Source organism: Dermacentor variabilis, chromosome 2, assembly GCF_050947875.1.
Source record: "Dermacentor variabilis isolate Ectoservices chromosome 2, ASM5094787v1, whole genome shotgun sequence".
Classification (NCBI taxonomy): Eukaryota; Metazoa; Arthropoda; class Arachnida; order Ixodida; family Ixodidae; genus Dermacentor; species Dermacentor variabilis.
Window position 1 is genome coordinate 179,798,269 of NC_134569.1, and position 101,164 is coordinate 179,899,432.

A 101,164-nucleotide genomic window follows, 5' to 3' on the forward strand; every position below is an offset into this window, starting at 1 on the left:
ACTAGAATTGTGACATCTGCCACAGGCAACTCTTAAAGATTTTCGAAAATGTTCTCTGAAACATGCTGTATATATAGTTGAAAATTCTCCGAAAGTACCTGCAAAAGCTCTTCCTTGATATTAAAAACAAACTGTAACTCTGGCCTCTTAAAAACTATACACGCGGTGTTCTTTCAGAACGTTTCTTTCTCTTTTTGCAAATAAACCTAGATGTCCATAAAAAGAAACAACCTAAAATTATAACGTTTAAAGCCCGAAGCAATTCGCACGCCTGTAGTAGGTACTACGTAGTTCGGGGCTTCACTTTACTTTCAGACACCAGGGGTTCCTTAGCGTGCACCTCGCTCTTGATTTAGGCCACCATGAGCAGAGCGCCGCTTCCGCCTGTGGTTGAAACGGGGACCTCGTGACCGGCAATGTAACGCCGTAGCTGCTGAGCGGCCGCAGCTGCTAGTCAGAATGTTGCCGCAGCGCCATCCACAACTGGGATTAACACGCGTGTGCTAATGTCAGCGGGCAGTAACAACAGCTGCCTGCCGCGTTGCACATTCCTGCCGCATTTCTCACTCTCTTTTTCTTTATAGCAATGAAAATGAACGACCGAGATGTAGTTGCCCCACTATGTTGGCCACTACTCCTTTTCGCAAAGATCTCCTTCGGGCAGTAATTGGATCGCACAAAAAAACAAAGAATCTCAGCATTTTATTTTGGGTTAGCATGATATTATATCCTGCGTGTCTATTCTCCTATATTTATGCAATTTGCCGCAGTGTTCGTACCAAGTATTTTAGGAGTAAATATCGCAAAACTTTCCAGATTGCATCGCATTTGCAGTGTCCTTCGACAAGCAATTTTGGGAGTGCAGTGCCCAATGTGTGACCACTGATTGTCGTCTGCTTTTTGGCGACAGACGCTGCGACGAAGCAAGCCCGAAATACCGCGGCGACGGGCCTGTGTCTGCTGTTCAAGAGTGCTTAACAGCCTCCGCCTTGGCGTGACAGTTAGCGCTGAACGTTCACTGTGGTCACGTAGTTGTAGCCACCCCATGTTAAAGTTTGCGATGCATAAAGCCGGGTGACGAGATATGTGCGGTAGCGATCATCTAGGGGTTTTGGTGTAGGAGCCTATATGCAAGACCATAAACACATCTTTATTCTTACATCATCTGAGAGGCAGTGACCGGAACCCCGCCCCATCAGTTTACAAGGGGTCTGGTTGGTAACGGTTCGGTCCGAGAACTTTCGCGACTGATTATAAATTCACTCTAATAAATTATTGCGACCTCGCATGGGAAACCACTTCCCAACCGAATCTTCACAAACTACTAGTCCTGCAGAAAAAAAAAGCCATTCGCAATATAACAAATGCCTCTTACGATGCTAATACGACTGCAATATTTCGCTCCCTTAATGTGGTTCCCTTACGAAACTCGTACTAAACAAACCTTTAAAGTGCAAAAACAGTCTTCTATGCAACACAGTTTTCTTAGATTTGTGCAAATTAACTTTCCTCACACATGTACCGTATGAGGCAAAAGTATGCTTGGCTACAGCCATTTTCAAGAACAAATTACGGATTGACTAGATTATAATATCGCGTACCGAAGTTACTAAACGCCTTACACAATGTTGATATAATACTAAATGACATTTCTAAGCGAACGTTGACAGCACAACTTTCAGAATAAGGCGCATTTGCGTGGAACCGGTGACAGAAACGGTTGTGCAATTTGACTGAAATGCTTTATATTGCGGTATTTTGCTCATATATCTTGATGACTATCCTTTGTACGAAAGCATGTTACTGTACTAAATTATACCCTTTTGTGAGTGGCTGTATGACGTACAATGGCAAGTTTCAGAAGTCTGAATGTTGTAACAATGTTTCAAGAACAGTGTTTCAAGAAAATGTTATGCATGTACTTATGTTCTTTTTCCATTGGTGAATATGTGCGCACTTCTTTTTTTCTCTCTCTCATTGACAAGCTGTAGCAGGAAGTTTTCTGGTATGCGTGTGTTTATGTATATTATATGTACTCTGAACGTATGCATTAATCTGTGCCTGCTGTCAAGAAAAGGGGCAAGGACCTTGTCAAGCTGCCGTTTTGCAGCTTTTTGTACTTGCCCTAGCGTTCTTTTATTGTTGTAAAAAAGAATGCTGAAATAAAATGAGATGAAATCAAATCAAAAAATCGCATTAGACGTGCCAATATCCTGTTGGCTGTCTTCGTGGAGCGTCCAGCTCACCAATTTCAAGCGACGTTCCTAAACGAAAACAATGTTTTTCGAATTTCTCCAAGAAGATCATTCAGATATTGGTAAGAATGAAGAGGGATAGTCTTTATTACTAATACTTTCTTTAAGTACCGCTGACGGAAGCATGCTAGTTATAGGTCAAGGAACACTCAGTTTACTTAACGTCAATCGTACCACCGTAATGTTAAGGTGGAATTTACGCGAGTACGCTCTCCCTGCCAGGGCACTCGCTCCCTATACCACGGGGATCGACGGCTGTGCGAGGCTTCGATTGCCAGGGCGCCGGCGAGGGGCACACCGGACTTCGGAAGGCGTGTTCTCGGACTATCGCTTTCGCCTGTGATGCTTTCAGTACACTCTCATTGGCTGGTTGAGGAAAACCGGATTAGCTGATTGGCTGGTTGAGCACTGCGTAACGCGAAAGCGATAGTGTTGCAAAAGTGTTCGTCCGAGAATACGTTCCCATTTGATGACATGCCACGCAGATGTCACATCTGCGGATTTAACTACTATCGTATATTTGAAGTTATTTGCTACAGACTCATTTTCATTTGACGTTCAAATCGTCTTGCATGTCTTAGTAATATTTCTAAATAAAGGGTCAATTTGGCTTGGTTCATTTATTGCTATAGCGACAGAACGGCACTTTCGCTTACGTCCGCGTCCCAACAATTCCATCGGTCGCCCCGTTGATATTCCTAACTTTTCTATGCTCTCCTTTTCTCTTTCTTTCTGCGCAGTTATCCTTGCGTACCACAACATCGCCCTTATACAATACGGTCACGTCTGCCTACAGGCATATTTATTCCATTGGTGACGTCACCACGAGCCTTGCCAGGCGAACACTAACAAAAGCGCTGCTTTGACTGTCTCACTGTGTTGCTCAGGAACAATAATTTAATCAATTTAGCAAACTGTTATTGCTATATTCTGTACGTACTCGAAAACATGCTTACTCAGATTTCCGTATTCCTTGGTGGTGCGGTCGTTCAGTTCTTCAAGAAATTTTGACGACGGGCGTGTGTAGTCGCCAGGCACTCCGCATGCTCTTGGTTGGAGGGTTTAAGGCCTTGATTCAACGTGCGGGTCACCTGACGCGTAGACCCTCACATCGCTGCGCTCGAAGCCGCTGCCTTGTCGAACGGTGGCGTAAGGCCGCCGCGGCCCCGTCGACGGTATCTCGGTAAGGACTTCCTTTATGTGCAACCTGCCGTGAGTGGCTCGGTGGAGAAACTGCGATGAATCTCTCATGAGGGTCTTAAGTAGTGCCGAAAAAAAGAAAACGTAGTTCCAGGCGTTATAAATGCTGCAGGTTTGACAGTTCGGGGTATTCTGCGTAAAACTGCGCGAACGCTTTATAGCTTACTTTTGCTGAGAGATTTCTGGCTCTACTATCATTTACCATTCTTAACAGCAGTTAAAGGATCACAGCAGGACCACCTTGCAATCGTCACTAACGTTAAGTTTCCTAAGCAGTCAATCCTTTCATTATGTTACTATAGCTTTCTTCCGATGCACTTTAACTGCTTCTTTGTAAGTTGCTAGGTCCAAGCATAGGTCCTTAGGGCCAGTCATCATAATAAAGCGTCTTCGCATTGGTCCTTAGTAGCTCTAAATGTGCGTATGTGCGGTAATTAGCTCTTGTATGTCTGCTTGTATGGCTGCTTTTTCTTTCGTTGTTAACTTTGGCTGATAGTGTTATGGTTCTTCACTTCATCTTAGGACATTTCTAAGTTGACGCATATCATTATGATCAGCGCAAAACTGCCGCCTGTGATGTCTTAGCAACAGCTCCTCAAAAGAAGATCTAAGCGAGCAAGGCCGTATATTTTCTTTTGGGCCCACCAACACCGCGTACGACAAAGAAGGACCTGGGTACCACCTTTGAAAAGGACCGCACACAAAGTAACGGTCAATCGAGGAGTACGTAAAAATTTTCACATGTTTATTTCAACGTTCGGGGCACCTAAGCCACGTTCTCGTGCCAGCAAAGACGTCACAAACTAAAGAAAGTTCTTTCTTGTTCCCTTTCGCGTAGCGTACGGTGATATTGTGAATATTTATGGGCGCTTTCATTATTCTTGTTTAAATTCAGGGGTGTATTTTACACCGGCTCGATATTTTGTTAACTATTTCCTATGTTGTCAAAGATTTATTTATTTATTTATTCCGAATACCTGCAGCGCCCGAAGGCATCATTGCAGGGGGGGGGGGGAGGGGGGGATACATTACTAAGCACAAGGTATGACAAAGCAAGCACTAGAAAGCATGACAAGGCATTACAAGCAACTGACTGCATGACTACAAGCAACATGACTACAAGACATGACAAGCAAGTACTAAATGAAGTTGGGGACAGATGACAGTTTAGGTGGCACATTGATTAGAGACGCCGCAAGACATTTTCTAATTAAAAAACCTAGGGCATCTCCTTGCAGCCCGACCACATTGGCAAACTCAACCAGCACTCCCATTCGCTGAACGGCGTTGCACAGAAACCCCATTCCTATACCATCACTCGCCTTAATGTTTTTGATAATTGTTTCATTGTACGCACTGACTTGTGAATGAAAACTCTGACATCAGTGTAGCCACCATCGCTTTTGTCGATGCGGATAAAGTTGGCCATGTGCAGAAAGAAAAGCCACAGGGACGCGGCGCTTCTCAGGCGCATTGCCTTTGGTGAACCCATTCCTCAGTCTCTGTGAGCCACAACGAGTATCAAGAATGTAGTTACACAATGGCTGCCATGCGACTGCCATTTCTAGTTTAGCTCTTGCCGGCAGCAAGCAACAAAAATTGTAAGGACGCAACAGCCACCTAATGGCCAACAGGCTCCTGCAGATTGCCGTTTTGTTTTTGTTAGCTGAATTTGCGGGGGAGTGCTATATAGAAATTCCAAACACATATTTTATCGACGGCAGTAGCTAGCGTTCTTTACTGTCAAGACTGCCTCAATTAAGTTCAGTTGCATTAGCGCGAAGCTTTATTTATTTATTTATTTTTCTTGCAAAATGCAATTGTTCAATGCTTTTGCTACCGAGTACCTCACTATGGCGTGCCTCATAAGCAGATCGTGATTTTGGCACGTAAAACCCAGAATTTAATCGTCTTTTTTTGCTAAGCTTCTACGGAATAAAGGTTTGAATACAAGAAACGCAGCGTGAACTCACATCAAGAAAGCTACAGCGTCCGGCCGCCCGAGCGGTCCGGCCGCCCGAGTGACTTCTCCGTCATGCGAAGTAGTTCTCTTGCGTACTCACGACCACCTTGATTGCGTTATCGACGTTACCGTTACTGAGGTCTGAGCGCGGTTTCGCCGTTGAGATACAGTGAGCCATCGGCGCATTTGGAACGGTGTTGTAGAACACGCCCGGATGTAGAATTGCGGTGAAACTCGAGCGAGCAAACTTGTGTGCACACGCGTGAGCAGCCGCTTACCACCAGACACCGCACCACTCCAGCGCGCACCGCTGACGCCAGACTGTGGTTTGCGAAATGAGACCGGTTGACTGCCCGCTGCCGATGGATGCTGTTTCGAACAAACACAAGATAGCGCTGTAGATTCAATGCCCTGGTCAAAGTACCAATAGCTTTGACATCCACGAATGCTGATGTGAGCAGAACATTCAGAGTGCAATCGAAACACTTTTGCGTGAAGGATCTTAATGTAATGCGTGATGCAAAGTAGCGTTTCATCTGCGTGGAGTCGCCTTTGACTGCATCCTGCTTGAAATCAGCCGCTAGGCGAAGGTACAGTGGTTCCTCAATATAGGAAGGTTGAGGACATCTTAGTTGTGCCGCTGCGTTTCCACTGCTCTTACCGGCGTTGTACAGCCAGGCGGGAAAGCTGTGCCATCAGTTCTAGTCAGTCATGCGGCGACAAATGTGTCTCAACCAAAGTTTCCTGAATAAGTTTAGCCAGGACGTTTGCGGTTACGCCGCCACGTGCAACAGCGTTTACACGAACACAAAGAGCAAATTAAAGCGGCGACACTCATCCAACGTAATTACGCATTCAATCATCACGCATATCCTGTAGTTAGGATTATATTCCAGAGAGAAGCACATAGAAATGAAACGCAACTTGTAATGGACAACAAGAGAGAGAGAGAGACATCCTATTCAGCGATCTGCGACTTATTCGTTGCTACGATGCGAGCGCAACAGCTCTCTCCCGCTGACCCTCTTCCGCTGCACTCAACAGCAAGTGTCGCAGCTATTTGCAGCGATGCATTGCGCCTAAGTGTTCTCACCCCGACAGCCATTATTCAAAGGTTTTTTTAATAGTGTCAGCTGTACGCACGCTTCGACTGAGCAACAGTTACTGGCACAGGGTTTCCTGCATTCGCCTAAACAGGTGCGCTGCAAGCGTCACAAACCTCAGGAAGTTACAGTTACTGCAAAAGTAGGTCGTTCGTTGTATAAAGAATGTTACTTGCATTCACCTCACTAAATAATTAATTGCCGCGTGATATCCTTCCAGAAGAGTACGCATTTGGGCTCGCAATTTTTATTGCTCGTAATTCTTCCAGAGTTTCCTCGGTATGATTGGAAGCTTTGCGGTGCGTTTCAAATCTACTGCACAGAGCAATAACAGTATTCTTTCTTTTGTCGCGAAGCACTTTGGGCAGTAAGCGTTCGCGACTAGAACGATAGTTCAGCGAGAGGTAGTCCTGCCGATCGAGCACCGAAACAAGGTTTTGCTCTCTCGTCGTCGTCGTCTCTCTCATAGCCACAGCGTCACTGCTCCTTATTTTGCAGTACACTTTGATTAATCTACAAGAGAATACGGCCACAAAATTGACTAGATATAAAGACCCCTGGAGCGTCCCCGCTCCCAGGGCGTATTGCCGTCATTGCAGTCTATTAAGCAGACTTGGGGCGCCATTACGTAAAGCTATTCCAAACTTTTTATTGCAATTTTACAATTAATCCTGCATGATTGGTCAAAAAATTTTCTGGCCACCCCCCCCTTCACCTGTTTCTTACGCGACGTTACGAAAACCGCGAAAACATGACATGATGTGTGCACATTGATTAACCATGATTAGACTGAACGAAAGAAAAATAATTATTTCCGATTCGACGCTTTTTTTTTGCCTAATACTTTGCCATTGATCAAACGTATTCAGGCTGCGTTTGATTCGCCTGTCTGTCACGCGACATCACGAAACCGTGAAAACTCACCGCGTTGATGTGATGTGTACGCATTACAGACGAATTTATACGCCGAACAAAACTGAATTTTATTTTTCTGAACCGCCGGAGACTGCCCCGTTCCGGAAGGAATAGAAGATGGCTGCCCACCGAATGATCTGGAACTAGCTTCTCGTAGTGGCCGGGAAGCATGGATTTATTTGCCTATAATAAACATTCTTCCGTGGCAGTAAAACGTTATCGAGCACTTTCGGTACGTATACGGCACCACTTTGCCAACTGTTCTTGCTGAGGCATTTTTAACGTTCCGTTGCACGCCACCACGATTTTCGACCTGCCACGACAAGCTAAGTAAGGGGAAGCGGATCAATCGCAGAAGCCAGCACCACACTCCTCAACCGATTATCTACTTTCACTGTGACGGCTCGGCCCCATCAGAACTCTCTTCGCGTGAGCATGGACCTCACCTCTTGACAGCCAATCACATAAGGACAACCACTCAAGGCAGGCAGTGTTATTCGCCTTTAAAGCAAAGGAAAGCGACATCCTACAAACGAGAAGCGCGTTTGATTGGTCTTTTCAAGCAACGCTGCAGGTTACCGCCTGATGTTTGTGTCGGTGGTTACGTAACTTTGACGTCAGGAGATTGGAATAAAAAAGATTGAAATAGTTTTACGTTATAGGGCCCCTCTACACGTTACAGATAGAAATTAACGGATTGCAATTAAAATTGCTTAACCCACAAAAAGTCGCAGCTTCGCCCGAAAGTCGAAGCATCGATTGCGAAAGCAAATCATCACGCAGCTATACGAAATAAGGGTAGTAGATTTATCGGCCGTATAAACTTGTAAACATTCGTTTACTAGGTAACTAAATAGACAAACATGCACGCTTACACAAGCAAACATGAACACACCTTACTCAATGACCGCGGCAACCCGCTGTCAAAACACTGGAGAGAGGAAGCGCGGCAGCAGCAGCGAGCAAATTCACCTTCGTGCTGCCTCTCGATTCAACGTTGACTAAGCGGCCAGAACATAGCGCCCACGAAGCTATGAGCGCGCGGCGCACCTCGACTGTCTACTCATCGCAGATCACTGTCAAGGTAGAGCCCACACGGCCGCTCCAAACACAGCTGCTGCCGTAGTAGAACGCCCCCTCCCCCCCCCCCCGCTGCACGCGACGGAAAACTGCGTGGTTTCTCCCCGTCTTCCTCCCTTCCGCGCGCGAGATTGAACCGCCATCGTCGTCTCACCCTTACATGCTTTCACTCGCCCACGCAGCATACGGCGCGCGGCGAGGATGTTATCGCCATATAAGCGAGGGTCCCACTACAGTTCTTTCACTTTGGGACCCTCGTCTGCATATTTGTCATGTTGTAATTACTTCTTTTTTTGGAAGCAATAGATCTGAAATCTGAAATTGGACTTCATACGCAACATCGCAGCGACGCCGACGCTGATGACGACGACAGAAATGCGCCTGGACTGTCCATATAATTGCTATGGCCGAAAGATGTAATTTATTACAATTACTAATTACTGCAACAGGAAAGTAATTGAGCAATTTGTTGTCATTTCTGCCAATTGCTGCCATTTCTGACGTTGACAATTTCAAGACTACTGTATTTTCTGCCGCTTTGTAAAATCTATTGTGTAATTTTGCTTTGTTTTCTTGTTTTCGTTGTTGTCCTTATTACTCATCTCTGTAATGCATCCAGGCCAGGAAAGTATGCGAAATAAATAAGTGAACAGTCATCGATTACATCCACGTTACTTTCCTCCTAACCTTTATTAACATTGCATAGATGCAGTAAACAGGACGACCTGGCCAGGCACTTTCAGTGCGTCTTCGGCAGCCCTTTATACATTGCTTGTTAAGGCGAAGTCACAGGTCGAAAAAAACTGATGACCATGCAGCGTTATGGCACCAAAATTCAAGCGCAAGCGACAGTAAGCCATCAATTTATTTATCAATAAAAGAGCTCGAGTATCTCTTTTCGCGTTGAATGGACGCCCTTCTAAATAATCAGCGCGGCTGCAAAACGTATCTGCGTGTGGTTTTCCTGTTCATATTTGCCGAGCAATGTACATGTGCCTTATGAAGTTTTCAGGAGTATAACCTGAAATAAATCTGTTGTTCAAAGTTAGCGCTGCGTGTTTGTATGATTTGCTGCGTGTTTGATACGCTGCGTGTTTGTACGATTTACGGGCGCAGGTTAGTGCTCAAAGCTACAAACTTTAGTCTATGCGATGGCCACTGTCCGATGATTGGCTTCAGGGGTATTTCGGTGCTATTCGGCTTGTCGCTGGGATATTAGTTCAGTAATCTTCCGGGCTGTTCTTGTTGTTGTGGTTTTTTGCAAATGAACCCGTCCGATTGCAGTTGAAGTTTCTTATGGTTATCCTCATTCTAAATCAAGTGTTTCCGTGAAAGGCAAGTTCTTGTTGAGTAGTCTCCGCTAAGATGGCATTCTGACTCTTTGAGAAAATGTTTTCCCGTTAAGCAAAGGGAGTCACTGCCTTTGTATCGCGCAATATTTACAACCTATGGTCTATTTGACTCAATAGCTTCTATGCATCTATTAAGGAGCTGTCTTGATATTGGATATTCCATTCGCATGCGAATGGAATATCCAATACTTCATCGCATACGCATATATTTGCAACAGGAACATTTAGTTTGGCTTAATTTGTAACACAGGTGTACAAAGCAGTGAAAAAAACTGACAATTATCAGGTGCAAAGGATCAGTTTTAACCAGACGATCCCTAATTGTCATTAACAAAAGCTCCACGAATGGCTTCTCAAGAACTTTAGAGCCGGGTCATAAACAAGATTTAAAACAAAAACGTGCGTACCTAATCACTAGCTTTCAAAGAGGCTAACCAAACGATTGTCCAGAGAAGATGCGAAGTTGCGAAAAAAAAAACAGAGAATACTTGTGCGGCCCAAATACATGTAAAAGGCCACGTTGCAAGGAAATCATTGTACGTCAGATATAAAACAGCTGCATAACTAGACTGCCAGAACCACGAAATCACAAACTACGAGCAAAAATCACAGGTTGTCGTACGATTCCACCTCAAAATTCTAGAACGGTGATTGTATTTTACCGTTTTGCTTCTGCATTGCTTCGAAAAATTTTGTCGTTGTCTTGCTTGTGATAATTCGCCATGTTTCGTCTAGCAGACGGAAAGCACTAACGGGACTTTACCATTCAGTTGGTGCCAAATATTTCGTCAGTTCCAAGTATACGAAAATACCGAAGAATTTGTTTTCGAATACGAATCGTTAGTGTGTATAGTACTCGACTCGTAATCGTAACTTGGAACATTCGCGCCCACCTCAATTATCTGGCCTTCTTCGTCTCAATCGGCGTTCCGTTTTAAATCATCCGTCTGCCAAGTTTCATAACGAAGGATCGATGCTGTGCTCATACCAAAGGCAAGAATAGACTGCAAGAAAAAAAATATAGGCGATGACTTCGTCTCCGACAAATCGCCATCCGCCGCCAAAAACCTCCTCGCCATTTACGCTACATGTCAAGGGCAAGAACACTTGCAGAAAATTGCCATGCGTCATTTATGGCATGTTCCATGGCTTCAACCGACAAAATATCTCCGCAAAAGTGGAAGCCAGGACCATTGTGTTTGATTCATTTCAGCTTTTCAAGGCCTGCTCGTGCCTTCGATATGCGTGCAGTGTCGATCGTTCATTCGTATCCACTTGGTACCTTTTTCAAAGCTCGCGTCCTTCCTTTACAGCTAGGAAAAAATGAAAGCCACAGCAGCTATTACGACGGAAACATTTACACGGACATTTCTCAATACGCTCCACAACTACTTTGAAGATTGTGCGTTTAAATTAATACTTTAGAACTTGCTTAGTTAGTTATTATTTAATTAGTTACCTACGCTCATAGTAAAAAATTAACACATTTATATGCTCAAGAGGGCGGCGAACAATACTAACTTGATTTTTTTTTATGTTTGGCCTGACTTAGCTTAAACTCCCTGTATAAGCATGCCTTCTAATTTCAGACAATCCCTAATAGATAAAGAGAGGGAATAATCGTCGCGTGCCTGCAGACACATGGCGCGATTTCGCACGCGATCCGTCGCGTGCGAAAGCCTCGGAGTCTGACCTGTCGCATGCGACGATACAGGGAACACGTGGAAAGGAGGAGCGCGAGAGTTTTCCCTACGAGCAGCGAGCCACGCGCGCACGTTCCGAACACTTTGTACCCACATCAGAAAGGTGAACGCTCCTACTTTTTTTACGCGCACAATGTCAACAAAAGCACAGTCTAGACACGCGCCAAACGTTTCGCAACGGCGCCCCGCCAGCAGTGTCGCCTTCGCCGACAGTCGCCGATCGGTGGATGATCGCCGGGTGGCATGTATTGCGCGCTACCGGATCCGCGGCCAACCGCGCTCGCGATTTCGCCACAGCTCGTAATAGAAGGCTTCTGTCCGTCAAGACAACTAAAGTTTGCACAATTACGTCAAGATAGAATGCAATTGGTTTTTTCTCGACGCCGTTGGTAGCGCAGAGCAACCGCGGCTGCCGGGCGAGCGGCCCGCTCGGATGACAGCTGCCGATTGCTGGGAAAGCGCGTAGCTTGTGGGCCGTCGGATGCACGACGCGCTTGCAACACCGCCGGAGCTCGCAATACAGCGCCTATTGTATTAAGTAGGATATAGGTTGACTTTTCGTTATTACGTGACGTTACCCAGATGAGCTATCGACCTACATTCGTGACCAAAGAATCTCTGACCTATATTTGTGACAGCGAGATAGAGAGGAAAGGCAAGAAGGCCAACTAGAAGCAAATGTCTGGTTTGCTACCCTGCACGCGCGTTGGCGAAAGCGGTGGTAGGAAAGAAGGCCGGAGGAGCAGGAGCAGTGAGAGAGACAGCAAATTAAAGCAACAAGAATACAAGTGCTAAAGGCGTTCACTGAACATTGTAGATGAGCAAAGCTAGCAAAAGTACCGAGCTAACGAAGTTCCTCCGTCGCGCCCACCGTAAAGCCAGTCTCAATATTGTCCAGACTGGCCTTAAGAAACGCTGCATATCCAACGCACTGCGTGAAACCGAGGATGACGTCATTTGGGGGGCCGAGGACGCCTGAGAAGCATCTGACGAGGACCACTTCTCTCGCTGTTCCGACGAGGATGCAGCTTCTGGCATCGACTAAGGGCGATATGTAGCCGATGTTGCTGTAATGTGTGGTATACGGCCGAGCTTACGGTTTGTCATGTTCACATATCTTTGTTTTTCGAATGAGATATGGACCGATCCATGTTATATGTTTCTTTATTTCCCGGCAACTTCAATATATATGAGTCAACCTATTTCGACCTTTCTTTCTTTCTTTTTTTTTTTTTGTAGATACGGTATATTCGTCAACACATCTAACCTCCGCACAATCATGTTTTCCTTTAATAAGCATACATGTCTTTTTCGGGACACTGTTGGCAGCGAAGAGCAAACATGCAAGACACAGTCGAAACCACGCCAATTATTTCGTACTGGTGCCGCCTTTAATAACAAGCACACCTTCTACTTTGCTCCATTACTTGTTGCGTGTCGGAAATAAACTGCAGGCGGTTTCTTTGCTGCGGTCAACGCTGATACGCTGTTAGAAAAGATTTGTGGTAAAAACAGAAAGAGCATGGAAATTTGTTTAACATATTTTTTCCGTTCTCTTCTGTTTCTTGCTTATTTTTCTTCCATTTTCACCAACATATTGTGTCTATTCTTTTGTCGTGATGTTACAGAAAAAGAACTGCTAAATAGTTCATTCCATTTAGGGAGTGTCTCCCCTCATGACACCAGCTTGCAAATAGTACGAACGGGGATGGCGCTTGTAATGGATCGTACATGTACCTATAAGCGTGCTACGTAGAACATACGAGGTGTGACTACTGACAAACACATGTGGGGCCAAGACAAGTACACGAGACATCCAAGCGTCCAGTCTACGACTTTACACAGCCATGCAATGAGCGGCATGAGTTGCCCCTGCCTCCAGCTCTTATTATTATTCAGAAGGTGAAACCAGCTGGCCGACGCATACGAGATCTATTGGCCTCCACTTTCGTAGCTCGTCAAGATGCGCACAAATGTTAATTGAGGATAGTAAGGAGACGAACAAATCTCATTTCGCTCACAGTACTGATGACAAAATTTTCACTTCCCCGTATGGGGATTAATCCTGTTAAAATCAAGAAAAATTCAGCTTTTCGCCATAAACAGAAGATCACCTCTTGGTTCTGCCATTACATAATTTTTTTTTGTAGTAGGAATAGAATTTTTGCTTTCTTCGTGTTTCTTTTCAGGTATATTTTACAGTGTAGAGGTCAGCACCTCGGCCGAGACGTCAACAGCTTTCCTCATTGCAAAGATGCGGCTACGCCGTATTTCTCGAAATCTCCCGCAGCAATATTGTCTCTCCTGTCTAAGTACTTCGCACACAAACTCACATGCTTCGCATCGTAGCTGAAGCACTCAGAAATTTCCTGTCTGGCCAACTTCCGATCACTTGGAAAGCCAAGTTTGTTTACGTAGTATACCATATTAACCCCTCCCCTCCATACTGTTTTGACTTTGAAGGTACTTTGATTACAAAAAAAATACCATGACAGCAGCTAAGTCGGCTACGGGGTTAACATTCGAATAGCGGGGAGGAAGACCAAAGAAGCCCAGCAGTACAGAGAACGACGCCAAGCTAACTGTCCCCTGCTGGTGAAATAACTTCTGTCGCTGCTTCTGTCACTCCAGCAAAGAGAAAACAAGGTTCATTTTACACATAGCTATTCCTCTTGCACCCACGCCCTGGGCCCACCTCAGACCCTGTGGTTTTTCTCTAATTCAATAAAGCTCGACTTTATCCCTCTTTCTTTCTCTCTTTCTCTTCAAGTGGCTCTGTTAAGTGGTGAGCCACAAATGAAGCAACGTTTGTTTCCTTTTTTCACTGCCTGTTGAAAGATTCTCCACGCTACTGCGTACCCAGCAGACTTGTGCACGCTAGAGAAAAAAAGGTAACCAACTCCAATACATTTGCTGTATTAAAAATGTGACTGATTATAATTACCAGTTACTACCCCATGACAGCATTTGATGAATTACTCCAGCATAATCGATTACTTCTACGTTGCTTTCTTGCGAACTTTTTATAACATTCCACAGACACCTTGAACTGAACGAGCTAACCTTGACACATTGAGTTCGTCCTCCTTCCTTCATTGCTTATCTTCACTTCGATTTCCTTTTCAAAAATTTAATTGGTCATCGTGCCTCGTTTTTATCGTGAAGACATAAGCAGCGACGCTTGAAACTGGCTCGATGTGCGCGCTGATGGTTAGGACAGTGTTGTAACGTGCAGACACCTAGCTCACAAGATTGTCGTTACTTAGCATCTGGGTCCGGTGTGAAGCGAAGAGCTTCATTTTTTCTGGGACTTGTAGAAGACGCTTCTAGTTGGGGGGCCCATTAAAAACCATGAAAATGGTCTGCAAGTTATTTTCTCGCATTAACATCCCAAGAGACTGTAGCTATCTAGACATACTGGCAAAATTCGTCGGCCAACATCTGATGGAGCGTCAACATTAGGCAATAAACGTTGAGTTCCCGGGTTTGCCACTCTGAACACCAGCATCCGCAAGGCAGCAGTGTGGCATACTCTCCGGCGTTCTATTGTAGTTTTATTGCAGGTGGTCTCGTCAATGAAGTAACTAATTACATGTAATTGGTTACCGAAAAGGTAACTTAATTACAGTGAGCGTTACCGAGCACATTTAATTATACTTAATTAATTTATTTATATATATAATTTATTTATATTGTATTTAATTAATTGTATTTAATTATACATATACTGCAAGAAACGTGCTAGATTACAAATAATTATTTGCATGTAATTGTACAAGTATGGTACGCAGAAATTCTGTTCCTTTTTTGTTCATCCTCGGTTAACGGCTACCGGTGCACCTCACGCAAAGAGGCTTGTCGTAGACACAAAGGGGGCTGCAACGAACGCTGCTTACACCCCTGTGGAAAAACCCTCAGCTGAGCGTTGCAAGCACCAGCGAAACCTAGTGTCAAGAAGACGACTCGAGGAGCAAGCGCTAGTTCCTCGCGACGTATTTTTTACCCCTGCATTAAGAAAATAGAAGGTGGAAACGTATTCTTTCTAACGTCTTTCCTGACATTCGTCGGAAATTCGCACAACGAATACAGATGTCCTTGTTTTACTTCCGCAGAAGTGAATGGATCAGGCGACAGACTTGGATCGAGAGAGAGAGAGAAGGGAGGAAGGAAAGGCAGGAAGGTTAACAAGAGTTTGTACAGTTTGCTGCCCTACACGTGACGAGGGGGATGGCGGGGTGAGAAAACGAGAGAGCGAGAGAGAGAGAGCGAGAGTACAGAAGTCTTGATCACTTTCTCATGCACTAAGCCGGCTGCAGCTAATCTAAAGTCTGGCTCTGAAGTCTGTTGCCTTCAGGTACTGTAGAAGAGCTCGAGTGGCTTTCTGGCCTTATGAGCTTTGAGGCCAGGCTTCCGAGACCTTTTCGTCTGTAAATAGCCTATGATCCAGTCTATTTGAGAGAGGAACATAGGGGCAATGACCTCAGATCTCTTGGGACTCGCATCAACTTTTGTTGACATGGCATAACCAACTAGCGAGCGCCTGCATTCAACAGCATCGTAGGGTCGGCGCGAACAAAAGCAAGGGGCGCTGGCACAGAGGAAAATTGATTGCACTCTGAGAGGTGCTGGTTCTTTCCATGAACAACACCCTTACCTTGCAGTGGTTAGATGTAATAGTTAAGTTTTCTTTTTTACCGACTTGTTGTGGCATCCAAACAGGACTACACGAGAACTGCATAATATCATAATTTCAAAGCTATAGCTACCAAACGAGTCTGTCAGAAATTTTCGCCCACGCCATGTGCTCAGAAGTCGTACAAAGTTTTCAACTACGGCTTTTCGCATCATAGGTATAGTTTCAGCTAGCTGTTAGTGCGCGGTAAATGTCTTTTACAGTCTTAAAAGTAAGGTAAGGGTAAGAAGGTAAGCCATAAGACAAAGCAGCCCCGCTGGTGGGTTCAAACATTTTTCGCTGTGCACTGTATTTCCTTCATTGTCCCGTGTTACTTCCCCGAGTGCAGGCGTGCCGGTAAAGGGGACGCGAACAAATGGGGCGAGAGCAGCACAGCTTGTTAACACGGAAAATTTGGTCATGTGTATTGTCTGCTTCCGATTTTGCTTCAGTTCTTAGTCGACACTCCTGCGCTATGAATCCCAACCAACTGGCCCAACTTGCCGTTTTGAGACACTCCTGGTGCGTGTGCGCGCGTGCTTCTTCTCTTTGTGTGCATCCTTTTGCGCTATTTCTGAACGTTAGTCGGAACCATGCAGCCCTGCTTGCTGTGTCACATGTGCTTTGGCATTCCCGCTGTTAGCAGTGGCAGATCCAGGGGGGGGGGGGGGGGGGGGAAGAGGGTGCAATCGCCCACCTCCAAGGTCGCTAATTAACCGCCCCCCCCCTCTCTTCCTCCTCTCTTGACGGCAATTTTTCGGCACGTGGAATTTTTCAGGCCACTGCGGTGGCCATCGCTGTCTGGGGCGAGCAAAGCACCCCTTACTTCTACCTTTTTGTTAGGCGCGAGACAGGCTAACGCAACCGCCGCCTTTGTGGAAGCGAGCGAATCGCTTCCTTCCAGCCTCCAAGTTCGCCCCTTCAGACAGTAGATGGTCGTTTGAATGAGCGTGGCCAACAGCGCGGCAGAAAGGAGGCAGCTTTCCCGTCTCCCTCCGTTACTCAGAAACGCGTGCTCCCTTACTCCGCCCTGCTATGCTAAGAGTCCGTACTGGTACAAGTCACCTTTCAGTATCAATAGATCTGCAAACCGTTCAGTGTCATTCAAACTGGCGTCTTCTGTTGCACAGAGTGTGGTTTGCTCATGCTCCAAAAGAGGACAGCCCAAGGCTCCTCCAGCGGCTGATATAAAACATTGGCGGTGATGAACGCGTAAGCTTTTCCAGTTTCCGCAATTAATATTTCTGGTGTCTGGAATACAGCGGGTAAAATTTATGGCACTGTGCTTTGTGAATAATTTATCAAAGTTGTAATGCACTGAAAGCTAAAATTCTTATTTATCAGAGGCGTTCAAAGTGCGTCGACTTTTGTGGACAGAAGTCCTGAACATAGAGCACTCGGTGCCCCGTTTATGGACGTAAGTTGTGGGTGTGAGATTTGATGTCTTTTTCCGTGTTTCTCAGCACGTCACGGATTTTGGTTCAACCACCCCATATGTTTCAGTGGCTATTTTTTTTTATACACTGGGAAAAGTGCAGTCCTCTCTGATGACATGAAAGCCAGTGGCCTAGGCGGAGCAGTGTTAATACAGATCGCGGAGACAAATGCGCAGCAGTCCAATATTTTCACGAATCGACATTTTACCCCATCGAAGATTTTGGATTGCTTACTTCAAGAGCAAAAGCTTATGCCTGGAAGAGTAAACCCAAGCCACACTGAGGGCGCTGCTGTAAACCTTCCCAGTGACAGCAAAGTAAGCCGTGAAAAATCAACCTCCCTCGTGTGCGAGAGCAGAAATGTGTATCTCGTCAAATGAAAAAAAAAAGAAAGGCGTAAATTCATTTTCCATTGCTGTCGGAATAGACCCTATGTCTTTATGCAAGTGCTGGTCAAAGGATGAAACGAAAGAAAAAGTTGTACCGCACCTGAGAAATGTATGGGAATATAACCAATTGATGACGGGAGTGGACCTCATCGACAGGTATATTTCATGTGCTTGGACGACGGTCAAATCTAGCATATGGACCATTAGTATGCTCACAAATTTTCTCGACATTGCTGTCTGCAATACGTGGGTTGAATACCATCGCCAAGCAACAGCTTTGCACCTACAACAAAAAGAGGTGCGGTTTCTCCTGTGTTCAAGTAGGATGTAGTCATGACATTAACCAGATCTAGCCCAAATTGAAATAGTACCACGGAAAAAAGTTACGACAGTAAACCAGCAGCTCCGGAGACCAGACCGGTCTAGATGTCTGATGCGACACGAGAAAATAGTTTTGACCACTTTCTAGAATTTTGTAAAATTGAAGATGAAATGTGAGGCAGGAACAAAGATTGTTTGTTGCAAAGATTTTTAATGCAGGAACAAAGATTTATTGTTTTTGTTGCTGTTGCCTTTTAAACATGGGACTTCCCCAAGAGCAGGTTGGTGACTGTTATTATGGTTCCCGCTTAAAGCGTGTAACTCCTGCTTTCTTGCTAACACGTGCTCCTGGGCCAGTTGGTTCACATTTCGCGCCTAAGAATAACGCTAAAATAAGAGATGTACGAGATTTCACGCTATTCCTAAACTTGAACCTTGTTCTCTTGTTTGCCTACCTGCACAAGCAGAGCTCCTGATAAGGGTGTCTCAAACACGGTGTGGCACGCGGCACCTTGGCCACAAATGGCGCTGCGTAGGAAAGGGCAAAGGCGGCGGGGGAAAAAAAAAGACAATGGCAAGGCCGGAAGTCGGCTGCGACGACGCTTCAAACCTTTCCCGTTTCTGATTAGCGTATCCAGAGTGTGACGCACCTCGCAGATTCCGGTAGGCGAGAGCTGTATATCGGCTTCACCATGCCGTTTCGAAAGCGTGAGTCACTGAGCATGTTGCGCGTTGCACACGCCCGCAGCCCCGATGCAGCGCTTTCAGGTGCACGCTCTCTGGAGCCCGCCGGTCGTCAAGCCGACAACGCGAGCAGCATCGTGTCGCATAGTCTTTTATCAAGAAAAGGATCAACGGAAACGTGAACATCGTCGCAGTGCTACGGTACGCAACGGGTAAGACCACCTTCGTGCATTGTTTAGCCGTACCCGGACATAGACGAATACGGAACTATCTAAGAGGGCCTTTATAACGTAGAACACCATGCCAATCTCTTTTTACTCAAAGCTCATGACGTCAAACTTGCGTCACCATGACGAAAGCATCGGGCGTTCCCCCGCAGCGTTGCTTGAACCACCGAATCATAAGCTCTTCTCGTTTGTAGGAGGTCACTTTTATTTGATTTTAAAACGAATAACACTACCTATATTGACAGCTTTTTTTTGTCATCTTATTGGCTATTAAAAGGTGAGGAGTACGCAGCATTGGTGATAGTTTTGGTAGGGTCAAGCTAGAGCAGCGAAAGTAGATAACCGGATGAGGAATGTGTTGCCGGTGTTTGAGATTGGCCCGTTTACCCTTGCTTAGCTCGCTGTGGGGGGGGGTTGAAAATCGCAGCAGCGTGCCACCGAAGGTTAAAAATGACGCTAAAACAGATCCTCATCGAAAAAGAGTTGCTAGAGTAACGTCGTGAACGTGCCGAAAGTGTTTGACAACGTTATAAAGCAGCGCAAGGATGTTTAATGCACGCAAATAAATTCGTGGAGCCCGGCAGCTCTGAGTAGCCATTGTCGGAAGGATCGGCAGACGGGCATCTACTGTTCCTTTCGAAACGAGGCAGCCTCCAGCTATACCAAAAAAAAAAAGAAACATCAGTTTTGTTCCGCATAGTAATGTACCTTTAATACGTGCACGTCACTTTTACGTGGGGAGTTTTCGCAATATACGTGACCTTGCGTGACAGACAGGCGAAGTGGGTGCAGGAAACTCCTGACCGATAGCGCAGGGTTAATGGCAAAAGAAGGTGCAGAATCGGAAATATTTATATTGTATTTGTTCGGCCTAACCATTTAAACTCAGTGTGTATGTGGCATATCAGATAAGGAGTTTCCGCCTTTGGCATGACGGCGCATAGCTACCGGGCGAATTGAGGGGGGCACGAAAAATGTTTTACTCCTCGCGAAGGTCTGATTGCAGAAATTGAATAGAAACAGTTTGGAACATCTTTCCTTATGGCACCCATAATGTGGGTTGAGAGAACTCGTTTGTTTCATTTCCATGGTTCTGCGCATACCTGTAGATAAAAATAAACGACCCACATTTATTTCATTGCTGGTTTATTTAGCACGCCTTTTCGCCTTACTTTATCATAAGAACTGCAATCACTTACCTGCGCCGCTGTCTCGTACGCGTTTTAAAAACCAACATTTCCTTTCGCCTATTACAACTGGTGATTCTCATCAAGGAGATGATGAAGATTTTTGATTACGCATTCTCGAATACACCATCACGCCGCTCTTCGTTGTTTGGAATAGCTCATAATTCGCAGAAAACACCTACTTACAACGCTGCTCAATGAAAATATAACGTTGTCTCACTGCAATATAAGCAGTAAATAATTTAACAAGCACTCCTGCGTTCGGCTTATTACTGACGTATTGCATATTGACACTTGTGTTGCCCTGCCGATTGACAATTTTGTCTCAAATCACGTACTCCTGACACCTGTGGCAGAAAGGGTTTTCGTCCGCCGCCAAGATTTGTGAGTGGTGGGGCTGGCTAACACTCCTAAGATTAGTTCTAATAATAAAACATAAATGCCCAAAAAAGTGGATGGCAAAATGGCGCCGCGGTACTTCAATTGGTAGAGCATCGCACGCGTAATGCGAAGACGTGGGATCGTTCCCCAACTGCGGGAAGTTGCTTTTTCGTCCACTGTCATTGCCATTAGTATATAATTCCTCCATTTCAATTAGTAAGTACGAGTAATTTCCCCTATGTTGCCATTGGTGTCCTTGTTTGTTAGCTTCTCATGATATCCTCGCAGAGTGCAGGTTGGGCTCTCTGTTGGCTTATTCTACCACCTCAGACTGAATACCAGCGGAGTACTTCGCTTAGCGAGAACGTAATTTTTAAGGGCGCAAGGTCGCCATTTCGTTTTCCTGCAACTCCTGATAACCTGAACTATCATTCATTCGTAACTCACGGCCAACGTAGCCAATCTTTTTTAGATAAGCGATTAAAGCAGGCGGAAACTCAATCCGAGAAGTACAAGTTCATCTCATCTACCTTATTTTGTTGTAAGCTTCGGGAACTTACTCGTTCCGTACACGCACTTTATCTGTAAAAAGGAAATAATGGTTAATTGTGACTACACACCTAATGGAATTATGACCCCCCGCACCTCTGAAAAACTGTACATATTAATTATAAATAAAATAAACAATCCGGAGCTATCAAAAACAAAATTATAGATACGGGGACGGTAAATAGGTTGCAAGAAATAAATGAAAACAAAAACTTACGCACAACTCATCTCACACTGAATGTCGATAGTAAAACGATTACCATTCGAGGAATGAAGCGACACACCGCATTTTAAATCATCATCATCATCATTATCATCCTATTTATGTCCACTGCAGGACGAAGGCCTCTCCCTGTGATCTCCAATTACCCCTCTCCTGCGCCAACCGATTCCAACTAGCACTAGCAATTTTCCTAATTTCGTCGCACCACCAAGTCTTATACCGTCCTCTACTGCGCTTCCCTTCTCTTGGTACCCATCCTGTCACCCTAATGGTCCGACGGTTATCTAATCTGCGCATTACATTACCTGCCCAGCGCCATTTTTTTCTCTTGATGTCTATTAGAACATAGTCTTTACCCGTTTCCTCTCTGATCCAAACAACTATCTTCCTGTCTCTTAAAATTATGCCTAGCATTCTTCGCTCCATCACTCTTTGCGCAGTCCTTAATTTGTTCTCAACCTTCTTCGTCAGTCTCCAAGTCTCTGCCGCATATGCCGCATATGCCGCAAGTCTCTGCCGCACCAGTAAAATGCACTGACTGTATATACTTTCCTTTTCAATGATAACGGTAAACTTCCAGTCAGGAGCTCACGATGTCTGCCGTATGCGATCCAACCTATTTTTATTCTTCTGTGAATTTCCTTCTCATAGTCAGGGTTCCCTATGATTAGTTGACCTATGTAAACGTACTCCTTCACAGACTCTAGAGGCTGACTTGCGATCTTGAACTCTTGTTCCCTTGCCCGGTTATTTATAATTATCTTTCTATTCTGCATATTAATCTTCAACCCCACTCTTACACTCTCCCTGCTAAGGTCCTCAATCGTATCTTGTAATTCGTCCCCAGTGTTGCTGAATAGAACAATGTCATCGGCAAACGAAAGGTTGCTGTGGTACTCGCCATTGAACCTTACCCCTAAACCTTCCCAGTTTAATAGTTTGAATACTTCTTCCAAGCACGCAGTGACCAGCATCGGAGAGATTGTGTCTTCTTGTCAGACCCCTTCCTTTATAGGTATCTTCCTACTTATGTAACGAGGCCATACCACTTTCACGGTCCGACGCAGCCAGCATACTTCGAGTGCTTGCACGGGAGATCGCGCTCTCTCTATGGTGCACACCAAGCAGCCAGACCAACTGTAGCAATCGTCAATACGGCCGCCCTCTTTGATGCATCTCTGTATGCCAACTGGACTCCGCCGAAGTGAGGTCACACGGCTTTATCGCTTATGGCTAGAGGTGGCCTTCACGAAATCTTACTCATTTCGCATTGCAATGGTCGACAACGCTCTCTGCAATGCCTGTCTTTGCGAGGAGACGCTGGAACACATTCTGTGCGCCTGTCCTGAATATAATGTTCAGCGACAGTTCCTGGCGTCCATTCTAGCACACCTTGACAACAGACCATTGTCAGTTACAACTATTTTCACATATCGCCGACAGAAGACATCGCAGCTGAAGGCGACGAAGGGACTACTTCGGTTTATGAAGGATACGGGCTTGGACAAGCGGCTGTTACAGTGATGTCACGTACCGCGCAAGAGTGATAGACTGTAACTAACGATGTGTGTGCCGTGTTATGTGCTATCTCTATCTCTTCTCCCCATCTTTCATCCCCCATCGCGCTCCCATGTGTACGGTAGCAAACCGGTTAAGCTAAACTGGTTAACCTTCCTGCCTTTCCTTCTCCACTTTTTCCTTCCTACTTGCGTAGAATTAAGGGGGCTGTGGAATCTCTGTAGGTATTTTCCAGGGTATTTACGTGAGCGGTCTGTACTCCGTGACTACGCAATGCCTCTATGACTGCTGGTGTCTCTACTGAATCAAAAGCTTTTTCGTAATCTATAAAAGCCATATAGAGAGGCTTATTGTACTCTGCGGATTTCTCGGTATCCTGATTAATGACATGGATGTGATCCATTGTAGAGTATCCCTTCCTGAAGCAAGCCTGTTCCCTTGGCTGACTAATGTCCAATGTTGCACTTATTCAATTGGAGATTATTTTGGTAAATATTTTATATAATACTGGGAGTAAGCTAATGGGCCTATAATTTTTCAGTTATTTAACGTCACCCTTTTTGTGGATTAGTATAATGTTTGCATTCTTCCGGTTTTATGGGATCCTTGCAGTCGATAGACACTTCGTATAGAGAGCCGCCCGTTTGCCTAGCATTATGACTCCTCCACCTTTGATTAAATCGACTGTCAGTCCATTCTGTCCTGCCGCATTCCCCGTTTCATGCCTTGCAAGGCCCTTCTGACCTCATCTCTAGGTATAGGAGGAGTTTCTGTACACTGTTCTATATTGTCCGCACAGGTCAGTACAGAATTCTTCCGCTTCTTTTATTATACCTTCGAGATTGCTGATGATATTATCCTGGTGATCTGTCAGTGCATACATCTCGGTTTGACATATGCCAAGTTTCTTTCTCACTGATTTCAGGCTGCGTCCATCTTTTTACGGCTTCTTCACTCTTTCTTACGTTGTAATTTCTAATATCACTTATTTTCGCTTTGTTGATCAGCTTTGACAGTTCCCCAAATTCTGTCGTATCTCTTGAGTTGGACACTTTCAGTGTTTGTGGTTTCTTTATTAGGTCCTTTGTTACTTGGGAGAGCTTGCCTACTGGTTGCCTTGGTGCCTTGCCTCTCACTTCAACTGCTGCCTCGTTACGGTTTCATTCATTACCTCTATGTCATCATCATCATCTCTCTGTTCTAAGGCTGCATATTTGTTTGCAAGTACCAGCCTAAATCTGCCTGCTTTGAGGTGATTCCTAGCCATCACTAACCTATGATCACTGCATTTTACCCTGCCTATCACTTTTGCATCCTGCACTATGCTGGGATCGGCAGAAAGCATAAAATCAATTTCATTTCTTGTTTCACCATTGGGGCTTTTCCTGGTCCACTTTCTCTTGCTTCGTTTCCAGAAAAAGGTGTTCCTTATTCTCAGCTTATTCCTTTCTGCGAATTCTACCAGCATCTCTCCTCTAGCGTTTCTAGTATCGACCTCGTAGTTATGATCGTTGCAACATGATGACGACTGCGAAGCCCTGACACTGTGACCAAGATGGAATGACGAAGAAGGAACGATGCCCATGGAATGAAAGAGGCGAAATGACGAAGACGGCCTGACGACGATGAAATTATAATTTTTAAAGGTGGACAATGGCATAATGACGAAAGCACGACAGTGGAATGACGGCGAGTGTAGGACAACGATGGGCGTGACGACTACGGTGCGATGACAACCGGGTGACGATACTGGAATAACGATGATGGCAAGACCACGATGGAATGACGACGACGGCATGACAACGGATTTGCGATAGCGACTGTTTCGCGGCGACACAGTGACGACGATAGCATGGCAATTGGGGTAATATTACGATTGAATAACGACGACAAGGACGACGATGACATAATGATGGCGGCATAATCACGATTGACAAAGGAAGATTGACGTTGATGGAACAACGAAGGCGGCATGACAACGACGGCATAACGGGCATAACGAAGACTCCGTGACGACGGCCTGTGGATGACGGCATGAAGAAAGTCCGACGATGAAGTTATACTGACGACAATGCAACCACCGCGACGTGTTGGCATCAAGACTACTCTTTGACGACGACTCAATAACAGTGATTTCATGACAATGGTATGAGGAATGGGACGACGACGAGTGTATGACGACAGTGACGGGATGACGACTGTTTCACGAAGTCTGTGATACAAATATGACGGCGATGGCATGACACTGAATGCATGAAAGCGAACATCTGTCGATGGTGTAATGATGGCGACGGCATAATCATTACGGAATAATCACCACTGAATGACAAAGAAGGATTGACGTCAATGGAACGACAAAGGCATAACGACAGGGGACGACCATATAACGAAACTGGGAGGACCACGATGGCTTGACCAGAGTCAGATGACGAAGTTAAAATAAGAATGCAACCACCACAACGGCATCACTACGACTGTATGACAACGAATGCATGACTACTACTGTATGGCGACGGCTCAATGACAATGATGGCATGACAACGATATGAGGAACGGGATGACGACGCTGCCTGACGACACCGACGTCATGTCAACTATGTCAGGAAGCCTGTATCGCCACGATGGCATGACGATGACGGCATGACAAGAGTGTGATGACGAAGCTGGAGCGACAGCAGTGAACGACCACGACGGCTTCATCGCGGCACTGTGATGACGAGTGCATGACGACTACATTACGACAATAGCATGACGACGACGGTACGACGAGAATTGAATGATAAAGCCTGGATGACGAAGCTGCTACGACCATGACTGCATTTCGACAATGAGCTGATACCTAGTTACCCAAGCAACTTGGGCCACTGGGTCGGCACAGAATGCGTGACGACTGCGGCATGACGAGTGTCGGACCACGAAGTAAGAATGGCGACGACGGAACGCCCACGAGGGCATACCTAGTGCCCAAAGCTGCTAGACAATTTGGGCCACTGGGTAGGTGTAAGAGGATGGATGGATGGATGGATGGATGGATGGATGGATGGATGGATGGACGGACGGACGGACGGACGGACGGACGGACGGACGGACAGACAGACAGACAGACAGACAGACAGACAGACAGACAGACAGACAGACAGGCAGGCAGGCAGGCAGACAGGCAGACAGACAGACAGACAGACAGACAGACAGACAGACAGACAGACAGACAGACAGACAGACAGACAGACAGGCAGGCAGGCAGGCAGGCAGGCAGGCTGGCAGGCAGGTAGGCAGGCTGAAAACAGCTGAAGTAGGCAAAGAACGCCCGTCGCATTAAAAAGTGCGTGCATATTTAAAAATAACAAGCAAGAAATTAGAGGGGGGATTCCTGTGGTAATACAAAGGGCCGTACTTTGCTATTTAATGCCTGAGTTGGCTGCATGTGTATTGTGCACCAAAAGTACGGAGGTGACTCACCATATTGTAAAGGAAAGCGAGGATATTCACCTACTAGGACCATATGGAACGTCCATTTTCCAAAAGCGCTGGTATTCAAAATTTGGGAAAGCATGAACTGGTCCGTGGTCAAGATGAACAAAAGTCGTTTTGAGGCTAATTCACACTAGAGCAACGCGACACCGATTTCGGTTTTCCGACTGTCGGTGACAGCGTTTTTTTTTCCTTTCATGTCGGCGCCTGTCACACTCTACCGACGCCGAGTTCTCCGCCGACCGTCGGCAGATCGTCGGCGTCGGTACAGTGCGAGCGAGCCTTCAGACTACTGGAGGAGCAAATGCAGGAAGATATTGATAGAACGGGCATCGCTACAAGCATAACTTTACAATGTGGAGATATAAAGCGTGTTCATATGAAGTAGAGATAGGCAAGCTGCTAAGCTGCAGTACAAGCAGGCGCGGTGACTATTTGTCGCCGCCCGAACGGGATGCCGTCATCGTCTGTGAGCGTGATACGTACGTTGCGTGCGCAGAACGAGGCAGCCTTTGCAGTATATAGGACACCTCCAAGGATAATGACTCAACGCAGATGGCCGGGATAAGACACGAGTGAAAACAATGCCGTGTTGGCGCAGTAAGTCGCAGCTATGCCGCACGAACCGATGCAGCTCAGGAATGCCGACAAGACCACAAGCGTGAATGCGAGCGCCAGCGTGTCGCCCATTTCAGTAGCGAGACAACGTTTTTCTATTGCACCTATATAGCCATCTGCGATAGGTGATTGATAAAACTTTATTTCAAATCAGAACAATTCGCATCTGGCGAGTTAGTGGACTGGGGCACCCGCTGAGGCCAAGAGTTCTTGCCTCCCGGCGACTTCCTGGGCACGTTGGAGTGCCCAGTCTTGGTCTTCCAGGTTCGAGCTCAGCAGCGCGGCCTGCCATCGCGTGCGGAGGCTGTCGAAGGAGGTCTCGCTCTCACTGGCGTGTATTAGTCCCTCGCATTTCTGTAACATGTTTCTTTAGCGTGGCTTTGGAGCCACGCACTTTTCATCTATCTGTTGTGTATATGTCTGGATAAATAGCGTGCATTAGTAACGGACTCTTGTATGATTTAGTTTGTAGTTGTCGCCACTGGACAACTTTCGATCTACTGAGTTCTGGATGAGGGGGTCGATAAGTGCATCTTACCCGCCGTGGTTGCTCAGTGGCTATGGTGTTGGGCTGCTGAGCACGAGGTCGCGGGATCGAATCCCGGCCACGGCGGCCGCATTTCGATGGGGGCGAAATGCGAAAACACCCGTGTGCTTAGATTTAGGTGCACGTTAAAGAACACCAGGTGGTCAAAATTTCCGGAGTCCTCCACTACGGCGTGCCTCATAATCAGAAAGTGGTTTTGGCACGTAAAACCCCAAATATTATTATTATTATAAGTGCATCTTTGCATCTTAAAGAAAATTGTGGAGTTTTACGTGCCAAACCCACTTTCTGATTGTGAGGCACGCTGTAGTGGAGGACTCCGGAAATTTGACTACCTGGGGTTCTTTTATCATGCACCTAAATCTAAGTACACGGGTGTTTTCGCATTTCGCCCACATCGAAATGCGTTTGCATCTTGTAATGGCTGGTGATGTCGCTGAACCTGGTCATTCTGTCTTCCCATTCCCATACTTCGGAAGGCCCTGTCGAGGGCTCTACGTTCGTCGCAGCTTGGAAAGTGAGCCCTCAAGCTACATTGTGTGCCACTACGTTCGGGTTGTCTTCTGCGTTGAGTAGGGGGTGTGGGCTGGTATCCATAGGATTTGGACGCATCTGTCTTCCCTTGTTGTTTTGCTTTTTCTGAGTATGTTTAGCGCCTCAGTTGAGATCCGGCCGTTCGTGAAGTTGCGTACTGCCGTCTGGGAATCGCTAATTATATAGTATGCATGGGTTTGTGCTATGGTTCACGCTATAGTCGCTTCCTCCGCCGTTTCGATGCGTGTCGTGTTCATAGTCAAGCTTCTGCAGCATTGTCTGTTGTGGTTAAGTACTGCTACGATAAACTGCGTTAGTGTTTGTAACCTGCAGCGTCCGCAAAGACCGCGTCCTTGTTTCTTCGCCATGTTATTTGCCCTGCTTTTTCTCCTGCCCTCGGAGTGTACAGGATGTATATTCTTGCGTCGTAGGGTACCGTGAGTTAGACCCTTATTTCCTTGGGTATGTCTCGTTTGTCACCATGTTGTTTGTGGTAGCGGGTCCTAATTTATCTAGGATGTGTCAGCCCGCCGTGGTCTTGGAAAGGCATTAATATTGTGCTATGCGTTGCGCTTCTATTAGCTCCTCTAGCGTGTTGTGCAATCCCAGCTCTAGGAGTTTCTCCGTGCTCAGGCTTGGCATGAGTCTAATCGCTTGTTTATATACCTTCCTAATCAGGCCACCTAGCTTCTTCTTTTCTGCGGCGTACCATGTGCAGTATGCCTTCACATACGTGATCTGACTTATGACGAACGCCTGGATGATTCTCATGACACTTGCTTCTTTCATGCCCTCGTGCCTGTTGGTGATTCTCTTGATCAAGCGCCTCATCTGAGAAACTTTGGCTTGGATATTGCGAATGGTTTCTCCATTGGTACCCTTGGCTTCTATGATCAGTCCCAACACCGTTATCTTCTCCACTTTGCGTATGGGTTGCCCATCTTGGGTCTTGAGTTATATGTCTGTGTATGTTTGTGTGTTGTGGTTCTTGGAGGGGGGGTGGGGAGTCTCCCCTTTGGCGTTAGACTGGGCACCAACATCTCAGATTTTTCGGCCGAGCATGTTAGACCGGTGCCTTCTAGGTATTTCTGGACTGTTTCAACTGTGTCTTGTAGTCTCTGTTAAATCGATCCATCACTGCCATCGTTTATCCATAGCGTGATGTCGTCTGCATAGATTGTGTGGTTAAGTCCTTCGATTCTGTGTAATTTGCTAGGAAGACCACTCAGAGCCAGCCTAAAGAGCATAGGCGATATAACGATCCCTGTGGCGTGCCTGCACTCTCAATAGGTACTTTCTCGAACGTGAAATCTCTTACCGTGATCTTTGCTTCTCTGTCCATTAAGAAGTTTCGTATATAGTTGTACGTCAGCTCGCCCAAGCCAAGGCTGCTGATTTGGTGCGGTATGGTTTGGCGTGCCCCATTGTCAAACGCCTTCGTGAGATCTTGCCCGAGGATGGCTCGAGTCGATTCCCCTGGTTCGTCTATTACTTGGCGCTTCAGCTGTAGCATGGCGTCTTGTGTAGACAGGTTTCTTCGGAATCCTATCATCATGTTTGGGAGTAAGTCATTGTCTTCTATGTAGTTGGTGAGCCTCGCGAGGAAAGCATGCTCTATTAATTTGCCCACGCAGGAAGTTAAAGATATGGGTCTTAGATTCCCGAGTTGTAGTTGTTTGCCAGGTTTTGGTATTAGGATGACTTGTGCCATCTCCACTGCTGTGATATCGTTCCTTGTTTCCAGCACTCGTTGATATATTGTGTTAGTTTGTCAATGGATGCATGGTCCAGGTTTCTGAGTGTCGTGTTTGTAAGGGCGTCTGGGCCAGGTGCCAATTTGGTGTTGAGTTTGTGCAGGAATGCTGTTATTTCTGCTTCGCTAAACTCTTCATCGAGGTCGGAGTTCTGTTCTCCCTCGCGCTCGGGATGAAACACGGCGATGCCTGTGATATGTATTTGACTTTAACTTCTTTCAAGAATTCTTGCTCTGTTCTTTTTACGCGTATAGGATCTTGTGTATGTGTTTTTCCTGTGAACCGTTTTTATTTTTTCTGGGTTAGGGAGATATTTGAGCAAGCTCCGCGTCTTGCTCGTGCTCAGTTGCTCATCCTTCTCCGTACATAGTTTTTCCCATTGTCGTCTGCTCTTATGCATATTGTTCTATTTCTTTGTTCAGTAATGCTATCTTCTTCGTTAATCTCTTATGTTTGTGCCTTTTCCATCGTTTCTGCTTACCTTGTTTGGCCTTGCACATGTACGAGAGCCTGCTGTCTATCGCTTCTAGCTGAGCCTCTTGTGAGATCGCCTGCGTTGATTTAGAGATGTCTTCCTTTAATTTGGCTGTTCACTGATCAATGTCTGTGATGGTTTCTATGTTCCTATCTTCGCTTATTTTTCTTAATTTCACCCAATCAACTAATTTGAATTGATTACCCCTGCGTTTGTCGGAGCCTCCATTGAGCTGGATTTCGATTATGGAGTGGTCACTCCCGAGGTCTTCCTGTGTATTTAGCCATCTTATTGATTGTATATTCTTAGCAAAGTGAGGTCTGGTGTGGAATCGTCACAGACGCTGTTGCCTTGCCTTGTGGGCGTTGCTGGGTATATGACGAGGGTTAGGCCTCGCTGTTGGGAGTCGCGTCATAGATCTTGCCTTTGGTGTGGACGTACTTGTCCCCCACGTGGTGTGAGCGGTGTTAAAGTCTCCACCTATTATCACATTCCGCTCAGCTGCTGTGCTGAACGTGCGTTTCAATAGTGTTAAGAATATGTGTCCCTTGAATTTTGGACTACTGTATACGTTTAGAATAAATATACTATTATTTGTCTTCCTTGATGGTATAATTTCAGTTAGTATGTTGGCTGCGTCTGTGACTCGTGCTGTATAACCATATGGTCTCTTCTGACTAGGGTGCGGAGTCATAGGGGAACGAACACACTGACAACGCTGCTTGGTCGGCTCTTCAAGGGGACGACGAGGAGCCGATACCGTTACCAAGGACAGATGCCGCTCGAAAACTTCGAATGATCAGCCGCGACATCACGTTCTCCTTGTGGAACGCTGGAAGTTTTCACGACTACCGACTCCACAATCTTGACTACCCTCTACGCCTTTGTATTCCAACTGGACTCTGCCGTCGCGAAGCTACCCTGCTTTGTCGACTATGGCTAGGGGTGGCTTTCACCAAGTCTTTCGCTTACCGAATTGGATGGGCCGACGACGACACGTGTGAGGACTGTGGTAACGAGGAGACTTTTCAACACCTTCTTTGTGACTGTCCTCGATATAATTTACAGAGACAATCACTCGCAACCGCGATAGCGCGCTTTGACCAAAAACCTCTCACAGAGGAACTTATTTTAAAATACCGCCATCACAAGCCGTCGCAGCAGAGGGCGACGAGGGCACTGTTGCGGTTTTTGAGGGCGACAGAATTGGACAGGCGGCTGTAGCCTGAACAGATGTTGATAGTGCGGCAAGTGTCACTGTGCTGTGCGATGACAGTATTCGGTGCCAGTGACCGATTGTGATTGTGTGTCTACGCTCCTTCCTTTCCTTATCTCTACTTTGCTACCACTTTACCTCCCCCTCCCCTATCTCCCCAGTGTAGGGTAGCCAACCGGATCTTTTTCTCTGGTTAACCTCCCTGCCTTTCCCCTTTCCTATCTCTCTCTCTCTCTGACTAGGGTGCTAAGGGCCTTGGTTCCTCCTACGGCTTTTTCCTACGGCATTTTCCTACACTTCCTCTTACGGTTGGTACCCTGATAGTCTCGCGAGATCATTCGTTTCTTGTGGAATTATTACGTCTGGCTTGTTTTAGTTTTTAGATATTCGCCTTTTTATTTCGGTAACTTGGGCAATTCCACTGACATGTATATGCACTTTTTCTCTGCTTGGCCATGATTATGCTGTCATTATCGAGGCCGTCGGGTCCGGTATCGACGGCTTCAGCAGTAAGAGAGTCTTGGGAGTTGCCTGGACTGTTTCTGCGAAGGGTTCCGCATAACTTATTTTTGAAGCGCCACAAATGCAGAGGCGCTTTAATCTTCACCTGCGCGCATTCACACATCGCTGCCCTAGTGTGTGCGTAGCGGTTATTTGTGTCTCTTGCATATATTCTCTCGCGTAAGAACATGGCCATGCCGAATGTTATGGCCTGCTATGATTCGGTCGACGGCCTTTTCACCCGAGCATAAAATTAGAATTTGGGTTAAGTACGAAGAAAAAAGAGGCAAGGAAATAACATGTAATTCGAATGTGCTTCAGGGGTCCCTACTTATGTAGCTACTTTCAGGCACGATCGTTTCCTTATCAGCCAGCGCTCGTGCGCCTGCCGCTCCTAATAATCATTGACGTTATATAAGGCGACCGCCACGTCCTTGGACAATCCACGCCATGGACGGGAGCCTTTCTCGGGTGTTTTGTCTCTGCCCAATGCATGTCGGCTCAAACATATGCTTGCGGTTGTCCGGATTGCGTCACGCCGGCTCGTAATCTGCTGTCCTATGTGAAACACGACAGCCGTTGCATCCATTATGTGCCTTTGTTTTTCATTGATTGATTGATTGATTGATTGATTGATTGATTGATTGATTGATTGATTGATTGATTGATTGATTGATTGATTGATTGATTGATTGATTGATTGATTGACAATGAAGCACTTGTCGCAAACGTGCTTGAACATGCAGCCACTACAAAAAGAGAAACAAAACTACACGTCATGCAGTTGTTGCCGTTAGACCATAAGTCAATAGCTTAAATAAATAAATAATACTGGATAGCGCCAGCAACACAAAAATTTGATAATTGTCAGAACTTATATGGCAATATCAGTTTAATGAAAACTTATCCAGGCTTTGCATCTCTTCTGATATCTCATGTCGTGGGAAATTGGTTTCGCTACTGTTGTCATTAGGTTTAATTGTTAAATACTAACGACCTTAGGGTAAGGGAAATGGAGCTAGCTGGCAAATGCCCCCAACGTGGAAGGGCACAAGGCCACCCGGCTCAAGAAGGGAAAAGGTCACAGGAAAAAGGATAAGCAGCGAAGAACAGGAGAGAGAGAGTAGGAGGGAAAGGGCTCGGCGAGCAAAGTACAGAGCACAAAATAAAAGAAGAAAGGGTAGAGAACACCAGAATGGAACGTGCATCTGTGTCACGCTCTCGTAGGTTGGCGCTTAACGTCGGGCAAATGGTTTTCAAATTCACTAAATATTTCAATAATTATTAGATTCATTCGTTCGGTCATTACCTCAGTTATATTATACTATATATCTAAGCGACTTGACCACTCTTTGAAGGTCAGGGAATTTTCCTGTAAGGATGGCGTCTTCCGTTATTCCTTTTTTGTTACAACTGTTCGAGATTGGAACAGTTTTCCATCGAGCATTTTATACATCACAGAAAATGATGCTTCTTTCCACGCGTTGAAATAATTTGTTCATGTATTCGTTCAAGTTTGTAGCCTCCCCGCTGTAATGCCCTATGGGGCGATGCAGGCAACTAATAAATAATAAATAAATCTTAACGATACTTCTCAGGGCGTTACACAGAGGGCGATGTAAAATCCTAATTAATTATACTACAGTATAATATAATACCTAACGCATTTTACATACTTATATACGCATGATACGCAGAATACATTATAGTTACTACTTTAAATAACCATATAAAATGAACGCAAACGGAAAATTTCCGAAGTAATGATTCAGGCAATGATACAGGTATGCACACACAGACATCACACGTGAATAAAAGGGAACCACCCGCAAGGTGTTTCCCTTTTCACATAATATATACCCTAGAATTCACATAAATATCAGGTACAAAGACTAAAAACGAAAGAAATTAGTCTAAAAAGGAACTGAAACAATATTAGACTACGTCACGAATCAAAATGTTCAATCGAGTGCCTAAACATACCACCTCGAAAAATAATACGGGCTACTTGAGTTTGATTCATGTTAAACGTGCGACAAGCGGGAAGCATAATGCCGTTCGCTCTAGCACACGGTAAGCCGTCAGCCAAGCCCTAAATAACTCCGTGTTTGACGTCTATATGTGCTCATCTCCCAGGCTGCGGCATTTGCGCTCATGCGCACATAATTTGCTGTACTGCTTACCACACCCTTCTAACTCCCCAATCGTTACACGAAAACGGGCTTTTTTTCTCTCGGTATCTATCTAATCTGATAACCCTGTTTTGTTTTGTTTTGCTTTTTTATTATCCACGGACGGGTATTTACTGACGCTTCCTCTTATCAACGGGTCGTTTATAGAAACGACGCAAGCTTCGTAACAGGAGCTAAATGCTAAAAAACAACCTAAACGAAAGAGGAAGTAAACAGGACGCTTCCAACTAATTGTTTATTCGTTTGTTTACTGAAAGGAGAGCCGTTGTCCATCACAGCCCTCGCCTGTGAACGACTTCATTCACTAATCTATTCTCATGTTTATTCCTCTACGCCGCGCTTAACTTCGAAGAGCTGCGCCATTTCCCGTGAAGCAAGCGCACGGGGGGGCAGATTTCTGGAATAATCAGCTTACCGCAAGAGCTGCAACACCGTCTCCCACAGCTAAATCTACCGATACTCCACTTGTCTCGTACCTCACACTCTCTTCCTCTACATTCGGGCCGATTTTGCCAGAAACTACTGCCTTATCTCATAGCCTGTTCGCTTATCTTGTCGCTCTCTCCGGTTCACGTTACCGCGCCTGCACATTCTCATTTTTTTTTTTGCCTTCCCGTGCTAGGCAAGCTCAACCGCTGCCCGGCGCGCTTTGCAGACACCGCTAAAAAACATCCCATTGTATCTGTATCCGAGCTGCCGTGCGGTCGGCGTCTACCAGGCTCGCAATGGGCGTCGGAAACCTTTACGCACAATGGATGCTGGCGATGTTGCTGTTCGCCGCCTCGACCAACGGTAAGTCTGACGTCACGTGTCCTCGCTATGTTTGTGCTTCCGCCATTGGCCTCCAGCTTGGTGGTGCATGTGTTTGCGTGCGTCTGACGCCCTAAGTGTGAGACCACGTGCGGCAGAGTCCTAACTCAACAAAAGACGGTAATGTGAATTCAATCTTTTTCAAGTGTGCGGTCGAACTTTTTTTTACCGCAATGCGAATTCGGCGAAAAGTAACAAGGTTTCGGATTTCTGGAGAAAAGCTTTTTCACGAGAAATTGTCACTTTCTATTTATGTACAGCACTAGGGAACCTACACCTTCTTTGTTTAGCCCCAGAACCTGGTAGCATGGATAAATGCTGGGTTATGTGAATGAATACATCGACAAGTCACATGAAACCTTATAGTTTCGATTTGACAGTGTTCAACTCTGCGTGCCGTTCTGCGTAGTTTCGGAGTAAGCTGTCACCACGTACACCTGTTGTATCGTTTCAAGCAGGCTAAAACTGACGCCATTAGGTAGATTGCACGTATATACATACATACACATATATACATATATATATATATATATATATATATATATATATATATATATATATATATATATATATATATATATGGTCTCCAAAGAGACCATATATATATATATAGACCTTCGCAAGACTAACCTATAGCCATGTGCGGTAGCAGCGCAAGGCACGACGTTCACCTGTCGGGAATTCTAGAAATAAGGGCTAATGCGACTAAAACTGCTCTCTTAAATCTGAAACCTTGTCATGTCAACGTTTTTTGTGGCCTGGACAATACTGGTCTGGTCCGAAAATCGGCGCCCGCCAAAACAGAATTTTCCAGAATGATGCGCCACCAGGTTCCACTTGAAAAAAAGGGGTTACTGCAGAAACTCCCTAGTGGGATTTGTCCGATATTGCGTGAGCATTATTTGCAGTCGCTCATCTTTCGTTCATAAAAATAATAATTGATTGAGCGGCCGAGTTACGTACACAGCGGCTCACTGTGTGAAGGATGTACGCAGTGTGATGCAAATACTGCAAAGGCTTGTTGCCGTTACATAATTGGAGACCCTAATTAGCCGGTATCAATATTATTCGATTGCGTAGTAACTCAGGCGACCAACTGCAATGCATGCTCACTGACCTGGAGAGACAAAGCAGAAGAGTAGGTCTAAAAATTAATCTGCAGAAAACTAAAGTAATGTTTAACAGTCTCGGAAGAGAACAGCAATTTACAATAGGTAGTGAGGCACTGGAAGTGGTCAGGGAATACATCTACTTAGGACAGGTAGTGACTGCGGATCCGCATCATGAGACTGAAATAATCAGAAGAATAAGAATGGGCTGGGGTGCGTTTGGCAGGCATTCTCAGATAATGAACAGCAGGTTGCCATTACCCCTCAAGAGAAAAATTTATAACAGCTGTGTCTTACCAGTACTCACGTACGGGGCAGAAACCTGGAGGCTTACGAAAAGGGTTCTACTCAAATTGAGGGCGACGCAACGAGCTATGGAAAAAAGAATGATAGGTGTAACGTTAAGGGATAAGAAAATAATAATAATAATATTTGGGGTTTTACGTGCCAAAACCACTTTCTGATTATGAGGCACGCCGTAGTGGAGGACTCCGGAAATTTTGACCACCTGGGGTTCTTTAACGTGCACCTAAATCTAAGCACACGGGTGTTTTCGCATTTAGGGATAAGAAAAGAGCAGATTGGGTGAGGGAACAAATGCGAGTAGATGACATCTTACTTGAAATCAAGAAAAAGAAATGGGCATGGGCAGGACATGTAATGAGGAGGGAAGATAACCGATGGTCTGGATTCCAAAGGAAGGGAAGCGTAGCAGGGGGCGGCAGAAAATTGGGGTGTGCGGATTAGATTAAGAAATTTGCAGGGACAACATGACCACAATTAGTGCAAGACCGTGGTAGTTGGAGAAGTATGGGAGAGGCCGTTTCCCTGCAGTGGGCGTAACCAGGCTGATGATGATGATGAATATTATTCGGTGAAATTATTGTAGTCGTTAATAATCTGAATTAGGGCTAGTATTGTAGCATGCATTATTTTTCCTTACACTTATCATTCTTCATTGGCCTTAAGCAATGTAATCATAACTAATCTTAATTAGGTGTAAGTAATCTTAATCATCCTTAATTATTCCTGATGATTAGTCCGCGTAGGGTTAATGACTGATATATAGACTCATTTATATTAATTACATTTACTTATATTGATTAGGCTGACTTATTCCCCCTAAGTACCCTCGAATATGCTAATCAACCTAACCTAGAATCAATTTAATTATCCGCGCTATAAATAAATACACTCAAATAAGCGTCATTGTGCGTCAATAATTTCATCGTATTTAGGCTTCATTATGCTGCTTGCCCTTCACTAGTGTGAAGGAACCTTATTTAGGCGTAATCAATTTATTCGTATTTGTACTTATTATCTAATTAACCGTAATTACTCCTAATGACTTTCCAGAGCTCTATATATACAGGCATAATCGTAAATCTCAGCAGTCCTGCGTTGTCGTAATGCATCGTCATATGTGTACTATATATATATATATATATATATATATATATATATATATATATATATATATATATATAGAGAGAGAGAGAGAGAGAGAGAGAGAGAGAGAGAGAGAGAGGACCCGATGTATGTCTGTGAAGCGCATCGTGCCACGCGTTAATGACAGACGGACGGACCGTTGTCCGAAAGAAGTAGCCATGGGATGCTCACGATTTATATCTCTCGTTACAGCAAGAATGCCTGACGTGACGGCAGGGTTGGTGCCGAAATGTGGCAACAATTGATCTAGTTACTATGGAAGATAATTTTTGTCCTTTTTTTAATGTGATGCATACTCCTAAATGTCAGTGACTAAACAATGCCAACATCAAAATTTAATTTGCGAGTATCTTATGACACCATTGTTTAAAGATACCGTATCAATCCAGCTGGCTTCAGGAAGGGATAATCTACAATGGACCACATGCATGTCATCAATCAGGCGCAGCAGAAGCTTCAGGTGGGCGAGTTGGTTTAACACACTTGAAGAAAAGAAATGAGCGCTACAAAGACGCGGACTAAAAGAAGAACATGTACGACGGACAGGCGCTAACTTTCAACTAAATGTTTGTTTGAAGAAACAGGATTTATATAAATAGAAACAAGGAAAGCACAACCGTGACTTTACGACTCCTCTATCGCATTAGAAAAGCAATCCCTTTTTCGGCAAGTGCGACTGACGGGCAGCTAATGCACGTGCCCTCGTACTTTGCAATGTAGAAAGCTTCTAATATCTCTCTTTCTAGTCTATCTCTAGAACGTGCCAGAAAGCTGGTGTCACGAAGATACGGGCGGCATTTGTGAAGTTTACAATGTTCAGCCAGATTGCCCCCGCATCGTTATTTATCGCCCAATTGTCCTCACGCGCCTTTTCATTAGAACACCGTCCGGTTTGACCGATATAAACCTGTTTGCAGCTTAGAGGTATCTCACATACGACACTTCTAGTGCATTCCGTGTACTGCGCTGCATGTTTCTTAGAGCATGGTTCGGGTTTTGCCTTTGTGAGCATAGGGCATATCTTGGCCAGTTACGGTGCGCTGAAGAGAAGATTAATATTCTGCCTTTGCGCAACCTTCTTGAGGTTGTGGGACACCCTGTGCCAATATGCAATCACTTCTGATCTCTTCCTATGAACTGGCTTCTCTTTGTTAATGCCCTCCTTTAGCTATTTGATCTTTTGGAGAAGCTTATCGCGGACGCTAGAAGCCAAATGTGAAGGGAAACCAGCTAGGCGCAGCCTTGTAACCTGGTTGTTAAAGCTGCTTTCTACTTTGTGGATGCAAGATTTATTTAGAGCTTTCTTTAGACAGGTCATTGCAACTCCTGTGCACTGTGCACTGTCATATAAAATTAGCTGCTTGTTCAACCTTGGCTGGTATTCCAAACAAACATGCGTGTTCATTAAAGGGAGATTGAGGTCCAGGAAGAGAATTCAATTATCACATGGCCTTTCGTACGTGAAGTTTAGAGCCTCCGAAGCATTTCTAAGAGTATTAATTGTCGATTCTACAGTGTCATCTAGCCTCTTCCCTGGTACCACGTTAACAACCACCAAGTAGTCATCGACGTACCTCATTCCGGAATGAGCACATGACTTGGTGAAGTTAGGTTCAGTAGTGCAACCGGAGTGAATTGTGACCAGTTTCTGGAACATTTGAACTTTTGCCTTCATTCCAATGTCGTTAGTTTCGAAAACCAAGAGTATGTACAACGTAAGGGTTTTTCAGATATCTTTCTGAGCGCCTTTGACAAGTATGTAAATAGCATACTGGATCAGTTATGTGCTCCTTCGCAGTCAGAGTCAGATCACATCACAGTCAGAGCACGCAGTCCTTCTGGTATCTAGCTGTTGTCTAGAGCTGCTGTTCATGTATAGAGGACAGACTAGTCAATCGAGGCATGTCTTCCGATTTTCTCTGCGCCTAATCCTGTGAACGCAATAAAACGCGCATACGTCCTGCGCAAGCTTCACCGAACGAACCCGAATAGTTATTTACAAGTTGGCGGCGTCATATTCACTTCTCGCCTGATCGTGCAATATAATCAAGAGGGTCTATAGTTTCCTGCTTTCCCCTGGATTCATGATGGCGACGACATGCGTCGCGTACTGCTTCAGTGCCCCAAGCATGATACCAGTAAGCGGTGGCTTGAACAGCAACTTCATTTTCTCAATCAACGTCCGCCTTGCACTCTTTGCTGGGGTATTTCATGCATGAACATCAAAAGCAATAGAGTGGAAATATTCAGACTAGGTAGAATTGGTGCAATTCGGTGGTGTGCCAAACTCTTTCACGGGAGTTTCGCCACCATATATAAGTGAAGCACATCTGACGCCACACTCCGTTTTAAGGCTTTACGTTAGCATCGAAACCGCTAAATCTGTGAAAAACGCAGTCGTAAGAGGTGCTGCTGATAACGGCCCTTCCTAATCCGAAGGTTGGCAGAGGCGTATGGCATTCAGGAATAAATAAAAAATACCATCGCCACGTGTGTGTCTTCTTTTCGCCGTGATGCTATTGCACATAAGGCCGGAAAGCGCTCGCCTAATGAATAATAGGGCAAATAATCCTATAGTTAACGCAGATTTTCGCATTCCTTCCACAGCGTCGGATTCCACCCGACTATGCAACGGGACGCAAGTCCAGGAGTGCTACAACGGCATCCTCGCGAGGTTTCTCAACGAGTTCACACGTGGACCACTCAACGCGAGCAAACTCGAGACCCTGTGCAAGTGAGTACCACCATTCCTAACGTTCTCACAATAATACACTTGCCTTGTCCAAGGTGGACCAGATAGGCTATGAAGCTTCCTACATAAATGCAAGTGGTAGTGTCTAACGTTTGCCATGTTTAACGTGTTATGAACGATTGCGCAATCACTGCCGTACAAAATGTTCAATTCCACGGAAATTTCGGACGCCTTCATTTGGCGATGCCCTGTTGTAAGGCTTTCCGCTGTGACTGAACCTTCCGAATCGTTAAAACGGTGGGCCGTTTTCACCTTGAGTTGCCTTACACGTTCACATGGCTGTGTCTAAAGTCACTCAGCCAGCAAGTTACTGCAACATAAGAAGGACACTTACTCTCGTTCATGTTCATCATTCTACTGTTCATTTCCTTGGCGGAGCTTTTTTCTTTGCATAGAAAGCTAAGTACACTCCCATATTTAGGCTTAAAATCTTAGGAGGACACTATGTTTGACTAGACTATGCTGAAACATGGCGGAACAGGAAGTCTTCGTACTGCGACCATGTTTGGAGAAATAGACGCGACATCCAGAAGAGAGTGTCCAAATTGTGGTTTTGGGCAATTTGTCAAATATTTTTTTTACGATCCTTTATGTATACGCTGAAAAATCTAAATTTCTGGGAAAATATGTACTGGAACCGCTAAGCCCTATTTGTAGCATAATTAGGCATACGTATGCACATATGTTGCACATTGATCAGTTGTCCTAACAACTTTAAAAAGAATGTGTGTAGTTGATCACTTTGACCATTCCTTTGTGCGACATGCATAAATGGACGTTTCTTACCTACCTGGTGCAGGGAACATGACGTTGAGTCATTGTGCAACAAGAACCTACAGCCTTGTTCCGACACTCGCCCTGAGCTGCTACACATGGAGAAACTGTACAATGCAATATACGACGACGCCTGCAACGACGCGAACTTCAAACTGCTCAAATGTAAGTCGGTACGGTAGCCTTTAGACAGAAAGGCCTGTTGTGTGGTGCTCCACAAAGCACTACCAACACTTCAAATAAGTGAACTTCTAACTTCATCCTGTAACTACAGCCTCCGAGTCCCATTAGCCGCCGCGACGTCGTTCGATGGGACAGGGACAACTTTCTCCACGCTCACGGAACACACAACGAACGCCCTCTGGCGTCCCCTGTATTGCTGCATTCTCTGCACTCAAGAAGCCATGCGAAGCACTTCACAACTAACGTCTTTATTATCACCGGCTGGATTTACTTAAAGCGGCAATGCGGGCCTACCATACCCATAAACAAATGTTTTCTCTCTATGTATCTGCCTCCCGGTTCCATGCTGAATGAATTCTTGTGCTAAAATGGCATATTATATTAAATTGAGTCAAGTGCGAGTGGGTGCCAAAAGATTTGAGTAAATCAGCTCATTCAGCTCATTCTCTTCTTTTCTGATTGCCAGCACAGGAACAGGTGAGCTTAGGTTACCACTCTCGCCAGCGATGGTCTGTCCTATCAGGCTCTGGAGCAAATTTTTCTCCGGACTAAATTAGCGACCAGGCGCTGGTCGCACGAGTTACATCGTTAGCATGTTCAAGTAGAGAAAGTCAAGTTACAAACACAGGACTCGGGTTTTCATCCCATCGTCGTAGCGAAAATTCATTCGTTCACTTTCTTTTAGCGCATATTCCACGTTATGGTCAGCATGGTGTTTTTCCAATGGTGAGAAGTACGGCTGCATGTTGCGCTCCTGTAGCACGTGAAGGAGAAAACCTGCTGCACACTTGGTAACGCATTAAGTTATACGATTGGAGGGGTCCGTTATGTCCTTGCAAGACATAACGAGTCGCAGTGTGAAGTAAACGTGTGGCAAGCCGTTGACTTCGAGCTTCGGCCTCCTCTCTACGTTGCCGTCTCGCATCGTCGCATTGCTGCTTTAGCAGTTCGGCTTCTTCGGCTCGTTTTCGACGCTTAGCTGCGGCTTCGCGCGCTCCTATGACGGGGTCGGACTCGCGCCGACGACGATTTCTCTTCTGCTTTACGTTGCCTCCTCTCAGCAGGCTAGCACTCGCGTTCGAAAGCATTGCTCCCGCCGCTTCGCACGTCGCACCACGTTTCTCACTTGTCGAGCATATTCGGCCATAGCGCACTTCCGAGGAGGTTATGCGATGCTTTATTGATGGTACGGTTGCTTGTTTTGGGCTTGTGCTTTGGTGAAACGTATGCTTTTCTGTGTGTTGTATGCTTACGGGAGTATGGGCCATTGCCGATAGTGATATTTTTTGTACCACTCGACTAGACGCCGTGTTTTTCAGGTATGAGGCATTGCAACGAGCCACTTAAGTATTTCGCCTTAAAATTGCCAAAGTGTCCCTCGTATAGTCATCCCTCCGGCGCGGTGCACTAAAAACATGTACACTATAACAAAATGATGCAATGCCGTGAAACCCTCGTTGATCATTCTTTAACCGCCTCGTATTTTAGTACGCTTACGGTTGCCTTAACTTAAGACCCGTGCAAGCTCCTTCTTTTATTTAAGCACTATCTTCGTTATCTTCTTCACAGCATTTGTGCCAATGGGGGGGTGTGCCCCACTGCCACTGATCGAGACTTGTCTGCGAGAGAAGAGGAAGGAGTTTCAGATGTCCATAGATGACGCCAAGATCACTTGCAAGTGAGTATAGTCAAGTGAGTGGCAAGTAAGCTTGCTCTGCCATCATGACCGGCCAGATCAACTGGTATGTGTTTGTTAGAGGTAACAAATTGGGTGGCACGACCCGATTGTGCGCACTGACGTGGTGCTGAAGCGAAAAGTATCAAATGATTTCACCATTTGAACAGTTAATTTCCTGTATAGTAACATGAATATTCATGCGCTATCAGATATATAAAAACAACGTTGTCTTTCTGAACTTGGCCTTCGAATACACTTCAAATGTTTTAACAGAAGTAGTCGCGGAACAAATCAGATGATTTAAGGTGGCCACCAGACGACCAGCCTGAATATGTTAAGTTAAGCATCGCCAGAGCCGGAGCGATCCTTAAAAAAAGAATGTGCGGACAGAGTGACTAAGGCGATGAAAACAGGTTTATCGCTCAGGTTTCATGCTTTCGGAATTTATTGTCAGTGTTTCCCAGCTACACCACCTGATCTTCATCGGAACATTGCCAGAGGTGCTGAGCTGAATGACAGGCAGCAGTTCAAACGTAAATCTCAGAAAAGCCACGAGCGCTGTGGCAGGCTTTAACCCGGAAACTGAATGGTTACAATTATATGCACCACGCCGCACCTCAACCCCGTTGACATCGCTGAGTATAGGCCCCCGCATATATTATTCGCACATACTTTCGGGTGAAGATGTGTCCCTTCTGTTTCGTTCAAGCCCCAGCAAGTGCTGAGAGCATACTCGAAACGCTCCAAAAGAAAATATTGCAACAATTGACACGAACACACCGCGGTTTCGTTGGTCGCAGAAAGCAGGCTTGCCAGTCTAAAACCAACTTTTAGGAGAACTGTGAATTGGACTACTTGGTAGTGATTCATAATTCCCGAGTCGTAATTAAGTCCTGTCGTTTCGTGTCTTCCCTTCGTCTCCGTTATTTGCGCTGTATTAAAACCAACAATTAACACCCTTAAATGAACAAGCACACCTATTGTTTTACGTGGATTGCTTGTACTCTGTATACAGCGCGCTCCTTTAAAGATGTGGACGATTGAAGAACGCCACAAGACGTAAAAGCATGAATAGCAACCATTCACACACCATCATCGACGTGGCTATATTTATCGCGTAGTATATACGTATTACAGCCGCCTTCAAAGCTTTCACATGCTGTGTACGCATTTATTTGTCTCGCTGTGACGTCTCAGCCACCTTTTCCGCCCACGCGCAGTGATCTTGGAGCTGCGCTGACCAGCTGCCTCATTGCGCCAAAATCGTCGTGCTCGAAGAATCGAAAACGTCCTACGTACGCTAAGAAAACAGTGAAGGCCCTGGTGGAGAGCACGCGCTGCAACACCAGCGACGGGAACCCGTTTGTGCAAGGCGACCAGCGACCCCCGACAAGTGAGCCTATAATGCTTTGATAATTGAGAATATGCGCTTCTCTGAAGGACCCAAGAGTTCAGTGTTCAACGAGAGAGAGTGAGAAACCTTCATTTTATCTCGAGAGGATAGCCTAGCGACAGACTTCACACCCCACTGCTGGTGAGGTGGTGCGGTATAAGAAAAAGCGCCGCCGTTTAGCCCAAAAGGCGAAGCATCGATTGCGATAGCAAATCATTAAACAGCTGTGCGAAGTAAGGTTGCTAGATTTATCGGCTATATAAACTGAAGTAAACATTCGCATATTAACTAAATTGCCGACAATCGTGCCTTGCTCGCACAGTCAGACATGAACAGAACTCACTCGATGACAATGCGTTGGCGGGCTACTTGGTGCGAATCCATGAAAACTTTGTTAAGCGCAAAAAGTTGCGCTTAACAAAGTTGGTTGAGAGTAGCGCCTTGTCCTGTCGTCTTTCTTGTGTCTGTCTTTTTGCGCTTAACACAGTTTTCACTCGATGACCGCGGACACTCACTGTAAGAGCACTCGAGTTATAAAGAGCGGCAGCAGCAGCGAGCGAACGTCTCGTGCCCTCCCCCCCTTTCTTGGCGCACGCGCTCCCCTTTACTTCTTTTACCGCACAACGTTAGGCGACCGGGAGGACGTCGCTCAACAAACCACCATCCTTCTCAGCTCGCCTTCCTTCACTCCTACAGCCTACAGCACACAGCGCCGCGGGGCCCGATGGTGTGTTGTCACAGTTCGACATCATACAGGAAGAGCACCACAATGACTGACTGCACAAATTCGCCTGGTGTGTCCTCGTAGTTTCTATCTCAATAAAAAGGTAATGTGAGAAAATAAAGCAAACCTACCCTAGCACACGAGCACTGACATATATACACGCGCAAAATCGACCAACACCAACACAAAAATTTACGCTGTCTCATTGAGGCCTGTAATCTACCGAAAAGCTACAAACGCCTTTGTGGGGCGCAGTTCAGAACCAGGACGCTCGCCAGGAACCAAGAACATCCCGCAGCTGAGTCGCGTGTCGTATGGCATTTTTATAGCTTTCCTCAAGACAGCGCTAGTAGTAAACCACCTGCAAACACAAATTAGAGGGTCCAAGTCCTCGTCAGCAGCTCAGGTTGGGCACAATGCCGTGCTGGAAAAACGCCTCATGGTAAGCATGACCGAGAGTACAATAAGAAATACTAAACATAAACAGAGTACACCGTCAACGCCCGTCGTAGGCACAAAAAAGTGTTCATGCAGTAATGCAGTTCTTGGAATGCACCGGGCTGAGCGACCGTTTACAGCTCTCCTATGTGTACTCCCAGGTGCACGCTGTGCTCAAGCATTCTTTCTCAACAATGAGCGACGCAACCGGTGGAAATGCTTCGTGTGCCGGTGCTGCTCAACGAGCTGCCCGAGCAGAGGCTCAGCGCCCCCACCGAGAGCACCCTGTCGATCAGAATTAAATTCTTTGCCACAAGATATCGCGAACTTAAAATATTTAAACAGCTGCGCTCAAAATTCACATTAGGAAGTATCGCAACCATCGGCGAAATCTTTATTTCAGTTTTCGCTTATCTCCAATATAGGGTGCCAAATCGGACGCTGGTATGGTTGAACGCCTGTTTTTCCTGTATTTGCCTTCTCTCTTTCTCTACATGCCCACAATCTCTCTCTCTCTCTCTCTCTCCGCCTTTCTTGTTCCACCATTCGCGCATTTAGCCACGTTTCTGAGAGATGAACCACAAACAAAATTCATCATGCCCTAAAAAAATATTGCTAAAAATGTAGTGACAAAGACCGCTAGTAAACAAATTTTTCTACGGGCCCCGACCTCTACCGATCCCCCCACTTCCATCGCACTTCCCCTCTTTGCAATCTGTACGCTCCCCTTTGACCGATTAACTATGCCTTTGATGGCGCATTTTTTTCTTGGCGGCGGAGAATACAATCGGCGATCTTCCATGCACGAAATAATGCCTTTTTCGTTCCATTCAGTGCTGCCAGCGAGTGTCCGTGGTCCTCGAGGGAGAGGTGTTCTTGTTTGCCTGTGCGCGTGTAACACCATCCCAGCTGATGTAGTTCGTAAGCGAATGTTTACTACAGTTTCTACATCGATAAAGCTTTACTTCATGCAGCTGTCTCATGATTTGCTGTCACAATCAATGCTTCGCCTTTTGGGCGCAACTGCAGCATTCTTTTTTTCTCGTAGGTTCGTGATCATGCACTGAACGAAATGCGAGAAGGGAAGTTATATTTGATTACAGAGAACTTCCCGGTATTGTGGTGTGGATTGGAAAAATCACAATCATATGCTTCGCCTCACAACTTTGAAAGAACGAAATTTTCCGGCTCGCCCTGGTGCCGCCTTATCTTGTGGGGTAGTGAGTGATAACAGAAGGTTGTGCGCATGGGGTTACAAACAGCAATTCTTTTCACAGGTAGACTATTGTCTCAAACTGCCGACATGTTGGAACAGAAATAGGTAGCGTGCAGTGCAGCGACAAGGTGCTCTGCTGGCAAACTGCGACGCAGGTTCCCTCGAAATGATGTACTGCGCCTACCAATGTTCTGTGAGCACGCCAAAGTGGATTCTCATTTTGCGACTAGCTACGCGTCGGTTTCAAGTACCTTAAGTTTAGGTATATTTGAATGGTGAAATTTTCTTATGGAATCCTCACGAACGCATACTCTTTTCGTTTGGGAATGGCCAAGAGCCCGATGTGCGACTCCTGCGGGTGCGAGGAAACCATCGAGCACCTGTTGTGTACTTGCCCTCGCTACGATGTACAATGCCTCTCTCTGCAGGCAACCTTACAGCGGCTTGACTCAAGACCGTTCACCGAGTCAAAGATAGTCGGTCCGTGGCCACACCCGACACTGGCACGAAAAGCGATTCATGCACTGCTAGTACAATATTTGAAGTGCACCGGCTTAAAAGACCGTTTATAGTGTCCATGTGTATAGTGTCCCTCCCACACTCACTCAGTGCTTACTATCTCCTTTTTTCTTCCTTCTATTCCCCTTTCACCACCACCCCAGTGTAGGGTAGCAAACCGAGTGCTCTTCTAGTTGGCCTCCCTGCCTTTCCTATCTTTGCTTTCTCTCTCTCTCTCTCTCTCTCTCTCTCTCTTATGGAATGCAATACGAATATTCAAGAAAAACAACCACCTAATAGGGAATTGAGTATCGAATAATTTTTTCATCTTTAAAGGAAGTATGGGTGCCGAAATAGTAAAATTTCCAAATCGAATCAAATATGAATATCCTATAGAACAAACCACCTAATATCGAATCGAACATCGAATATTTTCTAATTTCCAATGCAACATGACATGTGAACTTCGCGCCCAAATTTCTTGAATATATATGTCAGGCATATATACATTATTTGACGCATTTATGTAACATCATCCCCAACTAGGGCCTTGGAAATGAGATGCAAGTGTTTTCAGACATCTCAGGTACCACGGTGATGAAAGTAATGAAACGTGGCAACAGTGCGTCATTGGATACATACACAATGTTGTGCTCATTGAAGGTGAGGAGTGTGATAGCTTACAACGTCATTGCGAATTGTTTTCGAAAGGTTAAAACGTGGTGAGACCGACCAACTAATAAATAAATATTAGACGGCCTAAATCCGACTACTTCAGTGCAATCGCGCTTGTCTAATGTGGTCCAACGGCCAGACTGCGAACAGAGCAGCACTCGATTTTAGGGGTAATTGCGGTGTGCGGCATCTTGCTTTCTACGAGAGCCTCAAGCAGTCGGGCGTCATGGCCATACGGGGCCCTATCACTCCGCCGGCATGCAAACCGTGTAATCGTTTCTCGCCATCGACGGCGACCAGATCGGCGCTTTCCCATTGCAGGCTGTGCACAGTCGCACCTCTGTGCAATAAGCAGTTTCGAGCGTCCGTCATTTGTAACGCACTTTGTGATGGTTGGCTTGTGCCCAGTGTTTACTGCTACTCGACTTCGATGTAATCATTCAACCGCGCGTCGATTATCAAAGGCCACTTTCACCTGTCACGGCACAATCGCTTATCTTTAACGGATGCGCTTGCTGCGCACAATGCATTCCGCTTATCGCCAACAGTTGCCGTTGACCTCGTGTTACGCAAAGCGCACAAAACCAAAAGCACCTATTTGTTCACCACAGCTCCCGAGAAACGTTGGGGGCTGACGTCGCCTCGATAAGGTCACACAAGGCCGCGATGCGTGCATGTTCGAAATGTTGCTTGGTTGTTTCCTACCGAATTTACTAGAGAACTTGAGCACTGCCGTTATTCAGCTATCGCGGGAATTTCAGTTAGCACATCAACCTGTCAATCTTCGTGCTTAGGGCTTCAAACATTGCGGCAACGTTTCTTACGGTTTATCTTTCCAAATTTCCAAGCTCTCGTACATTTCTACGAACACGGCAGCATTGTGGAAAGTTTTGCGCACACTGAACGAAGACAAGAAAAGGACGCAAAAACCAGCGCAGTTGCCAGTGCTTTTCAGCCTTATTGCAGCTCATTTCTAGTTTTTCGGGCTCTTTTAAACTGCGCAGGTCCTTGTGTCCTTTTCTTGTTGTCTTCGTTCAGTGTGCGGGAAACTTTCCACAATGAAGTTAAAAAAAATTAAAATGCTGGGTTTTACGTGCCAAAACCACTTTCTGATTATGAGGCACGCCGTAGTTGAGGGCTCCGGAAATTTCGACCACCTGGGGTTCTTTAACGTGCACCTAAATCTAAGCACATGAGTGTTTTCGAATTTCGCCCCCATCGAAATGCGACCGCCGTGGCCGGGATTCCACAATGAAGTTAAACCAACTAGCCCGGCCTTCAGTCTTATTACGGCAAGGCAATAGGTTCGGCAGAATGCGTTGATGGGCCAGTTGTGTCATACTCATAATAGACCTCAATGACAACATGCCGTCAAAAGGAGGAGAGAGGACTCAGGGCGCTTACTCTCAATGTGCATCTTTATTTTTTTCCGTCACATGCCTACTTATGTAACCCTACAGGCTTGCTATAGCGGTAGCTATCATATCGTCGAAAAAGTACGGGTGTGACGTAATAAAGATGCCAATTGAGAGTCGCGCCTTGTCCTTGGTCCTTGCTGTGGTCATATTTGCGGTGAAGTTTATTATGACAGCATACAGCCTCTACGCGCATGAGTAATCATGGCACATTGTTGTATATATAGCGGAATATTTTGTTGAGAACGAACAATTTGCACTCGCAAATCTTCTTCAAGCCAGAAGACCAAAGTTCAGGCAGATCCATCTACTGCCCATAATTCCCGCGCTGACTGAAATTCAACCCTTGCACCGCCCGCAGACAATACTGCCAGAGTTCCTCACTAGCAATTATCGTAGGAAATCCCACGCGTCCTCGCCAACAGATCCAGAACACAGCAGCTGCCGCTAAGCGACCCTGGCGCAGTCGCCACAGGACGCTCGAGCTCCCTGGACAAACGTGGTCCACAGCGTACCGCACGCACGGCGTAGCAAATTGGGGGGGGAAATGAAACGACCACGCAACAAAATTTTTTATAGTGTGACTCCGCCGATGTATAGAGTATTCCATTGTTGTGTGACATATACCCTACGTCGGGCGAACTGGAAGATGCCTGAATGAAAAACCAAGACAGTAGAAATACGCGTGAAAGGCCGATTGCTTTCTATTGCAGAATGCAGAAGACGCGGTTGCGCTGCATTCCTTGAAAAAGTCACCTCGTTGCTCAGATCAGACATCAAGCAGAAAAGCATGCAACAACAAACAAACAGAAACCGTGTAAATACTGAAGCGTTTTGCATGTTTCCGGTGAAGTTTAGCGGCTGCATCAGGTCACCGTCTGTCACTTTCAGTGGCAAAGAACTTTCTTTGGTGCGCAATATAGGCCTACCGAGACTGCGCTTCAAATGGTGTTTGTTTTTTGTGTGTTCCTTTCCTCTCGCGCATTACATCTACTTGCTGAGCGAATTCCTCATTCTCCACGAAGTATCACTTTCAACCTCGTGCTACTAAGTAGGATTTACGAGTGGCATTCCAGTTCTCTCTTGTGAGGTACACCCGGCATGGTCGCTTTGGTGGATATTCTATGCTTGACGCTTGTACTCGTCTGCTCTTGAAACTTCGCAGCGAAATATATTCTACACGATAATTAAGTATCCTTAACAACGACGCCGAAAGGTACGTCGTTCTAATGGCACGCTAAACGTGATGCCACGATACTCATTAATCAGTGCGATAGCAACGGAAGATATAGAGTTAGTAGGATACAGGAGGACATATGCCATGAGTTTGGATGGTCGCTGATGCCGCAGGAGTAGCTCTCCACCTGATTGCTGAACTCGCGCGTTTTGCTAAAACCGAAACTATAGGATATTGCGTGCCAAAACACGCAATCCTTGTAAGTCTTGCTTACTGACATTTCATTCACGTGCTTCATTACGGTAAGTTTCGCTGAATTTTTCGTTAGTTGCCTTGACTATCTGGCTTGTTTTCTTTATTGTCGCATTTGTACTTGTGTTGTTGCCTTTTATTCTTTTGCAGTTTGATTATGTGCTCCCATATGCAGTGCCCTCCACAGGGACCTTAGGGCAAATAAATATAAATGAAAACCACGAACTTTTTACGAGGCACGCCGTAGTGGTGGACTCCGGATTAATTTTTAGTCCCTGGGTTTTACTTCATTTAACGTGCCCGCTGTGCACGGTACACGAGCATTTTTGCGTTCTGCCCCCATTTGAATATGGCCTCTGCGTGGGTGGATCGAACCCAGGACCAAGAGCTCAGCAACGCAATGCTATAGCCACTGAACGACGACGGCGGGTGAAATGATTTATTATTTGCGATGTTACACGTGTCTCATTGTCGTTATGCTTTCTTTCTTTTTTGTGCTTCTCTGTTGTTAGCGCTGGTGCCACTTTTGCGTCAATGAAGCCAACACAGCTTCAGCTATCTCAGCAACTTCAGCAGAGCTTCATTTTCTACAGCTTTCTGCTCCTAAGCCCAGAAAGGTCTTTGATTCAAATCCCGGAAGAGGCGTGTGCAACTCGATGAAGCAGAATGCAAAAAGCATTCTAGCAGTTAGACTTCAGTCCTATTCGAAACAAGCGTACGCTTCCCAGGTCCAACCAGTCCTTCCACTACAAAGTCTATCATAGTCCGGGTGCAGCTTAAGACGCTAGATTCTAGCAGTCAGTGGTGAGGTAGAGCAGCTACTGAAGCGCAACATCAAGAATTCTCAAATGTCCAGCAGGTTTTCGCAATCGATGAACTGTTCTTGGACACACATTTGCCTGTTGTGAGCCGCCGCCAGATAACCTACCTTAAATGACTGTTATTGTCAACTTATCTGCTTTGCTTCATTTTTTTCTATACTTTGAAGAACCCAATGGTGATGGAAACACGTGCTCGTACAAGCAACTCAAGCGATGCCATGAAAAACAGATCAACGACATCCGGACGACAATGTCTAGAATCCTCGCCAAAGGACTACTACCCGACGACGACTTCACCGGGGCGATATGCAGGTAGGCAGACGCGAATGCGCGCAGACAGACAAACGCAACTAAGGTTGAAGAGATAGTGGTACGGTGCCATCGAAATCTCGCAGCATTTATGGAGAAGCATACAGATGTTGAGTGCTGCCGCCGACACTACTGTAGGTAAGCAAAACGCGTCCGGCAGTTGATTTGCTTACACGCGTCGCGGCTATGCTTACAATGCATTACGACAGCGAAAATGTCAAGAGGGGAGGAATCCAGGGAAAACACGGAGAGGGCGGGAGAGGGAAAGTCATGACGATGAGCAAAACGAGGACAGGGTGAAAGCAGGGGCCAACGTTAACGACAAGTCTTCGTCAAGGCGACATGTGCTTTCCTCGCTGCTGTATATATAGGTGGGGTTCTTCTAAAGGGGAGAGGGCGTAAGGCGGGTTGGTGCGGCATCGAGAGAAGGTGTGTTAGTGGCGAGGGCGTTGAATTGAGATTAAAGGAGTGCGGTGCAACAAGGCCAGGGACACGGCCGCCCGTCAATCGTGTGTCAACTGCCGTGTGTCAGCCGGGATGTCTGGTGGTCGTGGGCTATTGTGTCTCTGAAAGCGATAATAGAAGGAGCGACAGAAACCGGTGCTCGTAAAAAAGAATTGAACTGGAATAAAAATTATTTTAAAAGAGAAGAAAGAACGCAAAGAGAAAGACAGAAGAAAAAACACTAAGCCACGAAACTAAGTGTTGTTGCCTATAGCTTGAGATTTAGCATAGCGAATAGATTCTAAAGCTACCTTTGAAAGGTTTATGAACATTGGTTGTGATGTCCTGGAATATATGGATAAGGTATGATTCATTGTATTTTCTTTCTCGTTCAGAACGGAAATTTGACTGTAAGATGTAGAGTTTAAGTTCATCAAACTTATGACCTGGTTGGTTGAAATGCTCGACGACAGCTTTGAGAAGCTCTTTAGCTGTGTCCGCGCGATGTCCGTTTAATCTGACGTTCATTGATTCTCCATTTTCACCAATATATTGTTTCTTACAGAAGGAGCATTCAAGCATATAAATCACATCCGGATTAGTACAAGTGAAGCCAGATTTGACTTCGTGTCTATAACTAGTTGCGGTGCTTTTAATTTTAATGTCATTTCGAAGGTGCCTGCATGTTTTGCACCTGGGGCGACAACATGCTTCTATGACGGGGAAACGTAGTTGGCTGACTTTTGCGTGCACTAACATGTCTTTAAAATTCCTGTTGCGGCGATAGCTAACCCTTGGTACATCCGGGAACGTTTTTCTCAGACGCTCGGCACTCGATAATATTGGGTGGTATTTTCGCAGGATATTGTTTATGTTTGGGAAGGCACTGGAATATTTTCTTATAAAGGCTGGTGGTCTGTCAGATTCTGATGTAGGCTGTTTCTTCGCTAATTCCGACTGTCTCTTCTTTCTTGGCGCAACATCATCAGCTCTATCGAGAGGAATTTGTGGATAGTTTCTTTCTGCTAGCGTTGTTTTAAGGTCATTTAGGTGGTGGAAGTAATCGTGGTCTTCGCTGCATACTCTTCTTATTCGTTTCCCATGTCCGACGAATATCCCTTGCTTGCAGTGTCGCGGCAGGATGACCGTTGTAGTCTAAATATTGCTGGCTCTCCGTAGGCTTCTGGTAAAGTTTCCTTCTCACTTTACCGTTTTCTATGTAGACCGTCGTGTCGAGGCAGTTGATCCGACTAGGAGAGGGGTGAGCAGTAAATTTAATACTCGGGTGAAGGCGATTGAAATGGCTAATTAAGTCGGTTAACGCAATTGTGCCGCATTCCCATATTATAGATATGTCGTCAATTAACGATGGTCTGTTTTTGGGCGCTTCCTTGATTACGTCACGAATAATGCCCTCTTTTCCTGACAGCATCTATTGCGAACTACAGAATGCAGCATGTGCTTTGGCGTAATGTGGGCTACTACTTAACGTTGGCCTAATTAGGATAAAACGCGAACTAATATGTGCACTACATTCCCATCCTTCTCTTCGCCGACGTAATCACCTTCGCATATGCGATTAGATTTGTATGCCTTTTCTTTTTCTTTTTAACGCGATGTCTCGCATCCAGCGTCACACATCGCTTCGACAAAAATAGTTTCTAGCCACGCATACACAACCGCGCAGGCCCTCCATGTGGCGCAAGGAAATTACTGAACTAATGAAATTTCTCGAGGTACAATAATAATAATATTTGGGGTTTTACGTGCCAAAACCACTTTCTGATTATGAGGCACGCCGTAGTGGAGGACTCCGGAAATTTTGACCACCTGGGGTTCTTTAACGTGCACCTAAATCTATCGAGGTACAATACGCGGAAAAATTGTAAAGTACGACTTACACAGAACCCACAGCCATGATAGCGTACGATTGTAATTAGAATGTAATATAAAACATATCCCTGCTACGCGGAAACTCAAACGCGAACCCCTTTTCCAGCTGCCGCTTCAGGTCTATCTTGGTAGGACGGCGCGCCCCGCTAGGTTCCTTGCACCACCATCCAGATGGCGCTCGCCACCGCGAATTCGACGCAGCGGCGGCGCCCGACGTGGCTGGGAAGAAAAAGAAAGAATCAGAAAGCTTACCTTCGTGCATAGCCTTCGCCACCAGCGTTTGGAGGAAAATATCGCGGTTACAAAAGTTTCAGTTGCCGGGAATCGAGAGAACCAGTCAGGTACCTTTGAATGCTATCGCGCTCCACTCTTAAAGGCGAAGCTAAGCATCCTCCAAGCTTTTTTTATAAAAGGCATGACAGTTCCGCAAATTCTTGAGAAGTGCCGTGCTTGCGGAAGACGCACAACAAAATCCACCTTTGATGCTCTGAAGTTCTTCTTTTTTTAAACAGGCAGTTCCTTTTTTATTTATTACTTCCCCTAAGGGTATCCAGCATTTGTGGCATATGCAACGATGCGTGTGGTGATCGTAGCGCCTACTCGTTAAAATCGGTATTATTACAGACATAGGAGACGATCTGGTGATAAACCCTAACGCTGTTCTCACAATGAGAAACTACCGACAAAGCTAACTTTCAACTCCGTCATCCATCAGCAAATACAAATGAGTGGATATTGCAGCTAAGGCAAATAATCTGCGCAAAGTTCACGGAACTGTCTACGCAATGTTTCAGAAGGAAACGAGAGACCTGCTACCAGCACAACAAAATAGAACCCTGCCCCGAGCGTGAGAGAGACGCCATTCGGAGGCTGGAGGAGTCCATGAACAAGGCGCAGCAACTGCTCTGCCAAGACGACAGGGCTCTCTTAAGGAGTGAGTGGGCTCATTTTACTTCGAACACCGGTTGACGCCGCGTTCAGGCAGCAACCCTTACGTCGTGCTGACCGTCCGTGCCGTGTTCCATATCCACTTCCCTATCTCTAGATCAAACCTTTCTTTTTCTTTTTTCCTTCCACTTCCATTTTTTTTTTTTTGAAAGCACTATGGACTCCCTCCGCATGGACGAAACGGCTCTCCATGGCTGTCCGAGTTTCCTCAGCCGAATAAATACTACTACAACTACTACTACTACTACTAATAATAATTATTATTATTGTTGTTGTTATTATTATTATTATTATTATTATTATTATTATTATTATTATTATTATTATTATTATTATTATTATTATTATTTTAATTATTATAGCACTAGTATTACTAGTAGTAGTAGTAGTAGTAGTAATACTAGTAGTACTGAAGTTGCTGGTGCTTCTGCTGCTGCAGCTGCTACTACTGGCAGAGAGATTTCAATCGGAGTACGCAGGCCGCTTGTGTAACCAAGAACCCAAAGCCTGCTTGTATTTTGCCGGGACCCAAGGGATTGCTTCCGCAAGTGGAACTCAAGCCTCTTGCATCTCCTAATCTAGAACTATGTACTAACAAACAACCTCTCACTCGCACACAGTGATCAAACATCGGCTTCGCCCTCGTGACTTCGCTGCGTCCACATCTCACAGTGTGCAGCCGCCTCAACTGCGTTTGCATTGCGGGATAGCTTGTGAACGGTGCAGTGTACAAGCATAAGCAATGACTGACACACCTCGGCACCGCGACGATTCCTGTCCTCCCCTCTAGCCAAGCCGCCTACTCGACACACTAAGTTTATATGTAAAAACTACCGACAAGTGGCGCTATAGCGTCACGCGTAATGGCATTCACCGAGTGAGACCCGTAGGTGACGTGCACCTTCCAGAAGCGCTTGGATTTAACGTGCACGGAAGCGTCAGCCGGTCAGCAATCGAGATAAGCAAGAGATTTTCTGACTATTGGTGGGGAAAAAAGCAGGGAAGAGATTGATACAACCGGACCCGTTACAGGCATAGGTAGCGGTACAAGTTAGATGTAGAAGTTTCGAGGAATAAAAAGAAAGATTAAAGAGATGTATACAAAAATGCTACAATGAAAACTTGTTAAGCATACCTGAGTAAGTTAAGCAGCCTAGGTGACCATTTGTCACAGCCCCGTTTTAAAGGGGATGCCAATAATTCATCCTTATCATCATCATAATCGTAGCAGAGGAGCAGAGGGTTTTGTCTAACCACATATGTGACATCACTGCTGCTGGTGCAGCATAAAAGCCGTTCGCTGTCTACGATTTATTACCCCTGCAACAGGCTAGAAGAGCGAGCTTGTGACAGTTCTTACTGCATCGGGAAAAAGAACACCTCTCGGCAAGACATTGGATGAACTGGAGAAAGCACACAGGCACGGGAATTGTGTGCCTTCTCTTTGTCCTGTCTTCGCGGCCGTTTTTCACGTTGCCCCCCCCCCTCCCTTGAAGCTGCGCATATCTCCTTAAAAATTTTAACCAAAAGAGCGAGTCACGTGCTTTTCTGTTGAAGCGAAAAAAGATTTGGCGCTTGCCCTGCACTGTTCTTGCTGAAATCTTGCAGAATGATTGCATGTTGGGGTCTACGTCATCCAGTGCAACACTTGTCCCAGTTAATTGCCTGGTTTTCAAGAAAGAAGTACAAATTTGCCTTCGCTTATGGAGAAGCGGGCTGCTAGCACGACGGTGCAAGCATAAACTTGTGTCGCGGCCTGCCGGCAGCTACCGATAGCAGCCGGTCAGGGAGGGTTTCCGCGTGTTGGAACACGACGGAACACGCCGCAACGTTCCCTGACCGACTGCTTTGTGCGGCTGCCGACAGTCAGCTACACATGTATTTTTGTCTCCTTTGTTTTTCATGCGCATCAATTAGCCCCATTCGAACACTCGTGACAGCGAAAACAGAAAGCGCCATGACTAGCGACGTACACAGAAACAGGGCTGTGCACGTAAAAATGCCTCACTTGATTGGTTTTTCTTTTTCTTTCTTTCGCGTAATGTGTGGGTGCTTCAACTTCTATAATTGTGCGATGCTCCCCCAGACTCAGCTACACCACGACAAACATGCTCAGTAGTTCTTAGCAGAGCTGGTGCCCTCTTCGGCGATGTCGTACATGGATGCGCAAATTATTGTGCGTTCGCTATTGACTGCGAGGCAGAAAATATTTAAGCACCTATAGCTGGCTGCTCACCTGATATAAAATGTTGTGCTTCTATCTCGTGCACACTGCAATGGCCCAATAATTAGTTACAGCGCTGATTGTGTCTGTTGTCAGTGTGAAGTAAATGCTGCTCATACATGCTGCGTGTCAGAGTCATCACGTAAGCACGCATGAGCTGGAGCTTTCCCTGCGACTGCATGCAGCGTGAAAAACATAGAAAATAACTTTATTGTGCTCATGTCGATCGTGGTAAGATGAGATTACACGAAGATCGAGATGACAAAGCAGGGTAACAATGCAGCGCAATTAATGCATCGCGGTAGCCTGCGGCACAAATATGACACTCGCGTTAAAAAAAAAAAGCTAAGTATAGCGTCATAGTAGCAGTGTCGTGAATTAGATCTCGTCTAGTCTCTTTCATACAGTGCTTCAAGTCCTCCAAAAAAACACGCATAATTAAGCAGATCGCGTAGACAAAACCTTGGCTCACTCCACTACATGCATTGTAATTGCACTCACTGAATTAGGCACACGGCGCTGGAGCTCCGTTGAAACAAGCGACGCCGAAGGGTGCTGCCACTAAATAATCTTCGTAGTATATTTCTGCGATCTAAAATGTTATCGCATTAAAGAAGGCACACTTAACGGCATTCAGAGACGACAAGACGACTGCAGCGCTTTCGGAACATCCGTCGCAGGCGACTGACAACTGCTAAAGCGCTGTGGCCCGCTGCTGCCTGCGCTGTTTCAACAGTCCCCTCACCATCATCATCATCACCATAACAAAAACATGGCGGCCGCCTACAGGCGCTGGAAATTGTGGTCCATACGTCCACGAACGCAGCAACACATAGCTGTTTTCATAGCCCGGGGCATTTGCACCAGCGTCACGAGACCGAAGCTCACTCTTAAAGCCAAGAACAAACGTTTGTCAGGGAAGCACGTGTTCGCTATATCCTGCAAAACGCAACGCACTTGTTTGGGCATGAAATAACATTGAACGTATCATGTGTATCTTTGCACAGGATTTAGTTGAAATGTTTGAACAATGATTACAAAGGATTAGAATTAAATTGCAAGTGCATCGTAGTTATTATGTCTTTCGTGTTAGTCACAACTCTAGATTGGTCACACGTGTTGAATTTCTTCCGTAAAAGAGACCGGATAACTTTATGGTGAATTTTCTCACTGGCAATTTGATGCAATTCTTGCGTCTCAAATGTAAAATGCCTTATTGGACAATACCAAGTATTTCCCATTTTAAAGCAACCCTGTATATTGTTCTTCTCTGTTTTCCTTCTTTCTTCCTTCCTTCCTTTCCTTTTTATTGAGAACAATATTTTTCGATTACCTTACGACGGTGCTCCTATCATCTAGTGCATACCTGTAAGGGCTGCCGCCTAGTTGTATATTGTTACGCTCACAAAAGGCGTTACTTTGAAGCCAGGTAGCGTTAGATGCGATGGCCTTGATCAGCTGAGCGCCTGTTGAGATTCAGCTAGCCAGCCACCCGTCGTCTTCTTCGTTCACCAGTCTCCGGTGCCCCCGCATAGTGTTTGTTGAGGCGCGAACCCCCTATGCACGTAAGAGCGTCACATTTCCCTCCGCGCAGACGAAGCCCGCCGGGCAAGACAAGCAGGCTGTCGAGAAATAAAGGGCTTTAGACGGGCGACATGCGAAAGTTCAGTCTTTGCTGACCGTCGGCCATTTGATGTGAGACGTGCTATGCGGTAGGTTAATTCGCTGATACGCTCCGTAATAACATAGGGTCCAACATAGTGGGCCAGCAATTTTTCACATAATCCACGTTTCCTGGTTGGTTTCCAGAGCAACACTAAATCACCAGGGTTATATATCACGCGTCGGCGGTCGCAGCGTGCCTTCGAGCGGTCTTGTGAAACAAGAGTGCGTAAAGAAGCAAGTCGTCGAGCTTCTTCAGCAAGACAGACTGTCTCTGATATACAAAGATTATCGTGGCTGGAAAACGGGGAGATAGTGTTTAGTGTATAACAAGGCGGACGAACGTAAAGAAGAAAGAAGGGACTGTAGCCCGTAACTTCATGCTTTGAGGTGTTAAATGTGTACGTAATGAAAGGTAGCACGCTGTCCCAGTTCTTATGATCCGACGCAACATACACGGACAGCATGTTAGTAAGAGTTCTGTTTGTGCGTTCCGTAAGGCCATTTGTTTGGGGATGATACGGAGTGGAATGTCGAAACCTTGAAGCACATAGACGAAGCATCTCTTTGACCACGTCTGAAGTGAACTGCCGCCCACGATCGCTGATGATGACTCTGGGAGGTCCATGTCGGAGAATGACAAAACGCAGCAGAAAAATACACAATTCGGTTGCAGTAGCCGATGGTTTTGCAGCTGTCTCACAGTAGCGTGTCAAGTGATCGACACAAACGGTAATCCAGCGATTCCCATCGGATGAACGCGGGAAAGGACCGAGGAGGTCGATGCCAACTTGCTCAAAGGGAGTGCTAGGGGGTGGCACTGGATGGAGTTGACCAGCAGGAGCACTAGTCGGACGCTTGTAACTTTGGCACTCGCTGCAGCTGGACACATACTGGGCGGTCGTCTGGCGCATTTTAGGCTAGTAGAACCTGTCTTGAAGGCGGTAGAGAGTTCGTGCAGAACCCAAATGGCCAGATGTTGGATCGTCATGCATAGCGCGCAAGACGGAGACACGGAGACTCTCCGGGACCACCAGAAGATATCGTAGGCCTGTAGCAGAATAGTTCTTTTTGTAAAGAACCCCATCACGAACGCAGAAACGAGTGGATGGTGCTGATTGCCTTGCAGTAATGAGCAGTGGTTCTGAAGTTCAATCTTTTTGTTGCTCGACCTTGAAGGTATATATATAAGGAAATCCCGGCTCCGGTGATGCGATACAGCAGTCGAAGTTGTCCGCGTCGCAGTCCGTTGTTGGAAGCGACATGCGCGAGAGGCAGTCAGCATCGGCGTGTCGGCGGCGGCTTTTATAAAAAACGGTAAAGTTATATTCCTGTAAACTAAGTGTCCAACGCGCAAGCCGGCCCGACGGATGCTCCTCCTGGTCAAGTCCATCCAGTGCCACCCCCCAGCACTCCTTTGAGCAAGTTGGCATCGACCTCCTCGGTCCTTTCCCGCGTTCATCCGATGGGAATCGCTGGATTATCGTGTGTGCCGATCACTTGACACGCTACTGGGAGACAGCTGCAATACCATTGGCTACTGCAACCAAAGTGTGTATTTTTCTGCTGCATTCTGTCATTCTCCGACATGGACTTCCCAGAGTCATCATCAGCGATCGTGGGCGGCAGTTCACTGCAGAAGTGGTCGAAGAGATGCTTCGTCTATGTGCTTCAAGGTTTCGATATTCCACCCCGTATCATCCCCAAACAAATGGCCTTACGGAACGCACCAACAGGACTCTTACTAACATGCTGTCCATGTATGTCGCGTCAGATCATAAGAATTGGGACAGCGTGCTACCTTTCATTTATAGCATCATTTTCCGTGTAGTATTCGAAAACAACCATCGAGCAAGCGTCTGGCGTAAAATGTGAACTTGTATTCTGTCGAACGTTTTGGTATTTGACTCACGTTTCATCGTTGTTTTCATGTACTTTTTCATGCTCTCACTGGTTGTGTCAGGTTATTTGACACGATTGACTATGCCTGACGCCACATCATAGGGCACCGAGTAATGTCTGTAGACTTGGTGTTTTTAACGCGTTCCATTGCTTGAACGTTGCCCGAATAATAAGTGTAAAATGTGATCGTTCAGTTCCCTTTCTTGACCTATTACAGGCCTACTGCTCACCTACAAATGGTGGAAAGTTGACGACTTCATAAGGTGCTCAACTAACGTGCAAGTAAACTACATCACGGATTACCTGTATGCAACAGCAAGGCTCCACAATGACTGCAGGTAAAAAAATATTTTCTAGCTGCAACAATATTTTTGTGCCAAGGTAAAGCACTGACAATTCTTTGATTCGTTTCTGAAGTGTCTTGTATTTCACAGCATCACTCTTGTTCAAGAAGTCCACATTATTTTCGTATCAATGGTGGGGCGCGATTTTATTCGTCATTTCGTTTTGTTTCTTGTATGCCATCGTATCGACATCCCTCTTCACATCATAGACAAGATTGCGATCCGTCGTGCGCATACGTTGGTTCACACCGTAGGCCACACAATGAGAAAAACCGTGGTCAGAGACACTACGTCGCTTCGGCTTAGCGCTAAATCGAAACTATGACCTTTGAATAGAATGGTAAGGATAACAGCTCGGAACACGACAGCGATTTGTGCAACAACAAGTTCTAATAATTAGAAATGGTTAGGCGTTTTCTTTGTTATTATTATTTCATATCGCATGGAGAATTATAGCCCCAGAGCGTTGGAAAAAAATAACCACCCGCAGCCCTATGAGCAATAGAAAGCTCAAACTAGAAAAACAAGTGCGATAGAAGCTCTCAAAACACATCATGGACAAGCTTGACTGTTGTTAGCGACGGACACTAATCTTCTAGTAGCTTACACCCAATAGAGTGGCATGACGAGTCAGAAAATTCAGGCTATTGTGCGCATACAGAAACACAGTGCATCAGACATTTGGGAGAAGTTAGCCGCACAGCAATAATGCTACTGCCTTCCTCAGCAGCGTACGCTCAATAACATTATGCACTGAAATAGCCCAAAGCAATTTGAGACGAGAAATCAAAGCGAGCCATAAGCACGCGCATCCTCCGCTACCAGCTGTGGCATCTGGCCAATCAGCCGCAAGAGCGCGTTCCAACGCTTACCCGCATCAGCTCGAGCGGCGGAAATAGGTATAATTATGTTCTTAAGACTGCTACACGTCAATCGTAAAAATTTCTTCTTAAGTCGTCATCCGCGGCGGCTGTTTAGGTTTTGTGAACCAACTTACGATTACTATTGGAGGAAGCAATGAAGTTCGCATCTATTTTTTTTTCAACTACAGCTCTCGTCGTTGCAGCGGCGGGCATCCCAAGCTTGCTCATCTTACGAACAGTTCTAGCCTTATGAATACGTTTCTTTCGTAAGATTTTTCCGAAGCCAAAGTTTGTTCGTAAGTTCACTTAGTGAATTCCACCAGTTTTCCTTTTTCGTGCCTCTCAGTGTGAATACTGAAAACAGTGAAGAGGCTACGATCATCGAAGAAGAATGTACTTGTGAAATATGATGTAGACGTGTCTTGCGCAGAAAAAAACTTCATGAGAGTCTTCAGTTCAGTCTATTATTATTATTTTAATACAATGAATTGGTAAGAGACAATATACAGACGAGGGTCCCAAAGTCAAAGACTGCAACGGGGACCCTCGGTTAATAATAACAAGGTAGAGATATATTAAAGAAGAGCAAGCTAACTAAAAGAAACACACACAAGCGCGAAAATACAACATAGAAAAAAAGATCAATCAAAACGATTTGAATGTACACAAGCCTAAAGTGCAAAACAAAGAACTCTCAATACACACAATTGAAAAATGTAATGTAATGAATGACGTAAACTTAGTTACACATATAAAACAGCTTCACGGCATGGCTGAATGTATGAAAGGATGAAGATTTAATGCTGACGCGTAACCCATTCCACAATTTTATAGCAGCGAATGATGATGTCATTTTTCCATAGTTATAATGAACCATAGGTGGAAGAAAATCGGAGTTACGTGCAAACCTGGTATTATTTTCATTGATGAGGTGCCTGGAATCGATGAATTTGTGTGAGAGCTGTTTAGTAAGTGATCTATAAAAACTAATTATTAGATTGTAGTTGAGCAAGTTCGTTACAACAAGAATGTTATTTTCACGAAGTGGTAGAGTAGCACTCGTGAAAAACCCACTGTCAGTGATAATGCGTATTGCTTGGTTTTGTAAGTGCTGAATAGACGAGATATGACAGTTATATCTTATACCAGCAGCCGATTGCGTTGTTGCACGGTTTCAAAAGGAGCGACTCTCTGTAACAGCTCCTTGATGCAAAATAATTCTAAAAGGGTGAGGACTGCGCATAGTAATTTATTTTCTACATGTTGGCAAAACGATACCTGCTCGAGTTGTACTCATTATGTCTCTATAATCTTGTATAATATGCTTAGTATGTACTAGCATGCCTTACTTCATGGTTTGTGGTACACATTCGATGATTCACTGTGCTGCCTGAGCAGCCAACAAGCACGCTGTGCTTAGGTTGGACAGCAAATGAAAACCTATGTACCAAGTGAAGATGAGATAGAGAGAGAAAACTTTATTTGGTAAATTAAGGGTTTAGCATTCGGTCTTCGTCTTCATCGCTGCAGACGCTTGACCTTCTTGGCAAAGTTGGGCCCCTAGTCCAGGGCTCCACTGAGCCGCGCTGCTTCGCTTGCGTGCTGCACCATTGCCCTTTGGGCGGCGAGCTCGCAGCTGGTGAGCCGGCTCTCCCACTGCTCCGCACTCGGGGTTTTGTGTTGGTGAAATGTGTAGTTACGTTTACGCTCCCAGGTTATTTACGGTCCCAGGTTAGTTACACTCCCAGGTTAGTTACGTTTACACTCCCAGCGCAGCACTACGCGATCAGGAAAGTACTGAAACGCGAAAGCAAGGGCGGCGCAGAGTCGAGCGAAAACGAAACCTTTCGACCACCCGCGTCGTCGTCAACGGTAATTCCAATGTCTTTTTTCTAAACATGAAACGGAACTGAACAAGTAGCATTTTATTTCATCTTGTAATACAATACGAGGATGTTTTTTGTAACGAGTAGTTGAGTACTAGTGACAGAATTTAACCGAGGAGTGCTTTCGTCATCGGGCAAGTGCTTGAATGTCCCGGGGGAGTCTCTAATCATGTCCTGCATTTACCTCGATTTCTCGATTATTAAGTCTCTGTTCGCGATAATATTGACCCCTTAGAGATTCTCGAATACAAATCTATTATTTCAGCATGACTTAGTATTGCCTTTAGTGTCCGTTTAATACTATCGCGTTAGTATAGTGCCAGCCGGCGCATAAATGCCCACTTGGTTTCCAGCGGCACGCGCTCCTTTTAAGAGTGCCTGGTGAGAAAATTAAAAGGAAGAAAACGACAATGCTACTCATAGAATCTCATAGCGAACATAAACGGTGAACACTTCCTGTTTACTGCAGAAATAGCGCATGGGCGCTGCACCGGCGAGTCTATGCGACCCGGTGACACGAACGTTGGTTATGCAACTTCTATTCCAAGCAATGTGATGTCCATTGGAGTAAAGTGACGCGTAATGTTCGCTTTGTGAAAAGCCACGTCCGCGGTCACACGTTTAGCACCAACGAGAGTTCAGATACAAATTCAGCTGCAGTGCATGGGTGCACCGGCGGCGCACAGCGAACCGGCTCGGCTGTGCGCGCAGCGTAGCTGGCGGCGCCGCGATATATGAGCACGGTTTCTTCTTCGAGTGAAACGATTTCGAGGAGACGGTAAAGCGGCAGCAACGGTAAGAAAACATTGCTCCTTAGAAGCGTCGGCGGTTACCTCTGAAGTGCCATCAGCTACAGATTCGAGGTGAATAGGCCTGGCGACGACATCGGTGGCGAGCGCGATCAGCGGCGGTGAAACTATCGGCGCGACCGACATTCGGCGGCAGACGCGACCGCTCCTCTGCCGCCGAATGGCCACGTCGCCGTGCCGCTGGGAGACCCACTGTGTGTGACGCGAAGATATCGCCGTTTGCCAGCGCGACCGCCGTCGGCCGGCAGTCCGCGAAGGCGGCGTGCAAACGGCGTGGCGCGATTTGCCGCGTAAAGGGGACACACGTTCACTTCCGGCGCCATGGACACCGCAAGTGATTCCAATGAAATCAGCGTCGCTCTGCTTGCGAAGGAATTGTCACTATTTACGGCTGGAATATGCCGAAATGTAACAAGCGGTCGCTTATTTGAATTTTGGACGGCGTTTATGTGGCTTTTTTTCACTCGTAAACTGTATCTCGCTGAAACCCTGAACCGCCGTTTTTTTTTTTTTCAAATCAAAATTTTATTCATCTTCAATCCTGCGGAAGGCCTACAAGACGGCACTCCACCTGCCACGAAACACACCGAACGACAAGCTGCTACAGCTAGGTATTAGCAACACCTTCGCCGAACTGGCAGAAGCACAGCTTAGAGCAGTTTCACCGACTTAGAGACACTGCTACGGGAAGAGCGCTCCTTACAAGGTTAGGTCGCGACCCAAGGAGGCATCTCGATCGATCCGCCGATATACCCGACGAGATCCGTAAGACCCTGCAGGTCAATCTCATTCCGAAAAACATGGATCCAAATCTCCACGCGGCCAGAAGGCACGCGCTGGCAGATTATGTGGAAAGGCATTTAGCCAAACTAGAAAACACGGTTTTCACGGATGCAACACTGTATCCATGGAATAGACATATAAATTACATTGAGACAGCTTCGGTAGTGGTTAACAACGCAGGCAAGCTAACGACCTGCGCAACTACACGTAGCGCCAGGATTGTGGAAGCGGAGGAGTTCGCTGTTGCGCTGGCAGCTGCTAAATGACAAATCAATGGTCATTTTAACGGACTCAGAAGAGACATGCAGGAACTACACAAAGGATAAAATCTGCAGGGCTGCCTTAGCTATCATCCGCAAGGCAGAACGCCTCAGACACACCGCAACCCACAAACTAATCTGGATTCCGGCACACACGGGGATAGAAGGAAATGAAAGGGCAGACAGCTTGGCTCGCGAAATCACGTACCGAGTCGAGCGGCCACACGCCCTGGGACAGCACTTCACCGTGGAGATCGGCTATTCAGAGCTACTGAACTATTCAGAGTTACCCAAAGATGTCCCAGATGTCCGGCCTACCCAGGTGTCCGGAATCCTTCTGGACCTGCAGGCCTCCTCTGGCCCTGCCCTCTTCTGCCGTCCTAATTCTTTCTTCTTTATTTTCCCTTTTCTTTTGCTGTTTTTTCCTCATGCTCAGAGATCTAATAAAGAATTGGACGAAACCCGAGACGTCACACGCCACAAGCCAATGCAGACAGGTGTTCCGACATTCATTCCTGTCCCCTACTTGTAAAGATATACATTTTCTGTCGGCTTACCTCGGTTTTTTTTTTTTTTCAACGATTGGCTTTTCCTCAAATTACATTTTGGGTTTCTACCCATCTTCATTTAATTTTGATTGGCTTAAACCTGCTATACCTTGGTGGTGCGGGTTTCCCTCATTTTTATTTAGGTTATTTTTGCAATCTGAGGGGCTCAAAATACCACAGAGGCAAGAGAATTAGATACTCCCCGCCACACAAAGCCTTAACACAGCAAGAAGCAGCTAGTTGACGGAGGTTGCAACGGGAACCTTCTCTAACTTACATATACTAAGCAAGATGTATCCTACACAATTTAGGAACACATGCCCGTGGTGCGGGGGCAACCCCCACGCTTTACCATATAACCTAGGTTTTGCTGGCTCCCGAAACTCGCACAAACTGCAAGTAGCAGACCATTCAACTTCCATGTGATGTCTCAGGATGCCCGAACGGTCTACGTCACTTGACCAAAAAGCAGTTGCAGCGGTGAATCCGCCGCTCTGTCTTGGCTCGGTGCCACCGTCTGTCGGTTGTCGTTATACTCAGGGACGGCAGCAAAGGGCGGTGATGGCGTATGCTATGCGTCGCCACTCCCCCGGTTTTGTGGCGGGAGATTTCAGTTTCGAAAAAGTTATTCGGACCCTTCAGATACAATTTTTCTCGTAAACTAAGTATTTTCTTGTCACGAAATATGCGTTGCGAGGTTTCTGGACAGGTATTTAAACAGTGCACGTCGACTTAGTGTTTGCCTTTAGTGTCCCTTTAAGGGCCCCGTATCGCAGAAAACCCGGCGTTGGCGCCTCGCGCCCGACGTCGACCGTCGTTCTGGGGATGAACATTCCGAACCACACGTACCCAACCACGCAGGCCCTCCGTGTAGCGCAACGAAGTCACTGAAAAAATTGAATTTCTCAAAGTAAAATGCGTCAGAAAAATCGTAATGTGCGGCATACACACAATCTACAGATGTTATAGCGTCGGATTGTGATTTGAATATACGAGAAAACCTAATTCTGTTACGCGGAAACTCAAATACAAACCTCTTTTAACGCGGTGGCGTTTTCCAGCTGCCGTTTCAGGTACGTCTTGGTAAGAGCACCGCTGCCCCCTCGGTTCCTTGCACAACCATAAAAAAGGAACCACAAAGCTCTCTTTCATGCACATGTGCACGAAGGCTGGCCGCCAGCGCTTCCCGGTAAACATTGCGGTTACATAAGTTGCAGTTGCCGAGAAGCGTCAGAAGCACTGAGGTATCTTTGAATGCTATCACGTTCCACCCTTAAAGGTGCAGCTTAAGCGTTCTCCAAATTTTTTCTCTTAGCGCCCCCGAAAACATATCGGCTGTGTATATATTGCTTCTAAAAACATGTATATATATTTTGTGCTATAGAATAATTGCTATTTCCGCTTTCAAGAAAATAAAATGCACACGGATATTTTGCCAGAGAAGCTGTAGAAATAGTTGAAACGGCGCGCGATTGCGCCCGCCTGAATTCAACCTCGCCGTCACTTATGCTCGTAGTGTTCACGAAAAATAATAGAGTGATAGGGCTGTATTACGGCTTTCCTACTTGTGGCAAACGACTATGCATGAATAACGACAGCTTCCAAGCTTTTCGTTTTTCATGGCTTTTCCACGTCCCCCTACGTATCGCCGATGGCCTTTTAGAGCGCAGCTCTTTGGCGTCCGTTCCTGGGTTTCGCGTCGTCGTCGGCGTCGTCGTCGTCGTCGTCGTCGGCGTCGTCGTCGGCCTCGTAACCAGCTCCGCCCCCCTTTCATCCCCCCAGCGCTAGCAGCGACCGACTGATACCGCTGGATGCCGCTGACGCCGCTAGAGAGTCAAGATAACGTGACTGCATAGAACACCGTCGCCGCCATGCAGAAAGAGTATCAGTCAAAGGCATCAGTCAGTCGCTGCTATCTCTTCCCTCCTCCCTTTATCGTGTTGTCCGCTTGCTGCGCGCGCTTCTGCCCCCATCGTTTGCCGCTGGGTGTACACGCCGCCCCCCTCCGCTTCCGCTTACTGCTGGTTGCTCTCGACGGCGGCGATGAGCCTCCGCTTCGGCGGCGCGAACTGCAGGGTCTTCTCGACGGCGGCAATGAGCCTCCGCTTCGGCGGCGCGAACGGCAGGGTCTTCTCGGCGGCGGCGCTTAGCCTCTGCTTCCCCCACGGCTGTGACAACCTCGCGAGGCACTTGTATAGATCTCGTCTTTGAGAATCAAGCATTGGTGTACCAAGTCGAACATATATCAGTCTATTTCTCCGACCACAAAGCTTCCTTCATGACTGTCAAGAACTGTTAGTGGAGTCTTTGTTAAAGGAATACGTGTGAAAAATAAAAAAAAAATTCTGTGATAGCGCATACATGTGTTGCTCGATTTCTTTGCCTCAATCTATCCAAAAGGTGAAACAGCTTATTTGCTGCGCTCAAATTTCGCATTAGGAAGTAACGTAATCGTCGGTAATTTTTTTCCTATCACGATTGGCCGGAGTCTCTTCTTAGCACCGTAGGTTACAAAGTTGTTTGTTAGTAAGGATGCTGCTTTTAAAAGATAGACCGACTTCAAATATTGTTTCATAAAACAATTATTTCGTACAATATCTTCGTTGACTTACATTTTTCTGCATTCCTTCTTACGTATAGCGAAAAACAGCAAGGGCTACGCATTGTAGCAGAAAACTGGAAATTGTGAACCTTACTGTTTCAGCATTTCTTTTCTTCTGGCACTATAGCAGGAGGTTAATAAAAAATTTCCAAGCGCTATTTCTTCTGTTTGTGTGACCAAACAATGTGCGCGATTTCCGGAAAGGGGCGCTTTATGTCAGCTCGAAGCTCCAGCGCTGGTTCCCCATATGACAAAATATAGCAGCCGGAAAAGAGTGAGCAGAAGGCTTTTGTTGAAAAGAGAGCGTTTGAGAAAAAAAATTCACCGACGATTCCGATACTTCCTAATGCGAAATTTGAGCGCAGCTCTACACGTTATTTCATTTCGCGATGTATTGGAGAATCGCTTTCGTGCAGCACGTTGCAAACGGAGCGAAGTGTGGCACCACTTCCTAGCTAATCTGGAGACCGCGAGAGTAGCGCGTGGGTGACGCGTGGGGGAGATTGACAGAAGCCTCCGCCGACAAGCCTCCCAACGAGGCGCGCTAATCTGTCTCCATCTCTCAGCCACTGTCGCCGCACTACGCTTTTTTTTAGTTGAAAAGCTTGTCCTTCGGCATAATACACCACGCCTTTTTTCTCACGCTTTTGCAATACCCTCCTCCCCTTTCCGCCTCGTCGTACGGCGGCACCCTCCTCCGCGCTTTTCTCCTCACACTTTTTCTCTTGCCACTTTTTTCATACCCCGTTGCGCGCCGCGTTCGCTCTCATCTTTGGCTGTGCTCGTTCGCTCGGTTACGGAACGGGCGCCCAAGAGATGGGGTCTAAATGCTCAATCACACCGGCGACTTGAGTAGGTCGAGCGATCATTTGCGACTGGCGACCAAAGAGCGACTGCAAGCAACCGATGCTCACACCCACAAATCCGGCCGAGGGCGACCTGCAAGTCGCAGTCCCGAAAGTTGTCGCTCTCAGCGAAGAAGAAGTTTGGTTCGACACAGTCACACTGCTGTCTCGCTCCCTAGTGTTTTTGTATTTTTTAACGCTTTGTCAAATTGATTTGTCGAAGACGTCGGACGACTCGCCAAGATACCTTCCCTACCGGAGGCCGGGGGTGCCTTCGCTTCCCGTCGCTTCGATAGGAGCCTGCAGAAGAGCCCAATCTGATAGCGGCGAGAGCTCCGTCATGACTGCGCCTGACCTGACACCGGGTCACAGGCCACCGACTGACCCTGAGAGCAACCGTGATTGTAAGCGACATAAGGCTACAGAAACAGACGACGAGTCTGCGCTTATTGATGATTGTGACATAGCTGACATCACAGATCTGGACGATGAAGGCTTCATTCAGGCTTGTGCTTCACCGCAAGGAGAAAAGCGTCGGAATCCCAGTGACTATTTCCCCTGACACAGAAGGAGACGACCTGAAAAAAGTGAACCCCATTGTTCTGTCTACGGAAATTGAGAAAATTCTTGGCGCATCGCCAGTTAGCAGCCGATTTACTGCTCAAGGAGCGCTGCTTCTAGATGCACAGACAGAAGAGCATGTGAATTCCCTTCGCAGTTGCAAGTCAATCTCAGGGACTGCAATCTCAGCACGAGTGCCCAATTCGTACTTGCAAAACACGTGCATTATTAGAGGAGTACCCAAGTGGTACACTGACAAGAAACTGTTGTTATGCCTAAAGCCACAAGGTGTTTACCACGCAAGGAGAGTCACGCGACGCGTTCAAATTTCCGAATCTGATTGGGAGTCCAGGCAAACCACCTCCGTGGTTCTTACGTTCGCTCCAAATACAGACCGTCCAGAGAAGATCAACTTGGGCTTCACAAGACACGAGACCATTGACTACGTTGAGACACCACCTCGGTGCTTCAAGTGTCAGTGCTATGGACATGTGACCAAGTACTGCCGTGGTGAGCAGCGGTGAAAGACATGTGGAGCACCTCACGACTTCAGAACATGCGCGCGCAGCGAGAACTTTCTATGTGCAAACTGTACTGGTGGTCATCCAGCTAGTTATAGCAAGTGTCCTACGCGGGCAGCGGCAATAAAGCGAAAGAAAACTTTTATCTTGGGGCCAACAGGAAAGGATGAGAAAAATACGACGAAGAAAAAGACGGAGAGTCGCAGAGAGTCAGACGAAATCAAATGGAGCTCAAAGAGTGGAACTGATTTCCCAAGCCTGAAGCCTTCTCCAGGAATCCAGGACACAGTGGTGCCATCGCGCAGAGGACCGGCTAAAGCAGTCAAATCAATGAACAGGGGCCTCTGTTCATTGATTTGACTGCTTTAGAAAACTGCTGAACAAACGGAACAGCGAAGATATGTGTCTGCACTGCAGCGACCCCAATCGCGTTGCGATGAAAAAACACCACAGGAGGGCTGTCAGCAGGTGCTACGTGCTCTCTTCAAGGCCTTGCGATCACACATAGGGAAGATGCCGGCGAGCTCGATGAAGGACATGCTCGAAGTAATCCTGGCTCTCGAGTTAGTGATTCTAAGCTCTGCCTCTTCTTAATGCACCTAGCAATATGGATGCGGTCAGGACACAATGTTCACCATCTCGCCCAACGGTGGCGCTTATTATGCAATGGAACTGTGCGGGTCTTGCGTGCCATTTACCTGAACTGTCGCTTTTCTTACGCAGCATGCCTGTGCCAATATTGGCCCTGTCCGAGGGTGGTCTTCCAAGTTCCAGATCAATTGCTCGTTACGTCGCACATGGAAACCAAAGTATTCCGACATTTTCGAATGGAAGCGCCATGCTATATGTCATACGTGAAATACCAGATTACGTTCTACCCGTTCAAGACCTTTGCAGCAGTGCTTTGGAAGTCACTGCTATACGAGTACGGCTGCGAAACCGAAGCCGCAGCGTGGCCTCTATATATGTGAGCTCTCGCCTGAAGGTCTCGATGGGAGGAATTCTAAGAGACCTCTGCAGCTGCTGCCCAGCTCCGAGGATTATATGTGGGGACATTAACTTGCACCATACTCTCTGGGGCGACAATGCAATTGATGCACGTGGGAAGCAAATTGATAGTGCTTTAAACACCGAGGGACTCTGCGTGGCAAATGACAAACAGCCAACGTTTTTTCGACCACCGGCCTCTTACAGTGTCTTTGACTTGAAGTTACAATCAGCGGACATCCTCGCATCGTCAACTACGAGTAAAGATAGAATGGGCAGCGACCATTTTCCTGTCTTTGTTAACATTGCTGGATATAGAACCAACAACCGAAGACCCTGTCCTGTGATGCATATGTACAAGGACGGCCTAAGTGAATCATCTGGTGACCTGTTCACCGACATGTTACGTAGCAAGAGATTAGCTACCGCTGAGCTGAAGCTACGCGACCACTTTCCCGCTCCGGATCTAAAGCTCAAAAATCTATGCGCTGCCCGTAGAAGAGTGGAACGGAGGCTGATGAGGACGAAGGGTGACCCACCAATGAAGACTATATATAAGAGGATTAACGGAGTGATTCGACGTTACGCAAGTAAACGAAGAAGAGATCCATGGGCAACATTTTGTGCAAGCCTATCTGTCTTCACGCCAGTTCCAAGGATATGGTGAGTCGTTAATAACCTTGCTGGAAACTTTCGACGAAACAAGCCATTTGAAGCCCTAGGATTGAAGTTAGGCAAGACGCTCGCGTGTCTTGCGAATATTTTTGCTGAAATATAATCTTCCGGCAGGTCAGCCGGCTCAACCAACCCGCATTCGCCGCTATCGTCGTCTCTAATGGATGCTCCTTTCACACTCAGAGAGTCGGAACTAGCTATGGGCAGCCTCCGACGTCGCTGTGCGGTGGGACCTGACGTTATCAGATGCTGACTAACCTACCGGTTCAAAGACGACTTGATTGGCTGGCATTTTTTAACCAAGTGTGGGCCAGCGGGGATATCCCACATTTATGGAAGGTAGCATGGGTGATGCCGGTTCTGAAGCCTGGAAAGAATCCTGCTGCTCTGTACTCATACATACCGGTATCGCTGACCTCCTGTGCAGCGAAGCTAACGGAGAAGATGCCGTGCACAAGACTCACTTGGTAAGTTGAGCAGGGTCGAAAACTACCATCGTGCATGACTGGGTTTAGGCAGCGTCTAAGCGCTCAAGACAATGTGCTGGACCTGCTAAGCCGCATAGAACATTACAGTGCGGATGGCCTGTCGGCACTTGCTGTTTTCATGGATGTTTCCAAGGCTTACGACTACTTGTCTCAAAGAGCCATCATCAGCCAGTTACAAGTTATAGGCGTCATGGGTCATCTCTTGCACTTCATACATACGTTCCTCAATGATCGTTGCATCAGAGGTCGTCTTGGCGACACTTTCAGCGATGAAATACGTATATTTCGCGGCGTGTCACGGGGGAGTGTTCTATCTCCCGTATTATTTAACATTGTCATGAGTAGCCTCCCAAGAGTACTAAACCATCGAACACCAGTGAAGATATCTATATATGCCGATGATATCTGCATATGGGTCTCCGGCTACCAGCATCGCCGCCTCGCACGAATAGCCCAGGAAGCAGTAAAGCCATTCAGGGCCACTTGGCAATGATTGGTTTATCACTATCAGCAGAGAAATCATCATTCGTACTATTTCCTGGAGTGAAAAGAAAATATACACGCTTGACGCTGAATTTGGATGGGTACCAGATTCGACAAGTCACCAACGTCCGATTTCTGGGCGTTACCTTAGACCACAGGCTACTCGAGCGCCTCGGTGTTGACCACATTGTGGCGTCATCGTCACCCAGGCTACATGTGCTCAAGCGAGTCGCTGGCATACGCTAGGGCAACCACCCGACGTCGATGCTACGGCTACATGCAGCGTTGGTTACCAGTCGAATCCTGTATCAGCTACCTCTGATGTCACCCTCAGATAGCCAATACGAGCGCTTAGAAGCCATCCACAGAAAAGGTATCCGACTTTGCCTTGGAGTCCCTCAGCCAGGGTCAAACAAGAAAGTGCTCTACGAAGCTGAGTCGCGTCCTCTGCGACTTCAGGCTTCCCAGACTCTCGTGATCCAGCTACTACGACTGAGTGAGTCTATGTCCGACTAAGCCCTGTTACCACGTATAGGTAACAGGCCGCGCTCACATTTTTATGCAGTACTGAACACGCTTCGCGTATTAGGATTGCGCTGCTCGAGACAGAGGGCAAGGATAGAACCACCCGGGCATTCGAGGACATCACATGCAACTTAAGTGTACCACGATTGCAGTCAAAGAGTCAAAGTCAAGGCTCCAAAGAGTAATCAAGTGCAAAAATCTGACATTCGAAATCACTTTGCGTCGCTTTGGGTTCCACCGCACATGCCCTGCGTAACCAAAACATTGCACCGAGAGGAAGCCTCACTTCGATATCGAATAAGGACAGGATCTGCTAATACACCGGCCTGGTTATTTAGGACGGGGCGAACCAATTCTCCGAACTGTACGGCATGCAACGAGACAGGCGATATTGAGCACTTCTTGTGGTCCTGCCAGAAATTCCAAGATGAAAGGGACGCTCTCCCGAAGAATATTCAAAAAAAGGACCTTCCGCATGCGTGCCTGCAACACCTTATATTTCCCGAGGGATCAGTTATAGCCCGCAAAGAAACTTCACGTCTCCTTTTCGAATTCTTAAGAGAGACTGGTTTGATGGACATGTGGTGAAAACCTTCAGCGGTATTGTAAGAGACGCTCGGGCGAAGCCATTGCCGGCCTTGATCGTGTGCACCCGCCTGTTTCTACAATTCACCACCACCACAACCACATCTGGGGGAACTACGCAGGGCGTGCACACTTAGCTGGTTTAGCATTTCAGCAACAGCCACGCATTTTGATACGAGCGAAGAGAGACGTCACTGTGCTGTTCTGCTCTGCCGTGGTATCAACGAAATAGCCGCTTTTCGAGAAAAGCGACCATGGGGGCTATTCTGTAAGCGTCCGCCTAATGGACATGTCCATTTCATCTACTGCTGAAGTGCTGATTGACTGGGGGCGCCATTGTCCTTCTGACGCGTACCACAGCCCAGCCGATCAGAACTCCAGCAGCAGACAAAGTGGACATCTCCACTACATGGATACTTGCAGAATACGCCCCCCCCCCCCCCCCTTGGCGACCACTTGCACCACCAACTTGGTTGCTCTACCGCTGTCACTCGCCGGTATGAATGAGCCTTAAAATGTGACATCGTGCTCCGCTTGCGAGCTCCAAGTGCCGCATATGACTGTAAAATTAGGTTGAGGTATTCGGCGTGCGGGGTACATAGCGTACAGCGGCGTATGCTATGCGCGGAGTGTTTTTTTTTTCACCAAACCCGATGGCTGGTTCCGGACCCCTTTAAAGCGAAGCTTCCTTTGACTCTTCCCACCACTTTTCGAGGGTGACACTCTGTTCCTTGCGCCACATTGTCTGGCTGGAGAAACTAGCCGATCACGGAGTGTAATTAAATTGTGGTGACTGGGCGGGTCGATCGTCATACCAGTATGTGTCCTCGCCGATGTTTATATGGGGTTCGTAAAGCACACCAATCTCAGAAGCAGTGCAAAGTCACGGCGCCGACACACTTCGCAGCAATAACCGACAGAGCTTTCCGATAAGTTTTCAAAACAGCGTTTCTCAGCAGTTCTACCGAGAAGCTAACGCTTGCCTTTGACAATGATGCTGCGATAGTTTCGGTTCGAATTTTTCGTTTAATGGAGATTGTTCATCTCTATTTATACAACTTCAAATGTTTCAGTCAAGGTTTCTAAAAACTAGAAACTAGTTGTCTACTCACGTGTTTTGTCTTTCCTAAACGTGGTAGCTTGTTTAGCTTCAGATTGTACTTTCTATTTGTTAGAATTTTATCGCGTTTTCTTATTAACTTTTAAGTCTCCTTCCAAGTTTTCTATTCCTACTTTCTTCTACTTTTTTTAAGCCCTATGTAGGCGCATTTACTTGCAAGAGGCGCCTTTGCAATATACTACTTAAGGAACTCTTTCGCTATGCAGTGTGTCCGTAAAGTCATGGTGCACTTTTGACCGGTCACAAGAAAGCAACAAAACAAACTAGACATGTGAAATTATGATGTGCAAGGATGTGTGCGCACACAGGTGATGACGCAGCACCATAAACTGCTCAGCAGCGGATCAGCCCACGCGAGTCGAGATGTGCATGATACAGATGGAAGTTCAGCGGGTTCTGTGACTTGCTAAATTCGAATCCGAGACGAAAGTGCAACGTTAATATCATCGTGTGTACAACGAAGCGCCACCGCATAGGAATAACATTAATCGGTGGGACAGGCATTTGAAGAATACCAGCAGTTTGTTGGAAAAACCCTGCTCTGGTAGGCCATCGGTAAGTGACGAGTCTGCATTGGTAAAGGTTTCACACTTCTAACTGGTTTCGTTGATTTCCTGTGACCGGTCAAAAGTGCACCATGACTTTACGGACACACTGTAATATGCTGTATTGACCTTTTCTTTTATTCGTTTGAACTAAGTTGAAAGTTTCAAAAAAAATCGTCACCCGTTGCTTCGCAGTATGCTGAGGACCCGGCTGTCCCGCTGCCTGAACGACAGCTACAGTTCTGCCGACCAGGCCGACCCCAAGCCCGACGTTGACGGCGCCAGCAAGGTTCTGTCGATCTTCTTGGACAGAATGTGGTGCGTGGACGAGCAGGACCTGCCGCAGGGCCCCGATGGTGACCAAGCGAGTGGCTCAAAGGGCAGCGGTGGCGATGACGACGACGATCCGACAGACGAGCCTGCGATCATAGGAACTGAAACAGCAACAAACGGAACCGCCGGCTCTGCGATCCCCGTAGTGTCCGGAAACCCGGACAATGGCGTCGCCTCGCAGACATTTATTATGTCTGTTCTCGCCGGTTTGGTCTCGGCCGTGCTGCTGTTTCCAGTGTTCTCCTTGTAGATGGAGCCGCGTGGTAAAAGCACGGAGTACAGTTCTGATGTCAGGCACACCTCTTACTCCGAAAAGCGAAGCGGACGCAGCTGTAAAACTTGTTCAGCTTCCTGTAAAACCACATGAATGGTGACTTCGAAAGGGGAAAATGACGATACAGTCAGTGCTGGGTGCAGAAGGTCCGCAAGTTATATTTCATTTCAGGGAAGAACACTATCACATATACCAAGGCAGTGACAACCTATACATCCATCTGTTTGGTAAATGCGCTTCCAGTGGCGGAAGCATGCGACCTAAACCATTTTTTAATTCATTTCATTGTGAACATTTTCTCAGATATTTTTATTTCACGGAACAATGACCAATTGCTATTGGCCTCGTGTACGACCGGCGGGGACGGTGGCGCGGTGAGCGGTGATCCGGTGACGTCAGCAAAGGCATCCGCCTTTAGGCTGTTTCACATGGCGCGATTGGGGCGAAAAAAATCGTTCGGCCGTGCACGTCACAGAGCGATTTTCGCCGACAGCTTTCACATGCGTTTGCGGCAGCGCGATATCCGTCGCAGCGATGCGCAAGGTTGCCTCCTGCTCACGAAGTATCCATGCCTGCATCGTTAAATAAAAACACCATGGAAACTAGTCAAATATTCGAATTTTCCTAGTTTTTATTCGATAATGGAATGAGTACACAATTTTTAACGTTTTAAAGCGTTGAGACTTTACGACAGCTTGCAGATACGGTGAGTGAGGCGCTGCAAAACACCGAAAGTATGAGCGTGCGGCTTGTGCGGCGTCAGTGGGGTAGTCCCGTTTAGTACACTCTAGTTTCGTTGTTACTGTGGAAGCCGCAACTTTTCTTCCTGGAGGAGTATTTGCTTTCGCAGAAGAACAAGCTACTATTGAGTGTGCCTGTGTAAGCAGCTGGCGCAATTTGTAGCGATGAGGAGGTTGACGACGATGACGATCAAGTGTGTACGTGCCTTATGGTGAAGCGGCATCCTTCTCCCGACCTGCATAGCGTGCGGCTTCTCCTGTCAAACGAATTGTGTAAGCGGACGAAAAATGTTTATGAAGCTCCTAAGCCGCAAACGCTGGTGGGTACGCCCTAAACATAGCTAAAACTGGCGCGCGACATTGCTCCAGAGCTAACAACGCGCGGTAAAACAGGAAAGCGCCTATTTTAACGGCGCTTTGTTTCCTCACACACATTGCCCCTCCCACATCGCGCCGATCGCTGCGACTGAGCGATGGCGCCACCGACTTGTGGGAGTACAGTCGCGGAGAGCCCACGATGTCGCGGCGGTCGCTGTGCGACAGAATTCGCTGTGTCGCTGACTAAAAGTCGCGCCATGTGAAACAGCCTTTTGTCGTCTGCGGCACAGTCGGTGGAATCACTGCATTTTCGACTGCTCGCTCCAGCTTTGAATGCTGGCACATGAGGTATGGCCCATAATCTTTTCGTACGTGGTTTCGCAAACTACTGCTATTAAAGGCCAACCACCATTGTCGTTTCTTATCAGTCGTCCATAAAACCACAATCATTGCAGCCCAGGAAGCCAGCCATCGATATCGTGACAGAAATGCAAGACATCACGCCTCTTCAACTAAAGGCTATGCGGCTTTGTAGCCCGACCCCAACGTAATAAAGACGAGCGAAACGCACTTTACTAAAATTCAATATTTGTATTTCATCCACGATTCCACTTATTTTGCTCCTTGCAATGGAATCTATCACTTACGCGAAACAGCAAAATTTCCGTTAACAAATGGTATTATTGAACACTAACAAGTGCATACTTATTAATTCAGCGCGAAAACAATGGAGGATACCGAGTTCAGAGGGACAAAGAACGAGCGCCGTCTAAGAACTGAAATGTATTGAACAAAATGCTTGATAAAGAAAACGCGAAAGAAAAACTACCTGTGTGCTGTAGGAGCCAACGGAAACGCCCCAGCGTTTACGCAGAGTGGCATTTAACTGACCATGTCACTGAGTACCTTTGCAACTGTGTTCGCCCCACGTTGCCGACTAGGAGGGAGCATAACCCCCAGATGGCGGGCGGGCCGATCCTCGGTGACGTCGCCGTCCCTGACAAGCTACGTCGTGTTGTGAAACTCGGCCCAGAATTTTGTTTCGAGCCGAAGCTCTCTGCGCTTGTCACATTGGCCGTGACTCGCTCCATCTCACGGCGTCCCTGAAGCTGAACGAGCTTCGTGCCAAGGGTCACTCGTCTCCGCCGCTACTCAACTAAAAGGTACACCTAGACATTCTGGAAGTTTGAGTTCGCTTGGGAACTTTTTTGTCGACAACCATCTAAGACAGATCATGTCGGACAAAGAGGGACATTTTGTTGTGCTCCAGGAGGAGGTCTTTTCCACGAAGGCTATGAAGGCGGTTTCGAAGAACCTCAAGCCCGTTTCCTTGAAGTCTAGCTACGTGAAAAAGCATGCTGTGATTTTTTTTTTTTTTTGCGTGACTGTAGCTGTGAAACCATCGCCTCAGTTGTTGATGGGGAGCAAAAAGACAGTCTTCAGGTTTTGTTTGCCGCTAAAACACAGAAAGTTGATGTCCCGTTTCGGTGTATTGCCTCTGAACGCCACACGTGCCAATATGAAGTATCCAGCTACCTGCTGAAGCACCTATCTCCCCTAGTTGTAAGAGAACCTTTTAGAGTGTCTAATTCATGTGATGGTGTGGATTTCTTGCTCAAAGATAACCTAGGTATTTGTAACGCGGTTAGTCTAGACGCAGAATATTTATCTTATTCTCTCCCACTTTACCAGTTGACGAAGTATGTCAAAGATTGCATCATCGAGCACAATAATGAAATCGCCTTTGTTAACAGCAGCTTGGTAACGGTTGGAGCCTTTTTAGGGCTTCTGAGCTTCTATTTGAAGTCCACATTTGTAACGTGGGAAGGCGACCTGTTTATTCAGAAGTACGGAGTGTGTATTGGCTCCAGGGTGGCACCGATTTTAAGCGACATCTTTTTGAGTGTTCTAGATCGGCTGGTAGAATGTGATGCTCGTTATCTAGTTTTGAAGATTTTTCACTACGTCGATGATTTCCTGACTCTTTTTAGCATTCATTGTCCCCCATTTCACTATGTCAACCTGTTCAAAGTTTTCAAAGAAAGAGCTTTTGGGTTAAATTTCACTTGCGAATTGCCGAAAGATAGTTCAATGCAGTTTCTCGACCTACGCTTTTTTTTTTTCAACAAAACAAAGTTTGCTGGTTCTCCGCCCCACGTTCCAAAAAGCACTTCTTAGCCATTCGTCTGTCAAGATTATCAAGAATTCTATGGTTCAAAATTCTCTACATTCCGCCCTGAGGCAGTCTTGCCAACATAAATGTTACGATAGTTTTCAGCAGCAGGTAGTTCGATTACATAACGCAGGGTACCCTGTGCATGTGCTAGTGTCGGCGTCCGAGAGACTCACAAAGAGGTGTAAATCTCGTCCTGTTGAAACTGACGACATGGCCACTACGAGTAGTAGTAAATTTGCTGTCAGGCCACATGTACATAGATTGTCCCATCGTTTTAAGGAGTGTGCAAAATGTTCTGACGTGGATGCTGCTTTTTCAACCAACCGTAACGTAGGTAAAGCTTGTTCTGCGATTGAGAGAAAGGCAGGTGGATCAACTGTTGTTGGTTTCTCTGTGAATCATCGAAAACCCTTCGTTACCTGCGCCGTAGGTGTAGTCTATCAAACTTCTCTCCCTTGCGGAAAAGCCTGCATTGGGCAAACTGCGTCAACGAGCACCTGCGCTAGCATAAGAATGCCTTAAAATGAACGCCGACCTCTCATCTCTCAGCCCATTGTAGATCTTGTGAGTGCAAAGCTTCCTTCGATAAAACTGATATCATCATCAGGCACAAAGACAGAAGGGCTCGTGAACTTGCAGAGGCCTTCCATATAGAAAGGTTGCGCGATGTTCGTATATCTGAGCCATGTGTCGTTTTGCTGGATTGGGAAGCGCACTTGCTCAGATATTATTTCCACGTCTTAGATTTCATGCGCGAGCTGGCAGTTTTTTTTTTTGCGTGTTTTCTTTATCAAGCGTATTCAATAAATTTCGGTTGCTAGACTGCGCTCTTCCTGTGTCCTCCTATCTCGATGTCTTCCGTTGCTTTCGCTCTGAATTAATAAGCATGCATCCTTTCCAGCTCGCCCATCTTTCTACTTTACGAACGAGTGCTGTTAGTGTCAACCTATAGTTTTGTGGCGTCTCACAATGGTCAAGCATGGCTTAGAATATATTCCGATGAAAATCACTCATAACCACTTTTGATTGCGGAAACTAATGATAATTAGGTATACTGCATACTTAAAACTTTAGCCCTGTTCATTGTAAGTTTGCAAATTTTCAATCCAGTCATAGAAGGCTACATTGTCCGTGGAAAAATAACAGCATTCTAGTTGTTGAGAGGATACGCAAAAAAAACCTTGTTACTGATACAGCTTTAGCGCGCACTAATTTACATATCGTCTTTACATTAAAATCCGCGTAACGCACTTATTCAAATACATGTTTTAAACAAAGCACGGTCTCCAGCTATATTTGGTGGAGGTCTTCGCGCTCCTTACCTCGCAGGGCGACGGTGTTCATTCGCGTCATTAAAGAAACCTTACCCACAGTTCAGACTTCGTGCTACCGCGAAGAAAGAAAAAGACTGCTTCAAAAGCTGGGTTGACAATTACTATTGGTTCGCTTTGACACAAACTCTACGCTAAGGTAGAGAAGATAAAATGATTTTTCTTTTTCCTTTCTTTCTTTCGTTCTTTTTCCTTTTTTTTTTTTTTTGAGGCCATTGGCATGGGGGAAGCAATAATGTTTAATCTTGCGGCGTGGGTCAGCACCGCAGTAAATGACTGTCTAACCTTGTCTGTTCTTCCTGGGATTTTCTTCATCAGTCTTCTACGAATGAAATTTCTTGTGAAGAACGAGATTGTAATGACTCGTATCGCTACTTGCTTTTGCTGGGCTATTGCGTTCATAGTTGTATGTGGCAGGCCGCAAAACAGTCTGAAGAAAGCTCCGAGACAGGAAATAGCTTCTTTCTTTCTTGTCTCGGCGATTTCTTCCCAGTAATCCGTGCCCTCTCATAACAATTGCAGTTGCAATGACAGCTGCATTTGGGACAAGATGTACGCTCGGGTCTAATTAGTCGATTAGCTTTTGCATCTTGGGACGTGTGACGTAGTTATTCAGCTTGAGGAAAGTTTCAAGGGTAATGTAGAATTTAGAGATACTGAAGTGCGAAAATGCGGCACTAATTTATTATGTGTGCGTTTGTGAATGTGTGAGCGCGCTTGTGCGTCTGTACGTGTGCCGCAGTCAAATTTACGGCCAAGATGGACTGCCTACTCCACTAGCAGAAGCAGCGCGCCTCTGCAGCTTTATGCGGCAATGCGTGAGCATTAAATGTAAGCTTTCTTTGCTAACCCCTTCCGAAAATTGTAGGACTTTGGCTGAAAGGTGCTGCTGGGTGCTGTTGCTATCTTGCTCGATAGCTCATACCTTTAAAAAAACATTCGGTGAGATTGAACCTCAGTCCCCCTGCACATCAGTCCGATGATCTAGCCATTAGGTTACTGTCACACGTGTCCTTCCGCCGTGTAAACGTCAACTATCCTCTTTGAGATTGTCACCGCGTGTGTCACCTCACGTAGCACGGATGCTCGAGAGAACATATGCGCGCCAGCTGGCTTCACGCCGAGTAATACAGGAATAAAATGGACAAATTTAGATAATTTGATTACCCGCTTCAGGAAGCCTTCGCTCCAGGTAGAGTCCAAGAAGTCCGCTGAATCTGCGTAATTTTTCATTGTTAATATTATGTTGTTGGCGTACGTAAAACAAGCACGCAGCGGTGAAAATCAGCTAGCTGGAAACCGCCAGCAGGAGGAGTCCAGGACTGGCCAGCTGTCGTAGTATAAGGATAAATATAAAGACAACAAAACGTACAGGTGGACTATTTGGTATTGCATGTTAACAGTTTTTAGCGCAAAATAACGCACATTGCCAGAGAAGGCTCACCGTGTACCTTATTCTCTCGTGTCACGCGTTTCTTTTCGCTAAAAACTATCAAGGTAAAAACAAAAGCGAATGAGAAACACGAGAGAGAAAGAAGGAGGGATTTGTTGAGTGGAAAAGGAGAAGGCATGAAACTACAGTGCACTATGATATTCTGTACACCGTAGAAAAAAAGATATGTTCGATTCACGCGGTATGAGAACCTCGAGCAGGAGAAGGCCGATTGGCCAGGTCAAACCATCACGTAGCGAGGCAGCGGAGTCCCGGATGGGACGTCATACGCGCAAACTTCTAGGGCAATATAAATATCTCGGCGTAACGTAATTGAAGGAAAGGCTTACTCGAGCACCCACCAGGATAATCTGAAAGGGGAAATGGAATGCACCAATAACGAGACACAGAGCACTGTGAGGCCACAATAAGTATTGTCACTAGACCTGACAGTCAAGAGCGCAACAGCAAAACTATGAATGAGGAAACTAAGTTTTTATTCTGCGAACCTGTGCCCACAAAAGTAGGCTGCCGTGCCCACAGTCGGCGATCGTCGAAATCTGATCTGCCGGCCCATGCGCGTCGGCTTTTATACATGAGTAATCGAAGTTTCCAGAGTAATCGCTAGTGTCCGCATGTCTTCTAGATATTAGTACGCAGTTCTAGTCGCGCATATGCTCAAAATACACAAGCTACGGTGACAACAGACAACGTATGGAACCATCAATAACATTTCAGTAAGTTCCAATCATGCAGGCCCGTCTTGCGCTGTGCAAAACACATTGGGTTGTGGGATCTGCGTGAAATGCAGCCCCGAAGAAATGATAAATAAGTACACGTTTCAATATGACGTGGTGCGTGGAATCTGGAAAGGGGAAATGGTGCCAGCGCCTAATTCAAAAATTAAAATTCTGCGCGGCACACGCAGCACAGCCGCAGCGTAAGCTGGAGGAGCGGCTCCCTATAGCTGCTTCATTTTCGTCACCACGCCCTACAGGGTCTTCGCGGCGATGTCTTTTCGCGTCGTTTTCACGAGAACCATCTGAACTGTCCGCCCGGCGTCGACGGCGAGCTGCGGCTTCTGCTGCTCTCTGCACAGCGGTCTGCTGAGCCCGATGTTGCCTCATTGCAGCCGCGCGCGTAGCTTTACGATTCGCTTCTTGAGCAGCGCTTGGTACATTGCGAGGAGGCGCCATAACGTGTACCGAGGAGTAAACACTGGCATCCAGACTACGTGGCGCACATGTCACATTCCTTGACCCGTGGCACTGTGCGTTGCTGTTTATGAGGATACTGATAATGATGGTTTATTGGCATCCCCTTCCCTGCCTTTTCTATCTACTTTGCACCGCTACCTGTGATGTGGACGGATGGGTGGATGGATGGATGGATGGATGGATGGATGGATGGATGGATGCATGTATGTATGTATGTATGTATGTATGTATGTATGTATGTATGTATGTATGTATGTATGTATGTATGTATGTATGTATGTATGTATGTATGTATGTATGTATGTATGTATGTATGTATGTTGCAAGCGTCCCCTTTGCAACGGGGTGGTGGCTTGCGCCACCAAGCTCTTGTTATTATACTGCCTAATGTCCTACCCAGGTTCAACAAGAAAAAAAAAACTATGAAATCGCACAACCAAATTTTCTGATCCCTTATTGCGAACTGTGCTTTTGTACGTCTCCGTTTTTTGTCGTTTTCCCTACTTCCACCAATCCTCCAATCGCCTCAGCTAATCCCTATTGCTACATAGCGTATTGCTACTGCTACATGGCGTGCCACCTGGTGAAATAATATGCAACTGCAATGCAAAGGGCACACGTGTAGAGGCCACACGGCGCGCATCTCGCATCGCAAGGCAAGTGACACAATACGATTATAATGATGATGATGATGACTTATTAGCATCCTCTTTGAAACGCGGCAGTAGGCAGCTTGATTTGACTAGCGGCAAGATAAATGGTAATGATGGTGATGAGGATGATATATCGGCATCCTCTGAGAATCGGCAGTGACATAGGCTTGTCACTGTAATGCATCCGTGTAAGAAATCTGGACCGGGGTACTTTGAATGAAGTTCTAGAAAGTACAACTGTATGTGCACACCTGGAGCTTGTTTTGTTACATCAATAAATGATATATCACAATCAACGAGTTGCCATTACCACGCCAGTTACAGCTTCGCTGGAGCCATTATCATCACCATTAGCATCATCAGCCTGGCTACGCCCACTGCAGGGCAAAGGCCTCTCCCATACTTCTCCAACTACCCCGGTCATGTGTTAATGGTGGCCATGTTGTCCCTGCAAACTTCTTAAGCTCATCCGTCCACCTAACTTTCTGCCGCTCCCTGCTACGCTTCCCTTCTCTTGGAATCCAGTCCGTAACCCTCAATGGTCATCGGTTATCTTCCCTCCTCATTCTGCCTTTTCTTTTCTGCCTTTTCTTTTCTGCCATTCTGCATTTGCCTCCTCATTCTCATTCCCCTGTCTATGCCCCATTTCTTTTTCTTGATTTCAACTGAGATGTCATTAACTCGCGTTTGTTCCTTCATCCAATCTGCTCTCTTCTTATCCCTTAACGTTACACCCACGACTCTTCTTTCCATAGCTCGTTGCGTCGTCCTCAATTTGAGTAGCACCCTTTTCGTAAGCCTCCAGGTTTCTGCCCCGTAGGTGAGTACTGGTAAGACACAGCTGTTCTACGCTTTTCTCTTGAGGGATAATGGCAACCTGCTGTTCTTGGTCTGAGAATTCCTACCAAGCACACCCCAGCCCATTCTTATTCTTCTGATTATTTCAGACTCATGATCCGGATCCACGATCACTGCCTGCCCTAAGTATATGTATTCCCTCACCATTTCCAGTGTCTCGCTACCTATTGTGAACTGCTGTTCTCTTCCGAGACTGTTAAACATAGCTTTAGTTTTCTGCAGATTAATTTTTAGACTCACCGTATTGCTCTGCCTGTCCAGGTCAGTGAGCATGCATTGCAATTCGTCCCCTGAGTTACTAAGCAAGGCAATATCATCAGCGAATCGCAAGTTACTAAGGTATTCTCCATTAACTCTTATCCCCACTTCTTCCCAAAGCAAGTCCCTGAATGCCTCCTGTAAACACGCTGTGGATAGCATTGGAGAGATCGTATCTCCCTGCCTGACGCCCTTCTTTATTGGAGCCATTAAAGCGTATTCAAACAATATTCATTTGTTCACTGAGGTTCCTTAAATGCAGTGAAAAGGGCTAGGTTACTGCAGATCTGTTATGATAAAGGGTGGCACAAGCTGTATGGTTTATAGTTTAATAGGACCGGTGCCAATTGTTTGAGTGTACTTTCGATAATACAAGAAACTGGAGTACGACCTCTGCAGATGGAGTGACCAATCATTCGATTCTGTGTAGAGACTTTCTATTGGGCTTTTCCTGAGGGCAGTGGTCGCCAAGTGGATGTCTAACTGGTGTACAGGATTTAGCATCTTTAGGACGCTGCGTGTACCTCATTGGTAAACGACAGCACCGTAGTCCAAAAACGAGCCTATAAGGTTTTTGTGCAAGGCCATGAGGCGGTTCCTGTCACTGCCCCACGATGCGTGTGACAGGATGTTAAAAATATTCATTGTTCTTAGGCATTTACTTTCACTATACCTTGCGTGGGGAATAAAGCCAAGCATTGAGTCTAGTATAATATCTAAGAATTTGCGTTCTACATTGGCAGGTACGCATTCTCCATTGATTTCAATATTGAGCTGTAGGACTAGGCATCTTTGCCTAATCGCAGAGCCCGTGTGACTCTTTGGTGAGGCCTAACTGAGCTTGTCGTTCACAGATGGAGAGGTTACATGATTTGAATACTATCTGCACGTCGTCAACATGTGCAGGGTAAGCCCTGTGGAATATAGGCAAGTCAATAATTCACGTTAACAACAAAGAAAGTGCAACTGAGTACGCTACCCTGTGGTACTCCTGTTTCTGGTAGTAGTCGTCTAGACAAAGTGTTTCCATTTCTAATGAGGAATGTTCACTTAGAAAGGCAGCTTTCAATTAAGTTAAACATGTTTCCACGAATTCCCATTTCGGAGAGGTTTCTCAATATTCCGTAATACCAAATAGTATCGTATTCCTCTTCCATATCAAAAATACAGGAAGAAAGAATTGCTTGTGAATGAAATGTTTCCCTCGATGCGTACGAGATGGTCGGTCGTCGACCTGCCTTCCCTAAAACCACACCAGTGCAGGTCAAGCAGTTCGTTACATTCCAGAAAATGCAGAAGATGGCGATTAGCAATGTTTTCGAAGTGTTTGCACATACATCTTGTGAGGGCTATTGGACGGTAACTTGTTAGTAATGAGGGCACTTTATCCTGTTTCAAAATCGGAATGAAAATGACAGCTACCCGGCAGCCTATACAGCACTGAAAGGTGCGAGTAGCCTCATTTGAGTGTCACTGTGCAAGTGTTTAGGCATGTCGTACATTTACATTTTATTTTATTTTATGAGTACTGCATTTATGCAGTGATTTTAGGAGGGCGGTACAAGCGTAAATTAATTATGACAAGTTAACAAAAAGTACTAGTAATACAAAGCATAAAGGTTGGGCACACACAAGGTTACACCAAAGAAGTTTCTCCCTCCACATTTATGTAACGGTTTGATTTTGGCTGTCACCCAGAAATTAGGTAGTTCACCGTCGCTTAATGACTTTTTAAATAAAACGTACAGATACTTACACACCCACTCGGCATGTTTTTGATGAAAAGAATTTGGGGTGTTGTCTGACCCCGGTGACTTCTTCATATCCAACTTTAACAGCGTGTTGAAGATGCCTTGTTCTGCGATTATGAGGTCTGTCGTACGGGCAAGGAGACATCAAATAAAGGTAGGTCGCCATCATCTTTAGTAAAAGCAGATTTGAAGTGATCGTTAAATGAATTGGACATTAATTCAAAATCAGTTACGTTTTCGCCGTTAAATTTGAAGTTATTGCAGTACAAGGACTTAGGCGAAATATTTCTCCAATACTTTTCCGGTGATGCTGTAATAAAATTAGGTAAGGACTCCCCCCGCGCGGAGCGCCGGAGTAATTCTTCGTGCAGGAGCAAGCTGTCCTTTAGGGACAGACGAAGTACAAGCAGCGGATTTTGGACTTCCGCTGGATGGCAGGCGGCAATCTGCGTCCAGTTGGGCAGGTGCAGACCGATGGGTCTACAGTACCCGGGAGGGACACGTGTACGAGTCGATAAGGTGGTGCACGTGTGAGGCGATATCTGGGGATCCAGTCACTTTTCGTAGCTCTCAAACGACCTTCGTGTAGCCCGTATATATAAGCAATATATTCGGCAACAAGCAATGTAGCTTAGGAATTACGGCTGATAAACCATCCCGTTTAGCTGCGAGCTCCGCCATTAGGGATGGAAACGGTGCCTCTGTAATGTAGGAGCATGTTTGTTACTCGTCAGCTAGCATGGACCCCACGAAGCTGGTGCGCAAAACGCAGCCATCCATAGCTGCGTCTACGTATATCTCTAGCGAGTCACCTGTTAGGGCGGCCTCCTGTGCCACCTGACGGTTGGACTTTCGCGGGCGAGTCAGCGGTCGGTTGTCGCTGGCGCGTGCCTCGAGCCACGCCGGAATTTTCGGCGAGGAAGTGACACGCTGTGGCAGTGCTCGATTGGAGTAGTGGGCTAAAGACGCCGCAGCAGGTACAGGTCGGTCCACTGTTAGCGGTAACACTCGAGCGCGTGGCTCATGCTCCGCGCAGCGCCGTGCACGGGAATCGACGAAAACCTAGCGCAAGCGCGAAATGGCGCATGGGGCGGTGCACGCCGTGCGTCGTCTGCTGCTGACCCCTCACGCCCCCCCCCACCCCCCACTCACCCCACCACCCCGCCCCTCTCTGCGCTCCGCCTGCGAGCGGCGTGCGCACCTTTTTGCAAGGCGAACACTCCTCTTGAGCCGGGGTTGCGACGAAAACGATATAAATTAGAAAAGTTCCGTTTGAAGGTACGTCGAAGGCAGGTTTGGAGGCGCTGCTCTTCTGTGCGAAGTCAGATCAGGGTTTCTGAGCACGCGCACTTATAGAACAGTTTCAAATTAAGAACACTGATTCGCAGCGCGCGCAGCAGCAGCCATTGTGCATTTTCTCTCAGAATTCCGGTGTATGCATTCAGCGCGCACCTCGGAAACAGTCTGTATGGCACCAGTCGGTTTCAACCAAGCGCTGGGTTTCAAGTAAATCATAGGAAGCATAAATGAAACGTAGTATAGCAACAGTATAGTCTGTAAAGAGCCTATACTAGAAGACGGCTGAATGATTGGTGCCACAAAAGAAGGGAAACCAAGCGATGAAGTGGATATTTTTACTCCGAGCGATATAGCTTAGGTTGTGAGATCTTTAAAAATACAAACGCGCGAGAAAGTTTTAAAAGACGAGCCTAGGGGCATTTGCCACCGTCCCCTTTTAAAGGACAGCAGTAGCATCACCTTATTTATGATTGTGTGTTGCTTATGTTCTAGTCATGGTCATTTACTCCCCCTCGCCACCCTCTTCCTCTCCTCCCTCAGTTTTCTCGCGGCACCGGAATCGCCTCTTTTCTCGTGCGGTCACGTAGCCGCGCGCCCGCCACAGTGTTCAGCGGCCATGGCTCTCTGTCGCTGACCACAATGTCCCCAATTCGATTTCCGGTCACGGCGGCCGCATTCATATGGAGGAAGTATGCAAACAACGCTCGTGTACCTATATATGTGTTCAGGGTAAATAACGCCGGCCTGCTCAAGATTAACCTTGAGCCTGTTACGGAGCTCGCAGTGGCTTCTCATAAACAACAACCACCGAGCTCACGCTGTGCGTGCATGTAATATTTATTGGCAGCTCGCACCAAGCAAGTTTCACTTCCAGAAGCAGTAGCAGGTTCGCCGCCATTTGTTTCCGCAGTAGCCTCCTCTGCGGCCAATGTTCTGGCAGTGCCAGTTGCAAATCCATGCACTCACGGGGCAGCCAAAGCCTCGTCCTGCGAACAGACAGAGAGAGCATGGACGGGAAAGGTTGGTAGGTCCAAACAAAGTGTTAATATACGGGGCGTCTATGTAGATATTCGAAGATATATATACACATTGCTATGGTAAAGTGGCGCACTTCTACGCTCGTCTTTCAGGCAAAAGCGTAGAAGGAAGCCGTCCAATGGTGCAGCATTTGGCTTGTCGGCACAATGGCTGCCTGCCTCGCGACGGATGGAATGTAGTGACACGTGCTGCATGGCATCGTCTCGGCGGCCGCAGTGGCCGCGGTATCGTACAATGCAGGTTTACGCTAAGATCGTTGTCAACTGGAATACAGCAAGACAACGCTGGAATGAGAACGGAAGGCAAAGAAAGCAGCGGAGAAGCGCTGTGTAAGCAGACTTGTGCGAACTTGCAGAATCGCTACCCAATTTCCAGCGTAGCTGTGTCGTTCGAGCAACCGTAAGAAACACATCAGCTGCCTGTAATTATGATATATACGCTATAACGCTGTCCTTGTATGACTCGTTCATTTGAATCTGCGCGCGAAATTCTGCATCGCACGTGAACTTCCATCGTATGCGCTCCGGAGCGGTTCAACGCGCAATTTATTGCACAGGCCGTAATTTGCCTTTTCGGGGCTCTTCGAGCAAATATTCTGTCCCGCCCTATTTCCTCCTCTCATCTCCGGGTTCGCAACTTATCATGCGGTTGCAATATTAACCAAGAGGGAATGTCTATCGTAGTTAAATCTCGCACGAGCAGGAAACTTAAACTTTGCATACACACAGGTGAGAGCGCCTACATAACGCCTCCTAAAACTCTAAAGGCTGTGACGCATCACCAAAGCTTTAAGGACGATGAGCATAAAAGTCAACCAAACATACGTTTTTTTAAACAATAAATAGTGCTGTATTCTCTTCAAATGATTTCATATCATGACAAGCTTATATGCTAACCGTGCATGGAAGGCCTTTCAAAACGGTGCAATACTCATCCATGTGATTCCGCTTATTGGATGTGCAAGCGCAAGTGCTACTTGGTAGTTTTCTTTTAGTTGCTTTTTAATATTTTAAAGTATCTGAAAAACTACCCCTTTGGTAAAAAGTTATAAATATGTTTATTTACATTAACATCCTCATTATTTCACTATACGCCGAAAAGCGCTACGATAATTTTGGTGGGAAACCTTTGGTTAAGTCTACGCTGTCATCGCTTATCACAATGCCCCTTCGCAGTTGTTGGTCTTACTGAAAGCTCCCACATATTTTTTTTTCACGAGTGCTTTGAGAAAATAAAAATTCCCCTGAGCTTTTCAGAAAGGGCCTCCGTGGGCGTACCCAGAACACAAGCAAGTTTTTGAGCAAATTGACTTGGTCTAGTTGCCAAAGAGCACATGTTCTTTTTAGCGTCCAATGTGATAAATGCTGTGTGTGGCGTCATTAGTAACTAAAATGATCAAAGCAATGCCAGAAAAGCAGGCTTTGAAGCTCAGGGTGCCCCAGCTGTGGCGTGCTAGTGCTTGAACATGGTGCTGAGCGGGATGGACAACGACAAAATGTCCAGCGCTGGCTTCCGGGTCTCTGGCAAAAACTGAAGGAAGGCATAAGCACGAGAATGGAATCACTTGGATAGGCAGTCAGAACGAGCAAAAAATGTTGGATATTAAACCGCGGAAGCATCATCATCCTCATCAGCCTTGTTACACCCACTACTGGGCAAAGGCCTCTCCCATATTTCTCCAACTACCCCGGTCATGTACTATTTGTGGCCATGTTGTCCCTGCAAACTTCTTAATGTCATCCGCCAACCTAACTTTCTGCCGCCCCCTGCTACGCTTCCCTTCCCTTGGAATCCAGTCCGTAACCCTTAATGACCATCGGTTATCTTCCCTCCTCATTTCATGTCCTGCCCATGCCCATTTCTTTCTAAGATTAAACTTAAAGTTTTTTTGCTGTGTTAACTGCAATTTATCACCCCCTTAGCACTAACACTAATACTTTTCGCGCCACTAGTGAATACGCTGTGCAAAATAAAATAAACCGTTGCACGATGTTTCTGGTTGGCAACTTTGTACTGTACACATTGTTTGGCGTCCCTTATCATCCACAGGGACAACATGGCCACCATTAGCACATGACCGGGGTAGTTGGAGAAGTATGGGAGAGGCCTTTGCTCTGCAGTGGGGGTAGCCAGGAAGAAGAAGATGATGATGATGATGATGATCCACTGAATGCGATAAGCTCTTAGACATGTCTACACCGTTTGGTGCGAAAATTGTATCTCAGATCTAGTGTTTCTTAGCATAGGCCACATGTTGGTCCCATAGGCACTGTTGTTACTGAGGTATTCTTGAAGGAATGTCTCACCAAGAGGCGGTTTTCATATGATTAGCATTCGTTGGGAACTTCCTCCAGTTTGCGGTTTAGTGTTTAACCTCTTTTGCATGCCCGGTTATCCAAACTGTCTACTAGCTTGGGCAGCTCGGAACGGGTTGACTGCTGTCTCGCCGAGCAGGCAACTTCGGCATTGTGTATCTCATATTGCTGTGCTCACATTTTTGCGGCCAATCCCCCCAAATGGATGCACCAAGGTGACACAAGGGGAACGCAGCTTTTAAGTATGTAAGAGCGACAGGACCGCATTCACAACGGACACCACCGCACCGGACGCGACCGCTTGATACATAGTCATTGCAACGAAGTCTTAGCCCCTATACTTTAAGGATTTGGGAGGAGGGGCGGTTGCTGCGCCGCTTCAACTGGCGTGCACTGATTACAACAAGATATACTGTGACGCGGTATCATTCGGCAATGTGTTTGGCAGCGAGGTTGTGCTTTTGTGCGTGTGCTGATGTGCCCATAAGGTTTCGTGATTCACGAATGGCGTGGGACTGTAATAATTATCACAATATTCAGCATAACATATGAAGCATATCCCAGCACCAATTGCACACCAGTCGTTAGAATGATCGCTAATCTCATTAACATCGTCATTCATCTCCAAGGATGGATACGCCGCCATTGTTTTGTGCTCTTAATGCTTGCTGGAAACAAAAGGCCTACCTTGAGGACACCTGTGTATTTCAAACGAGCGGATGACAATTCCATTATTGACGCTCCAGTCTCCTCTTTTGTTTATTGTTTCCTTTTCCAGTAATCACTCTGATGTAGACGTATTACTTAAAACATTTGATGGCATTATGCGCTAATATACTTATATTTTGTCCGGTGAAGCCCGTCAAATGAAAGGACAAACATCCGTGGTACGATGCAGGAAATTACTGAACTTTCTCGGTTTCTTTTTTTTTCAGACTATAGGGCAAGAGATTTTTCTCTGTAGAATACAAACGGTCAGTTTCCTTTTTAACAATTTCCTCGGTTTATCTCAAAAGGTGCCGTTATTTCAGTTTTGGACTAGCAAGCCGGCACTTCATTTTTATGTTTCTTCTGCTTATTTTATGTTCTAATTCGCTAAGTACTGGTTAGGTGCATGCCATGGCCTATAACCAGTGTGGCACCCATCCAAAAGTAATGCATTCGCTCCTGCACTTACAAACCGCTAAGGTCGCCTGCGGATTGCGTTTGCCATCACTGAAGCAGGAACACGTGACCCCAAACAGCGCAGTTTTCCGCTGCTCAATTTCCAAGCGGCCGCGAAGCAACGAAGCCGCTTTTTCTATCTGAGCCTGCTGCGTCATTACTGTAGCAACGATAGAGTGACAGCATCGATCTCACCGTGCTGCTGCGCAGCCAACACGTGCTGATAAGAACTGCGAGTCCATTTACATGGAGCTTATTCTAGCAGCACTTCGAAAGCTTTTTTCATGTTGCGTCTGTGACGCGAATGTCGCTTGTATCGGGAGTCATACGTGCCCAGATACCCGTTCAAAAATCGCATCATGCGTTCTTGTTCGCTCGCAACATTCGGCCTAAATACAGCGAAAGTTACGTTGCGCTCCCGCATGATATACAGGAGGTAAGAAAATAGGTCTTTCTTGCAATATACAACGCCTACATTGTCTGAGGTTATCTATCTATCTATCTATCTATCTATCTATCTATCTATCTATCTATCTATCTATCTATCTATCTATCTATCTATCTATCTATCTATCTATCTATCTATCTATCTATCTATCTATTAGGTATGCTGCTAATGTTTCCAACTCGCCAAATTATCTCGAAATGGGCCTTCATTGCAAAGTGAAGCTTTATTTGCCTTCGTTTCTGGAAGCCTACATCCACTTTGATGCCTAGAGGCGCCTTCCCTGCAATCTTAGTCAGAAGTTATTTATCTGCACCTCTACATGACATCCACCGGACGATGCCCGTACGAACTTCAATTACACCTCCAAAGCGAAACTGAAGCAGCTCGCAGCGTAGTCTTTCTATTGCTTTCAAAACATCAAGAATATCCGTGCGACGCTAGCGTCTACGACACTTTTGCTGCGATTTTTGTTTCTTTGTTTTTCTGTTTAGCAGATCTAACTATTTTTAATGCAAGTAATATAAATTAAATGCCTCAAAGAACAACATCTGCTGGTTGACTATTATTCACAACATCAACAAATCAAATAACCAACAGTACGCTTTTTTGAAACTGCGCGATTTACCCTCACCAGCATTAGTGTGGTACTCACAACTCCGTTTATATTATTCATGTGCCTGCGACCACAGTTCATAACTTGCGTGACCATGACAAGTGCACACGCTTGACCAAAGTGACACTCTATCTTGGCTAGTTAGCATGCTGATATTTGCACGTGCACGCGCATTCACAAACCATACATCACGTGATTCAGTTGCTGCGATTGGGCTTCAAGCGCCACCTACTAAAAGAAATCCACGCAAACAATCCAAGGTTGGGACACGCACTGGGTACGTACGATCTGCACTCGGGGCTGTTCACGTAACCGAATTCCACACTCTCGTTAAATGAACTGAGATTCCATAAGCGCACAGAAAGAAAGCTCATAGAGGAAACTAAAAGCTTGAAACGTACCCTATAGGTTCTATCATGTGCAAAAATGAAGCATCGAAAGCTGCTTCTGATGCAGGCTGGAAATGTCTAATGTGCGTTACAACTTAAATGACTTGTCTATGCGGTACGTGTTACTGCCATTCTAACGCTTGTGAGCCTCTAGCGTGCGCTGTTTTATAGGCGTAACTTTAAATAAGTGTTTTCGGTTAAAGTTACCGGGCACTATTCTTCGAGCTGTCTTTGTTTCAGGCACACCGTTACGTTCTCTGCGTGTAAGTGTGTGCGCGTCAGCGTGCGCGCGGATCCTTAGACTATGGCAACAGCCTCCACGCACTGCGCAGCTCCAGCAGTCTCACAACGTCCGTTCTGATGCGTAAACTGAGCATCGACCAAAAGCGTACAGAGAAAGGCGTCTCGTGCGCTGCATACTTACGGACCCTGTGGTGCGCCTTTTCACTTTGCTCCTCGGTAGCAGACACGGAAGCCAGGATTGCTGCGTGAACACCATATGGAAACACTCAGAAACCACCACGTAACGGCTCAACTTCGCAGCTCTGCATACAGCACCAGTCTTAACAAGTGCGTGAGGCTGCATTCTGTACGAAAACCCCCGTGGTATGCTTTTTTTTTTCCTCTTTCGTGGTGTAACGAACGGCGCGACATCTCTGCTGAGCGACGGGCATCTTCACTATGCACTCGAAAACTGCGCGACAAGAAAGACAATGCTGGCGCATTGTGCGACATTCTATTCCTCAAACCCAGTTCCGTGGATGTTGTTTACCAAATTACAAATAAATATATACAGTAGCATCCCCGAGAGATGTCGATCCATAAATGTAAAACACGCGACTATTCGCCCGGCAACATCCTAAGATCCTGGGCTAGTAGTCTCACAATCAAACGAACACACGCGAGGCCAAATATTTATTTATTTATTTGTTTACTTATTTATTTATTTATTTATTTATTTATTTATTTATTTATTTATTTATTTATTTATTTATAATCCTCGCGCATAACATTTTTTCTCCATTGTTGCTGCACATGTATAACGCGCATGTTGCACAAAGAACTCTTTCATGCTATCGCAAGAACTCTTTCGCGATTACACGAACTCCTGTCAATAGCCCCCCCCCTCCCACCCCGAAGAAAGAAAAAGAAACTGTAAGCGGATGGCGCTCACAAGCAAAATCTCAGGGGCAAAGTGCACTTTTCTCGAGTACCAAATGTACCAGTGAATTGCATCATGGAGACTACAGCAACAAATGTCTTAAGCGTAGATATATATCCTCCTGAGACCCGGGATGTATTTGGGTGCACAGATTTTTCCCAAACTTTCAGAATAGGTCAGTAGGGTTATGAAGGTGAAAAGTGTTAAATGTTTTTTTCAATAGCCCTGATAGTTTCAGCACAGCGCGATGTCCAATATATTGGACACTGGGATGCTACCCGGTCTTTTTTCACCCAGCGCGCACGTAATGACGTACCGCAGATATTGCGCTCAAACTCGCGTGCAAAAATATTTTCATAACTCGAAAGAGAAAGTAGTGAATGAAGTACATAAAAAAGAGCATTCCTCGTCTCAACAAAAATTTTTCTCTTGTGTTTACTTCATGTGGGTATTTTCAAAACGCCTTTTTTTCCTTTGTGATGCAGAAGAAGAGCCGACATTTGGTGCAAAAGAACTTTGTTTTCATGTCGCAGCCCTGTAGTCTGCAACGGGCAGCGTTTGCAGTGTCTGCCTGCATTGAGCAGTGGGTAGTGCTCTTTTCTTGGGGTTCTCGAGGAGACAGTCGAGCCTGCTTTGATGGGAGATGCCACTCGGCTTCGTTCTCACTCTCCGTTTCATCCTGCTTCCCTTGAGCCACGATAATCTCAGCAACAGATTGGCGGAACTGCATATATTTGAGTATTTCTTTCCGCTGTTTCTTTAGTGAGCGTATGTCCCGCGTGCACTGCACCCAGGAGTTGCTGAGGGCAATGTCGAAGAGGTGAAAGAAGGCTCTGATTGTCCACTTGTTAACGCGTGCTTTTATCCTGTAGTAACTTATCATTCGGTCTGCCTTGTCGACACCACCCATCTTGGCGTTGTACATGCACACATCTGATCGAGGGATATCGATGTGTTTTTTTTTCTCTTACGAGACGGCCTGCCACAGCTGCCTTGCGAGTCCTAGCCATAGACTGAAAAAAGAAAAGTTGTCGGCTTAATTCATCAGACACACGAGGCCGGTCCCCCCCCCCCCTCCAAAAAAAAAGAGACGCGATTTCGTCGACAAGCGGCTAAATGCTAACAGAACTCGCCTGCTTTTCATAACAAGGCCATCGCAAAAGCGCGGTCAAAATAACCGGGTTGAGTCCTAGCGTCCAACGTAATGGACACGCGAAATCAAAGGAAGCGTAAAAAAAAGTAAGCGCGTTAACAGTTTAAATTTCGTATTCCGCGCGTACGCTGTTGTAATAACTTTATTATAAAATCAAGGATATGCCTTGAAAGCTGGTAGGAATACGAGAAATAGTGCTTACTTCTCCGGCAGCTGCCGTAATACGCCGCGCTGCTGAATGCCGCCATTGTGGAACTGTTTCGGTGGGAATTTGTACGATGTATTTTCATAAATGCTGCATAGATGGCGCAAGCAGGCGTCCAATAAGTTAGACAGCGTGGTTTTAGGAGGATGAAAGCCTTGTCACAGGAGTACTGTCTCACTTCTGAATGTCCAATATATTGGACAAATCCCCATAGCGGGGTCTCAGGAGGATATACTAAGGAAAAGAAAACTGCGCCTCTTTGTGACGCAACCTTCTCACCGGTCAGCACCGCCAGCAGAAAGACAGCGGAGAGGATCCTCATGTTAGAAGTCAAGCAGGTCTCAACGCACGAGGTTCCAATTGACTCAAGCGAATGCTGCTAGCTAGGCAAGGTTTCCAGTTATTGCTAGAAAAAGCTCCGAGTTTGAAGGCACTGTCGATGAGAAAAAAGTGCAAAAAAAAATAGAGATGACTTAGTGGTATTGTGGCTGCCGCGATTAAGAAGAGTGGTGTACGTATTCAAGATTTAAAAGCATCTCAAGATGTCTTTTGAGGTACAGGTACTTTGCAACTTCGGAACGTTCAGCTCAGCCTCACCTTACGCGATCACGAAGAGTCAACAAAAAAGCGTGGCAATCGGCCAACACGGAAGCGGTGAACGAAATAATTTTATACGGTAGAACTTAGGCGTTTCCGTGTCGAATAAAAAAAACGAAAAGTGGTATTCACTGAACATTACGTGCTTACGGTACAGTTCGGGAGCAACGACACCACTCGGTTATTATTCAACATCAGCAGCAAGCAAGTGCATTTCCAGGCAATAGCGGCCACCAGGTCCCAAAAGATCATCAAAGCACTACCCAAAGTGAACCGTCACCGAACACGGCACATACAACTCTGTTTCGAGTAACAGTTCTTAAACCACAGTGGAAAAGCAATGTAAACCCATTGCACCACTCCCTACTGGCATTTCGCTTGGCATGGTGTCCGTCCTTTTACACGCAGGGAACTTTTTTTTTTCATTTTGTTTTGTTGTTGCGCAAACGCTCACAATACACTTCTAATTTTAGTTACCCTGTAAACTCACAGTGCGCGCCCACGATACAAATTGAGCTTTTACCTGCAAGGATAGAAGTCCTGCAAAAAAGACACTACACGTACGGCAAGCTTCTTGCCTTATATATGGTGCTCCTTTTGCATGCGTACAATGTAGCGAATTCACAAACGTATGAGTGACAACGTCTATAAAGAACACGAGCGCGTGAAATTGAATACAACAAAGCGTTTTTATAACGTCATGAGCCAATTTTGCGAAGTGACAAGCCTACTTTTCCAATGTAAAAGATAGGTGACAGATTGTCTCCATTACGAAGTACAATGCGTATTCTATTCTGTGTTCAAGGTGACCTTCCCCCAGTTTTATGTACCCCCTTGGGGCCTCTGTCATGATTATCCTCAACTCATATTTTAATGAAAAGGTTTAGCTTTGTAGTTATAAACACTAATACGCTAAACTGAAATATCATTATCATGTTGTCACCATACAGGGTGTCCCAGTTAACTTTAGCCAGAGCTTAAGAATATGCGAATGCCACGTAGCTGGACAGAACCAAAGTAATTTTGTTTGCCGTCGCTTGGAAATACTCAAATTATTTTTTTTCATTCCGCCTAATCCAATGATTATTCTTAATAAATATTCAACTTCTCAAACATTATAGTTAAATGGAAAAGTGTCAATGAGAAAACTGTAGAGCAACATGAAAAACTCCCGATACAGCTTTATGTTACTCAGTAAGTACTACATAAAAATGTTTTTCCGAGCACGAAAGAAGCCCGTGAATACAAGCAAAGTGCCCAGAGCAGCCAGTTGCACGGCACTGATAGTTTTTAGATGTCTTTGTAGATAGTTCCCATTCTATCGCTTGCATAGTTTATCTTAATAAACTGTTAACCCTTTCCAATCACTGTCACCGCTTTGCCTACTGTAATGTGAGATTGCTACATATACAGCCCCTTCAAGCTCCCTCACACACATCCAGACGAATATCAACTTCTGGGCTCAAAAAGACAAGCAAGACTGCATGTGCCCGGAATCTGGCTGCAGTGAAGTACGTTGATGTGAGAAGTACCTAGATGATTGGGCCACTATAATGCCCGCTCTGGTCAGGCTATCTCCCATTTCATTCATTAATGGTCCCTTACGACCTGCTACGCAGACGAGAATTATTAATTTTAAATGAGAAGCCACTAGAGAATAGAATGTACACCTAATGTGAGCACCATTATTATCAGTCAACAATGAAGATGAGGATAAGGGATCTGTTAATATTGTAACCGATGTGACTGACGAAGTTAGTTCTGGTAGGGCTGATATCGTTACTGGGGATTCAGCCAGAGATGCTGGCATGGAGCAAGGAATTATAAGTGAGAATTGAATTCTGAGGTTTAGCGTGCCAAAACCACGATTTCATTATGAGGCACGGCTCAGTAGGGTACTCCGTATTAATCTTGACCACCAGTGGATCTTTAACGTGCCCCCAATGAACGGCACATGGGTGTTTTTGGATTTCGCCCTCATTGAAATGCGGCCGCCGCAATCGGAATCGGACACCGCGAACTCGTGCTTATCAACACAACACCATAGCCGCTAAGCTACTGCGGCCGGTTAATTTTAAGCTAGAAATGCGAATCAAGAGCAGGAAAAAATTTTCAAGAAGCCATTCTTCGCATTCTGGGGTATCTGTCGCAATGACAGTATCTATTGCTAGAGCCACAAATGATCCTGTAATATCCCAAATAAGTTATTGTAGAAGAGACGTTTCGCGGATTTACCATAGGTTATCTCTAGACGTTCTCACACACCACCAAGGGGTTATCTTACGGATACGTACATTCAAAGGATTAACCATATTCTGTATGAAGGCCTCCTAAGGTGTGTAAAATCGAGGCCAATGAACTCCAAAAGAATAGCGCAGACTTGTAAACAAAAACATGTTTCTAATCTTTTTATCGCCCTTGGTGCACCTTCAATAATAATTGTACAGTAAACAATAGAAATCTTCCCAAGAAAGAAGGCAACATTACTTCCTGGGCCAACACATTATTAGCCACAAATTCTGGCAAGACACAGCACAACCGCAGAGCATCACACTCGAGTAGAACAAGAGACCATAATTAATAACGTGGTGCACAGGAAAATAACACAAATCTGGATTCTAAAATGGGGTGCACATACATTTTGTAGATCATCAAAAGAGGCTCTCCCAGCATTCCCTATTGACTCCTTTATTGCAATTAGCATTCCTAGGATACTTCATACACTTTATGTATCTCTTTATGTAGATATTCTACGGGAAGTTTTAAAGTTTGCGCACCCGAACGACTTTGGGTATCCG

The 101,164-nt window shown here is 46.1% G+C and overlaps 2 protein-coding genes across 3 annotated transcripts; one reads left to right on the forward strand and one right to left on the reverse strand.

Annotated features, from left to right (window-relative positions):
- The first annotated feature begins 19,101 nt into the window (after positions 1 to 19,101).
- On the forward strand, positions 19,102 to 78,893 carry LOC142572970 (uncharacterized). 2 transcript variants are annotated; one of them, XM_075682450.1, is made up of 10 exons: positions 19,102 to 19,285; positions 35,089 to 35,258; positions 40,442 to 40,568; positions 41,386 to 41,525; positions 43,113 to 43,221; positions 44,442 to 44,614; positions 51,998 to 52,142; positions 55,271 to 55,410; positions 61,430 to 61,550; positions 76,838 to 78,893. In XM_075682450.1, exons 2-10 carry the CDS (start codon positions 35,192 to 35,194, stop codon positions 77,223 to 77,225), a joined length of 1,410 nt encoding a protein of 469 aa, XP_075538565.1. In that variant the 5' UTR covers positions 19,102 to 19,285; positions 35,089 to 35,191; the 3' UTR covers positions 77,226 to 78,893. The 2 variants fall into 2 exon arrangements, with proteins under 2 accessions (XP_075538565.1, XP_075538566.1); XM_075682451.1 differs by having other exon boundaries at positions 35,122 to 35,258.
- An 11,202-nt stretch (positions 78,894 to 90,095) lies between these two features.
- On the reverse strand, positions 90,096 to 99,045 carry LOC142572971 (defensin-like). Its single transcript, XM_075682452.1, has 4 exons — positions 98,890 to 99,045; positions 98,049 to 98,202; positions 95,674 to 95,733; positions 90,096 to 90,268 (listed from the first exon to the last, which is right to left on the reverse strand). Exons 2-4 carry the CDS (start codon positions 98,089 to 98,091, stop codon positions 90,147 to 90,149), a joined length of 225 nt encoding a protein of 74 aa, XP_075538567.1. The 5' UTR covers positions 98,092 to 98,202; positions 98,890 to 99,045; the 3' UTR covers positions 90,096 to 90,146.
- Between the last annotated feature and the right edge of the window lie 2,119 nt (positions 99,046 to 101,164).

Coding starts and splice junctions, on each gene's coding strand:
- LOC142572970 (XM_075682450.1), top strand. CDS start 35,192: ATGGGCGTCGGAAACCTTTACGCACAATGGATGCTGGCGATGTTGCTG. Junction 40,569..41,385: donor AAACTCGAGACCCTGTGCAA/GTGAGTACCACC, acceptor TACCTGGTGCAG/GGAACATGACGTTGAGTCAT. Junction 44,615..51,997: donor CGACCAGCGACCCCCGACAA/GTGAGCCTATAA, acceptor TATACTTTGAAG/AACCCAATGGTGATGGAAAC.
- LOC142572971 (XM_075682452.1), bottom strand. CDS start 98,091: ATGAGGATCCTCTCCGCTGTCTTTCTGCTGGCGGTGCTGACCG. Junction 95,734..98,048: donor TCTGCTGGCGGTGCTGACCG/GTGAGAAGGTTG, acceptor GTGTTCACGCAG/CAATCCTGGCTTCCGTGTCT. Junction 90,269..95,673: donor AAAGGCGCACCACAGGGTCC/GTAAGTATGCAG, acceptor GTCTGTTCGCAG/GACGAGGCTTTGGCTGCCCC.